This window comes from Lagopus leucura, unplaced genomic scaffold (genome assembly GCF_019238085.1).
Source record: "Lagopus leucura isolate 7727_CA_CO unplaced genomic scaffold, USGS_WTPT01 Super-Scaffold_73, whole genome shotgun sequence".
Classification (NCBI taxonomy): domain Eukaryota; kingdom Metazoa; phylum Chordata; class Aves; order Galliformes; family Phasianidae; genus Lagopus; species Lagopus leucura.
This window is the reverse complement of record NW_024962252.1, coordinates 53,646,171-53,769,484: the sequence shown is the minus strand read 5'-3', so window position 1 is coordinate 53,769,484 and position 123,314 is coordinate 53,646,171. Positions and strand designations below refer to the sequence as shown.

At 39.5% G+C, this 123,314-nt stretch overlaps 1 protein-coding gene across 3 annotated transcripts; it reads right to left on the bottom strand.

Moving 5' to 3' along the window:
- Window positions 1–3,249: 3,249 nt before the first annotated feature.
- On the bottom strand, window positions 3,250–67,066 carry CNKSR3 (CNKSR family member 3). 3 transcript variants are annotated; one of them, XM_042880145.1, is made up of 14 exons: window positions 66,944–67,016; window positions 40,404–40,434; window positions 36,146–36,309; window positions 26,781–26,983; window positions 25,330–25,417; window positions 22,334–22,375; window positions 20,283–20,402; window positions 18,484–18,543; window positions 14,098–14,166; window positions 13,733–13,879; window positions 12,076–12,200; window positions 9,305–9,513; window positions 8,840–8,929; window positions 3,250–7,403 (listed from the first exon to the last, which is right to left on the bottom strand). In XM_042880145.1, the coding sequence occupies exons 2-14, from the start codon at window positions 40,417–40,419 to the stop codon at window positions 7,108–7,110; spliced, it is 1,629 nt and encodes a 542-aa protein (XP_042736079.1). In that variant the 5' UTR covers window positions 40,420–40,434; window positions 66,944–67,016; the 3' UTR covers window positions 3,250–7,107. The 3 variants fall into 3 exon arrangements, with proteins under 3 accessions (XP_042736079.1, XP_042736071.1, XP_042736088.1); XM_042880137.1 differs by lacking the exon at window positions 40,404–40,434 and having other exon boundaries at window positions 66,944–67,066; XM_042880154.1 differs by lacking the exons at window positions 40,404–40,434; window positions 66,944–67,016 and adding an exon at window positions 47,043–47,080.
- Between the last annotated feature and the right edge of the window lie 56,248 nt (window positions 67,067–123,314).

The following is a 123,314-nucleotide window of genomic DNA, read 5'->3' as shown; positions in this document are numbered from 1 at the left end:
AGTCTAAGCTGGCAGCTGAGTAAGCAGAGAGGAATTCTTAGATGAACCAAGAGCTTGGAAATATTGCCTTGCAGGCAGTGCTATTTTTACCAGAGTTCAGACAATTAAACAAACTAGATCATGTTATAAATATTAAAAGTTTTATAGCTGTTTGTGTGATAAATTCCTGTAAAGTCCCTTGGCCTTAATTTAAGGAAGAGAAGGGTAGACAGGCAAATGGAAGAGAAATAATAAATTTTGGATATCAGTTATTTTTCCTACATATTCAGTTATACCAACTCCCATAAAACAAACAAACAAAAAAACTGAGACACACACAAAATATTTTTAAATTTCCACATCTTCAATGGGTCATTCAGTCAGTTTGGGGCAGACCGTCTGAGCAACCACCTTATGTGTAAGTCCTTGTTCATGTTTTGTAGAGAGACATTCAAGACCCCTCCCCCCCCCCCAGTTGCTCTATGAGAACCTATAACACATTTGAACAACTGATCTCGCAACAGAACAACCACTGAAGACGCAGGTGCTAAAGTTTGGTTGATCATTTCAGAGGGGTGAAAATCCTTAGTTCCATTACTATTCAGTATTCTTCATAAGGTTATTATCCATAACACAGAAGAAGGGGTTTCTTAAAGTTGCTGTTCTTACCCATCTACAGACAAAGCCTTGTGGATTGTTTGTGACCACATACTTTTATTAACTTCCACTGAAAACAAGTGAAGACTGCTTTAGAAATATTTGCACTGGAAGCAGCTAGTGGAAGAAGGAAGAGGAAAATAAGTAGCACTAAGAAGCATGTAGCCACTTGGAAAAAGCCATTAAACATACGTATCACTTAAAGCCATGGTATTTTCTATGGCTTTTAGTCAATATTTTCCAAACCAAAAAAACCTCTAAGCAAAGATAGCAAGGCTCTGCCAGAGTAGCTTCAAATACTTGGGAATGAGTTGCAAACACAGCCCACTGCTTCTTTGTGACAACCTCTGTGGGTTGGATCCAGGAGCTCCCACACTGACCCATTCATCTTGAGAGACAGTTCACTTGCTGCAAGAAAAATAATAAGGAACTAAGTCATCTTGCTTACAGTGGACCTGTACAATGGAGATGGTTACCTTTGATTCTTTGGCTGTGACCTAGCTGCCAAACTGCCACATTGCCTGGGGAGCTTCCATCTTCACCAGAGGCCAAGGAACAAGCAGGAACTGCAGTCACAAATCAAACTAGGGATTTTCCCTGAAAATCAGCTCTGTACCTCACCTGTTCTGTGGTTAATTCTTCCATCTCCATACCCAGTTTAACAAAACATTTAAGCACTAAAAGATACCTTTGCCCTCTCCCAAAAACGTGCAAAAGATTAACTCCAGGGGCAAAGCCAGTGGTTTACATTATCCTAAGTAACAACTGAGGTGGCCTCACAAGGAGGCTTAAAAATAAATGTTTACATCCATTCCATGTCTTGCTAAAACAAACACATCTCTCCTACCAGCAGGAACTGGAGGACACCCAAGGGTCTGGATTTTCCCCCTCACAGAGTACTTAATTCTCATTTTTCTTCCTATTGGCAAAATACATGCAACAGCCAACCTTTGCTTGTTTCATATTTCACACATATAATGAAAAAAAAAAATCACAACTTCTTAAAAATTACACTGACCCAACAACATGATTTGCAAATCTGACCAACTACTTCTGGACCAGGTCCAGCAAAATTCAATCTAGCTAATCTTTTGGGCCACTGTGTGAGGCCCAGCAGGAGTTGATACAATGCTGCTAGCAGTTACCAGCTACTGCAAAAGGCAACAAAACCGCAGGCTACACACATGAGAGCCGGGTTCATATTGTGCAGGTATAGGATGGACAAGGCTCACTATTTTAAACTAATGCTGCAGCAACATGGGCAGCGGAATTTGGGAAACTATGTAGACAGCAGCTTGACTGCTTACATCATGCATCTAACAGCTCAAGTGCCACGTGTGGAGCTATATATATATATATATGTATATATCTCTACACTGAGTAACTGCCCTTGTCTCATACTCCAGCACCACACATGTAGCAGTAGAAACAAGCGGGCACAGAAGAAACTTGTGTGGGCTGTCTTTTCCATAGAGCTGCTGCTATGCTGCTGACAGGGTGTTTGACAAGGACACCCATCCACATTCAATTTAGCCCTGCTTCTCTCTCTTCCTTCTCTGAACTGAGCCTTTTTGGACTGCTCTTTCTGCATTTTAGTTTAAGGCTTTAAGAGCTCCTTTAAGTGCACTTTATGGCTTGCAATACAACAAAAGCATCAGTATGTGATGGCCCAAATCTTAAAAGCATGTGCAAAGAAAATTTAAACTAAAGAGAAGAAGCCACATCACCTTCTCAGTTTTACAGACCAACAAAATCAGTTTACTTCAAAGGACTCATAAGGCATAAGCCTTTCTAATTCATGCTACAAGATGCAGCATCAAGATCCTAGTTACAGCCTGATGAAAAGGCTTAAGTTGGCCTATTTAGGATGTGGCTACATGCACAGACCAGTTTGTGACGATCACCTGTGATAAAACAGGAAATAAGATTTGTACACAAGTAGTTTTCATACAGAGAAAATTCTTTACCCTCTCCAACTCTGAAGGAAGTCAACTTCACCATCTGCTTCCTGGCTTGGAAAAGCTCAGATTTTTTTCTTCTTTCAGCTGAATGAACGCTCAGCTTTTATAGATTGTTTCTAAAACCACCTGCTTATGAGAAGGAACACAGAATCTATTCACCGATTAATATAAACTCAATACTCTTTTCAACTCTACTGGTCATCCAGAATCCATACACAGGTTAATTTCACTATCCATAGCAGCAGAGGAAACACGTGGCTTTAAGAATTGCCCTAAACTCTCTCCACAAGCCATTGGAATTAGTTTTTATATCTTATTTCCTCTTGCACATTACTATCTACAATAATATTTTCTCATAATGTTTATATATGGGAACACCCAGGATATTGCCTTGCAAATACTCTGCGGGCTAAAAATGAAGCCTGCTCAATATTTTTGAAGCGTACATTCCTGAAACAGTGTATCACTATACACATACCAGAAGTATCAAATATTTTCATTTCTGTGGTGTTTACATATATATATGTGTGTGTATTTTTTCCCCCCAATGAATCATACGATTCTGCCACTGTACCAGAGCACTCAGAGCAGAATACTGTGTGTGTGGTACTGTACTAAATATGTATCTGGCTACACATGTTGCACTCATTAGAAAAGTGAATCTAGGCATAGCTTTTATTATCACACATACACATACTTATCTTAATTACCAAGAGATGAGCCAAGTTTCTGCATAACAACAGTTTTTAACTTGTTACATACCTTTTTTTCTGAGATTAAGCCAGCAATGACTCCTAGCTGTATCTTTTTTCCTTCTCCAGAACTACAGAGCACCCTCCATATTCACCGCACAGAGTACAGACTTAAGTGATCACAAACTTACAAGTTTAATTTCTTTTGCCAAGAGTCTTTTGGAGTTAAGACTTCCCAGATGTTTCACCTCACTTTTTAATTAATATGCTTCAAAGCAGTGACTAGGAAAAATTACTACAGAAGTACAGAATAGATTTCACCATTCCTAGATGAGATTAAAATGCGGAAGGAATTATCTGAAAAAGTTGAGTTATTAACATTTCTCCACATACCAAATCTTCTAACAGGAGTCATTACTGCAAAGAAAAACAATCCCATTCAGGCATATTACAACATTCATTGCTACAAGTCTTGACTGCATTTTAAACCATCCTCCCAAACTAACAACAGCATTTCTCCAAAATGATAATGATAGAACTAAACGATCTGTGCCATGTTGCTATTTGCTAAACATCAGTTTCTTAATATTTCTCATTATGCACAAAGATAGAGAAGATCAGGTGTTTTAATCTTTATTCTTTACTACAGAAAACAGGTCACATAGGAAAACAAACCATTTCAAGTATAGTACTTATCATAGAAAAGTAAAGCTTGCTCTTAAACGTGCTTTCTATTGTTCCCTGCTTTTCATGTTGGCCTTCCTACACTGATACTCATCTTTTCCCTTGTAGATGCTAGTAAGAATAGAATCTGCTCCCATAAGTCTTTCAGCTGCACTTATGCCTCCCCCCCACCCAACCTCATGTTTTCAAACCCAGGGAAACAGCCACATTTTAAGTCACTCTGTTGGACTGTCTCTTCACGTAAATGAAGTAGTTGTATTAAAACTTTACAAGAGATGGATGAAGGAGAGAGTCAGGAGGTATGAAGGGCATACACACATCCAATATCTACTATTCATATCTTAAGTCAAAATAGCTTATTATTACTGAGAATATATATTTGAGCTTTTACATCGGGCTATCCAAGAGGAAAAATACCTCTCTTCCAAAGCCAAAAAAAATGCCATCTTCCCAGAGAAAGACTCCTACATATCATACACTACATAAAAGGGTTTGAGGCATACAGTGAACATTAAGCAATACTTGCATACAAAAATATCAAGATGACATGGTAACTTCGTAGAGCACAGAGCGAATTCACAGTAGCAAGGATGTAGCTTTTGCAATAAAAGCTGATTTATGGGGTTCTGCTACATTTATTTTGTGTACATACACTCCAATAGCCAAAGGCCCATCAACAGTGATGCATAAAACTCAAGAGGGGAAAAAAAAATCAAACATACAAAAAAGCCTGCCAACATTATTTACTTTTTTAATTGGAAAGCATACATGACTTAAGTGAAAACCACTTCACGGTTCTCAGTGATCTTAGCTAACTTGCAGTGGAAACAACAATAGAACTTCTTGTAATTTCCAGAAAAGCATCCATTTCCCATATTCACAAGAGCCAGACAACTTTTGCTGTTGGCAGTCAGCTGACTGACAGCCCTTGATGACTGACAAAAGGTAACATTCAGTACTTCAAGTCAGCATGATCAGAACACTGGAGTATGAAGAACAGAATATATAGTTAAGTTTTTCTTTTTTTGTTTGTTGACATTTTTAAAGCTTGTACTTAGGCAACAAAATATTTTGAAAAGTGTCACTGCCTAAAAGCTCATGAATTCCTCCATTTCTCATAGATGAACTGATTTAAAGCTATTTGTTAGATTACACCAAACTGCAAGATAACCTAACCGAATGAAGGAATCAAACTTGAGTTTTTCAGTGTTTTGAAAATACGCTGAGGAGGATCCTAAGATACCAAGTACTTCTATGGTTTCTCCCATATCAGCATGTGTGAACGTATACACCAAGTTGCATCCTTCCCCAGTCAGGCATGTTAATTTGAACTGGATTAGTATTGCTTATTCCAAACAGTTCAATCAATTTGGGGCTGGACAACATAGTGCCTAAAACATGTTTGAAAAAAAAAGTTTCAAAGTTTGAGCCCTCTTCTCAAAGGCAAGATTAAAACTGGTCTAGGTTTCAACTGCACTGCAACTGTGTTTGCCTGTGCCCCTTCTACAAACATCATGCCAGAGGTGGAGAAGAGTTACACAAGACTACCATACTATCATCTTCTAGGATCAAAGAAGTCCATCCAAACCAGCCCTCACTTAAATCACCAGTAAGAAACAACCAAATGTAATTAATTCAGAACTGAATTTAACACCATGTCTCTGCAGGGCTGTAGCACAATTTCAAGAACATGTTGCAGGAGAAAGGTTACATCTTCATAACCAGAACTGTGGTATCTTTTTAATACTCATGTTATCAAGTACAATTCCTGCCCCAGTCCAAAGTGCAAACTAGTGTTTAAGATCCCTCTTTCCCCACTAATTATTAATTACAAATTTGACTTCTTTTCTTTAGTAAAACCAAAGAAGGAAAAGCTGTTGGCAATATAACATCTATGAAAATAGTCTTAAAATTAGTGGAGAATACTAAAGACTTTCCTTTTTCTTTCATTTGACTAATTCATGCACAGTACCGCAGACAGGAAGGTACAAACTCTGTTTGAGTAAAAAAAATATACAACTATATTTAACATTTAAATTAAACACAACTGTTTGCATACGAACAATCTTATGTACATTCAATTTTAAACAATACCTCTTTAATATCCTCGTCTTCTGTTAAACAAGTTTTATTTCTCCCAAAATACCCAATGCTACTTTAAAATTCTGGAGAGGATAAAATTGAGCTATAATTAAAATAGCAAGATATCTTACAATTGTAATGTATCATAGCACATACCTTTCATAAAAACCTCACACATCTTTCAAAAACTGATCCATTGTAAAATTCTCCTGAGTCCAACAGGACTTTCTTTAAAAGATTACTTTGGTTAACAGCAAATCATTCTTAAACAATTAAGGAAAAAATATATATTCTTTTACCACCTCTACAGATGCATCTCCAAGGCATATTGTAACAATCCATACATCTTTATGGATGAGCACTTCAGCTGTTCTGTGCACTTTATTTGTACTGTGTTTTCAATAACAAAGATGATAAATCAGGTTGGACATATTTACAATTAAACTATTCCAACTTGCAAACACCTCTAGATAAGAGATCCCTCTTCCTAAGACTTTGCTCAGATCTTGGGTATTAGAGAAAGAATTGCAATGCTACTTCTTCATCCTCACAGGCTTGATCTCATGCAACAAGATCTTGCAACATATTGCTAAGTGGTACCAAACTTCTCTTCTTCCTTGCCTATCCTGATCAGGAAAGTAACACAACTTTCACCGAGCCCTACATATTATGATGTCCAGCCAGTCACATCAGCCTCTGAGCATTCAGACAAATGAAGTGCCACTGGAATTCACTGTAATACAAAGGTTTCCTCTGAATAGTAATAATAGCAATGCAGATTTCAGGTCATGTGGTCTCTATATCACCAAAATTTTACTAGTTTCCCAGGGAACAAACTCCCAACTTTAGGCCATTAACAAGAACTTTATCTTTCTTTCCTCCTTGCACTGCACAACCCTCTGATGCATCCAAAATTACAAACAGAAAGGCAAGAATATAGGATTCTCCAGGAAAAGAACACTGCATTAGTCGCTATGCGTCAGTTAAGCTGAAAAGCAGAGAAGTCTGACTGATTAACCAAGGCACTTGGGTAACCATCCTGTGATCAACAGTCAATGAGTCAACAATTTAAGCCTTGTTATCCAACTGACCAGTAGCGAGGGCTCTGCAGAGGAAGATTTTGTGGATGGTGCAGAGGACTTTTTAGCACCTTCCTCTTGAAAAGGAATTGTTGCACTGTTGTGGAGGTCTGTATTCATAAAACACCTGCTGCCTCGAATGTAATCCATTCCCCTCACTAACTGCTTCTCAGACATGGGCCGTGAAAAGGGGTGTTGTGTGGAGGGACTTTCTTCAATGATTGGGGGTATCCTTTCATTACTGAAGTACCTGCAGAGGACATCTTCACCTGTGGGAACAGAAGGAAGAAAAGCAACTATTGCTGGTTTCAAAACAACTATTATTCCATTCATATTTTTCATTTTTATAATGATCCTTAGAGACACCAACAGCATTTCCCAGATTCTGATTACCTTTCATAACACACCTGGACACAAACAGCTGTCAATGACACTTAATGCTTTTTTTTTAAAGCATTTAGCACACTGACTACATTGACTAACATTGTTAAATCCCAGATTCTCTCGTTTGCACACCGTAAGAGCCAATATAGACTACCTTCATGCGAACCATAAGCCAGACCTAGAAAACCTCTTCGCGATATTTCATTCAAGGTGTTGTAGGCCAGGCATGAATCCATATGCATGCAACTATCTTAAAAGCTACAAACATTACTTTAAACAACAGAAATTAATCTTGCAGATAAGAGTGTAAACACCTCCTTGGTTTTGATTACTGATTTGTGATGCTTGCTTGTTGTGTGTTTTGTTTTGTTTTTTTGCTTGTTTGTTTTTTTTTTTTTTAAACTCTTCCCTAGATTGCTGAATGTCACTGCTGCTAGAGACTGCTGGAGGTTCATTCTGTGTGTTAACAACAAGCAAGTTAAAAAAAAAAAAAAAAAAAAAGGTTAAAAAAAAACCCCCGGGATGTGGTGATCATCCTGAGAGGCTAGCTACTTAGTGTGTTTCTAATATCCTTCCATGTTCTTGCTTCCTGTTATCAGCTTCTACTTTTGTAAAAATAGAATTTCCCATCTATTTTTCTTGGAATTACACATTCGTTTTCATAATTGATTTCAAGAACAAACTGAAGTCATCTTACTTATTTCCCACTATAACAGAATTTGTAGTATTTCAGATATAAGGGAGTGAGTAGGAGGGAAGACAAGGGCATTGCAGAAAAGAAAAAAGCCATCTAATCTGACATCAGCTTGGGTCTTATCCCTTCTGTGGCATCTTCAGAACACTGTTTTTTAACCAGCAGCAAAAATTAGCTCCTAAAAGGTCCTACACTCTACTTCTGAGGAAAAAAAAAAAAAACCTGCTTCTACAACAGCTTTCTCAGTAAGCTAACCAAAGACCGATCAAAAAAGCAGCTTTTTAGTAAATCAATCAGATTCTCCCTTGCAAAAGAAAGGGAAAAGTATGTAAAAGAAAAAATAGTAAACCTGTAACGTAAGGATACAAGTACATATCTGCAGTAGTCATTCTCAGACTATTTTTCACATTCACATAAATTTTTAGATGAAAAAACAAAGTTTGAGCCTCAGCACTGAACAAGCTCACAAATTTCACAACTACCATCTGGCATCCCTGCTTAAAACAGTCATCTTGGATCAGTTCAACAGTGTACAAATGCTAATCCTTCAGTCCTAATTTAGGCAGTTCATCCAAACAAGATCCCAGAGAGAGGGATCTATTAAGAGGATGACACCTAAAATCTTGCCTTTTCTTCCTGGTGCTCGTGGCCTTGAGAAGGGTTCCGCAGCTCCTATCCAACTGCCATCAGCAGGCATTGATAAGGGACGAGGTTTTCCTGAAGGCAACAGAGTGAAGGTTATGAGCAACTACATTAAGTTTGGAGAACCCGTGTTTAAATTTATGCTTTTCACAGTTAAGCAAAGGGAGCAAGATACAGCAGAAATAAATATTTCAAGATACTTCAACCAATAGAATACAAGAAAGCATTCTGCTGAGATCAAAACAGCTAGCTATACCCTTGTTCATTTACAGTGGCAATGGACATAATGACCACAAGTTATAACCACTGTACATGTGGAAACAGACAGGAAGGGCATCAGTGCCCAGTTGAATGACATTCATTAAAGAAACAACATTTAAGTGAAATTATTCTAGCTGTAGAATTGAAGCGTTTATCAGAATATCAATAGTGATAGAGTCATGAACTTACCATATGACTGTGTTTTTTCTCTCATCTTGGCTGGCAATATATTTGCTTCCATATGATATCCAGGCAACTGATCAGAATCAGCAATAGTAAACCTTCTCCTTCGACTTTCCTGATCCAGAAAAGAATTGGGAGACTCGGCACCCTTGGATCCAAATAATGGATGACTGGGTTTGCTGCTTCCTCCATATAGAAAACTCCCCTTTTCATCTCTGAAAGGACAGTTTGCTTCAATTAGCAGCTTAAAAGGAATTTTACTCTGAAAGCATGAGTAGGTTTGAAAGATATTTTCTAGCCCACAGTCATGCCCCTGATAATGGGCTTTATGCTGCACACATGCTGAAGAAAAAAAAAATAGGTCAAGTGATGAAAGGCTTCATTAAACATATTCACCAAGAAGAAGAGAAAGTTATCCTCTTCATGGTAGTTCACCTTTAACAAGCCAGTAATTTAACAGAGAAGTTTAGAGGCTTCTTTAAGTACTAACCCTAGAAAGACCTATGAGAATAAGACCTTTAGGCCCTAAGGGTATCAAAATTCCCAGTGTACTGCCTGGTCAGTAAACAGCTCTGGCAGAGGAATGCATCCACAGGTTTATCCTAGTGGTAGTGACAAGATGCAGTGTCTCCTTTGGAGGGACTATGCTTTCCTATAATGTTAAGAGGCTGATAACTGATGCTGGACATTCATCTAGTTCTCCATACAGAAGTGGGACCCCCTTGAGAATTTCAGTAGTAAATTCATAGCATACATAAATGATTTTGAGCAATTTCTGCAGGACTTCCCTTCCTAGATCCAGATCTCCTTCCACAGATCTTTCATTAGAAGCACCCATTTTCAGAACCAGTCCCAGTTAAAATTTTTTAGAAGAAAAGGCACCCCTCCAACTTAGGATTTTCCTTTTTTTTTTTTTTTTTTTTTTTTTAATCCCCTTTCCTACATACAGTATGGTCGTGCTTGAAGCAACTACCCAAGACAGGCAAAAAATATTCATCTTTAAGTATGTACACAGCCCAGTATTGACATTTTTTCCGATGCTAGATCTCAGTGAATAGGAAGAAACTACTTATGGAGATTTGCAGACCAGAAATTACACATAAGTGCTATACCACCACCATGTGTAAGCAGACAGCTCTCCTACAACACCACCATGTGGAGAATGCAACCTGGGGAGGACGGTTACTGCTCTCTTCTCAGTGCCAGCAGTAAGTACTGGACCAGAAAAGGTCCACATTGGAAAAGGAGAAGAGGATGATGGGGGCACAGGACAAAAGTGACCACACAAATGTCTTGCAATTTTAAAAGAGCAGCAAAACAGGTAGAGGTGCAGTTAAATAACCAAACACAGTGAGAGAACTGTCCTTTTTCCTCTTCCTGACTGCCACACTTTACTTAAAGGTTGAAGTCAAGTAGTAGTCCCCATGAGCCACTACCTTTTCCTGCATCACCTAGGAAAAGTTTCCCAGCTCATACTGTTACACCCTTTCCTGCCAACAGGATTCAGATCCAAAGGTGTTTGTAGCTACATGTAATTATGTGATTCCTCAGGAAAAATGTAAGTAAACAAACCAACCACATGCACCTAATTCACCAACACATTTAAAATGTAATGATGCAATGCTTTGATTCTGTGATTAAAGAGACCAAATCAATCTAAATTGAGTTAAATCTTTACACTTGTTTTTCCACTAAGAGACTTTTTTTTTTTTTTTTTAATTAAGAATTGAGCATGCATAAACATGAAAAACAGGGAAAAAGCAAGTCAAGGTCAGTCCAACTTCAGACCCTTAGTTTGCAGGCAACCTTCCCCTGCCCTGTACTGCCCTGAAGACTACAGTAGTACAAACTCTGTCTCCAGTTCAGGCCTTACACGACAGGAGACAAGCACTCCTCCCATACAAGTCCTGTAGCAAAAGGTCAGCCAAGTTTCTGTGCAGAATCTACGTGTATATAGAGTGTCAGGCCAGGTCAGGAAGCATTCCCCGCCTGGAAATCCTTTTGTCCACTGCTTTCTCAGGTCAGATGGAAGGGTTCTGGCATTAGTCAATGAGAACTTAAGAACAAACAACAGTTAGCCATACCATAACCTTCCCCCTTTGTACACATAGATCTCCATTTTTATAGTTTACACCATAGGGGAAAAAATGAGGTGGAGTGAACTGACTCTCCCTTCCCTTCAGTGGGAACATTCCTGTGTTATATAATTTGCAAGTTTAACAGTTTAGAACAAGTTTTTTTCAATCCTAAGTATCTTAATAGTTACTAAACTTGCTAAACACAGCAGTGGAAAAAATGACAGAAAAATGACTTCCTGGTATGCACAGTCACATTTAAACAAAAGTGAAAACATAACTCCACAACAAAGCAAGGGACAACATCCATTTATGTTCTGGAAATAACTGATCTACAGAAGACAAAACAGTCTTCTAACAATAAAAAAAACTACTATTTTGATCTGGTAGTTTATGCATTTAAGCAAAAGCTTAAGTAATCTTAGGTATTCAAGCAACTAAATGAAAGTATGCAATCTGCATTTTCAAACTAATTTTTACAGAGCTCTAACTGCAAACTAGTCCATCCCAGGCTGGATGTGGCTTTGGGCAGCCTGGTCTAGAGGCTGGTGACCCTGCCCAGGGCAGGGAGGTTGAAACTAGATCACTGTGGTCCTTTTCAATCCAGTCTATTCTATGATACGATTTGGTGAAACCAACTCAGAAACAAATATAATAAAGGAGGTTTTGTTCAGTACGTTCAATGCATGTTTATTTACATACCGAGGAGAATATGGAACAGCTGGTGGAGGTGGTATGTATAGATCTAAAATGGCTGGCTTCTCCTTTTTCACTGAGGTGTCCATGGTACTTTCTGGAGACTGGGTTGAAGTTGGTGGAGGACTGGTCTGAAACGTTAGATAGCTATCAGACATCTGTGCATTTATCATCCACTAAATATATAATTATACAATCAATGGTACCATTTCATACTTGTATAATTAAATATGTTGCGTGTTTTGTTTTGCTTTTTTACCTTTTTTTTCTTTTTTTTTTTTTTTGCTCCTCATTTTGGTTTGTACTGCAGTCCTTCTACATAAATCCTACCACAAGTAGAATGCATTTCTTACAGAGTATTTTACTCCCTTCAGTTCTATTTCTCATGTGAACTCCATAAACAGGAAATGCAACAGACAAAACCTACTTTTTTATTTTTGGATCCATTAAAATAATGTAATTTGTTAAGTATACGCATAGTCCGTAGAACTTAAGTCAGTACATACTACATTTATTCCATACAATCCAAAATCTGCTTCACGAACACTAGCAGGAATACAGTAAAGTTTACCAACAATTTCATCAGGTGATAAAGGGAAGCAAAGGAAAAATACATTTGTTACTGCTCATCTAAGCAAGTTTAGCATTTGATCTTTGTAACTCACTGTAATCTCCCCAGAGTCATGTCAGGATCTTGTCTACCTTTAGGAGAGCAAAGGTGCACTCTTTCCCATTCCTACAGCTTTTTTTTTTTTCCCCTCTTCCCCCCCCCCCCAACTCTGATTATATGACAGACATCATGCCACAAAAACAAAATACATACATTAGAGAAAAGAAAGTGGAGGGGACTGGGAGAAGAGTCAAGTATACATCCTGCACCCAGCCTGAAAGAATCTGCATGCACTGAGACTTAAGATATCCACTGATGTAACACAGGTTGGTAAGTTATCCTTACAGCTGTGGGAAGACATGTCAGAACAGAAGTAGGAATGGGAATTCTCTCTGGTTTTCTTTATTGCAGGTGATCAGTTTAGATTCAATTAGGATATTGTCTTCCAAAAGCACTAAGTCCTAAGCTTTCTTAACCATTCTGGGGAATAGTTAGGTTAAGAAATGGTTATTAAAGAGTTATGAACACCAGTTCTGCTGTCTATTACTGAACAAGCAAATTATCCAACAACTAAGTGACATTTAAAGAAGTAGTTTAAACAACTTCTTAAAAGAAAAACCTCAGTCATTCCCCACTCTTCACCAGCCTAAGAAGAGGATAAGTATACTGGATAGTCAAAGTTATTTCAACAACAAAAAACTACTATGCTACATAGAAGAAGCCTTTAATATTCTTTACTGATGAATTCCATACATATCAGAAGTTTCACCTCAAGTAAGTACTTCCAATGGCATGCTGATTAAAAAGGTCAACACACCTAGTTCCCTTTGGGTATCAAGAAGGGCATTAACTGGCTAATAACATTTTCCCTTTTATCTAGGAATCAGAAGATGACAACCATTTGCCATAAACCACCTTAACCTACACTCAAACACAAGCATCTGGGAGCATTTCCAGTATTTCTCTCTTTCAAATTAAAAAAATACATAAAAAGATAAAAATAAAAAAATAAATCCACAGCCAGACATCACAAGTCTGTCAGAAGCCCATTACCTGCACCAAGGGTGGCTTCCAGCGCAGGTTCTTCAGTGGAGCAGGGGTGAAGTGGAAAGAGCCGGTTGGACGTTTCTTGAGAAGCAGCCTAACTCCAGCAGGATTTTCTCGCAACTTTGCCACCAGATTTTTTAGTTGCCACCCAACCTTTTAAAGAATAAATGACATCTTTAACTTGATATTACTTTTCAAAAAGTGAATAAACAAACAATCCCCCCCAGTAAGTCAAACCCTGATTTTCAGTGAACCTAAAAAAAGACACGAAAAAGCCAGAATGAAAAAAAAAATTACAAACCACTTTTTTATAGGACAGCTTTAGGAGAACAAGTATAAGAAAAAGTGTCCAAGGGCTTTCTGTTACTTACCACAGTTTGTTGGTTAACCTGGATCACCTCATCACCAGCATGAATCTTCTGAGATCTATCAGCAGGGGACTACAATGAAGAAAACAGGATTACGTGCTTCAGCAGGCTCTCTTGTCTCTCATAACAATTCCCACAAGACTAAGTTAAAGGTTGTATACGTGATGCAGAACATCACTGAAAATTTCCACAAATCACATTACATGCATTGATGACTTAAGAATTCTAAATTAATTCATCTTGGGATTTTTTTATTTTTGTTTTTTTAATACTAAGGGTACTTAGAGGGTAAGGGAGAAAGCAAAGACTACGTGCCACTCAAACTGTACTTCATTCCTAGAACTGTCTTCACTGTCCTTTTTGTCTCCAGTTTGTACTGCAGTTCCAGACAGCATTATCTGAGCTGCAGGAGACAGTCAAAAGACTGTGTACTATCAGAGTGGCGGAAATGGAGATAGACAGCTGGAGTAAATATGCAATTTATACTGAATCCACAGCCCGGGGCCAAAAGCCCTGAATTCCCACCATCAGCACAGTTAGAAGGCAAGCCAACAGTGATGAGAAACGGCTAATCGCCACAAGAAAGAGTAGCAGGAGAAAGAAGCCTGCCTCAAAGTCTGAATCACAAAGCAGTTCTGCAGACTGAGGAGAAAAACGAACCTGTAACAGGTAAGGTCTGAGGAAGGTAGCCAGATGAGCTTTCCACTGCATAACAACCACTGCAACTAAGGAAATGCAATAAGTGATAGTGGTGGGTAATTCTCTCCTTGGGGGCACGGAGACACCCATTTGTGGTCCTGATCCACTATCTAGAGGGGTCTGCTGCTTGCCAAGGGCCCACATCAAGGATGTGACAGAGGTTGCTAGACCCTGTATGTCCCACTTACTACTACCCACTGCTGCTGTTTCACATAAGCACCAGTGACACAGCTGAGAATATGAAGAGGGATTACAAGGAGCTGGCAGAAGCTGTGAAGAACTTGGGAACAGAAGTAGCTTTCTCACCAATCCTCATAGTTAAAGAGATGGAGAGGGAAAGGACTGATAGAATTAAGAAAATAAGTGCTCCAGGGAGCAGTGCCACGAACAGGGCTTCGGCTTCTTATGTCTTGGAACTGGCTTTGACAAATCTGGTAAACCTCATCCAACCAGATGAGGTTTATCTTTCAGAGAAGGGGAGGAGCATCTTTGGCAACAAGCTCCCCAGTTTAGTCAGGAGGGCTTTTAACTAGAGTTGCTGGGGAGGCTGGGGTGAGAGGATCCTCATTCCATCCCCCTTCAAGGCTGATGACACTAATGGATGCTCTGAGCCTGGAGTTGGATCACAGGTCAGGAAAACAGCATCTGCAGAATAAGGGAATAATTGGTTAATCAACCTCCCAAACCTTGAGTTTGGGAGCCAAACTCAAACACCCGTGCACTAACACATGGAGAACAAGCAAGAAGATTTGCAGACATGGATGTACCTACAGGGCTTTGATGTCACTGACATCACTTAGACACATGGGATGGCTCCCATGAGTGGAAAGTAGCAATAGACAGGTAAAAATTCCCTAAGATAAGCAAGGGAGAAGGAGGAGGAGTGTTCTGGTCTACGTCAATGACTAGTTGAAGCATATGGAGCTCCACCTGGGGATGGATGAGGACCTGACAGAGAGCATATGGATTAGGGCTAAAGGGAAGGCATAGGGAGGAGCCATCATAGGGGAGCCTGCTACAGACCACCCGGCCAGAAAGGTCAAGTGGATGAGACAGAAAGGAGCAGCTTCACGGTCACAAAATATGGTCCTTATGAGGGACTTCAAACACTCCGATATCTGTTAGAAGGACAACACAGCAGGGCATCAGCAATCAAAGAGGTTCCCCAAATACTCTGACGATGGGCTTTAAGAAACCTGGTCTAGTGGAAGAAATCTCAGTTTATAGCAGGGGGACTGGATCTAAATGATCTTAAAGGTCCCTTTCAACTCAAACCATTCTATGATTGTGAGAGAATTACAAGAGATTACTTCTGTTCTAACATAGGATTAATCGTAAATGCAGTTTTCAAATTTATATTATTTCAAAACATAACAATACATTAACATTTTGAATATACAAGCCAGAGGACTAGGAACTCTCCAATACACAAAAGACGATTGTTCCACTTCTCTTTGCTTTTCCCTAATTTAAGAGCTATCAACTTCAATGTTAAATTATCTGCCTGTATCATTAAGACCGACAGATAAAATATATGCCTATATACATCCAAGTGTGTTTAAACAGATATTTGAAAAACACCTTAAAATATCTTTTTCTTGGAACAAAAAGCAAGTCCTGGGTACTGATTAGCAAGGAACAGATGAATGTGTCAATATTTACTCAGATTTATCTAGGGCTGGTGCCATGCACCACCTATTGCTGCAGTTACTAAAACCAATCTGTTTCCATTACACAGCAATTATGAATAGCCTTGGCAACACTCAAGTGCACAGGTATGCCAGCCTGGCACCCTGCAGGGCTTCTGCAGCCGATTCCCATTTCCCCTACTCAAGGCATAACAAGTTGGTGGCACACCAGCTCTCCTTCATGATGCAACAGTGAAGCAGCTGGGTAAAGGACTCTCTCCTTGTTACAACTTCAGAGCTGAAGTGATTTTTTTTTTTTCATTAAAAGGAACTGTAGCAATAAACTATGTAATGGGAGAAGATGACATGATGGAATTTACAGGAACCTACAGTTATCAAGAGTAACACTATTTTTTTCATTGTCTTCTTGCTTCCTCTGAAAGGAAATGCCTCTGTGGAAGGCCACATATACGATGATTCAACCGAGACCATGAAAAATTCTGATCAACTGTTGAGTTGTGTAAAACAAAACTCATGTCAAGCTGTCCTTTGGACAACTGACACCCTAGCTGTGGGAGAGCAGGATACTCAGACAAACACTAGACAGCAGTCAGTACCACCATCACACTGTGAGACTGGAGTACAAAATAAAGAGTTTAGAACTAGGCCAACATGAGGCAAGAAGTCACAAGTAGGGTGACATGACTCAGGTATCATCTTGGCTTACTTGTAGCAAATGCATGGACTTCCCCAGTTGTTTTAACGTACAGTACTGTCATTTTGGCCATGCAATGCCACAGCATTCCAATCAGTAAGTTTTGGGGATAGCTGCTAAAATATCATCCTGAACCTAACAAGAAAATTTAGCTAAGACCCAGCCTTACCTAAATGATACCATGCCACCAGAAAGGCACCAGTTGGGTGCAGTTCTCTCAATTGCTTCTAAGTTTTTTGTAACAAAGGAAAGAGCTTCCCCAAAGGAAGAATGACTGTTCATAAAGCAAAAGTTTAGATCAACACTCCAAGCTATAGAAACAGCTATAGAAATAATACAGCTTCAGTCACAGCCTCTAGAAAATTATCTATGCATGCATAAGGAGCCCAACATCAATCATCACATTCTTTCACACTTATTAAATGTTAAAATTGCTGTCAAAGTAGACTTTGTATTCAGAGTATTCAGAGTATTTCAGATCCTTTACACAGTTAGGCCAGGCCAATAGTATTACAAGCTGGCAGCTATAAAAGCTTTCAGTTTTCACTCTGAACAGTAAGCACATATTTCCACCCGTTCCTCCCAGCCCCCTGGACTTGGCAAGGTACAGCTGGAACAACTGGTTCTTTCCTTTTTGGAAAAAAAAAAAAAAAAAGCCAAGCTTCTCAACTTTCCAGCTTTCCTTCAGTATCTGCTCTTCAGAGAAGCAGCAATGAGAACACTGCAGCATCAGTGCAAGTTGCAGATGCTCATGAAAGGTTCACTGCAATGACTTCCTAAAAACTACAGTTTCAGCTACAGAGAGCACAGTGCGAGAATAAAACCAGCAGCCACCTGCAGCAAAAACAACCACTGTTGTCTATCATGCTTGATCATTTCCTTCCAGCAGATCGCTCTTAAATATTTCATTTCTTACTCTGCACAGTAATTTAGACATTGGACCTTTCATTAATTTCATTATTCATTACTGAATTTAAGACAGAATCACCTAAGTGTTCTCACTAAGACAGATTTCTTTTGCCAGCCGAGAACAAATACATACCTCCACATTTTTGTTAGGAGACCAAAAGCTCTCAGAATAGTAGCTTATTTAAGTAACTGTACTGATGCCAACTGTTTGAAGTACCTCACTTACTTGCAGGAACTGGTTTAATTAGGCTAACAGTGAAACACACAGATAAAAATATTTACAAGTTCTTGATAAATAAATGATGCACCACACTGCATATAAAGTAGTAATATCATGAAAGTTACAGGAAAAGCAGGAAAAGGACATGGAAAAAAAATAAAAATCAAAGTTACATTCCAATAGCCTGATCTACATTAATCTACATTTACTTCACTTACATTTTCTGTAGTGCCAGTAATTACATGTAATCCATCGTAAGTTGATTTGATGTACATACCCTAAATGAAAACAGAAAATGAAAAACAAATTTAAAGATTAAAAAAACCTTGTGTAACATATCTCATTTAATAACTGTTGGCAGCAACAGACTCAAATTCACACGTTATCCCATGAAAACTGTGCAATCCAGTATCGCTAATATCACATCATTCTCAATTTCATCACAGGTCACTTCTGCTGTAATTAATTGCAATATTGGTATTTACTTAGAAAAACTAACATAAGGAGATGCAATTTACAAATAGCGCTTGGTTGGTAACACCAAACTCTACCAGTTTTGCTGTATTTTCAGTCTTCAGTCTTGAACTAAATTGCTTCCTTACTGCCCTGTCTGCATTAGAGAATTGCAAGTTTACCAAATGGCCACTAGTTCTCCTTACAGTTCTCTCCCACATTTACGCTACAAATATTATATGTGCTCTTCTACAACTTCTCTCAGCAAGTGAAAACACAAGCTGTCTTGTAACCACAATGCTGATAAAATAAAAGCAATAAAAGGCCTGGTACTAGTATTTGCGGTTATTTTTGTTTAAGTGTAAAGGCAAGAATAAACACAGATGAAATTGGTGTTGACCATATGAAATAGAAGTCATCAACAAGCTATTAACTAATAGCTACACAGATTTCCCCACAGGAAGTGACCACTACATTGATTTTACCACTTATGAACAAAACTACATCACTTCAATAATTCCTACGAGTGGCTGTTGCTCGAAGTACTCACATTTAGCTACATAACTGCAGTTCAGGAGTCATGTGCAGCTTATCTGCCTGAAGTTACTACACTTGTTTAGAAGTATAAGAAAACACACTAGTGTTTTTTTTTTTTTCCCATCCCCTCTAGTTGATTCCCTTTTCTGTTTACCTGTTGGCAGCCAGTTCTGTGCACCCACCTCCTCCTTTCTTGCTTAGTTTAAGCTTCATTGTAGCTTATGCAATAAAAAACAGCTCCTCAAAGTTTCACAAATTCATGACCGATTCAATCAAATCCAGCGGTCTACATTAAACTATGTATCATCATTAGAGTGTAAGGCTTCCTTTAACAGTGCTCATCTCTTCTGTCTTCTCAAGGAAGAGCATGAGAACACAGATGCATTTAGGCATTTAAATTTCCTCCAAAACATTCTAATCCAAGTATTTCCCAGTCAGAAAATCCAATAAAATTTCAAATGCAGTTTCTCATAATTGGCACTTAGCTAAGTGGAATTCACCGAATGAACTACAGTCAGTAATGTCACACGGTCACTGAACTGTTAAAAGGATTTCCCTTATTCTTCTTAACAGCAAGTCTCAGAAATTCTCATATTTTTTAGCAAGACTAAAGAATACACACAGAATATGTATTTCAGAAACACAAACACCATTTTTCATCACCTTCACCCTACCTAAACCCTTCCCATCCCCCTTTTGCCTCCATCTGCCAACGAACAAAACATCTGGTTAATATGATTTCCAGAAGTAAAATGATCAATTTGCTGAGCATCTGTAAATTACCCAAAGTTCTCATTGAGACATTAATGCAGCACTTTACCATCCAAAATTTGGAAACTATTAACTTGTACATATATCCCCATCCGCCACTCTAACACACAGCTTGACAATCTCCAAAGTTCCTGCTCCCGCCTCTTTCTGTTTTCTGTAGAAAACTAGCAGTTTTGAAGTAAACTACTCTACATGGGTATGTGATGCCTCACAAGAGTAACTATGAAACATTAAGGATGTAAAGGTTGGTTCTTACCAGGCCTTCCCCAGGTCTAATGTTGGTTAAGTGAACCTCCTCCAGACACGCACACTGGCTCATCAATGGATCTGTAGTTGATCGGATGGCTTTATCACAAATTCCATTTAAAGTCTTGGACTGTAATGAGAACATACAACAAGCAGTTATTACAATTCTTTCCTGGCTGCTGCTTCTTTCAGTTTTCAAAACAGAAAGTAAATTAGTTCTAAATGTTGGTCCAATAACAAAGCATACTCAAGAATCACTGAAACAAAAGACTCATTTGTACATTTGTAATCTGCAGCATGTTTATCTCCCTATGGTAACCTAGTATAGATGATTTACTTTCATTAGTGTCACCTCATCACAACTAACAGATGCCAGTACACCGTCTGTATAAAAAGAAAATAAACAAACATATAAAACACAGCAAAAAAAAAGTTTGATACTCATTTTTATCAAAGAGTAGTCCGTTAAAATAATGAAACATCTTGAAACATTATTTCTGTGGAAACAATTGACTATTTTTGATATCATATTTTATTTCTTTTATGAGATTAAATTCATCAATGCATCATTAATTTCTATTTTTTTTTTTTTTTTTTAAATGAGAAGCCGGCCACTAACTTATCTACGGAAAGGTTTAGAGTATAAGGTAGGACATCCAGCATTCCAGTGTTTCAGCATTACTTCTCTCCACTGTGCCTCTGAGCTGACCTCTTCTGGAATGCTTATGCAGACAAGGCTCATATTTCCTTTTGACCAAAACACAACTGTTCCAAAGCCAACTTATAACTAAAGGCATATTCTGACCTTCTGCCTGTGTCAGTAAAGTCAAAGGTATAAAAGACAAAGCTGTTCTAACTGTTAAGTAACAGAATGGCTAATTAATCATGAGAGCTATCATAGAAAATCTGAACACTCCCTACACCAGCAAATTTCCCTAATGCCCCACAGTATGTTTTAGGTCTTGATGTTAGCTAAAGCAATGCTGCAACTCAAAATATGCTACAAGAGCGTAACATAGAAGGAAGATTTAGGACACAGCATGGTACTTATTTATACACCATTCAGGAACACCAATAAAGTGAACCACCTCACACAAAGTTTTGAATTTTTCAGTCAAAGCAGACATAAGTAATTAAGGGAGAAGGAGGCAGTCCTGCACATCTTTTGAATTACAATAGTCCCTAAAAACAATAGCTCCAATGTTTCTTCTTTTGTTTTACAACAGATTTATAGAGCAGCAATAAAATAAATCAAAACAATGCTTAAGTGTGAATACGAGGAACTGCTAGAACAAGGGAATTTCAAGCAACAATACCCACTCCATGATGGGCGTGCATAAACGGAAAAAGAGAGAAGCAAAAAACTCCCTTTTATGTGGTCTCATTATTTACAGAAAAAATTATTTTTAGTTATTTTGCTACTAAATTCCTAAGCATGTATGAACTAGCGGAAGGCCTTATCAAAGTGAACAGCCTGGTTCATGTCAAAAGCAGGAAGCGATGATTAACCGTTACAAAATATAAAAAGCATTCCATTGCACTCCTCATTTGGTCATAAGGCTGCTTCAATTCATTCTGAAAACTGATCTTTCAAGCTCAAGTACAGCTAGACACAAAAACTCAGTTCTGCATCAGGGCAGGTTTTCTTGTTTTTGTTTTTGTTTTTTTTTACATGGAGAAGCTTAATAAGGCATAGCATCTAGTTATTAAGGCATAAAATATCTCATGATGCCTATTACAGTCATAATTAGTTTATTTAGCCTATAATGATTCTACAGTATTACCCCTTCCTTTAAAATATGAGGCCTAAATTCTCATGAAGAATGTTTGTGCAATGAGCTTCCAGGAAGACCTGACTTTGCACCATTACACACGCTACCAGTCTAGTCAAAAATCTCACTGATTTTCTCTACAGTAAAGAGCATTACTAAAACAGCCGATAACATTTTACTTGCATGATGTGCTGGGATTGGAAGGCTGTTGTCAGTACAATTGGAGTAGAAGCCACCAAAATAAACATGAAAGCAAGTAGCTGAGTTTTCAGTAGAAATTAGTACTTACTACAGTCTGAACTTTATCTTCCATGTCAGCCACAGTGCAGTCCTAAAAAGGAAACAAGAACAATACTCTATGTTAACCAATAAGTACATGAATACATCATCTCTAAAGATTCTGCAAAACTGACACCTTAACCTTGAATTGAAGTAAAGTCATTCATGCTGCAGGGATTAATCAGATTAGTTTCACCCAGTAGGGCTCAAATGTAGTGTTAAACAACTATTTTCTGGCCCTGGTATAAAGCAATAATAAACCCTTAAAACCAAGAACACAGGATTCAATTACAGCAACAGAAATTCAACAGAAAACAGAACTCTGCACAATAAAACTGGACTTCCAGAAGACACACAAACTTGCACTGCACTGCTGAATGCTGATTCAGCCATTTACCCTTTCTGGATAACAAACAGTTATAGAGTAGATTGTTAAAAAAGGCAAGAAAAACTGTTTTCAAAAATATGCTACTGATAACATTCATCAGGACTGCACATAAAGCATTATTTACAAAGCCTAGGGACAAAAGTCTTTGAACTGAAACTACTGCATGTAAAAGACTACATAAGTCTTCCTTGTTTTCATAGAAGGGAATCATAGAACAGCCTGGATTGAAAAAGACCACAATAATCATATAGTTTCAACCCCCCTGCTATGTGCAGGGTCACCAAGCACCAGACCAGGCTGCCCAGAGCCGTATCTGGCCTGGCCCTGAATGCCTGCAGGGATGGGGCATCCACAACCTCTTTGGACAAAAGGTTTTCTGCAAGAATGGCTGAACTAGAGAACAGTATTATATTCTCAGATTAAAGACTTAAGAGAGCAAGTAAATATTGAAACAAGATTTCAAACTTAAATTTCAAGATATTTGCCATTGACATCTCAATCTGCATAGCTATCACACAACACCCAAAAGATGCACTGAGGAGCTGTGACCTGAAGCTATTCCTTACTTCTGATCATTTTCAACCCTCCTGTTTCGCCCATGTTCTGTTTTGAGCTTTTTAAGACAGAAGTTCAAAAAAAAGCATATAAGCCTCTAGATATGGACACAATAGAGATATATAAAATAGTTCAGTTCTCTTTTGTTTTCAAAGCAATTCTTAACACTGTTCTGATGATCACTGCAGACATATTCTTCATACATTTTAAAATGTACATCAAGTTGTTTGAGTGTTGTTTTTTTTTTTTTTGTTTTTTAATCTCATTCTCTTTCCTCCACATGCCGGTGAGTTCATTCAGGTCATACTAATACATTTGCAATATTCCAATACAAAGTAAGATTTCTTCTTTCTCCATTTGTGTTTTTTTTCCCCTCATACACAGCAATTCCAGTCTTTATTACAGCTCCTGCTAAATTGGCAGAGAAGTGCTCTACTTATTAAAGGGTAGAGTTGTATTTGCCAACTTCCATTTCACTGCCATCAAAGGCTGATTTAATTGACAGATTAGATACCATTTTTAACAGTTTTATTAATACAGTCCAGCAATCTCATATCTCAGTTCCTGTAGCACTCTTGGGTGAACACCATCTGCTGCTAGAAGTGCTTACTATTCTACTACACAATCTGCAAATCTGTATCTGTAAATCACTAACTTGCTGAAACTGCACGCACAGTGCCCAATCAAGAAAGGCGTTCAGCAGTAGGTGAGCCTGGTGTGCTTTTGAAGTTACTATGCTGAGATAATATTCTTTTACAACTAACCAGCTGATAGAAATGGGTGTCATCATAGCCTGATATCTCACAAGACCTTGCTTTACTTTGGCATCAGTACTTAAAAGCAGTTCATAATCAGAAGGGGGACTGACTTTTCAGATTGCCTAATAGCAGTAAGAGCAGGAAGAATGGTTTTAAACTAAAACATCGAAGATTTATATTAGATGCTAGGGGAAAATTTTTCACTCAAGAGGGTGGTGAGGCGCTGGCACAGGCTGCCCATAGAAATCGTGTGTGCTCCATCCCTGGAGGCATTTTAGACCGGGTTGGATGGGGCCCTAGGCAGCCTGATCTAGTGGATGGCAATGCGCATGGTAGGGGGCTGGAACTGAATGGGCTTGGATGACATTTCCAATCCAAGACATTTCATGATCATCTCCTCAGAAACAGAGGGAATCACCTGTTTCACAGGACATGACTCTACAGAGTACATACAATATATAGTAATGGACTAAACAGCTATGAGCAAATTCTACAGGAGCTGAAGAGTGCATGTAGCGTTCAACTTCTAGAGTTAAACTCTGCTGACAGTATGCCACTGCTTCAGAAGACAGGCAATATTACTCAGAAAACTAAACGATGCAATTTGCCAAGACTCCCACAGTTTCTAAGTGTCCTTTTAGCTATTACCAATATAAGTACTCATGACACTGACAACTAGAAAGTTTTGAAACAAAACACTATAATCTCCCACTACTGTCACAGAAGTCTGACTAGTGGAATTTTTATCATAAAGGTGGCAACTCCTTCTGTTATATGGAGCATTTCCCATCTGACAGGAATAGGTTGAAATACTATATACGGGAAAAAACCTAAGAAGTCTGCATATGTAGGCATAACAATCAATGAAGTAATTGATGTATGAAGTATGAAGTATTCACTGTATGTATTACAATGAAGTAATACATACTTTATTATGTATTTTAGTGTATATACACACAAACACCATGTATTTTCGATATATTATTTGGAACTTGATAATCTTCAGATGCAGACCAACTATTTTAAAATCTAACACTCTTCCCACTGAAGCTGAAGAAAATATGTGTAGTCTTTAAATGACAGTCATTTACAACGCAGCCAGCAATTCCAAAAGTGGAAATTAAATGAACAAAAACAAACCATCTCAGAAAAACGGACAACTGAAACTGGCCTTCAAGGAATTGTTCAAGCTTTGAAGTAAACTCGCATCTGCATTCCAATTAGCAGTCAGTATACAGCACACATTACTCCCCCAAACACCCACCTCCCCTTTTGGAAAGCAGGGAGGAAAAGAAATCAGCTGACCTTCTGAACAGTAGTAGTAAGATCCAAGCAGAGCTGAATGATTCTGTTTTTCATTGATGAAAAGTCAGCAATACCTGTAAATGGGGCCCTGTAACAAGAGAAAATTCCTCTTAGATTGCAGAGACCAGACTTCTCCTATTCTACCACAGCATGAACTACACAAGTGTAAGGGCAGTTTCACAACATAACTATTCTTGACTCTACTTTCATTTCATCCCTGCACCAAAATTGGGGTATGGCTAGCACAGTGGTGAGCAATTTCAGACAGCAAAATTCAGTCCACTTTCCAAACACCAGTTTGAAAATACAAACTCAAGTTAAATCATACTAACACTGCTGATAAAAAAAAAAAAAAAATTAAAAAATCACAGCCTTTGGTTTGGTCAGGGAGTAGTCTTCTACCTTCCAGTCTTTGATTACTGAATTCAGACAGAAGAAAAAATTAAAATTAAAAAAAGAGTGGACAGAAAGTTCTATGAAATGTATTATTTTCATTCAATGAAAAATAATATGCAAAGTTTATCTTGTGTAATGACTTACTTTAAGAGAAAAGAAAAATGGCTTCCATACAGACAAGTTCAGTAAGGCTGAACTTCATGAAAGACTTATATGAAGGCACTCACCTCAGACCCTCCAGAGAATTTAAAGGACTCAGGAGTAATCCCAACTGTTTTGAAAATGGACATGCCAATCACTTGCTGATAGAGAGTTGCAGAAGAAATTTAGGACACGATTCAAGCAAAATGGTGAAACGGGAAGATTAGGTGAGAGGCACAACCTGTTAACATGACTGCAGAAATATTCAAGGATAAAAGCTCTTCTTGCTGACAGTACTCATGTAGCTCTCCTCCTAACCTTCCTTCTCAAGAAAGATGGTAAGGTGATTAAGAATTCACATCTCCACATCTTGCTCAGCACTACAGCTAGTATGCTATCAGCTCTGTTGCCTGTTTGCTTCTGATGCAGCTGTCGCAAAACAACTCTGGCTCTTGCCAGAAAAAAAAAGTAAGAAATAGAGGGAAAGTCTCCCCTGCTGTTCGCTTTTTCAGATCTCAGAGCTAAGGTCACAATTTCAGCAGATTCTCTCTTTTCTGTTCTTCTTAGGGACTTGCCAATGACAGCTGATGTATAAGGTGGGAAGACAAAATGAGGAGGTCATACATATGAGAAACTAGTCCTTCTGAAAATAGGTTGTTTCTCCTCAATAAGACGACTCTCACTTTTCTAACTACCAGGTTAGAAGCAATATTACCGGTTTGTTGGTTTTGACAAAAATGGAAGCACAAGAAAGATGTCTTAGGTGATTAAATTCATTCAGAAGCCTTTCGACAAAGCAAAAAAGAATGGTAAGATCAAGAACATCTTTAGACCTAGTAGAATTTCCACTGCAAGGAGAAAGAAGTTACAACAGTAAATGAAAATACAAGGATTTTATTCTTTTTTATTCTTACCTGTCCAACCACGCAAGCAGGGCCTTAGCAGCACCAATAAGCTCTACCACAGAAGTAAGGAATTCATTGGGGGGCTTGCGTGAAGTATTCCCATCATAATTTGAGCTTTTTCTACGGGTACAGATGTAATTTTGTAGATTGTTGGATGATGCACGCAGCTTGAGAACCAAGTTCTTCATGTTGTCTGTTTCAAGGCCATAGTTCTGGAAGAAATATTATGAAGTTTGATGAATTTCCCTATTTCTTATTCCACACATGCAAACTCATCTGGATTCAAAGGTCAAAGGATATGCCTTTTTATTTCGAAGTGGAAGAGACAAAAACGCAGGTTAAATGAAATGTGTAAGAATGTTCTCATCAAGTCAGTTCGCTGAAGCAAAGCAGTCTTCAAATGAAGAAACCACATCTATCAAGATCTGATAGGACAAGGGGGAATGGTTTTAAACTAACACAGGGTAGATTTAGGTTAGGTATTAGGAGAAAGTTTTTCACTCAGAGGATGCAGTGGAACAGGGTGCCCAAGGAGGCTGTGGATGCCCCATCCCTGCAGGCATTCAAGGCCAGGCTGGATGTGGCTCTGGGCAGCCTGGTCTAGTGGCTGGCAACCCTGCACATAGCAGAGGGGTTGAAACTGGATGATCATTGTGGTCCTTTTCAACCCAGGCCATTCTATGATTCTGTAATGATACATCCCCAACATTTAAGTTGTTTTTATGCATTTTTAAACGATATGAATTTCAGTTAACCCTTGGCATACCTTGCCACATGGTGGCAAGCTGACATTCTTTCAGAATGTATGGCATTTCCAGGAATTTTCTTGTATGGAATTTCCAGCAAGTTTCTCTGAATCTGAGATGGATGAGGTAATCCTAACATTATCTTCATTTGGTGCAACTAGGCCTTTTACTGGAAGAAACAGTTCTTTACTCACCTCCCTAACATCCAACGCTTTGTAGATCACCACTGTCTTTCTTATATTGAGAAATCTTAAATACTTGATCATTTTTTAAGATTCATTCTGCATTACAGGCGCTAAAGGCTTTTGTGGGAGCCAGACCTCCTCAATTTTATTGAAATTAATGTGATAGAGGACATTATTCCACCAGAACGAAGCCACAAAGTCAGATGAGTCAGATATCATTTACTCCCCAAATGTAGTTTGAGTAACATAATTGCTCTGGTTTTCTTTTTGTTGAAGGAAAATAAATACTGTTTTCTCTTAAAATGTTTTTATACTGTGATATATAAATAGTGAAGCAACATTTCATTCACAACTAAAGACAGTTTAAATTGGCAAGAGATAAAAAAAACATCTACTGGAAGTAAATGCAATTTCATAGTCAAAAGCTGGAATAAATATTTGAGCTTTCAGTAGCCATGTTCCTTGATTACAGCGTGCAGTTGTTTGCAGGTTTGAGGACTGTATTAACACCAAGTAATTAAATCCATTTTTACATGTTATATTTTCACTCAACAGCATCTTTATAAAAGCTTTTAAACCAAACAGGTGTGCAAGTTCCAGTGGTAACTCCAACTTTAAAAAAATCCATATGCAACCATATCACACTTCTTAAGATTAAAACAATTGTTTTAAGCAACACATTGATTGTATCATTCCAAAGGTGTCAGAAATGCTACATTATAGCTGCTCTGAAGGCAACTCACTCTGTTTTATAACAAAGATTTCCTTCATGCTGTCACTGCACAGGTAATGACCATTGAATAGCAATATGCTACTGACTACCTTCTTGTTTTCTACTTATCCTACCTTGTGGTAGGCAATACTTAGTTCTTTTAGACTGAAGACTCATACCCCTCTTAAAAAAAAAAAAAAAAAAAAAAAAGAACCAACATGCCTGCTTTTCTCTATTCTGCTAACACAGATTCTTGTTACCAACCTCCATGTTCCACAATGTAGTCAGCTGTGTCATTTATCCCTTCCTCCTCAAACAACTAAGCCAGTTACAGCCAACATTAATTTCATTCAACTCCAAGTTCCAAGGAATTCCCAACTCCATTTCAGACCACAACATCGCCTAGGCTGGCACAGAGCTCTGGAAGTCTCATTCCAACCTCCTGCCCACAACAGCCTCAGCTGTGAGCTCATCCCAGGTTGTTATGAGTTTTACCCAATCAAGTCTTTAAAATCTCAAAGATCTAAGCTTTCTGGACAAATTGATCCACTGCCTGATTGCCCTGACCAACCTGGTTGCCCTCCACTGACCTGCTTTAGTATTGTCAGTATCTTCCCCATTCTTGGAGGTATAGGAGGAATAGGCAGACTAATGAGTGACAAGTAATGGGCGATCACTCCTCTTCAAATCCTGCCCGTGCTCTCAGGATGCTGCTGACCTTCTTGTTGCTAGGGCACACTGCTGGCTTATGGCCCCATTCTTACCACGAAGAAAGGCCCATAATACAAGCTGGAGTGCTTTAGAAAGTGAAGTGATAAAACAAAATCTTTGCTCAAAAATAAGTCTGTGCAAGGAGAGGTTTGAACTAAATTACCTTTAAAATACTTATACCTTGTACATAACTTGAACTCATTGGGATGTCATCCATATAGCCTCCTCCCTTCCCTCAGGGCCCTTGGCAAGGAAGTACTCCCGCACAGGAGCAGGGGTCAAGAGGATATATCCAATAAAACAAACAAAACCAAAACGCTGTTACAACAGCAGAGGATATCCTTAAATTTTTCAGGATCACAGACTGGGAAAGATACAGATTAATAAACAATGTTCAAATACTTGCTTACTACCATATGTAAACTTACCACCTTTTAATTTTAACAAAAGACACAAGAATATCATTCAGATTCATTTCTTACAGTCTTTTTTTTTTTTTTTTTTTCCCTCCTCTGTTACAGGACATTGCAAATTACTTTATTTTTGGAGGAATACTTTCTCACCATAAAGTTTAGCCATACATTCTTTTGGCCACACAAATTTGAAAGTAGCTATGTGCCAAAATTTTCCCCCTTGAACAGAGGGATTAAAGGATGCTGGCCTCCCTCCTTCCACAAGCAGACAGAAAATACAACTTCTCTTTTTTTTTTTTTCTCCCCTGTAGAGTAGTAAAACAACCTAATCAGACAACTTAACTCTGAGAGAGTCTTTGTACATTTAAGTATCTCCAAAATTCTTTCAGTCACTCAGGTGAAGAAGTTGTGCTAACTGTTTTGTAAATGTATGTGATTAGAGATGGCCCCAGCACTTAACAGTATACTTGATGGTATATCAGATCCGATTTCATCTTTGTTCTAAAATATTTATGCTCTCCTTATCGTACCTGTTTCATCTTATTTACACAGTGGGTCAGCCCAGCGTGACTTTTTCCAGTCCAGTTAGTTTTTAAAGAACTCCATCAAATAGATCTCAATTTCGAGGTGGACTTCAGCAACACAGGCTTTGTATCTGGAGATACAGAGCCTCCACCTTATGACTGCAGCTGGTCTGCTCAGCAGTCTCAGAAGTACACCATGGCCAAACTGCTCAGTTGCTGCACTCAGCCTTTCTACAGCTTCTTCCAGAGATACTACAGAGGGCAACTGAGATATCTATGACACCAGTTCATGCTTTAGGAAATGTCCTGGCTAAGAACTACCTCTACTCAGCACAACAGTGAGCTTTATAGCTCATCAATACAGGATATCAAATTCTTCAATTTCAGATTTGCCCTGAGGAATGAACATTTCAAGAACAAAGGGGTCATCACAACTCAAACCATCTCTATTCCACAGGCATCCTGACCTGTTTTCTCTAACACACAGAAAACATTATGCTCCTTCACCAGATACAGATTTGCCATTGTGCACATTTTTCTTTCACTGACAAAGTGAGAAAACAACCAGTGATTAAAAAAAAGTATGTGCTCTGGCTGTGATGCTGTCCAAGCTGACACTATCTTGACCAATCCACAAATAACCAGCTATTTCTTCTTCATCTGCAGTGTCACTCTTGCATGTCGAGTCTGTCAAAGTGCTGCTTTGCAGCAAACCACTTAAAAAAAAACAAAAAAAAAAAACATGACCTCCTTTATTGTATTGTGTTCTGAGCTGGTTTAGCTCTCTGAAGTGCCTCACCTCATCATCAGCTGACTGCAAGCAGAAAGGATAATAATCAAAGAAAGGAAAAGGGGGGGGAGGGGAGGGGAGGTGGCAGCTGACTTAAACTAATTTTTATTGTCACGGACCTGAAGCCTTAATTCAGGACAGATAGGAATGCTGATATTATGGCAGCACACCAACAGCCTACAAGCCTTCACAGCAACACACAACTGACACATAAAACTCATGCTTTTCTGAAGCATTCTATTAACAGGTTATAATATCTAAAATGTTATTATTTAAGTAATCAAAAGGTTTTAGATGTTGCTCATGAGCCACAGAAGGTTATATTTTAAATCGAGAGTGGCAGGAAAATATCAAAGTTACTCTCATCAAAACAGGAGCTGAAGCCAGCGGTCAAGAGCACCTTATGTCAAACATTCCCAGCCTGTTACTCATTAACCTGGGCAGCCACACATGGGGCTATGGCAAGAGAGAGCATGCACAGGTGCACAAGAGAGCTTGCGGACAAGAGCGTGCTCTTTCCAAACCCCATTATATTTAATGAGAAATAGTACACTGACCAAACAGTTGCTCAAGGTTGAAGCGCTAGAATAAAAGAAAAAATAAAGTGTGGTTAACCAAAGTCAAAAGAGCACTGCAGTCATGTCCCAGCTGACCTGGGCTGATACAGAGCCCTGCTGTTGCCAAGGGACACCTTCCCTTTCACAGCCATCTTCAAATGCTGCAGTGCAAAGAGCTAGATTTTCTGTTTGATCCAGCTAAAAACTAGCTCAAGAAAAAAGTGGATAAAAATAGGCTGAACGCCTGTCCAATAGTTCAAACAATGGGCTGTATGCATACATAAACACTGGATGTAACACAAGGTACTGTCACTGTCCTTTATTTCTACTCTCCCTTTTAATAAAAACATTTCCTAAAGAATCCTCTGGAGTTTGAAACTTCCTCATAAAAATTTGAGACCTCTAGAAAATTGAAATCTTATGAAGTGATGCATAGGTGTGGTACTTTTGATAAGGAACAGCCAGAAAAGTCTAAGACATCAGGTATGTAAACTATCAAGCTTGGGATTTAAAAGTCATTTTAGCAAATGACCTTTTACAGAGATGACAACAGTACAAATAAAATGCAAGAGTTACTTGGTAGGATAACCTCATGGTATGAGGTTATATGTTGCTGCATTGCTAATGTGCTGGCATTATTACTAGTGGTATTATTAAAAGGTACAAAGCTAAGGAAAAAAAAAAAGTATGTTCTGGTATGCTTTTGGTAGTTATATTTTTGTTATGTTCTGTTTTTTAATTAATTAAAATCAATATCTTCATTCAATCTTCATTCTAATCTCAAGAAAAAAAAATGTTTGGAAGCGAAAAAATTAGCTCCTATAATACAATGTAGTTAAGGATCCAGAAATCTAATCCAAAAAACATGACATTAAAAGTCATTCTATTTGCATATAATTTCCTGTTAATGTTTGCATTATTTTATGTTTATTAAGCCCAAACAGGCAAGGCGACTCATCAGGGAACAGTGAGTAAACATTCAGTTTCATCAACATTCCTTTTTGTCCCACTTATTCAAATGGACTGAGAAAGCTTATTTTCCAGGATTCTTATCCCTCCTTTTGTGGTTTTGCACGAGTTTAAAAAAGCATATTTATGTATATTTGTTCCTTTTCCACCAAACAGTTCAATCAACAAAAATATCTTCCACCCATCCCTTTCCTCACTCAAGCAAATACTGTCACCACAAAAAGATGGAGGCATTCATGCTGATGCGGTTTGGTTTCCCCCTCTGGAAAGTTCAATTCTTTTTATATGTTCTCTAAATTCCTTACATGAATCTTTAAATAGGTCTTCAACATCTGTTCAGAAAAATCTTACTGCACCAACTCAAGTGCAACAGAAATGCGTGCTCACAAGAAACCTTCACTTCTTATCCCTGACCACAGCCTTTCCTGCTGCCTCTTCAGTATCAGCTCTGTGGCATATGTTGCTGCTAAGGAAAGATTAGGAAATGTTGTCTAAAAACTGAAGTAGTTGAGAAAGATTTGTTGGGTTCTTTTTGTTTTCTCTTTTTTTGTTGTTGTTTTTGTTTGTTTTTGGGTTTTTTTTGTTTTGGTTTGGTTTTTTTGCTATGCTGCAGCAGTAAACATCATAACTTGCAGACATCTACAGCTTGGCAGGGTAGAACTCACACATGGGGCTTTATCCCTATAAAATCTAAGTGTATTGGTATACTTCCTCAAGTGACCCACTAACTTTTTTTACTATTTTTTCCCCCATCAACCTAACGAGTTTTGGAAAAGGTGAATGCTTGAGAAGGATTACCATAGGAGAAAGATGTTCCAAAGACAGCTACTTCACTGCCTTTGGAGTCTCAAGTGCTATTGCAGTGTAAGGAAACCAAACCTCCAATCTGCAAAAGTGGCTGGGAACTAGACAAAAAAGATATTGCCATTCAGAGGGATCTCAACAAACTCAAAAGGTGGGCCTGGGTGAACCTAATGAGGTTCAACACAGCAGTGCAAGGTTTTGCATTTGGGCTGGAGGAATCCCACACATATATATGGACTGGAAGGAGCAGTCCTTGAGAGCAGCCCTGTGGAGAAGGACCTGGGGGGGGTGCTGACGGATGAAAATCTGAACATGAGCCAGCAGTGTGCTCTTGCAGCTTGGAAAGCAAATGGTATCCTGTGCTCCATCAGAAGAGGGGGTCCAGCAGGGACAGGGAGGTGACTGTCCCCCTCTACTCTGCTCTTGTGAGGACCCATCTGGAGTACCATGTCCAGGTCTGAAGCCCTCAGTACAAGAAAGACAGGGAGCTGTTAGAGAGGGTCCAGAGGAGAGCCACAGAGATGATCAGGGGACTGGAGCACCTCCTTTACAAAGACAGGCTGAGGGAGCTGGGCTTGTTCAGCCTGAAGAAAAGAAGGCTGCGGGGTGACCTCATTGCAGCCTCTCAGTACCTAAAGGGAGCCTACAGACAGGAGGGGAGTCAAGTCTTTGAAAGGGTTGATAACAGCAGTACAAGGGGAAATGGTTTTAAGTTGAGGGAGGGGAGATTTAGGTTGGATGTCAGGGGGAAATTCTTTACAGAGAAAGTGGCGAGGTGCTGGAACAGGCTGCCCAGAGAGGCTGTGGATGCCCCGTCCTTGGAGGTGTTCAAGGCCAGATTGGATGGGGCCCTGGGCAGCCTGGTCTAGTATTAAATGGAGAGATTGGTGGCCCTGCATGCGGTGGGTGGGTTGGAGATTCATGATCCTTGAGGTCCCTTCCAACCTGGGCCACTCTTTGATTCTGTGAAGGTAAATTTTTCTTGAGAAGAGCAGAACTGAGGAATATCCAAAACACCCACAAGGCTTCTACCTATCACCAGAACTGACAACATCTGAAGTCCTACCTCAGGCTGGCCCAGTCAATGCTACGTATCCACAGAATAAGCCAAAAGCATGGCAAAAAGAAGAAAAGCTAAGTTCCTGAGTGCCTTTGGCTCTAATGAAAGTTCACAAAAACTGGGGAAATGTCACCACATACACACACACACAAATTTAAAGTCATATTTATATCCCCAACCTACTTTCAAACTAATTACTTTCCACTAATACTAGCGGAATAGAGAAACCTCTGTTCTCTCAAACAGAAAGAGAAGAGACAGCAACAGTAAAAAAAAATTTGCGCTTCTGGAATTAAAATAAAAAATTGTCTGTCTCTAGAATTCAAGACACATCATCTCTTGGGAACAAAGATCAACACTGATTTTCTACCATTATCCCAAAAACTGAAGGGAAAGGATATGTAGAAAGTGACAAAGGGCATAGCTTAAATACAGAAATTCTTCCTCCTCTTCTTAAAAAGGAAACAAGGATATTTCAGCTACAATATGTAAACTCTGTCTAATGCATTAACTTGAACTGCATTTCACAAAGGATTTCCAGAAATGAGACCAAGGTCAAAACTTTTGTCTACTAAGGAAATTAGAAGGAAATTGTAGGAGATAAAACACAGCTTTAGGTTCTGGCAGTTATCCAGCTTTGTTCATTTTATCCTAATATTTTAAGAAGAAAGAAGGAAAAAAAGTGCCTTTGAGGGCTGCCACATCCATTATATCAATCAGGACTGTACATAGTACACTTAGTAATTCACCAGACTCCTTCACTTGCCTGACAGATTATCCCTTGACACATGAATCACATGCATGCTAACTCAGTACCACTATTACAGCTTTCTTTTAAACGTTAAAAAAATAAACAAGAAACAAACAAAAAAAAAAACAAAAACAAACAAACAAACCCTGCTTATCAAATATTGAAAAGAAAATAAAAGTTTCAGTAAACATAAGAACAACTCTTCGGGAATTGTTTCAGTCTGTGCACAGTTGTTTTATTAAACACACTTCCTTCAATATATACTATGTAATGTCTTTGTGGTTATGAATAGAAACGACACCCATAGCACCTTCCTGCTGCACATAAAGCACGTGTCACTCAGGCAATAAAGACTCTCCATTTTTAGAAGAACATGCTCTTTGCTGCAAGATGTGCCTGACAAACAGAGGGCAGGCCAGTACTGGCCAAGGAATCACAGGGCAGCCTCTGCCACCCCTCCAGCTGATGTCATCGTATATAATATCTCTGGCGCTCAAGCACTGCACTACATCAAATACATCTTCAAGACTATGTCCAAACTACAGCTTTTAAATAATTCCTGCAGCAGTGACATGGCATAGCAAAACAATCTGAAATATATTTATTCATTTCAGAGTATGTTTGTTTTAAAAGCATCCGCACAGTAATATATGAGGGGTAATACGAAGGAACAGCTTATGTTCCAAATCCAGTAAGTTGAACTCACACAGTTACTTAGTAATCAAAACATCCCTTACTTCAAGAGCACTTATTTCACTTTGTATGTGGACTACAAGATCTTGTCCTATTCTCATTGCAGCTGATGTGAGAAATCACTGATCTCTGTCATTTCAACAGCATGTGTTCTGTCTGCTAAAACAAATTCACCCTACTCAACAGTAATTTTAATCACAGTTCACTACCAGAAGCCACAAGATCTCACAATGCTACTCAGCCAACACTTCTCTTCAGAAATGCAACTAAATCAGCATTTCCACTTATCAGAGAAAAGTCAGAACTATAACACAAAGCCTGCAAGAACTAAACTTACTGCTTTCTTTTGCCGTAACGTCTAACAGTGTGAAAGGCATTATGATTTCATTAGGCTTGCTTTACATATTCAACAAGAAAAGCATTTAAAGAAATTATTTGTCTGTTCACCACTTCACTAACCAGTGCACACAGGAGATCCACAGCTTCTAAAACCAGTTCCTGGTGTCCAATCCGTGTAATACCCATATCTTCAAGATCCTGGTGAGAAATCTGTAACAACTGTTCACCATTTATCTTCTCCCGTTCAAACTTGTGGACGTACTGCTGCAGGCAATCATCCAGGCCTAACAAAGCACAACAGAAAGAGAGAAGGGGACATAATTACAATTTCTGTGTTTTGCTTCCCGTCCCCACATCATTAAAAAAAAAAAAAAAAAAGACAAATGGAATAGCAGACAATATATAGTGTCAAATTATCAAAGAAACTTGCAGTGAAATCAAGGATTGAAAGTTGCTCCAAAAGGGTACAGAGATGGAGTATGCAGATTTTAAGGACCTTGGGGTCACCTGAGTCAATACATAACCTGTTTACTCTTCATGGATCAAGGTAACAAGGTAAGGATGTCTCGCTGGTGTCAGCACAAGCAAAGCTACCAAGAGACATGTGCAGATTCAGCCTTAACGTAATCCTAACCATGAAGAAAAGCACTGATAAAAAATAGTCAACCAAAAAAAGATAAATACAAGGCAAGAAAGAAAACCAAGAACTTGCCCAATGCCAGCTAAACAAACAAACAGAACAAAAATCCACAGTCTCTCATCCACTTCTAAATAAAACAGCTGAATGATGAGAGGGAAATGGAACAAAAAAAAGGCAAAGCAACCAACCTGATGTTAGCCTTAAGTCTCACTACTTGCTTGATTCATGAGCCCCTACAGTTTCCTGAATCAATCACTCTTTCCTCCCCCTTGTAAGTTAACAGCACACATCAATAAGAAATTTAATTTTATTTTTGTAGCTACAAAGTATTTTTAAAACAGTTAAGAGCATTTTATCTGTCACAACAATATCCTCGCTTTAAATTATGATTGTATGATCCCATTTTCTCTACAGTACCTCCACAGTACCTCTATCCCTCTTCTGTTGGTTAAACTGATTAGAGAAAGGATTTGTCTTCCATTTAACTCAACTGTATATGTTAAATCTGTTTTCTCATATATACTGCTTGTTTTGACTGTTCTTAAAGATTTTGTGTACAGCAGTCTAGGGAAGAACATTTGGGTGGCTGTGTTATTTTAAAGACAAAGTACTACTCTGATCCAACATATTAACAAGAGCTAAAGGAATAGACCCAATGTTTGTTTGGTAGAAATATATCATGCTGACAATAGTTGACACAAACAAGATTCAGATTACACACTTGACATCTATTTTATAGCATCTACAATAACTACGTAGGTTCACCAATCAGTTTTAAAAAACTGAACTTTTAACTGTAAAAAAGATGTTTATCCATTGAGTTCGATGAAGAGGAAGACATGGAGGGGGACTGCTGAAGATGAGAAACACTGATAGTGCTCTGAACTGCGAAGAAACAAGACAGGAGACAAGAACTCAGTTCAACCCATCAGGGTGCAGTAGCAGCCTGGAAAGCAAGCACCCCAGTGCATGCCAAGAAAGCAGCCAAGACAAATCACACAGGGGCCCAAGGGCCTACATCTAACAAGTCCTGCCCTTAGGAAGCGAACAAGCCATTACTACCCTACACTCTCTGCTCACAGAAGATCAGAACTCTCATTGGCGCCCACTTTAGCACACATCACTTGCTTTTATAACACTCACCAAGAAATTAATAAGGACCGACAGCCTGGCATTTAACAGTAACCCCTTTATATGTCTCATGCGAGCTTAATTATTGCAACACATCAAAATCTGTCTGGACAGGCTTGACTCCTCCATGTGCAGAGCTACTGGTGGCTACAGCTTGAATTTTAAGCGTAATTATGAATGTGAGATCCTGCATGCAAGATGAGTGCAGTCTCCCAGAGCTACAGTTGTGCAGGGCGCACTCTCTCTTTCCATCTGTCTTGGCAAGGCCTCATAAATCCTGAAAATTGAGCCCAGCGTTCCGTTTCCCACAGGCACCAATTTCTCCCTTAGGCTACACAAACTCTTTTCCCAGGAAAAATAATAAAACGATCTAGCCTTCATTGTTTAACAATTTATTTTTTTAAAGCAAATTCTCAACCAAGGCTGACACACAGAGCACATGTTTGGCATTCCCAATTTTTAATGCTGTCTTGCAGACCACTGTTTCCCATCATTTGCCATTGAAAGCCAATAGTTCCCATTACATATTGCACAAACACCTAGAATAAAATGCTAGTTAGCATGCAATAAAATTTTTACTTTTCAAGTTTCTTGGACACGCTGTTGCTTTTGCTTCTAGCCTTTGTGTGTGTCGACTCAATGTGCTGTGCTAAAACATGAGACTTAAAAAAAAAAAAAGTACATAACCCCCAAGGAATACAGCTATGTCTTTCAGCTTATCTCTGGGGCTTTTTTCTTTCTTTTTTTTTTTTTTTTTTTTGGTTTATTTTATTTTTGTTTGTTCTTGAAGGTCTATTACAACTTAGATATACTTAAACACAATACTTTTGTAATCACACAACATAATTATTTTGTAAAGTAAAATATTTTTTAAAATCATTATAATGTTAATTCAAAGCAGTCAATACAGGGGCCCAGCTGCCCAGACAAATGCATTTAGATGAAGTGATCAAAACTATAACAAACAGGAAGTGAAGACAAACCCACACACTTATGGCAGGCGTTCACTAATGGTTTAAGATGAGCTTTCTAATATAAGCCTCATTACTTTTTCTAAGAAGCACGTGGAAAAGTCTTTAACAATTTAATTGGGATTGCAACCGCATTTATGGCATATTGTTTAATTTTCCATCATATCAATGAAATATTTAAAAATGCAAACAACAAAAAATAATAATAATCTTATTCTCCTAAGAAAGAAAGGAAAATAGAGGAAAAACATCTCAAATCCATTCAACAAAATTAACTAAATAATAATACTTAAGTTTAAAAGTCAGCATTGAAATGCAAACCTAAACACACTTCTTATTTTTCCCTTCTTCCAAACATCTTAGTTCTTTCCTTGTATTTTCTTTGTTTTTCAGCACCTAACGTAGATTGAACATGGCCTGCTAACAAAGTCCAGATATCTTAAAGAAACTTAAATTAATTAAAAGCTCTAGAAGAAGCCTACATCACTCAGAATGATGCATTTTCAATACGTAGCTCGTTACAGTGACATCCAAGTTGCACAGGATGTTTCCACCTTCTTAAATGGACAGAATATAGTGTCTGGTTACAGGTTATACAGACAAGACAAACAAAACATGCTCTAAGTCAAGCTGCTTTGCGTCTGTTACAATTTACAACAGAGTAACAGTGAGACTTATTTTCTCAATTATTCTGTTCTCAATAAGTTGCTGAGAAATAAATTTAGCAATAAATTTTTCACTGATTTAAATTCAAACATATCACAATAAATCATGGCAACATCAGCAGGCTCAGGCAAGAAAATAGTTTCTAGTATTTATTTCTTTAAAAATGCAATTAAGATTCTATCCTTGGAAAAGACATCTATGTTTATCTTCTTTACCCACTCAAGAGCCTTTCTGAAGTCTCCAACTATTCATTTGATGCTCTGCGTGTGTTTTAAAAGCACATCTCAACTGCACGTTGAAGAGAAATCTTTGTATTGTTTCACACGCATAAATGAAAACCATGCATGAATGATCATTCCCATCTACATAACTACTACAGAATGAGGGAAAACAGAAACTGAAGTACCAATTGCAATGGTACCCAAGTTTTATAACATTACTAACTATGACTTTGATTAAAAAATAAAAAAAAAAAAAACACAATAAAATATTATTTGTATTATGAAAACACTTTGTGGAGCAGTAATATAATTTGCACAAAACTCCCTCCCGAGTTTTGGCAGGTGTAGAGATGTGCAACAGATCTTAAGAACTGTCTAGACTTTTCTGTCTAAAATAACCTTCCACAACTGTGCAGATCATTCTGAAGGATATTCAATACCTTGCATTCAAGAAAAAACACTAGAATTAATCTCACATTTACAGACTTGCACTGATAGCAATCTCACACTGTTTCCAAGATTAGAGAAAGTTATTTTGAATAAGAATTGAGAGTAAAAAATAACTTTGAGAGGGGTAAAAACAGGAGTTTGGATCCAAGCCATAACTATCACCTTACTATTTGGAGAGAATTAACATTTCTATTGGTGATAGAAATCAATTGTTCAGCAGTAATACATCTGACTACCAAAATACTAGAGATTCTACCAGCACAGTCATCAAGTAATTTAATTTCATGTTTTTCACTCACCTGCTGTGCTGGACATTGGCAACTAATTTACCTACAACAAATGAATAAAATCAGTTAACTAACATATTACAGCCACAGGTTCAAGACCAGCTGACCCACCTCCCTCCATCCCATTTTCCCATACTTTCTTCTCTTGTGAGGCCAGAGAGCCTATAGACTCAAATATGACTGTGGTGAAAAGAGGTGCAGACAGACCAGGAAAAGGAGTGAGAAAAAACTGGATCGTGACTGGGATCATTGCTTTAGAATATATTTTAAGGATAACTCAAAATGTCCAAATTGACAAAAGGAAGCAGGCAGAACACAAGTCATTTGAACAGAGAAAGGGCAAGACCTTCCCCTCCTCATAACACCATCACGGAAATTAACCACTCATCACCTCAGGGAAATAGAGCTTTATTAACATGTACCCAACCTCTTCTTTGCTGAGTAACTTTTTACTAAACTCACAGAAGCTGGTGTCTCATGGTAGCTACAGGGTTTAGCTGTGCCTCTCAGCCCATCAAGGGACTCCTGAGGACCTTAAAATGCAGCCAAGGAGGGACTGCCAAAATCATTTTGTCTCACTACCTCAAAAACATACACATTTTAGAGTCATAAGAGTTTGACCATACCCACTTAAAAAGTCACTCTAGTTCATTCTACTTCTCCTTCCAAGGTCTTCTCAGTTGCACATTTTAATCTCAAAAGAATCCTTACACACACACAAATCCATTTCCTCCAGTTTTGAAAGACCATCGATTATGTAAGTCTTTGACATACACTATTATATCATCATTTATATGCCATATCCCTTTATAACTCATTGCAATAGCTTCCTCTCTTTGTTTCCTTTAACTATTTCCAGGATTCAAATTTATTAAAGAAAAAGTAGGATGGAATCAAGGCAGGAAATGAACATTTAAATAAGGAATGTGTTAGTTCATCATAAGCAGGGGAACCATCACCTGAGAAAGCAGATGAAATTAAAGAAAAATTCTGCAAGACAACTGAGAAAAGCTAGAGCTCAGAAGAACAGGTAAGAGTGAAGAACAAATTTAAAAGAAAGTTTCAGAAGGAAAATAGACTTTAAACATCATTTTCTAGAATGTGGGAACACTGTCCCACTCTATCATGGATGCCATTCTCTTCCTACAGTATGATGGACTAACAGACCAGTGATCACAGAATCACCAACGTTGGAAAAGACCTACAAGATCACCCAGTCCAACCATCCACCTATCACCAATAGTTGAAGGACATGGTTTAGTGAGAACACAACGTCCAACCATTCCTTGAACACCTCCAGCATCAGTGACTCCACCACCTCCATGGGCAGTGCATTCCAGTGCCTGAATACTCTTCCAGAGAAGTAATATTTCCTAGCATCCAGCCTGAATCTCCCCTGGTGCAGCTTGAAACCATTCCCTCTGGTCCTATCACTGTTACACGAGAGGAGGCCGACCGCCAGCTCACTACAACCTCCCTTCAGGTAGTTATGGAGAGCAATCAGGTCTCCCCTGAGCCTCCCCTTCTCCAGACTGAACATTCCCAGCTCCTTCAGCTGCTCCTCATAAGCCCTGTGCTCCAGACCACTCACCAGCTTTGTTGCCCTTCTTTGAACCCACTCCAGGGCCTCAATGTCTTTCTTGCAGTGAGGGGCAAGAAAGTGATGACTTCAACAAGGAATTCAAGGTCCAATAATACAGTAAAAGACAACTCAAAAGCAGTCAATAGAAACCTAGCTTGGTAATAAATTGAGCTCTAAGTAAGAACTGATTTCTAGCACTTATATCCCTGAATGTTTCTCTGCTATGACTTAAAGCATTTATTTTTCTCTAAGTTTTCAAAACAAAAGTCTAGTTATCATTTTGTGTGAGCCACTTACAGGGGACAGAGCCCAAAGACCTCATATTGTGAAGAACAAAAAACTTGAATTACTGTCTAGTGTACAAAAATAAAACCTCATTTTCTTTCAATTTTTAATCTAAGGAGTTCCACAATCACTCACAGCACCATCACCATCTAATGTATCAATGGCTTGGAAGTGTGCAGGGGAACCACAACTGAATAACAACAGGTTCTCATCATCAGCATCACTTATCCAGCACAAAACAACTCATTTATAAAGTAAGTTCTCCTCACATAATCAATTGAAAGTATTTCTTCTACCTTTCTGTTATCACCTGCATCTTAACTAAGCAGACATGCCTGTTGCCTCACCAGGAGTTAGGTCTAGCTTTGCTGAACACAGACATCACCTGGAACTGCAACAATAGCTTCAAAGCTTCCTGTCTTCCTCACTCTGTTGAACAGGGATGGAATCAGTTGAATTGCTAGCCTCTCCCCACCAGCAGGGATGCAAAGGGCAACTCCCTCACAAAGGTGACACCAGGACAGAGAGAAGGAAGGGCAACACCTCCAGCTTTGATAATGAATGCTCTACTGTCCCTTCTGTAATCCCCCATGACTGACAGTCACACAAAAACACTTCTGCAGCATGTTCTTTTTTTTTTTCTCCAGCATTTCTGGCTAATGCATTTTCTCTGCAAAAATAGACTACTTAGACGTGTTCAAAATACCTTAAAATAAATTATTTCATTCAATTCAAATCCATCCATAAACCCCTTCACATCTCTCAAATTCAAACCTGAAAGCTTTGCCATTTAATAAGAGAACCAGGGAAAAAAAATCGAGTTGTAAACCATCCTTACTTGGAAGGGCTACAGAGACCACTTTTAAGCCTTAGTCATTCCAATGCAGGCAATCTTGGAAAACACAGTAGGAGGCCTATCAACACTATTTGCAGTCCTCTCTACAAAATCAATGACTGAAACCATTCCAATGGGCACTGTTATCATGCTCCAGACTGGACATGGAAGGGTAACTACAACTTCAACACTTCACAGGATAAATCCCAATAGGAAACACTAAGGAAGAGTGAAAAGTCTTTGTCCACACATTTGCTTAACTAGCAAGTTTACAAAGCAAGACATCTCTTAAAAAAAAAAACAAACAGTGCTACCTTCTTAAGATTTCCCTCACAAAGTATTTTCAGGAAACTAAGCAAATGTGAGTAAGACCAGAGTCTTTAAAAAAAGAACAGACACAAGACCTATAAAACTACAAGTGACAGAATAACAGATAGAGACCCAACTTTCAATGCAGGAATTAGGGAGAGCAAATGAAGCTAATATATAACAGGTCCAAACAAGCAATGAACAGTGACTCCTCACACAACACTACGCAGTGAATGATCAAAATCCATTGGAGTTCAGGGGAAGGTGAGCAGGCTTGTTAAAGAAAATGTCACAGAAGTCTCATTGGACTCCAAAGGACAAAATGAAATGGCTGAAGACCATAGGGAACCTACTGAAAGGAACACACAATATTGTCTTTTGTGCAATCCTCCAAAACACATTCCTTCCTGGCAAAGGCACAGAATGGGGCATTCAGATAGATAGCACATGATACAGCACTTCTGTAACTGCACTACACACAGCACCAAACGTAAATAGCAGCTTCCTTTTAATTACTTCCACCCAAAGACTTAACAGAACTGTTACCTCTTCTCTCTTCAAAGCTAGTATTCATGTTAGTATAATAGCAGCACAAAATTTCTCAAAGTCAAACATCTTTATTTTTATTTTTTAAGTCTTAAGTGATATTAGGACATACGCCACATCAAATCGCACAGCTGTTCTCATAGGATGTAGTTCAACCGGAGACACGAACAGCAAGCAGGAAATTGCAAGAGTGAATTAATTCAGAAATCGTATCTTGAGTTGAAAATGAGTGAACTCATACCAAGAATGCAAAAATTTGACACCAGTAGGTGGTAGCATACAAGAAACTAAGGTGAAGGCAATTCTGCAGTAGCCAAGAACTCCAAAAGTGTAGAACTTCAAGCAGAGCTTGCTATCTTTTTCATGACTCTCCTTAAAAAGAAAAGTCTTGAAAAAACAGAGTTAGAGGAAAAAAAAAAAAAAAAGTGTTATTTCTCCTATTTTCTATTGAGATTTTCTTATTACAACACAGCTTTAAGGTTATAAATTAAAGACAATTAAAATATAATGCTATAGAAATTGAACAGTGAATTGTGCTGGCATGTCAAATTTCTTAAAAAAAAAAAAAAAAAAATCAGATAAATACAGGTTTAACCAGAAAAATCTCTCTGTACAAGAGATAAAAGCAACATAAGCCAATCATGTCATACTTCAACATACTTAAAAAAAAAAAATCACGATGCCTCAGAGTGAGAAAATACAGGCCTTTTCCATTCAGCAAGCTATTCCCTCTAGACATGAATTAGACAATATCAAGAAAAAAAAAATCTGAAGTCTACTGCATTTTACTCCCAACAATTTGAAGGCAGATGGGGTCAGAATACACATACAGTTAAGTTTTTCAGCAGCAAAGCTGGACTGAAGACACGTATGCAGCTGTTGGTCCCTATTGCATACACTAGGCCACAGCCTCATCATGTTTTACTGGCATCACACTAGCTCATCTGAGTGACCTTCCTGAGGTTATACAACTTGCTTCACCTCTCAATATTAGGCCATTAAGTACTGTTGGGCCTCTAAGGTTGAAACTTTGGCTCAACTGAGAAGAAAAAAGGAAGGGATCAGAGACACTCTTGTTAAGGATTTACCATTTGGCCCCAGGCAGCCAGGCTCTACAGCAATGTAACAGCAAATGCTCATCTTGAAGAACCAGTTTCCAGGAAGGAAGAATGGGAACAACAATTAGGGCTCACATTCAGACCTCAAACAGCTGGCAGCATCTCAGCTCTAACTCTTCATTAATCCCAGCCACCACCAGAAGAGGACTGTTGACCAGAGAAAGTTGGAAGACATGAACAAAAAAAGAAGAAAAGCATGATGAGCATCATATTTTCCTGCTCATTTTGGTGTACATTCTCTGCCTACACCGCGGTTTTGTGTCTGCAAAATTACTTGCGATGCAGTAGCTTCATACAATATATCTCACGTCTTGATCTTCCTTTTTAAGGATGAACTACATCACTTACTGACCAGCTACATTTGGCAAAAGCATTCTTTCTATGCTGTAACAGATTTTGTTTGGCAAACTACTTAAGTGAGATGAAAGCAGAGCTTACCCATATGTTCTCTGCAGATAGCCCTGGCACTCTATGTTTCAACAAAATATGCTATGAAAGTCAACATTCAGCAGTTGCATGGAAAACATATTAAAACGGAGAACACACGTGCCCTTGATAGACAAACCCAAATAGTTTCTGAGCCAATACCTCAAGTTGTCTTCAGGGACATTGCTGACAACATCCTCCCTGACTTCATAGTAAAAGCAGTATCCTACCTGTGGCAAGACACAACTTGCATTCATTCCCCCTGTACACACACACACAGACACACACACACACACGAGCAAGGCAAAAAACAAAACCCAAACAAAATGGCAGTACTCTGTAGCTGTAACCAGACACTTCTGGAGCTTTATTAAATAAGCATGTATTGCTCACGTAGCACCTAGACTACATACTGCTTTATAGTACTGTACATTCCAGACAGAAACAAGAAAACATTTCTCTGCCCAGTATACCAATGAATGCAAATGCATGTCTATTTGTCTGTTGGTTACGTTTAAAATAGCTGTAATTAAGTTAGGTTTAGAATAGCTCTCAATTGTTACGGAAGCACTTCCACAAGTATCACCCATATTTTGTTACTTTTTCCAAGTTTTCAGGATTATATCTGCCTGCCAACTTACCCATCCCCTTCTCAAAAGGGGTTTTAAGTCCACAAAGCTTAAATACAATGGCTCTGCATACTGTAGAAGATTACTGCGCTAGCTAAAAATTCACACAATTGTTAGTAAAGAATATTTTTCCACCATTTCAAAGTCTCAACAGCAATCACATCCAGTGAATGTACCTTAGTGTTTGTTACAATCCCAATAAAACTATTCTCCTTATACAGACATAATTGACAGTGCCAGTAAATATGGAGCCTTCAGTATGGTAAAAGAATAATCACTCAACATGGCCTTGAAATCACATGCACACATTAGCAGAACAAAGAAAGATGACCCTCTGAGTGTCTGTACCAAGGGATACAGGGAGGGTTTTTTTAAAAAAAAATCTAAAAATACTGTCAGATTCATCCTACACTCTGGAAAATTCTTTCTATCCTATTTCGTTGCTTGCAACTGATGTCCATGACTAAATCAATGGGAATTACTTAACATGCATCAGCTGCTTCATTAATTCCACTCAAGCAAAAAGTACATCAAAATAAATGAAACCATCTTAGAAGCTGTTGGCGACATAAAGCATTGTCCTTAAATACTGCATCAGAGATTTGGCAACGAAACATTTACAGAAGTTTAAACATGGAGACTCCGTTCCACCTAGGGTTTGAAAAACTCATTTTGGATAGTCAGAACTTGCTTTCCAATACATAGAGGCTCAAAGAACAACCGAGTCTTCCTCTACCAGGAAATAAAAGCAAGCAGTAGCATCAAAAGCAAGAAGTGGAGGAAAGTTGATGATTTTTCGACTCACATTTTTCTTCATATTAAGTACATATCAAAACATGCCAACCAACATATTTTAAAGTTACACTCAGACATGAATTTGCAGCTTCTTGCAGACTTGGTCCATTGCGCTCTTTCACTGACCTCTGCACACTCCTCCACACAGCACCAGGCTTTGTAGGGACCTATCCACTTCACCACATGCTCTCACCTGTACAGAATATTCAGAATGAGTACCTCAGAAATGAATCACCCCGTGAGCATTCCATAGCATTTGTCTCTTCTGCAACTAGGTGGCAACGTGAACTGAGGCAAGACACCAGTCACCACTCCAGCTTCAAGGTAGTCCAGCACCCTGACTCTCGGACACGAAGAAGACACTCTCACCACAGAAACTCATTTCATTATTCAAAAGTCGTTTTTCACTAAATCAATGCAATCACAACAAAATATATTTCCTAAAACTTTCCAATGCTTCCAACCATGCCAAATCTGTTTTCTCACTTTATTTTTATACCATTATTCTAACACACTTCATACAGGAGAACTTTTATCCAAAACAAGCCTTTAAATACTTTACCATCTCACTTATGGAAGTATAATTGCATTAAACTTAAAACACAGTCCCAGTGCTAGCAATAAAGTCACCCACATGATTACAAGAACCAGACTTTTTAAAATGGAAATAACTTACTTTCATTTTATTATTTCAATGAAATTTATATTGTAGCTTCACCCACTGCAGGATATGGTATCATTTAAGCCCTCAGAGGCAGAAGCTCAGGAAGCTGAGGAAATTATGGAATTAGGACAGCCATTCCATATGGCTGAAGATTGATTCTTTAATCCCAGTCTTCCCATCACCCATCCCCCCCCCTCCCCAGTGTCACAGAACCATAGAACAAGCTGGGTTGAAAAGGATCTCAAAGATCATCCAGTTTCAACTTCTTTGCTGTGGGCAGGGTTGCCAGCCACTAAACCAGGCTGCCCAAAGCCACATCCAGCCTGGCCCTGAATGCCTCCAGGGACAGGGCATCCACAACCTCCTTGGGCAGCCTGTTCCAGTACTGTCACCACCCTCACTCCCTTGTTTTGCATGTGCACAATGCCACCACACAGCTACCAAAAAACCTTCAAAGTGACAAGGAACCAAAATAGAGGCAATGAGCAGTCTCATCAGGTGATCAGGCAGTGCTTGAGCATCTTCAGGGAGGTATACCAGAGCACCCGAGAGATGCTGCAAACAACAGCTCTGTGTTGTGGAACAACACACACCACCATAAGACAAGTACACAGCGTGGCAGTGAATTATTAAAGAGCAAGGCAAAGATTTTAGGAAATATATAGGTGCCACTTGGAAGGAACCTGAGAGAGATGTCACAGGACTGCATTTGGCACTATGGAATTCAATAAAAGGAGGCACTTTAATGACTGGTGTGACGTCAGACAAAAGGCAGTGCATTCCACAATATATCAGAGACTGTGAAGAGTACAGCATGGTGTGGGTCAGAAGGTAGCAGCACAGCTAACACTCTAACGCATGGCTCTGAAAGGTACAGCTGGTGATCCTATTTGCACTTCCTTATGTGCTGTGGCTGGGGGAAGGGAAGAAGATAGAGCAGATGGAGCAAGTTCGGAAGAAAGCTACAAAGAAGCCTGGAGCACCTCCCCTACAAAGGACTGAGAGAGCTTGGACTTTTAAGACTGGAGAAGAGAAGGTTCCAAGGAGATCTTACAGTAGCCTTCCAAGTACCTAAAGAGGGTCTTCTGGAAAGCTGAGGAGGGTAGGTAGTTACAGGACAAGGCGAAACAGCTTTGAACTGGAAGAGAGTAGATTTAGACTAGATGTTAGGAAGAAATTCTTTACTGTGAGGGTGGTGAGACACTGGACCAGGTTGCCCAGCGAGATGCAAATTCTCCCTCCCTGGAAGCATTCAAAGCCAGGCTGGGTGGGGCTTTGAGCAACCTGGTCTACTGGGAGGTGTCCCTGCCTATAGCAGGGGGTCTGGATCTAGACCACCTTAAAGGTCCCTTCCAATCCAAACAATTCTATGATTCTATGACACAACATTTCTGCATTGCTGGTGCCTGACAGAACAAAAATGAAGCCCCTCTCAAATGACATCACTCGCCATAGTGTGCCTTCAATATTTTGTATCTGGGGATAAGTACACATGCTGCCTAAGCAGATCAAAGCCAGCTACACGTGCTCACATCAGTATCTCAGGTTGCTGGCTATACTGGTCTTTTTGTAAGCAGATGTTACTTTCTGCCATACTGTGGAATATAACTTGAAGTAAAACAATATTTTACTTCCTATCAAAGGGTATGTCCTTCAGCAGATTGCTTCCCCTTTCAAAACATCTTGTTTCTGTTTACCAAGAAGCAGGTATATGAATTAAAACATTCCAAGAGGTAGTTGCCCTGGACTCTACTTTTCTGTCTCACCTTAATTTGCTATTATTATGCTTGAATGTAATTCACAACCAAATTTCAAAATAATCTTCACAACATCTCCAGACATCAAAGTGCTCCCATACAATTTAGAGAGCCAGTCCCTTTATAAATTCCTAATAATCTCAGTTGTAAATTGTATGCTGCTATTCTTAATGGGCTAACATAACATCAGCACCATCCCAAGATGAGACTTCTCAAAACGTCAAAAATTCAAAGCTGTCTGAAAGAGAAAATGTTTCCTCTTCACAGGGAAAAAGAGTTAAATTAATAAAATAGAGCCACCTGTATTCCAACCTGTACCCCTTTTTGCCTACTAGCACTACAAAGCAATGCTTCCTCAGCTCATTACTGCCATGCAGTAATGATGGTATCACTAATTTCACATGTACAGTAAATATTTTCCTCATACAGAGTTTTTTCTATGCCACTATCCCTTCCCTTAAAAGAAAATAATAATGTTACTTTTGAAGTTACTAAAATGTTGGGTTTTGTTTTGTTTTGTTTTTTATGTTAAATTTTCCAAACTGGGCTTGGTTTTCACGTAAAACAAGTTTATCAATAATCAATTTTCACCCCAAAGTCTCAAACACAAATCCAAAAACTGGGTGAACAGAAACCGTTACAGACAGGCAGCACTTAAGGAAGGCAAGAACAGGCAGATACTTCCTAACAGCTGACAAGTTCCCCACAGAGAAATTGTCTATTAACCCAGTGGGCTGATCCCCCTTTAAGGGCCACCTGTCTCCCTCACCCCAAATACAACTGCCTTCAGCACCAGTCACAGCAAACTTTAGATCAGCCATATGGAAAGATGTACACCCACCCAGGGGAGGGAGTTTTAAGTATGACAAAAAGTTAACATTTATGAAAGTGATGATCAAACTAGCCATTTACCAGCCCCGCTAATAACAGAGTGAGTGGCATACAAACTCCAGGCTTTGAGTTCAGTGCGTGCAAGAGAGACGCACTAATCCCACAGATTGTTTGCATTCTTTAAGTCTGACACAATTTAGACTTTTGAGAGCAGTGTGTGTGTAATCTTTAACACACAGGCCCTGATTTTGAACCTCAAACATCACATTGAGTGCTAAAAATAACTCATCATTCTACTGTTCTATTAGCAGCAGCGATCAGAAGGTCACCTATTAACTTCTGCATCACAGTGACAGGTTTGTGTTCCTGCTTCACATCAAATCCAGTTGCTCATCCTCATTCCTCGTGGTTGCACTGAAAAGTCCAGAGACTATGTATGTTTATGTAGATGAATCAGAACACACTCCAGTTTCCAGAACACAGGCGCTGCTCTTGCTTCTCCAGGCACATAATCACAATGGTATGGCTGGACACTAATGTCAGATATCCATTAACAGTCCTCAGAGATCTTACGTTTCTCACTGCCACCTATTACAGAACTTTCATAAGGATTGTAAAATACTCAAGGTTTTGATGATCCCTGAAACATTAGACTGAGAAACCTAGTCACTTTATTCTAACAAAAAAATGCTTTGTCTTCAAAATAACTTTCCAGATTAAAACGAAAATATAATACATTCTATTCTTTTCCTGTTCTTTCACAGGAGGCCTAATCACCTTAATCACAGAATGGACTTACTAGACCTAGTAATTCAAAATACACAATGAATTACAAAAAAAAAAAAAAAAAAAAAAAAATTTGTATTTTTTGGTCTCATTCCCCATCTTTAATAAGTTGCATTCTTTTTGTAAAAATTACCTGTGATAGTTATGAATAATGACTGTGTAAAACTGAAAGGCAAGGAAACTTAGCATCACAGAATAACCCAGGTTGGAAGGGACATGCTTAAAAGTGATTTGCCTACAAAAAAAAAGATAATCAATCCAGAAATACCAAACTTCACTGAAAGACAGCAGTTTGTTTGTTTTAACCAACTTAAAGCTGCCTGAGAAGCTTCTGTCTTGAATGCATGCTTTATCTCAAGTATTACAGAGCCTTATATTCAAGCAACTTAATCAGATCAAACACCTTCCTCAAGCTAGAATATATTTTTGCATAGAATAAGTTGGTTTGTCACAAGCTTAGTACTGTGACCCAACCTCCAACTAGAGATCAAATGTTCAAACTTCCAGACCATGAGAAATTGCTCGCTATACCCAACAATGTATTCTGTACTCAGGAGCAATACTACTGAATGCTATTTTATAAGGGAAAAATGAGCAACCAGGTGGATTGGTTTTAACTTGGGAGAGTACTTCTGTTTGTTAACTATGCAGTGATGGATTTTCATTTAAAACAAATTTATTTGATTACTGTTCATCTTTGTTCTTCCCTTACAGGTACAGTAGTGACCTTATTTACACTCAAGTTAATCATTACGTCTCACAGAGAGTGGAGAACAGCAGGGGGAGGTGAGGAGAGAGGAGGGAGAGGGAAAGGACAGTTTTTTTTCCCCAGAACGAAGACACGAACAACTTTAAGAAATTGAGGGAAAAGCAACAACAACAAAAAAGCAGCCACAGTCTTCATAACCCCAAGTTACTCTCTTGAGAAATCCCACCCAGCTTATACGTTTTAACTCCAATGTTTTTTACTCTAATAAATGTAAAACTGTCATTGACATCTTTGTCTGCTGACACTATTCTTCACCTACTGTTTCTCCTCTCACATGTATACATACTAGCCATGGTGAAAGATGCTGGAATGAAAGCCAGAGACAACAAAAACACTCACTTGCCCAAAAGAGCGAAGAGCAGCAGTGCACATCCCCCTCCCAAAGCAAGAATCAGCTGGGCCCAACAAGCTTAGGGACTAAGAGCAGATCCTCAATACATCACATTCCACAACTCTCAGTCAAAACCACCAGGCATGGAAACCTTTGGAGACTACTATATAACATAACTCCCTAGCAAAGCAACAGCACAACTTTAAAAAAAAAAAAAAAAAAAAAATCACAAAGAGACAAAAATAATGACTTCTGTCTATTTTATCTTGACCTAAACTTTCATGAGACTACGTATCCCACCAGCAAGCTTCTGCATATCTTGCTTGCCATTGCAAACAACTGTCATAACAATACGCTTCAGATAAATACGCTTTAGAAGAAATAAAATGGAAAAAGAAGGATGAGCACAGTATTCAATCACATGCAATATTAAGCGGAGTAATTACACACTCACTGCAGGCAACACAAAAATACTGTCCCCTTGGAAGCTCTGTAAAGTAACTGCCTCCATGGCTTGTCCCTCCCAGGGAAACTAGGTCAACACCTTTTTGGTAGGAGTAATTTCTGTACCTCCCTAGCAAGTACAAAAAAAGGCCTCTGTTGACCCTAAAAATAAATACCGTACTTGAACAAGTCAAGCCCAAACCCAATTTATTTTCTTAAAGTAGTAACAGTACACTCTACACTATTTGTTTGTATCTCTAGCACATGAAACCTACACGTCTGATAATTTTATGTGGTTAATACATAAACAACGTGCAACAACCCCCTGCCCTAAGGCCTTCATCTACAGAATGCAATTAAGAGCTTACTGTTTTAATGTTTCAGGGTTTTTTGTGGTTGAAGGAGTAGTTCATTAGTCACAAGAGCTCCTTTTCTTGAACTCTGTTAATTAACACTCTGCTGTCTGTTCCCACAGTGGAAACAAGAACCAGCATTGCAAAACTGACTGCCTCTTGGCTGCCAAGAAGAAACAGGGTGATCCCTTTAATTTAGTTTGGCTGCCTTCTCACACCACCATGTGGAACTGCTTCGGCTGATTGCAACAAACTCCATTACTCACCTTCATCTCTCCTGTGTGCGTGCACCCTGGCAAATGCTGTGATTACTGCTACACCCATGGGAGTTAGTCAAGGAGCAGCTTGAAAGGCAGCAGCTGATACAGCTGCCAAATGGACATGACCATCTCCTACACAGTTATGAAACCCTGATGACTAGTATCTTACACTCTCACAGTCACCAAGAAGGCAGAAGTACAGGCACCTGAGAATCACCAGCCATCAGCACTAGCTAATCACATCAATATGTCACAGCAAACTGAACGACATTATCAAAAATGCTAACAGTGCATATACCTCTTCATTATGGACAAATCCTCAGGAGTCACTGCTGGGTTGTCCTAGGATACACTGCCCTCGCTTGCATGCCTACATTACTCCCTACATCATTTACATCAATAATTCTCTTTAGAAGTCAATGTTTGCATGAGCCAGGACACAAAGAGCCTCAAGATTAAAGAGCAAAAATCCCAATCCTTATCCAAAGTAATCTTGAAACGCACCAAATAATACCAGAGCAAGAAAGAACACCACAGCCTGCTGACAGCAGTCATTTCACTGTGCCATCACACTGTGCCTGCAAAGATTGATGCCATCACAGATGATGACTTTGAGGAGAGCTTCGTAGGAATGAAAAAGGAACAGAGAAGCCTTAAAGATCTTACTTAAAGGAGCAACTGGCTTCTAAGAAATGCACGAGGAAAGATATGCCAAGTAAGGCTAGGCAAAGACTTGACCATGAAGAGCTGAACAAGTGAAAGCTGCCAGTAGTGTATATTCAGAGTAATAGTGAAGGAAGCAGAAAGGGGGGGAATGAGAAGGCAGACACAAAAAAGACTGAAGTAGCATACTGATAACACTGTTCCAGTGACAGGAGAGACCAGCCTTGAGGCACCTAATACAATAGGCACTTTAAAGCACATCGCTAAAGCATCTCAACTTCTTTTTAAGAGATTGTGTCAAAAAGCAAGATTAATCAATTAAGTAGTCAATCACAAAACCTCTCTACTTCCCTGTATTTTTTAACATTGATTTAAACATTTAAAGTAATTGCTTCAAACAATTAGCTGCTTGACACATTTGCACTATTCCACGCTGTCTTGCAGCCCTAGTTATGCATGCTGTAATGACGCTGGTTCCCAAAATAGCAGAGACCTCATTGAAGTTCAAGTGCAACACCCTAAATGTAAAAAACCCAATTGTAAAATGTAATTGTAAGTAAGCCAAAGATATCCAAAGATAAAGAACAGCAGAGCTGACCAAGGGCTTTGAACCACAAGGCCAAAATACGTCCAACCTGACCAGAAGCCTCACTCTCTGAAGTAAAGTGGAGCGGAGGAGGGCAGAAGAGAGCCCTGCATCTGTGTAAGCCACTGCATCTGGAATTTTCACACAGCAGCTTTTGATTATGAAGCAAGAGTGTGAGCAGACACAACACTCTCTTAGTAGGGTAGTAACAAGACATTGCTTCTTTCAGCACTTTAGATAAACTGGATGTTGTTTCTTATGTTGTTGTTTGCTGTTTTGTTGGGCTTCTCCTGTTTGTTTTCTAAGATCTCTTCCAGAATACAACCTCATCAGTGCTGCCTTCAAGGGAGCGCGCGATTTCTAGGTGCTGGAAGCAGCTCCAGGAAGGGACTTCGTGGGCACAGCTGACAAAGATACTTGGGCAAGTGCTGTAAGCAGACTGCAAAACAGATAAGTAATTTTCAGAAGTTATCAGATTTCACAGAATTCCCAGTGACAATTAAGAATGTTGAATGGCAAAAATATATTTCAGTAAAGCCAAAAGTAAACAATTGTTGAGTTTCCAGCTATGATTTCAACCCATGCTTAATCTCTTGAAGACTGAGAATGATACTGGCCTATAGATTTACATACATTATGCTCAATTACACATTGGTTAGAACCCACACCGTTCATTCGGTATTCTGCAGCAAATAAGTTCATATAAATTTAAGTGAAACCTGTACAGATACATACAAGCTCACAATTTGGAAAATTAGTACTTCTGCAAATGACAGCTGAACAAGAGTCTCTAAACATGCCTGGCATGCGACTCCTCTGCTGGGAGCTGAATCCTCTTCAATTACTCTTCCTTGAGATGCCGGGATAAATCTTACAATGCTAAAAGCACACATACAGCATTGCTAGTGGTCCTACGACGACTACATCACAGCATCCAGTTTTCAATTACTTTCTTGAAGAGACAATTTTATACATCCAAGATTCTCACTAGCTTGGTATCTACACCCTATCACGTGGTCTAAGAAGCTTCCCAAAACCCTCAAGTCAAGCTACTTCACCAAATACTGGCTTCCACTAGCATCGATGGGAACCATCATTTTGCAGTTGGCTTCACTGCTAGCAGCATAAAAATTGTGTTTTTCTTCTGTAAAAAGAATCCAAAGTAGTTCCAGAAGTCTGTTCCAAGTGTTTCTAATTATACCACAAAGATCTAAAAAGTATCAGCTACACATGACTCAATTACAACCATTAAAAGCTGCTCCTGCATGCAGCAACACGAGCTGCTACTCTTCTTTTTACATAGCTGTACAAGGTAGTCCACCCAGCAAAGACAATGGGCCGAAGGGTGCTAAGTGAAGCGGGAAGGACAAACCAGGCCAATGATTACCACATGAAGTGACTGTGAAGAAGTGCATCTCTTACTACTGTCTCATGCAATATTTTAAGAATTCAGTGTCACAAGTAACAATTTTTTTCAGCAGACAATGAATAGCACACAATATAATTACAACTCTGCCATAAACAGATCACATTAGACAATCAAAAACTTTTCCAGACATCAGATGCTGTCCTGGTTTTGGCTGGGACAGAGATGATTTTTCCTTCATAGTATCTGATATGATGCTGTTTTTCTCCTAAAGCCAAAACAATGTTGGTAACACACCAATATTTTAATTGTTGCTAAGCAGTGCTGTATGGCGCCAAGGACATATCAGTTTCTCACACTGTGCTCATGAGGGGGCTAAGGAGACACAAGAAGTTGGGAGGGTACAGAACCAGGACAGCTGGTCTAAACTGGCCAAAGGAATATTCCACACCATGTGTCATCATGCAAAACAACAACAACAAAACTTCTAAAAGCAGTGGGGAATTGGCCAGGCAAGCAGCCAGTGCTTAGTGATTGGCTGAGCATTGAGCATTGGTTGGTGGGTGTTAAGCAACTGTTTCTGCATCACCTGTTTTGTGCATATCCATATAAACACATCCAGACGCACATAATATCATTACCACCCTTTTTTCTTCATTTTCTATCTCAGTAAATAGACCTTATCTCAACCCACGAGTTCTAATTTCTGGGTTTTTTTTCCCTCCAGTTCTCTCTGCATTGCACTGGGAGGAGGTGGGTGAGCAAACGATATGTGGTGTTCAGCTACCTGCCAGGTTAAACCACAAAAGATGCCTACTCATTATGAGTATTTCAACAACTCTAAATGAAGCTGTGCTCTCTTCTCTTACGCACACAACTTTTCTAAATGACCATGCCTCCACCTGTTCTGTTGTCACTTTCTGCACAATAGCAGCTCGAGTGACTATGAAGAAAGGAGAATCTAGGGTTGAACCAGGGCCTGCAACTTTCGCTGCTCTACAGCAGACACTGTGGGATGGACCCAGATGGGGGATCAACATGCTTACATTCAGTAGGGACCTCTGCAGTACTCAACGTACTAGAGTACAGTGCCTAGAGCATCCTTCAACTCTCCGTGAAGCAGACAAGATTTGGTGAACCATTCTCTAGGCTCCAGTGACTAGAACAAGAGCACAGATGTAAATTAATCATGTCTTAAGCCTGATTTGAATGCCTCCCACAGTAGGACCAGAGGAAAATCGCTTTCCTTCATCACCTGCATCACAAACACTGCCATATGTGGACACCTGAAATTGCCCAAACAGTTCAGGAGGTAATGAGCAACACAGAATAACAGATTTACTGATGTCGGAAAAGACCACCAAGATCATCCAGTCTAACTGTCTACCTACCACCAATATTCTCCCACAAAATCATGTCCCTCAGTACAACATATATATGTTTCTTGAACACCTCCAGTTACAGTGAGCCCAGAACCTCCCTGCGCAGCCTGTTCGATTGCCTGATCACTCTTTCAGAGCAAAAAAAAATTTCTGAACATCCAACCTGAACCTCCCTTGGTGCAACTCAAGGCCATTCCATCTAGCTCTATCACTAGTAACAGAAGAGAAGAGGCCGACCCTCACTTCACACAACCTCCTTTCTGGTAGCTGTAGAGAGCAATAAGGTCTCCTCTGAGCCTCCTCCATGAGAAACAATACCAGTTCCCTCACTTGCTCCCCATAAGACTTGCGCTCCAGACGCCTCACAGCTTCATTGCCTTTTTCTGGACATGCTCCAGCACATCAGTGTCTTTCTTGTAGTGAGGGAGTACTGAACACAGTACTCACGGGGCAGTCCCACCAGTGCTGAGTACAGAGGGACAGTCACTTCCTTGCTCCTGCTGGCAACACTATTTCTGATACAAGCTAGGATGCCATCAGCCTTCTTGGCCACCTGGGCACACTGCTGGCTCACATTCAGCCAAGCATCAACCAACACCCCCCCCCAAGTTGGTTTCTTCCCCAAATCTCCCAGCCAGTCCGCCCAAAGCCTGAAGTCTTGCCCAGTGTTCTTAAAGCCGAAGTGCAGGACCTGGCACTTGGTCTGTATTCACAGACAAAAACAGCTAAGACAACAATGCTAACGCTGTTTCTTGTACATAGATAACCTACATTATGTTAGTTAAAACTGCACCATGGCACAGACGTACTTGAACTCCTCACAGTTTTAACTCCTTATCTTTAAAAAGAGAGTAACACAGCAGCTCCCAATTGAGAGGTGTACAGGAAGAATAAAACAAAGACTGAAGCACCAGAGGTACTGCCATAATGATACATGACAGTTAAATCAAGAAGGCATAGAGCGCATTTATCACACATAGATACTTCATTTCTCAAGCTCTGTTCTAGTTATCTTAATATTTTTTAAGTCTTTTTAAAAGTACTGTAGTTAACTAGGAACTTCCTGCTGCACAGACCTAATAAAGCAGTAAGCAGCAAAACATAGAAGCATAAAACTGTAGTAACTGCAACCATCAGAACAGATTCCCCACTCCAAAGAACCCTCACTGCCAGCAAGTACCCAGTGCGGAAGCACTGCACTCAGATCAGCCCATTTTAGTGTTCCAGCTTTGGCACCATTGCATCAAACCCACATCTACCCTCCTGAATAAAGAGCAAATAGGTCAAATGCCAGTATTAAATGATCCTCCGGTATTAGCTGTAAGTCTCAAATATAAGTGAAGGCAAACCATGCTCTTTACTCTTTTTATTTATCGGTTCAATCTGTATAACGATCACATGCTACTGTGAGATACAACTAAAATCAGTAAGAAATAAAAAAGGTTATTGATAGGTTTGCTTCCCTCACATATGGATTTATGTATAAATAGAAACATATATAGCTAGAGGACAGATGAAGGATTGTTTCAAAACACAACTAAATAACTATGACACTTCTATGTTTTTGCAGGTACAGCATAAGAAGTACAAAGCTGCATTCTCTGGTGAGTACAGATGAAATCCAGGTGCCACATAGAGAACTACACAACTAAAAGGGAAAAAAAGAGTACAAGATCACAGAATGCATAAAACGTCTATCTTTTGATTCCTCTTTTAACAACAGTTTCCATTATAGCTTGCATTAGGAATGCCAACAATTACTAAGTTATCTTCTGTCATAATCCTTTGGGAACCTTGCTTGTGGAGCCAGCAACAATCCTCCACCATGTAGAGGACAGCTAACCAAGCACTGACTAGAAATCCCTGCGACAAGTGCTGAGGGAGCAAGGGAGATGAGAAAGCACCCCTCCTGTTAGGCCCTGCCCTACTCCTATGGGCACAGCTGCATCCTGGACCTCCACGTGCTTTTCGGTCCACATTCCTCAGGCATGTCTGAGCTTGCTCTCACAGCCCTCCTTCCTGGGGAGCCTCCTGCACAAAAGCAGGCCTTCAGCTTCTATTGTTCTCCTCTCCCTCCCACCCTCATCCAAAGCACAGGCTTCCTCAGCAGCACAACACTGATACCAGCTCAGCACAGCGTTCTGCTTCCTCAATGCTCAAGCCATGATACTGCTATCCCAGCGATTAGGCCAGCAGGGCCTTACCCTACTTGCACATCTACCCATCACTAAAGGGCTGTCTTTTGGCTGTGAGGACACAGCCCTCTCACCATACTTAGTTCATGGAGGAGGAAGCACGCTGCCAAGGTCTTCAGCTGGGCAAGAAGCCCAACAGCACCTCTAAATTGGCCTGCCTCATCGGCCACTAAATTCAAAACACAAAAGAAGCAACACCTTGAGACCTGCTCTTCTGTTTGGGCTGGGAGAACATCTGTATCAGAAAAGTTATCTTTTATTTAATGACAAAATAGGCGTATTACTGAGCTGTTCATAAAGCATTCACCCAGCAAACTTCATTCCAGTCATACAAGACTCGGTGAGATAAGAAAATATATTATTAACATTAAAGATAAAAGCATGACAAGCTAAGCAACCTTCATTTTGCATACACAAGACAGACATCAGGATCATATTAGACTAGAAGCGTGTAACAACATTCCTTTAGCAAAAGCCTTAGCCCTTGATGAGCACCAATTAAGTACTAATGGAGATCTCTCCTTTGATCAAAAAGAAAGATAAGATCATATATGCACCACAGAGCTTTGGTTGTAACACCACAGCAGATGCTTAGCTTCCCTACACCTAACTACTAATACAAGAAAGAGTCCAAAAACTGAAGAGATTTTGGTACTACAGTGACCAAGGTGTAAAAGGCTATGAGAAAGAAGTAAGAGAAACTACTCAAACTCAACACGAATGCATTATTACAGTATAAGTCAGTCAGATACTGAATGAATGTCTGTAGGCCAAAGTTACAAAGGTCGGTGATTTGGTCTCACCAAATCAAAACACAAATGCTTGATTTTATCCAGCGTTTGTAATATTTGATGAAAAACAGCTGTGTTTCATAGTATCATAAAAATCTATTTTAATAGGCAATGATTGTTTAAAGCTATTAAAAAAAAGAACAGGCAGATTCCATGCACACATCCTCCTGGCAAATCCTCCAAGCTGTGAAATGTTACTGTACACACTCTGAAAAGATGGAGGCAGGCATATGGAAATCCACAATCTACTTACGCAAAGCAAGCATGGCCCAGGGATATGAATGATACCTTATACTCAGAAGTCATCTCACTGAAAGGAATATGTACCCTAACATCAGACAGAGATCCAGAGTCAAACAGCATTTTTCTTCATATTTCCTAACTCTTACTGCAAGCTTGTGAAGAAACATTAAGATCTGAGACCAATCCTGTGACTGAAAAAAAAAGGTCCTGAAGATCTACTGCAAATATGTAGGAGTCTGCTAGAGAGGCCCCAGTTCTGTTAGCTTTTATCCATCCTCTCCTTCCCTTCTCTAGGTTAGCCTTGAAAACATCAGAATCTCACTACCTCCTCTTTTTGACAGGACTTACATATTTGGGGTATCTGGAGGAAAGAGCCAAGAAACGTTGCCAAAATAACAAACCTCCAGGGAGGTGAAACCCAAGTACGTGATGTTGACAGGAAAATGCAAGATTCAAATTAAGACTAATAACATCCCAAGTATGGAAAAAATGCAACAGTAATCAATTTTTTCCATTTATTCACAGAGACACTGTTAGGACATAAGCATTAATCTATTCTCACTGTGAAGCTTCCCTGCAAAGGAAGATCTCATTCTAAGATGCCTGGAAGGAGCTTATCTGTTAGAACACGACTTAAATCAGGCAATCTGTAAGTTTAGATTCAAGAAATCAAGTGAAAGAACAAATAACACCCCTCCCCCCTCAAAAAAAAAAACAAAAAAACTATGCTTACACTTGTTGACAGGCTGTATGCCACATCACTCATAACTGCAATTCATCTAGTTGCATCTGTTGGGTAACAGCCTTTTGTCAGGTTCTTTTACTTAAGAAAATAAAACACCATCACAAATTTCAACAAGAATTTTATCTAGTGCTCTGTATTTTGTCTTCCACTAGCTCTTGTGGTGTGCTAGACAGCGTACAAACAGAAAGAGGCACGATCCTTAGCCAAGAGGCTTTATATGCTGAAAACAAGAGTCCCAGGCAGAAACATGAGGAACAAACTCATAGCAACTAGAATTATGAACATCAGACACATTTCATCAAAAATGAGACTGGCTACAGAAGGCTCAAACAATGGAAGAAAAAAGCTTTTGACCACTGTAGAAAAAACATGCAAGAAAGAGGAAAAAATACTACAGAAGCAACAGCTAATTGCTACTAACTACTGAGCAATTATAATTGACAGAAATTTCTTCTGCTATCACTATATCTCTGGTGGACTAATACAGAACATCTTGGCTTTTAACAGTTCTGTGTCTAGGTACTACCTAAAGATATATGCTTTGTACCCACTACCTGCTAAAATCCTTTGTCACAGCTGCATTATATTACTAAATGTTACAATCAACTTTCCAGTAATGCTCACTGAGATTTTAGCATTTAAAAGGTTTCTTTTCAATACATTATGGTGATAGCCCTCTGCTTTTAGACCTCTGATGTCTGGTTAAAATAGTTTGAAAAGCCAGTTTGAATAGTTTGAATGGCAAAGCAAACAGAGCAGATTGTGAGGGGAAAGAAGAAAAAATAAAATAAAATCACAGAACCCATAAGCAACAACAACAAAAAGAAAACTGTTACAGAAAAAAACAACCATGAACACGTGAACACAGAGGCCAACTGATTCTACATTTTTCATACACATTCACATAGCAACAACGAATGAATAATTTTAAGCTAGCACTAGAACAAACTGGTTGTACAGCTTTTTACTTTAAGTTATAACCGACAGACAAATGCTAAATATATTTATTATATTCACCTTCTGCTAATGAAACATTACAGGCCAGCTACATTCAGAATTTCAGCTGAAATACCTGAGAAGAGGGTGTACATTCAACCTCATCTGCATAATAAAAAAACTCTTTACAAATATTTTTGAGTAAACAAGCAAACAGAGAAATTAAGGCTTATTAGTGTTAGATTTTTTCAAAATACTTTCAACACAATAGTATCCAATTGAGAATACTTAAAAAGGCTTAAAAAAAAAAAAACAACCACACAACTTCAGTGTTATGTGCTACTTAGAACTGTTTCTGAAAGCCAGCTATGGTTTGGGGCACCCAGCACACAGTTAACACAGCTGACCTTGTTGAAATCAGCACAATAACTCTAAATAAAAGAACATGAGGCCCTCTTGATTAAATGCTAACTGCTAATACATTAACATATTCCCCCTTCTTCTTCCAGGATACCTATAAATAAAAATAGTTGCCCTCAAGTTTTAATGGGAATTGAAATCAAGAATATTTTGTGACATAACAGCCACAGGAATAAATGACATCCATGAACTATTTTGGTAATGGAATAAGTGAATCCGGGGTGCGATAAAAGGACCAAAGCTCCAGCCTGATCCAGAGCTAGCTGAGCACACAGCTACAGTAACAAAGGCCAGACTGTAACGGAGACTCACAACAAGAAGGCATCTAACCACAAGCGTGTCAAACTGTCTTTACCGTGTAAAATTTGGCTTGAAGTCACAAGTCACATAAGTATGCCAGGCCTGGGGGTAAGGGGAAAGAGGAGGAAAACAAAGAGATGATACAACTGTGTTGTCTAGCAGGATACTGGCATTTTTCACATGGGAGAATCTTCCCCTTCTGCAGCTTCTCTTCCTCTCCCATATCCCAGCTGCAAGGTTTTAAGTAGTCAGGGGCTACTGAGACTACAGAACATGCCTCCACATGATCACATTACAATGTTTTCTTCAAATTGTTCTCTTCCAGAAAAGTTATGCCACTTCTGTACTGGACACTTCTCCACATGCGTGTCTGTATGTAATAAAATGAGTTCTTGCCAGTTTCTACAGCCAGGATAGCCAAAACACAGAAAACTACAAAAGCATCATCAAACTGCATCAGCTGCAGTCCTCAAGACGTGCTGCAACTTGCACAGCTGTCAGCCCACCCCACCATAACCCAAATGACTTGAGAAGATGTGGATGCCCCATCCCTGGAGGTGTTCTGGGCCAGACTGAGCAAGGCCCTGGGCAACCTGGTCCTAGTGCATGATATAGCAGTTGACAACCTTGCCTGTGGCACAAGGGATAGAACTGGATGATCTCAGAGATCCCTTCCAACCCAAGCCATTCTAAGCCTCCTTCATGAGTTCTAGCAGACAATTCAGTCTTGAGGGCACACACAAGAAGGTAGTGAGAAAGAAATGAAGTCTGTGAGCCTGTAAGCATCTTAGCTCACCCAGGAACAAGGCTGCAAGTCAAATGCTACCAGGCAAGAGTTAGCTTCTCTTCCAGCAAGAATTAACTGAAAGAGAATCTATTGTCCCTGTTCAGTCAGTTTCAAGACCGATGCATGCCACCAACTCCACAAACACCCTGCAAGGAAGTCAGTTCAACATAGTGACCTGATCAAAAAGCACATTCTCACAGCTAAAGACAACTCCCAAAAACTGCTAGAATCTGCATCACACTGTTAAAAAAAAAAAAAAAAATCATCACTTCAATGCCTTTATGAATACCAGATAGTTTCCTAAAACCGATGCTATAGCTAAAGATCTACCATATCCTTGGTCAGAGCTTGAGAAATGTTTTGCCTACAGAGCTGCTAGTGAGTAAATGCACAACTCTTCAGCAACAACCTTGATTTTACCCTTAGCTACATTATCTGCTACTGTCACTACAGTATGCTTTGCCAGAAAAAACACCCTTGCTTAAAAAAAAAAAAAGCATTCTAGAGTGAATTAACAAGAGCAGGCAAACAACTGCTTTTTCTATCAGCTATTGTTGACAACAATAAACAAAGCACTTTTTATTTAAAACCTGGTTACAAAAACCTAGAAATATTCACATTTACAAAATTAATTCTACATATGCTCTATTCCAAATTACAGATAAAGGTTCTTTACAGGGTCTGCAAGGGAGCAAACAGCACAAAAATCACAATGTGACTCTTCAAGGTGAGGGTTGCTCTGTTTAAAAAAAAAAAAAAGTGCAAGTATTGCAAGTTTTGTCTGCTTGTTTTAGACAGGAAGCCAAGTTCACCAAAAGTCAATTAGCTAACTGTCCTGGAGAGGATGCACAGCTTACTTTTGGAATTTGCTTCATCAGAAGGGGGAAAGTTTCTATGCGCCTTTTGGTTGGGAAAAATGTTGTTTTTTTAAATGTGAAAATAAATTTTAATATAACATATGTTAATAAATATGCATAATTATACATCAATTGATAAATGTTTGATTGTAAATGTATTTGAAATAGAAAAATAGTTAATGGAGAAAAAGCCTTAGTTTTATATTGAACATTAAAATGGCCCAAATGAGACTTCTTATTTTTGCTTCTCCCTATTTTTCCAAAGTCTTACCATTTTATAACATGCATGCATCACTATCTGCAAAACCTATCTCCCACCACCGTTATTCGTGTCATTCTCCTATAATACATCTCCATGGCACCACTACAGGCAGCAAATATCACCAGTCAAACACCTTCCCCACAGCTTGACCAGTTCAGCAGAGATTGTGGTTTTACCCTTCTGTACAGACAGCAAGAGTCAAATAACTGGCATAAGCTCCCTTCCAAGCATCTAGTATTTATAAAACCAACCTTGAGAATTAAAGATAATGCTCCTAAGGTAGAATATAGACTACTGGTATCTGCTGAAGATGCAGTGGTTGTGGGCTACATAGTAGAAAAGCATTTTGGGTTAAAAATAAACCAAGAAACAGTGTTCAGAAGGCTATTAGCTACCCATTAAAGTGTTAATTTTCATATGCAGAGATGAAAACACAACCATAAAGTTTTCCACATCTCGTGTCTTTATGACAATGTCGTTAGGCAGGGAGTGACGTAAAATGACGCCGGGCACTGAGAGGTCAAATACTTACCTGGAAACCGAAAAACAACAGCAGAAACAAAAGTCACTGTCAGTCTTTAATTTATTCTTTTGAATTTCAAAGGACACGTGTTAGCATTAGTCAGAAGATACACCTTCCTACTACAACCAGGCCTCAAATTATTCTGTATAACACTAATTGAGGGTCCAGCTAAAGAGTTACCTGTTCAAGGAACCTGCAAGTAGAATACATTATGCAAGAAAGCAAGCCAAGCGTGCTTAAAAGTAATAAGGCCTTTTAAAATGATTAGCAGGTTTACTCTTTAATCTGGCAAGTTAACAAACTTTCAGTGCCCAAGAGAAAAAACATAATCAGGGAACAGCATTGTATAAATATTCCACATGCCAAAGCAAAAGGCTTATTTCAGTGTAACAATGCACTCCTGTTTCAACCAATACCAACAGAAGAAAAAATCTTTCCATAGAAGTTAGCCGTGTGTTAACGCATAACTTCACAGCACGTTTGCATGGAACCCTCAGGGAGCTCCTGAGGCGGTCTGTCACCGCACGGTGACACTCAGGAGGGCTGGGAGGACCCATCCCGCACTGTACACAACGTGAGCCTGACTTCCCAATTTGACTCAGTCCTGAGTCCGACTCCTGCCAAGCGCTGACCGCAGGCATGTGGTCTAATCAGCGTTATGGTCCTGAGACGTTGAAGTAATGGCTGCTACAAACGAGTGCCGCTCCTCATCCAGGGAATTCATAATTTCACGTCAAATTCAAACCAAGAGAAGCCTGCAAAAACACTTCATGTAACAAAAGACGACCGCACTAAAACACCGTCCTACAAGAGAACAGCAGTCTAGTTTGTAAATCACAAGTCCCTCACCTAATTCACTGCTACATTCCCTGCGATTTATAGACCGTAGAGCAGGAACTGCGAGTGCAAACCTCCGACTGCTACTCAGAAAGCACTCGCAGAGTCCAACCAGACTTGACAAAACGAGTGTCAGAACTGCCCTCACAAAAACACTACAGCGATTCCCCCAGGGGAGCCCGGAGATGGCAGCAGCAGCACCCCGCGGGCACGGCTGCGACAACCAACTTCTTTCTTTCTCTGCCTCCCGCAGCACAATTTGGCAAACTTGGCCAATCGGTCATACAGGGGGAACGTCAGGGAAAGATCTTAGAACTGAGCAGTAAGCGCAGATACAAAGGAGAGAATAAAAGCACAGGCGCGAAGAGTGGGAGAGCTGCAGGGGCCGGAATTCAACTTCCCGTGCAGCAGCACCCAATGTTAATCCCGCCACCGTTCAACGAGATTAATGGATCTTGCCTACTTGAATCAGTTTATAAAGTTTTTGCTTAACGTACGAAATCGAAATGTTTCCGACTAGCGGCTGTCTGCTGCCTGGAAAGCCCGGAGTCAGCGCGCAGGGACTCACTCAACTCCCCGCCCGAAGGAGAGGAGCTGGCACTGCCCTGTGAACCGACCAGCTGCGCGGCCACAGCAGGAGCCGCAGCAGGGAAGGCTCCGCTCGAACACCCGTACGGCGAGCAGCCCGCCCGCCTGCTCCCTCCCCGCACCTAGCCCGGAGAGAAACGCCCACAGCGCTCCGGCCGAGGCGCGCAGCAGAGCTCTCGGAGCCGCGGGACAGCGGCTGCCACCGCCGCGGCGCCCTCCCCGCTGCCACAAGGCCGCCCGGCTGCCGGCAGGGCGAGAGCAGCTGCGGCTCCCACACGGACAGGCGGCGCTGCCCCGCCGGCCCCCGAACCTGGTACTAGAAAACCCTCGCGGCGCGGTGCCCGTACTTACCTTTGGTCCAGTCTACCACTTGCTTCGGACTCCACTTCGTCACCGGCTCCATGGCGGGCTCAGCCCCGCCGGGACTGCCGCCCGCCGCGCTCTCGGACGCGGACTCGCCCCTTCTCAAGCTCCCATCCCCGCTGCCCCGCTCGGCGCCCGCCCTGCGCCAGCCGGGCCGTCCCCTCGAGCCGGCTCCTCCCGGAGCCCGCCCCGCAGCCGCCCCGCCCCCACGTGCTGTCGGCCGGCTCCCTTCGGCGGCGGGCCGGGCCGGGTGCCTGCTTCCGCCCCCAGCGGGACTCCGCGGGTGGCGGCCGGTGGGCTAGGAAGGAGTGACGGGGCGATGGCATCGGTTCGGCCTATGGGAAGCAACGGCCGCGGTGGGGCAAGGAGCAGAGTGAAGCAGCCCAGGGAGAAGGAAGAGGAGAGATGGGCATCTTCGGGAGAAATTGGGAGTCTGAGTGAAATAAACTCCATGAAAGGAAAATAGAGTGATTTTCTGTGCCGGTATTAAGTAGCCTGTGGTCGAACATACCCAAAGTGTGCGTTCACTGGGATGGGAGTCTGTAGCTCTATGTGTCTGTGTTCAGTGCTTTCCTGCCCCACAGGAGTGTGCCTGCTGCACGGCCTGGCCACTGAGTCAAGACATGGCGCATCACCAATTGGATGCGGTGCTCAGGGACATGATTTAGCAGAGGGTTGTTAGTTAGGTTGTATGGTTAGTCGTGGTTGGACTCAGTGACCTTTAAGGTCTTTTCCAACCTGAATGATTCTATGATTCTATCAACAGCTTTAGGTTGGAGAAATAGTGGTGAAAAACAAAAGGGTTTTTTTTTTGCCCGTATACCTAAACAACAGTAGTTCACTCATCCTGTTTGCCACTTGGTGGCTGAAGGTATATTTCTAGTTCTTGATTCTAAGATCAATTGATTGGAGCTGAGTTGCTGATTTGCTTTCTGCTGTGTGAAATACTATGCCTATCACTTCACCTCACTGCATATTTGAAAGATTAAAATGAGATTCACCACAGTATCAATGGAGCAGCCCAAAATTTCTGGATTCCCTATGGAAACGTGCGTCATTCACACTCCAAAAACAACAAAGCAGCCGCTCTCAGCCCCTGCAAAGCCTAGGGTGAACAGATGGGCCCTGCAATGAGCCCTGTTAATGGTTTCACAACCCTTAGTGTCACAGAGCTTTGGTCTTAACTACACAGATGCTTCCCAAGGTTGCAGGAAGGAAAGCAAATGTCTCGCTGTTGGTGTTTGGAGTGTTCATCTGCTGCCATCCTTCTCTGTCACGCATCTCAAGCCAGGCCCTATGTCTTATTTGGACAGGATGAGCACCAGATTTTGTGAGTCAGAACTGCAAGTCCAGTCACTTGCTAGCAGATCTGAAAATTTGATAAATCTATTATTCGTTGTTAGAATTTTTATAATTTTCAAGATTACAAATCTACTTTTTTGTTGTTTGTTTTTGTAAGCAGGACAATGTTGTAATGACCCTGTGTTCTTTTATTGTGTTATGTCCCTCGAAACCATCTGCTGTACAGCCTGCTGTGGACAAATGAGGTGGGAATGACAGGGGAAGGAAGCATGTCTCTAGCTTTTCAGTGAGAAAGGTCACTGAGTATTTAAGTTCATTTGGAAGCTGCAACATACAAATTAAGTGACTAGAAATGAGTCAGGTACAGAACTGGATTTGGTTCTGTTAGCATGTAATTAAAATATTCACACTGATGGGGCAACTGCTGTTGCACAAGAATCTTGCTTCTCACCTTGATAATAGAACTGTCAGTGATGGATCTCTTTTCTATACATGATCGCGTGGGAGATTTTGGTGTACACTACTGAGAGAAATAGGTCTGCCTAGTCCCTTCTTGAGCACTGGGTATACAAAGAAAGTCTCTTTTGTCTGGATGAAGTAAGGACAGCCTGAGGAACTTCCAGGCTTTATCACTTTGGGAAAACTGTGTACTGGCTATGCCTCCCCAGTGACTTAGAAAGAATCTAGTAACCAAGCAGTACTGTCATTTATGTAATATTTTCATGAATTCAGGTTGATTTTTGTAGAATCATAGAATGGCTAGTGTTAAGGTTCAAGCACCTTAAGGCCCACCCAATTTCAACCCCCTGCCATTGGCAGAGCTGCTGCTCTCCTGAACAGGATGCCCAGGGCCCCATTCAACCTGGCCTTCAATGCTTCCAAGAATGGGGCACCCCTGGGGATCACAAGACTATTTTGCACAATATACATTTATTATAAATATATTTTAAAATTAATAGAAATTGGATTATACCTTTGTTTTGGGCTCTCTTTACCTGGCTATGAAGTTCCCTCACTCTCAAGTAAATTGAGCACAGAACTCACCGGTATCAATGCTTAAGCAGAAACCTGACAATGGCAACCTTTTTGTTCACACCTAGCTCTCACTTCCCTGTCCAAACGATACAGAAGCAGGAAGATTTGTCTGGAATACACCCCAGCAGTCAGTGTTATCAGATATGGAAGAATTATGTCCCCAAATGAAAAGCAACTGCTGGGAATTTAATGCAAGTAAAAGAAAAGGTAAAACAGGGAAAGCAGTTTAAAGATTTAGCAGGAGCAGTGCCTGCTCCATCTTTTACAGCTGTTTGCCCAGTGTCATGTGTCAAAAGCACGCAGATGTGGACTCATACTCAAACCCAGATTCAAGAAGCCCACATTTAACCTAAATCACTCTAACTCCTTCTCACTCACTGATTAAGGCCCCCAGGTAGAATGAAACACCACATGGGTTTGAAGCCAGCCTGAAGCTGGGTCCCTGTGCCTATGCAGAACTTTCTGAAGAGTACTTCACAAGGAGACAGGATGCATTGCTCTCTTTCTCTTTTACAGTCCACCTCTTGCTGCTTCTTTTTAAAGAATGCTAGATACACGTGTTTTAATTTAGCCATTTTTCTTTATAGCCTAAATTTATCTGCAGATTCAGAAATACAAGAAAGGTGCATTGACACTTTCCTCTATATCTTTCCTTGCAGATAGAGGTATATGTAGAAGGGGAAAAAAGTAACAGGAAATAAATACGTTATTTAAATATTTGCTAAGCTCTAAAAATAATAAGTGAAGCAAACTTTCTTTTGTTTGTTTGGGTTTTTTTTTCCATTAATTTTCATGTATTTAAATGTTTCAAGTTGAATCAGTAGCAGCATCACAACTGTTTAATGAAGCTGAGAAAAATCCACCTGATCAGGAATTGAAGACCCTATTAACTTCAGAAAGAGTTACTCTGGAAAGAAAACAAGCTACTATTATAGTTTCTTCTATAGCATTTGCAAATAATCAGATTTTAAAATATATTTCAAACATTAATGAGCAGACTCACAAAATACCTGTGGTCTTGTGGTTAAGACAGCCTAGCTCAATTTCAAAAGAAAGAGGTTCAAAGCCTTGCCCTGTCACAGGCAGCTCATGCAGCACTTGGAAAACTACTAAGAGTCATCCTGAAGTGCTTTAAATTTAGACATGGGAGTAATTCTGTTAAATTCAGTGGGAGGAACATGCTTAAATGTTTTCGTATTAGGGAATATAAGAGTATCTGTATGTTAACTGTCCAAACAAACCTCCATGGTTGGAGCAGCTGGGGAGCTTGTGCAACTCCACGTGTTTCCCAGCTGGGGCAGTCATCAGTGGCAGAGGGTCCACTGGAATGAGCAGATAGGAGGGAAAACAATAATGTGGTAAACTACAGCTGGTTTGCTATGACCACAGCTGCCTCAGAATATGTGCCCAAGGCCTCAGTCCGGTCTTGATCAAGCTCTGCAGAGCAGTGACTGTCTCCTGGGTGAGGCATTTTCTGGGTTCACATGCTGGCTTTGTTCTCTTCCCTGTGGCATGTGGGGATGCTGATTTAGTGAGTATGTTGAGGATAGGTCTGCTGAAACCACTTGGGTGGAAAGGCCAGAATTTGCATCCACCAGCCGGTTGATCTGCAGCCTCTCCCCATCTGTGAGGTATCTGAGTTTAGCCCACCCCTCTGCCACTTAGCTTCCTTCTAGATGTAGATTTCATCTCCTCAGTGTAGCCCTAGTGGCATTTCCTACTGTAGCGGCTCACCTATTTCCTTCTAAGCATTTTAGATTTCATGACTTGCACGCTTATGTGGCCAGCTATCCTTGTGTACATATATGTCCATGATCCGAGGATAAAGCCTTAACTCTGTGCCACTTGCTACAGCTTATAAATTAAATACGTAATCACATTCAACAGTTTGCTTTGTGTATTAAAGCTTTTTAATTGTCACTGCTGAGAATTCCATACCTGTCATACCTTTACCAAGGTTCAGCACTGAAATATTCCCTGCATATTAATCACAACCTTTTTTCCATTAATAAATTACTACATTATACTTAATGTTGCCTTAGACTGCATATTACTCTTTCTTCTGAGAAGAGTTGGTTCTTTGGTTGCAAAGTGTTGAGTTGCAAAGTGAAGCCCCAGGAAGAGGAGTCAGAGAAATGGAGAGGATAAAGGAGTAATTTAGTCTTCTTAAAATACAGCTTTGCAGAGACCAAAGAGCAGATCTGTCATCTGAATCAATGGCTACTCTGAGTGCAATAGAAGTCACAAACAAATGTTGGTACCACAAGTATTAGAAGAGCTTATATATCATATAAGAAAGCGTAAAGCAATTACCTGAAGTATAACAGCCCTTCTTAAAACCTACTGATCTTCAAAAATAGGTTTACAGCTTCCCTTCAGGACAACAATTTTCATAGCAGAAATCTAGCAAAAGAACTTTAAAAACTGTAATCAATACATATTCTCTCTCTCCACTGTCAGTGTAATTATATCTCCTTTCCCCTGCTTTCAGGACCAAACATTTGCTAATGTAATTAGAAAGTGTAGCAATAGCCATGTTCACTCGGTTGAAAGTGCAGAATTCTGCAAAAGCCATTTCTACAATGATCTGGTCTTTTAGTGTAAAAGTGGATTTTGGTTATCTGTTCCTCAAAATATCATCCGAAATATGAAATTGTAAGACTTGAGAAACGTGCAAAGATCACAGGGCGTACAAAGACCTTGAATGTAAAAAATAAATAAAAATAGCATGCAAACAGATTTAAAATGGCAGATTCAATGGACAGAAATTAGGCCAACACATCAAATATACATTGTTTATTGTTGATGCCCAAGGCCACAAAATTATTTGGAGTCTTTGGCTTTCTCCATGTACAAGATGACGGCAGAAGCCAGACAATGGATTGATGCTTGTTCTTTGAAATACGGCCGCCAGATGAGGGGTGTTGTTGTTTTTAAATATTTAGTGTTTTATTGGAAGGCTGGCACCTCTCACATACTCTTTGAGAGAGAAAATGTACCACAAGTATCCAGCATGAGTTCAAAATCATAACACAGCCCTTAATTATCTATCCCTCCCACACATACAGAGAACTGTATTTGCAACTTATTCGTTTTGGGGCCTACTTTTTTATTGTGGTTTAGGTTTAGTTTATAACTTTATATGTTTTTGGCATTTCTTCTTAAGTTTTAAAGTGGATTTTCATGATCATAGGAGGACTTAGAGACCAGAAACTCCAACATAGGAAGGCACAAAAGGTACAATATGCTAAGCAACTCAGCAGCAATGGCCCTTGGATTAGGGTTAACCATAGAAAATCTCTTATGCTTTTCTATACACAGCAAATTAACTTGTGTTTTCTCAAAACACAGAGAACCCTGGCCAGGCCACTGGAAGATGCTTGTTTTTATATCAAGTCCTTCCTAGGCATCTGAGCATCAGTATTTAAAATGTGCCCAAGAGAAGGATTGATTGTCCCCTTGAGTCAGCCTAGTGTCAGCCTAGCCTCCCACTCAGTAGTCATAGGGACAGATCATCAGAGGGCAAATGCATGCAGTTTGGAAGTGGATGAGATGAGTTGCTCATCCACTGATTTACACGCAAAGTTCTTCGCAAACACTGTCAAAATTAGAACACTTAAGTCCTTCCAGTGATCGTGAAGTACATCTCTTTTGTTTGCAGCTCGATTTGGAAACCTTCTGTCTGTTTCAAGGAAGACCTAAAAAGGTTTTGCTGACATTGGGAAGGAAGGAAGGGAGGGAGGAAAGAAAGGAAGGCAAGAAGGGAGGAAGAAACTGGGCTTCCTCTAAGATCTTGTGTAGCTGCACATGGGAGGAGCTCACAATTTTCAAAGCTGAGCACCTGCAGGTCCAAAACCACATCAAAGGTAATTTTAGCCATGATTGAAAATGATGCCACAGTATTTTAATATCAGGAATGGAAAGGGTGTACCCCCACACAGGCATCCTGGACAATTTCCAAGGTGTATTGCGGCAACTTTTCCATCCACTGACCATCAGCATGGTCAGAATTTGGCCTAGAACAGTCAACACTAAAGTGAATGAAATGCTTCATATCCTGCCTACAGTAGTATGAAGCCTCCCTCCTTTTGATCCCTTGCAGATTCCTCTGCAGTGTTTGTGTCAAAACACAAACCTCTTCTTAATGAAAACAATGAATACGTATACGTCACGTTAAAGCAAACAGAAATCTTTTTGCCTGACGAAGCAGAAGACAGGCTAACAGCACTGTGAGCCCTTTGTTTATGTTCTGAAAGGACCCAAATGCAACGGAAAAATAAAATATATATCCCAAAGGCTTCATGACTCTTTTCATTCAGTGTTACTGTATTGGAAAATTCTTTCATGTAGCTGTACCTTACTATTTTTCAATAAAGCTCTAGCTTTATTGTGATCAGTGCTGGGTGGCTGGGTATTTACTGCACTCGTGTATGCTTGGTAATGCAGTCTGTAGGTAAGGCTGAATGGATGTTTGAAAAAAATATGTTTAAAAATGGATGATGTGACATTGGTGAGGCGCAAATATTCTTCTGTCTTTGGGAATAATTATCTACTAACAGGCATGGTTTCACAGGACTCTATATTTGGCTATAATCACTATGTCCTTTTTTAAATACCAGTTGAATCATGGATTTTTCCCACTGGTTTTCCTGTTTTTAAGACCTATGGTCTAAGAAAAAAAATTAAAAACAACTAAATGTGATCCAAAGAAATGTAGCTTTGCCAATTTTGCTGAAGCTGCTGATTCAACAAGGTCTTTCAACATTTATAAATGTAGGAGCACAGGCCATCCTCTGAAACTGTACCACCAGTCATATGTTTAAATTTACACTTGTGTTTAAGTACTTTGTGGAAGAAAACCTTAATGTTGTGGGCTAAGCTGAGATGACTCATTTAAGGGAAAAAATCATATACATGAAAAAATATTTCCATTTCCTGATAAGCAATTGAGTAGCTACTTGTATTAAAAATCTGAAGATGAGCTTCTCTTAGTTGAAAATACTACTGTAACAACACTATAAATCTCAACAATATAATTAACATACGATTGAAGAAAATTCACCTCCATAAAAAGCAATAAGAATAGTCAATATAAGTAAGAAATACTTAATTGGCTAATCTGGGTAATTTATTGCAAAATATAGCTGGTCAGTACACTTAGCTTACTTCAGGTAAAGAACAAATTCTGAAAACATAGGTTCATGTGCTTAAGCAGTGGGGAAGGCCAAGCTGGTGCCAGATAGTTTTCCCCTAAGTCTGTCAATTGCGTGAGCACAGTGTTGGATGTTAAGTGTTAAACACACTTCACCAGCAGTTTGTCCATCAGCAGGCAGATTTTCCAGATGGTCTTGGTCCAGATGATCAATTAGGTTGCTCATAATTGCATGTTCCTCCCCTACATGCCACCTTCCCTGCTGCTTCAGTGTGAAGAAAGGTAAAGTATTTAACCATTAAGCAGCTGGCACGGCTTGTGTAAACAATCCTTAGCACTTCATTTAGGAAAGCTTACAAAAGTGGTGAGGCTCAAGTGGGCGTTTTACTTTTAGTATTTATTTCATTTCAAAAGGAAACATCCCAGAAATAAAAAACAGGTAGTGCATTCTCAGCTCTCTCTGATGTTTTTCTCATGGATGCCATTTACAATATCTAGCTCCAATAGTGCGAGAGAATTGAACTAGGCCATAAAAAGAAAACATAAATGCCTTCATAGAACTACTGGGATTTTGCATTTCATTTACGTATTTATCTGTTTGGGCTTTTTTTATGTCAGGAGAATTATGAGATTTTATTCCTTTTTTGTCATTCTGAGAATAATTTTTTTTAAACCTTTTAAAATGTTTCAGAAGTTTTACCAATAAGAAAACGAGTGAGGTCTTTGGGATACTGGAACCTCTGAATGACCTCCTCTTGGTCATTCTTATTTAACTGTTCAATGCAAGAGAAATAAAATGAGGCCTCAAATGATTCTTCTACTACACAGAAAAAGCATTTGCTGCCTCACTACATTCCTTTTTCCATCTCTTCTAAAACATAAGTGTTTTTTTGCTTATACAGATAATTTTGAGATGTCATATGTGCAATTTATGGCTACTTCTCTGGCTTCTGGTAACATAGAGCCTTGTCAAAATATTAAGCAACTACTGTTTCAAAAGACCAATGATCGTTATGGGGTCTTGTTAAAAAAAAGTAATCCACGTTTGTTGGTAACCTCAGATCCTATGTGTTGGTTTTCCTTCTTGTCAAAATCTGTCACAATTCAGTCAGGGTTCTGAGTGTTGACTGACATTTTCTGTGTACGTCGCTTTTACAAATGTCGTAGTCAGGCATAGTATTGGTGCACAAAAGTTTTTGTAAAGAAAATTAGTGAATGATCTCTCACTGATTTCGATACAAATAGCATTAGATAAAACATTCTGCACTTCAAAAGATAGCTGTAGATAAATAGCCAAGTTATTAAGAGGTATCATCCAAACTAAAAGAACCCTCTGAACCTTTTGGGAAACATCCACCTTTAGCTATTCTTGGCTAAAATCTTTATGGAATTCACATTTATTTATTCTCTCTTTTTAACTCTTTAATTTTCTGATACCTGGGAAAGAGCTGTTATTAAGAGCTCCCAAATCTGTTGAGTTTTTTTTTTTTTATGTTGCTGCTTCATTTTGAAAGTGATGTATTGCTTTTGCAGTTTTAACTGTGCTACAGAGTTTGCATGAAACAGGAGATGGCAATAATCACCCCAGTCTTCTTTATGGCCTCTGCGGTGACTTGGCAGACCTTTTTAAGGAGGTTTATACAAGTGACAGCATTTCTAACCAGCCAGTTCTTGTGCAGACTGGATGCAGTAAGCATATCCAGAAGTCTTCAAAAGGATTCATCTTTTTCGATTGTTCAGATAACTGGTTATTTACACACTTGTAAGAAAGAAAAAGAAAGAACGTGATCCAGCCACAATGTTCCAGTGAACCTGCTGAGACAATATATATTTTGTCTGTACCCAACTTCGAGGACCCGGGGAAAGTTATTTTAATTTTTAAATAATTTTCTCTATATGCATTAATAACTCTTTAACATGACTTATTCCTCTTCCTTCAATATGACACAGAATTCCATACACACTTCACTATTGAAACCTGCACCTTGGAAAGAGTTTAACAACATAGCAGTTCTTATTTTCTGTGGGTTAGTATTATGCCTGCTGCTATGAGCTTTGTGCTGACGGCACATTCAGGCTGATATAAATGATAGCCTAGTGTCAGGCTGCGCCTCAAGGAGTTTGTCTTCTAACCGTACTTAGATAACTACCAAACTTCAGGCACCTGACCAGCCTTGTGACATAGGAATCATGTTTTCCTGCAGGCAGAGATGTCCAAAGAAGGCGTCAGGATTGTTTTATTTTCGTTAACAATACACTGGAGATGATAATGGCCTTCCAGCATTCACTTGTTTCAGGAGAGAAGTGGAAGGTTTAGGTGGCCAAAGCTGCAGTAGCGTGGTCTGACTGTCAGGAAGAGAGATTGGGACGGAGGAACTCAAGGTACAAAGAGGCTGATAGGCACATGTTGAAGAGGAAAAAGGCTAAGGGGGTAAACAAAAACATGTGCACTGCAGAGGCAAGTTATAATACATGGTAATACACAGTATGATGCTGAGGCTGTTGGCATGCAGTGCTCACTCCTTGGCATCTGACATTTCTGTGTCTCCCAGTAGCCACTCTTGTTCAGGAACGTGATAATGCCAAAGTTATTCCCCAGGTAGACCCCACTCATATCTGTAAGACACATGTATAGATAGCGAACAAGATGGCCATTTTGATTACATTCCACATTTCTGGAAATGTGTGAAAAATATTATTCCACAGAAGAAGAAAAGAGAAAAATCAAAAGAAGTTGCTCTTTCATAAAACAGACAATACAAATGAGATACTTCTCATGATTTTATCTGTATTCAGTTTTATCTCAAATGTCATTTTGCCATACTGAGCTCAGTAACCCTATGAAGTTTAACCTTGTCATTTGATGTAAAATAGAATGTGATCTAAGTTCAAGTGAAAAGTTAACATTTTCACTCAATGTTATTGTCTCAAAATGCTTTGGCAGTACAAGCAGAGTTCAAAATCAATGCTGCCAATAAATGCATGGAAACAGGTTCAAAAGTGTCATGCAAGAAATTGAGATGAACCTCTTTTTCACACAATGTCATGTGTTTTAGATCAAGAGAAAGAAGACTCTTTTTCATCCCTTGTATCATGGTGTTACAATCATGAGCAGCAGTGTGGTTATACAGCATGTTCAGTGATGAAAAACAGCCATCACCTGACTGTCTGACATGGTACATCACAGAATTCACTTAAACAGGGTTTGAAACCAATCCTTTTATATCAGAAGTGGAATGTTATTTCCGTTACTAAAAGATATTTCAAAGACAGAATTGCAAAAGGTACTTTGAGATCTCACTGACTTTAATAAAATTCAAATTTCAAAAAGATGTAATATTGAGCATATCACAAAAAGTTAAGCAGAAGAAATATTTTCCTCTCACTGAATTATGTCACAATACAGTATTTCATTTTGTTCTTACATAGACTTTCATCCAAGGAGTTCAAGGAATTCACAGCTGGCTAAAAGAATCTCAGAGAGTAAAGAAAGTCATAAACACTGTCTGATTTGCCCAAAGACATTCACAAATCAATAGCAGTAATGAGCCAGTGTTCACATCATCTGGTCTCTTGAGAAGAAGAATGTTTACTCCTAGTAGCTGAGATTCTGCTCTGTACAGATGGGAGAAAAGGCATTCTTTCTGTTTGAGTTACTGAAACAGTTTCTCAGCAGTTGAGATGCAAGCCCATAAGGAGGAAGAGAGACTTCCTTCATACTGATGGAGTTGGCTAGAAAATTCATGTGCTGTCAGTTCCTCTCTCTTTTTCAAGGTCATTAAAGACAGTGTGATGGCATAGGACTACACTGTCCTGTATGCAAATTTATTCCACATGCATCAAATGCTCTTGACACTATCTGGATCGTGTGATAAATGCTCACTGCCCAGGTCATCATACATCACCTTCAGAGTGGCTGATTCCCTCAGGTACTGGATATTTTCCTCCACGGTCATCTGGTTGACATAGAATATCTTCCTTGTAGGGATAACTTTTTTTATGGATAACAAGAGTTGCCTCAAGAGTCTGAGGGGTTGTCCCTGTTTTTCTAATTGTTTTGTCAATGCTAATTTCCCTAGACAGGGATTCCAGATCTCTCACTTCCATGGTCTCTAATTCCAGGCTATTAGCCCCATTATCCAAGCATCAGAGCAGCCAGGTGACAGTGTGCTCACCTGGATGACTGCTGAAATATATGCTTTGCATATATTTCAGCTCACGCAGAGATAGGGATATACTACCACATTTACTGCCACACTTACTGCTTCTTCCTCCCATTGGAGGAATGGCCTTTCTTCAGCACAGCCTGCATGTCCACTTTTCTTCCTTCCCCTTCTAAGTAGAAGTTCCTAGTCTTCCTAAACAAATTGTCTTCTAGTTCCCTTGTTTCTTCTTGAATATAGAAGAAATGTCTGATGTCAACATGAGCTGGTTCAGCAGCAGGACCTGTTGCAGAGGTTGGGTCAGATCCACGGGTGTTTTCTTCCTTTTGGAGGTGCTGAATATTGTTAAATAATGTTTGATAGGTACAGGCCAGACTCCAGCACAGTGCACATTGACACTGCCAGAATCAGGGCATACCTTTTTTAAATAATCTATTCTTTTTCTTTTTTTTTAGAATTCTCTACTTGTTGAGAGTTGAATCCCAAAACCCCAAACAACTCTGATAAACACCAGCCTATATTCTCCTACACACCTTGCCACTTATGACCCATCCTGCTTCAGTGAAGATCTTTGGGTTGCATTCATATATAGTTGTTTAATAGATAAAAATTGAAGTACATGGCAGGCGATATAACAACAGGGCTGCACTAGTTTGAATATCCTAAGAGTATTCAAAATTTTTGAAAACTATTTTAACCTGCCTAGAGTAAACACTGTACTTTTTAATAATTTGCACTGTGAGGCTCCTGAAGTGTGAGAATGATGGCCTTAGTGAGTGAAAATAACAGATTAAATTCTTGGTCAGTCTAATGTGAGCACACGTTACAAACAAATGGGCAAAACCATAAACAAGCTTAGGCCAGTCCCCAGAAATGACAAACAAGGAAAGGCTTAAGAAAATCAGTGTTAAGGGCAAACACATCAACACTGTGAAAAAAATAAATCAACAATGTGACCGGCAAATATTAAACTAATATAATTCTTACAACAGATTTGTTTTAACATACCCTGGTCAGATCTGCTCTTATCTCAATCTTTCACGCCTCACACTTAGTGCGAAAAGGGCTGCTGTGGTTTAACCCAGCATGCAGCTCAGAACCACATAAATTTTTGCTCTCTTCTCCCTTCTAGTAGGATGGGGGGAGAGTATCAGAAAGATAAAAGTGTAAGAACTTGTGGGTTGAGATAAGGACAGTTTAATAAGAAAAAATAGGGAAGAAAAAGACAAGAAGAGTATACAAAACAAATGATACACAGTGCAATTGCTTACCTGCTCACTGCCAACTGATGCCCAGTCAGTCCCCAATCAGCGGCAACCTCATGGCCAACTACCCCTGTTTTACTGTTCAATGACATTATAAGGTATGGGATCTCCCTTTGCTCAGTTTGGGTCAGCTGTCCTGGCTCTCTTCCTCTCAGCTTCATGTGCACTCCCAGCTCCTCTCTTGGCAGGGCAGCAAGAGAAACTGAAACATCCTTGGATTTGTGCAGCACTGTTCTGTAACAGTGAAAACATCGGTGTGATATCAACATTATTCTCATCCTAAATCCAAAATGCAGCACCATACCAACCTCAAGGAAGAAAATTAACTCTCCCACCTGAAACTAAGACAAACAGCCATGCCCCTGATTCAGTCACGCAACATTACGCCTGGCTTTACGCACAGGTAGGTTTCAGAATTAAACTTGAATCAGACAAGTGTCCAAAGCAGAGGACATACATAAACACGTTTCTGAATCACGATGTAACTGATCTAACTTTGTTTGTGAGGGACCTTGCTGAAATTCACATTGCATCTGACTTCTTACCCATTCTGTCAGCAGACAGAAAGCTTCAGGCTCCAGCTTGCCTCACCCAAGCACAACCCTTCCTTTCTACAGGAAACTGAGGAAGAGAAATTGTCAGAAGAGTGGCCACCTCCTCTGACAAACATAGTGAGGATGGTTTAAATTAGGACACTCAAATGCCTCTCTGCTGTAACTGAAGCCGTATTTATTTTGTATGCAGGAATAACCCAGGCATAAACACTTGGGCTATGTGGCAACTGGGAAGCAGAGAAAATATCTCCAGGAGAAGGGTGCAGGACATCTGGTGAGGAGGAAAGAGGCTGATTCAGCACAAGGTATACATTAGACTTGTACAGCCGGTAGTTGAATATAAACTCAAACACACATTTAGATGTAAGGACACATTCACCTAGAACATGTCTTTCAGCTCCATTGACCACACAGTGAGAAGAGTCTGAAAATGCAAAACATGAGAATGAGATCTGTGGGGAAGGTCATCACCATGCAGAACTTAACCTTGAACTTCTCAAGCAGCAAAATTTGCCTTGCTGTTGTGCACTTGAGACTTTGTCTCCTGCCAACAGCTCCATAAATGAGAATTTTAAAGTAATAACTGAGAAAGAAAACTAAAATGTGATTTGTGAATGGTTTTCCTTGCTACAGAGAAAATCCTATTTTAAATTCAGTTGTTGTAAATTTTAATAGGGACTAACAGGTACTGCATGAATAGCAGTTTTTTGTCAGAACCACAAGCGAAGATTTTAAACTTGGAATATGATGATAATAGTGTTAACACCAGGAGGGCCAGGTGCAAGGTGCTCTACAGGTTTCATGCAATTAAAAAGAAAAAAAAAGAGCAAAAGGAATAAAAAAAGAGTTCTGGATTTCTAGAAAACTATGTAACTCTCCTGTTTCAAACTTAAATCTAAACCATCTTCTTTTGCTCTGTTTTTATCAAAATAGTATTTCAACAGTGACATGTGCAGCACAGTTCATTTAAATTAGAGATCAGTTGGTAGTGAAGGTCACGAAGGTCAGTTACTTACAGCCCTGTATACAATGCAATTTATTTCCTTCTTGAAGTACAGTGTCTGATCAGAATGATTTTCCAGATTGCTGTGGTCTCTCGCCCATGTGGCATTTTCTGGCAGCTGGTATTACAGATGAGCTCACTTCCCTTAGTAAGGGCACAAACTCTCCTCTATTGCACCAAATAACTTCAATGAGCCTTAGCACCCTGATAAAAAGTTTGTAACATAGAGTTACATTTACAAAAGTCCTTTGTCGTCATGCTCTATATTTTATTTTCAAACATCTGTCAAAAATCAGGGCTTTTTAAGCAACATCTGGAGTAAATTCAAGCAATTCTCAGCTGCTATGGCCTTACGTTACTACACTATGATATTAATAAAACACACATTTTTTAACATTTCTCTGTATTGTTAAGTCTTTATGAGAACAATCTAATTCTGTGAAGACAAAGCATGGCTTTGTATGTCATAGGCGAGATATTTTGAAACTTTTCCAGTTACATGGATCAGTTTACACCCTTTTCCATCAACAAACAATTGAAAAATATCATCAGCCAATTTGTCCCAGATTTGTGGGCCCTGGGGAACTAGTTTTCACGGGAAAAGAGAGAAAACGGAAGGAAGTAATATTACAGATTACACTGAACCAGGTCTGTTTCTACTCTGCCTCCAGATCTGCACATTGAGGAGAAAGTAAACAGTTAGCTAAATCCTAATTGGTTCAGAAGTTTAGGAAAGAGAATTAATGTAAATCCTAACCATGAATGAATTTATGTCAGTATTTTCCCTAAGTTTACTAACAAAGAGAAGTTGCAGGAAATGGTTCATTTGTGTGATGTAGGTAGAAGACACAGACTAGTAAAAGTGCGTACCCTTATTTGTCAACCATCACTCACAGCAGTGGGAACACTACAGCTACTCCCCCTATACTGACAGTGCTGGCAGAACACTGTATTATGCCTTGAGAAGGCAGTTATTATGCTTACTTGGAAAATGCCTCTCTACACTCCATAGCAAGGACGTAAGAGCATACTCCAACATTCTCTATAAAGCACTGAGATAGAAATAGAAGACAAGGTAAATGCATCTACATATGAATGAAGATGAAGACAGTGATGGAAATATATGCACTGCTCTGCCTTGTGATCTGGGGAATTAAAGCTTTAGTCCATCAGGCCCTGACAGCGATGTCAGGTCAGCACTATCTTACTGTCAAGCTCGATCACGTATATGCAACTTCTGTTCCTCAGAAATAGATTTTTCTTTCATTTATTTATCTTTGCTCTAAAAGGCAGAAACTCCAATTAAGGCTGCAAATGTTTTGCTGATTAAACCAACAATCTCTAACTATGAAGGCAACATGGTTACACAAATACTCTTGTATTTGCGCAACATGTTGCACAAATACTCTTCCACAATCATCCTGAATCTATTTTGTATTATTCCCGGAGGTGGACAAAACCCTTCAGCTTGGAAGTAAAATCAGGGTCAGAGTAGCACAAAATCATTTTCATCTGAATCCAAGTTTCACAGTATGGAAATCTCAGCTGGTTTGAAAGTAGGCTGGAAGTATGATGAGAAGAGATTCTTCTCTAGCTTCTGGGCATGTTTTTTTCATCTCCCCAGGGAGAATGCGGGTTCCCTAACCCACATTCTGCATTTAGGCTCTCTGTTGGGAAATTAGAGAGGAAATTCTAAATCATAGATTTCTACACACACTATTTGACAGCTGAGTCCTGGAAACTTACAGCATCTGTGCTGTTTTTCTGTCTGAAACCAACAGAATATCTGTGAAGGATTTAATGGATTTCTCTCTGGTGACTGATAAAAGTGTTACTAATACTAGTTATGATAGGGAATTATCCGAAGACAATATACCTTAAGAAACAATTAAATCCAGTCAATTTAGAAGTGGTCTAACATGTCACCTTAGTTTTCAGTATGTAAGGAGAGAAGAGTTCACTGGTAACCACAACACACTACTGCACTGTACTGCTATGAGCACTGCTGTGATGTTTTAGTCATTTTTAGACAGCATATTTGCTTACTCTTCTTCATAAGATGTATATACCAAGAGGCCCTGCCTCTCCTCTAGGATTTTGGAAGTCTTTCAACTACTTACAAAAAAATCAGGATCATGACCAACTGCATCTGCTGGAGAATATTGAAGAATGTTTATATGCATAGATACCATAAACAAATACTATTTCAAAGTTGAGCCAAGATTAGCCACAGCTGGAAATGAAAGGTTGGAAAGGTAAAAGTTGGAGGTAAGAGTAAGAATGAAAATTTCAGGGCATACGTTTTGCTTCACTTTTTCTTTTCTTTGCTTTGTTCTGCTTTGTGGCAGAAATGTCATTTATTTGAGCACAGATGAAAAACTGAATGAAACTAAGCTGCGTTTACAGACTTTATTATAACATGAAAATCAATCAATGAAAACATACAGGAGTCAAACTTTTACTTAGAAAGGCCAGTTTGAAGTTAGTGAGTAGATCAAAGCAGTTAAAACAAAAATAATGGCTTACAAAGACTAATGACAGAGAATAGAATATTTGCAAAAACAAAGAAAACACCTGTCTGAACTTGAGAGTGGCAAGGGAATTATCCACAATGAAACATATTTCCTGAAACATGTTTACATGAAAATTGCTTGGGGGTTGGGACCACACAAGGCAATTAGCTGAAAAATGGCTGGCTGGGTGAGGTTAGATAATCTGTTTGTCTAGTCAACATTTTAGGGCCAGTGCAAACTAATGGACGTATAGAAAGGGAAAGGAGAACAGCACAGGAAAAAAGAGAGTAAAGGACACAGCACTGTATTGTTTATATGTCAGAGTAAATAATAATACCACACTTAGCAACAAGGTTTAAATGATTAGGAGTGATCAAGGATAACTCACTGCAGTGACTTTCCAAAAGTAAATGCAGTTCCCATAAAGCTGTGGTTTTCCACAGGAAAATTATATATAAGAATCTTTTTCTGGAATAAAGAGTATTTTCAGTTGTTGAATTGACTCAAGATGTTTAAGTAATCTAACTAAGTTGTTTGTCTTTCCAATGGCCAATTGCCTCTTTAGAGCTCTAGAACAAGTACCCTGCTTTCTTAGAGCTGGACTGGGTGCTGTGGTTGTATAACATCTCCAGTGACGCAAAACAGCCATCACCTGACTGTATGATGGAGCATCATATGATTTACTTGAGCAGAATTTGTAACAACAGGTGTAATCTAACCAGAATACTTGACTCTTAAATCTAGAATACTGACCACCACAAAGGGAACACAAAGTTTAGCTGCACAAGACACTTCATACAGTACTATATGGGTTGGCTAGATTATTATGGGAATTATGATCTGAGTACGTGCTCAAAAGAAACACATCTAAAGTTTCTGAGACTGAAGCACTGGCTGTCACATACAAAAGAAAAACAAAAGAGTCTCTGCACATTCAGAGCTAGGGTGAAACTTATCCTCAGCAAATTTTTCTAATAATCAACTTTACACAAGAAAGCATCCTGGAAAAAGTACATACAAATGGCAAACTTACGGACCTGTATTTCTGATGAAAGCATTGATGACATTTTAATGAACACTAATAGCAACCTTTGTTTTGTTTTGTTTTTTCCCCAGTTTCCTGCTGCACCATGTAAGAATCATAGAACAACTTAGATTGGAAAAGACCTTTAAGAACATCAAGTCGTACCATCATCTAATACTAACAAGTCCACCACTAAACCATGTCTCTTAGTGCCCTATCCACACATTTCTTAAATATAACCACTCCCTCAGGCAGCTCATTCCAATGCTTGACCACTCTCTATGTGAATGATTTCCTACTGTCTGATCTATCCTTCCCTGGTTCAACTTGAAGCCGTTATCTCATTTCCTATCACTTGTCACCTAAAGAAAGAGACCACCTTGCTACAACTTCCTTTCAAGTAGTTGTAGAGAATGTGTGGCCTCCCTTCAGCCTCCTCTTCTCCAGATTAAACAGTCCCAGCTCCATCAACCACTCCTCATAACTCTTGTTTACTAGTTCCTTTACCAGCTTCACTGCTTTTGTCTTAATGGATTCCAGCAACTCAATATCCTTTGTGACAGGCCCAAAACTGAACACAGTACTCTCAGTGCCGTCTTACCAGAGCCAAGTAGAGAGGAACGATCTCTTCCCTAGTCCTGCTGGTCACACTATTTCTGATATAAGCCAGGATGCTGTTGGCCTTCTTTCCCACCTGGGCACAGTACTGGCTCATGTTCAGCTGGTTATTGGCCAGCAGCCCCAGGGCCTTTTCTGTCAGACAAGTTTCCAGCAACCATTCCCCAAACCTATACCACTACGTGAGGCTGTTTTGTCCCAAGTCCATATTCTGGGCAGTACAGAGCTGTGAAGTGCTGTTATATGTGTGCTGGTTTCCTGGAGTGTCATAAGCCTGCAAGCACTGGAACAATTTCAAACAGTGTCATAGAAGAAGAAATAACTGGTCTCTTTTTACTTAAAGTATATGATTTAGATGTCTAGTTGCTGATTTAAAAGCCCAACTGTGTGATCTTTACTCATACCACATGAGATTTTCCTTTGCATATTGTACCTTATATAACTAGTCTAGGTTTTATTAAATGAACGAGCTCTTTATTAAATTCTCTACTATACCTTCACTGTTAATTGAAGTACACGTTTGGCAAAACACAACTCGAATAACATCAAGTCTTTTTCATTCACTGGTGACCATACTCACAACATTTATTGCACCAAACATTCTGAAAATAGCAACCTTTCCCCTTATTTTTGCCAATTCCAAATGCAATTGTAGCCTGCTTGGAAATCCAGTGACTGGATAAAGGAGATCATCTCAGTGGAAATCCTGACTTTCTGGCTGCATTTTCTCTCTGAAGAATAGATAGCAGTCCAGCGACTTAATTGAAAAGAATAAAACTTAGTAAAGTGCTACTTCAGAAAACAAGCATGTGCTTAAATCCCATTGATATAAACTTAAATACTTCATACTACCCTTGAAGGGAAACTCTTTCTGGGCAGGAGTTTGATACTTTAAAAAAAAAAAAACAGTGTGCATGGGGTTAATAATAGGCTGCATGGAGTCAAGGCAGATGACTGTAGGCTGTAAGTTTAACACCGTTCCATCCTAATGGGGATCTTAGAAGCTGATCTCCTTCATCACTATTCATGAGTATTTGCCCCTATTATCATAATCCCATGTGTAGGCAGAGTGCGCAGTTAAAGAAAAATAAACAATTGATATTGTCAACCGTTGGCAAATGCCCAAAAGCAGTGCCACCATCTGCCAACCCCTCCCACTGATAAAACAAATTCTTTTCCTCCTGGCATTTTGCCCAGGCACAGGAATGTTAAATTAAATAAGTATTCCTTGCTATGCACACTGAAAGTCAGAAAATCTGGACCCTAATGGAAAAAAGAGGAAATGAGTCAACATCCGCAGGACTTTTCACTAAGAACCTTGTGTCACCGGCACCTAGAAATTCACACCTGGAGAGTTAACCTGTATGCATCCCAGGAAATTTTACTCATTACTGCAGCTCATGTGTGAAGAGGAATCCTAAAATTGACCCCCAGAAATCATTAATACATCTTTCTGGTGTTGCTAGTGGAAATCAATTAGACTTAGAGGCAGTTGGTAGTTCACATAAATTGAGACCTTGGGGATGAAGGCCCACCACAGCAGTTTGTGAAAGACAAGGGTCATCCAGATTTCCTCTCACCTTTACCCATAGACAAAGCACAGAGACCAAGTCCATGTCAACTCGCAAGGACTACAGCCTTGTCAACACAAAAATAGGTCCTACAACTCCGACATGATGGTCCACACAGACAATGGCAGAAGACCTTGGCCAGTAGGTCTTACCTTCCCCACCTAGGTCAAGGCAAACCCCATTAATGCTCTCTGCTACAATTGTCATTGCAATGTGCTGCAGCATCAGCTTTCAGTCTTTTAGGAGAGGAAAGCTATGAACAGCTTTGTGTGATGCTTTATCCTAGAAGCAGATTTTACACAAAAAAGGGACAGGGATGATTCTGAGCATCATACAAAGGTATGAGCAGTCCCTGTTTCTCCGCCACATTCTTTGGATAGTCAAGCAGCAAATATGAATGGATCCACAGAATCATTTTCCTATGCAGAATCTTGCACCCCATCTCTGATGATTTACACCGCTGCAAGTAAAATGGGAATTAGACCTCACATTTCTACTCTACATAAAACAAATAGCATCCAAGCAGAAAACGTACTTGATAAAGCGCTCAGTTATCAGCATAGCATTAATTCTGTACTAAAAGAGCTGCTTTTAACTGTTACCAGGAATGTGTGTCAAAGGGAAAGGAACCAAAAATAGCTCTGGATGAAAAAAAAAAAAAAAAAAAGCACACACACAAAAAAAAGCACTGTAGCTGCTATTCTAACTGCACGTGTATGTCTGTTAACTTTAAGGATTTGCCAGTAGTTAGGGAACAGTACATGTTTTAACTTGCTATAAAATGAATGTGCCTATGGGCCAGATTCATATCTTGGTTATAACTGTGTAAAGAAGAAACTTCTTTGAAGTTGTTAGACTTATTTTGGGATTTATAGTACTCTGAGATCAGAATCAGAACAGTATTTTAAATAGAGATGAGCAGAACAATGAGGGAAGCAAAAGATTCAGATGGCAGTGAATACAAGATCTCTAATACAAAGCTAAATTTTTCTATGCACAGTGTAATGAAGCAGGGAAACATTGCTGTCTAGATGTTTTGTATCACTGTGTAATGAAGTTAGGATTTAAATTACTGCATGCAAACACGCTCTCATGTGCTATTTCTCTGGCTTGTATTTTCATGAGTTTCTTTGCCTTCTTTGCACTAGAAAGCAAGTAATAAAATGCAAAAGTGAATTATATTTATCCGAATATACACATATTTAATATGTTTGGAAGCATAATGATTGCTTTTCTAATGTTTTCCTTATTACATGCTGCACAGAATAAGGAAGAAAAAAATAATTGTCTTTCACTTCTAACGAGAAAAAAGAATCCAGAGCCTCCGTATTCTAGGAAGAACCCAAAGAAGTACATAATATCTGGTACGCGTAAGGGAATGCCTTGAGACAGCATTTTGTAACTTTTTTGAACATCACAGGACCAATGCTGCATATGCTTTCTCCTTTTTCCTATAAGAAAAAGTAATCAGCGATTAACAGAAAAATGCTGATCATCAGTGAAGCATCCCCTGTATTATGCTGACGCTGTTATTCTGCTGTGATAAATACATAAGCTAAGGCAACCATAAAAACCAAAATCATAAATAATGATGGCCAAAATGGATTCTAAAGATCTTTTTCTTTAGTAATAATATATTTATACATACCTAAAAGCAAAAAAATGCAAACTGTTTAACCAAATGTATTTCTTAGATGGAAATTGCCACTCCTGGTTGTCTCGGTTTTTCTGAAGCAGACAGCTGAGATGATAAATAAAAATGTTTTTAATTAATCAAATGGTGCCTGAGTATATGCAGTCCCTCCAAAAATCAGTTTTACTCTGCCGAGAAAGCATAGACCTAGAAAAGTATCTTTCTGTCCTGATAAATATGCCTGACTAGTAGACAAGTGACTTCATTCAGTCCCAAACTTAAAACCTGGCATACAGAACTCAGGGCACCACAATTTCTATGATATCCCATACCTCGTGTATCCTTTTCTGCATGTTACTTTATGATTTCCCAGAGCAATTTTGGGTGGTGTTCAAAAACACGTATATAAAAAACACCCTAGAAAGAGGGCTGGGTTTTATGCTCTAACAGCTGCTGTACCCTTATCTTCTGCCAGAAAACTGCTTTTGGTGGGGACAGTCACTGGTATGGAGCAACCCAAGCACAAAACATGTATTGTTTTCAAAGTTCACATTTATGCTGTTCACATGTGACTGGCCATAGCACACGCTGTTCATTAGGAAACATCTGGCTATAAAAAACTCCTAGTTAGTTTCTAGTTAGTTTCTAGCTTTTCAAAGCATGATAACAACTCTGAGAGAAGATAACTCTGAAATAGTCATATGCGGGCAGATTTTAATAATTAGATAAAGTCACACGGAAAATGCATGTCACTGATGAAATGTCAACATGCTGATGTACAGGAAGACAAAAAGGAATATCCACTCCTGTAATTGCAGCAGAGCACTCTTATGGGTTTGAAACCCAGAAAGGCATTCAAAAGTTTGTTCAGAGGACAGTTTCTGTCTCCATTTCACAAATTAAAAATAAATAATACATTCTCAGAAAGATAAATTATTAGCAGGAAATAGCTTTTTCCAAATATTGGCCTAAGCAGTTTTCGGTTCAGAAAGGTTATAGAAAGAATGGTAATTACTCAGTAAAATTGTTTGCATCAGAGCACTTATATGTTGTATATGAATATGAGTCCATGAAAGCTCACATTCAAGTAATAATTTGGTTGCATCACAGTGGCAAAACACCAGAGCCCTCAAAAAGAGAGTCCACTTATGCAAGATTCTGGCACAAACAAACTGGTTTTAGGGAGAAATACTTCTTTGGCTGTGGACATATGGATGCTAAACCAATAAAAGCAAATGGAAAAAGATGTTTTGTTTGTTTCAGTGTGAGACACATGGTGGAGCAAAGCTTGTCATGTTGAAATGGACTGTCTGTCAACACAGTCCCTGGATTCTAACCACACTCTATGTGTGAGACTTGTAGTGATATCACCTATCTCTAAGCCCATTACTCTATTAAGGGAAGCAGAGTCTAGGTATAAAAACTACAAAGCATTATTTTAGGTACTTGTGTTGCCTCTGGAGTCCTTAGCAATCCAAGGTATACCACACTTCACAGGACCGAGCCTTCAACAAAAGCATCCACAGCCTGATTACTAAAACTTATTCATCTAGTAGTGCTGTCATTAATGATTCTCCCACCTGGAAGAAGTAATCATTGAAGGGATGTGCAATATTTAATTGGAATAATATCTGTATAATTAAAAAAATGCTTATGCACCAAGGAAGCCCAGCGAAAGCTACATGTGTCATGCTAAGTTGTTTATGGACATAAAGAAGGACCTACACGCTCATTAGAAGTAAAGAAAGAAAAGATTTAATTCTTCACCACCTAAGTTTATTTACCTATATTGCATCTCATATCACAGAATCAGATGGAGTTTCAGCAATCTACGACCTTCATTATGTCCTCATAGTTCTTGGAGATTTTCAATACTTTCCATAAGAAATGTTAATATGTAAACTGTTTCACAAAGAGATTTTGATGATACAGTGTTGTTTCCACAAGCAGGAATAACTAAGCTGCTTGAGAAGGAGCAGTACAGCAGCACAGCACAGGCATAAATGGGACAGTAACCCTCTAAAACCATCTGGTACAGTGATGTCTGACCAAGTACAGTGAGAATATATAATTTACTGTAATGACTTATTTCACCATACATTATAAGCAAACCATGTCTGTAATAATAATCACTATGTTTTGAATGTCAAAACAGGGAGATGGACAATTGAGACAGTCAATAAAACAGGATGTTGATGTTCTGTGAATACACTTCTCTCACAGGCTAGATATAATCTCAATCATTTAGAAGTGCTTTGAATCTCAGTTGGAAATAGTCAAAGTGCAAGGATCTTGGTAAAGTATTTCAGTATTGATACTCAAAATGGAGAGAACAAGAATTCTTCAATACCCCAAACAGCCAAACCAGCAAATCAATCACCGCACCAAGGTTTTGCCTGAAATTGAACTCCCCAGAAGTTCAGCTAAATTAAAAAAGAAATTACTATTCTTACAGTTGAAGAGTTTTATCCGCGTACACCACTGATGAGAACATAGAGAAGTACATGTTGGCATCCACCCACTATGGTTCATTTCTTTACAAGACTCAGAAAACTATGACACTTGTAAGTCAGCAGCTGAATTCAGTTTAACAGTTCCAATACAATATCCCACCCCTCTCAAATACCTGTATATTTCTTCTATGGTATGTTAATTGTTAAGAGTTCAAAATAAAATAATCTTTGGGGTATACAGCGAATTACATGAAGACAAGATCATAAAAGGAAATTTATGACAAGATTGTTTCAAAGCTACTGTGAACTCTGATTTCCATTTGCAGCACTGCAACTCAAGGAAAATGCTTTTTCGTTATTTTTAAATGGAATAGCTTGAACAGGTAATCATCTAAAATTTAGCAGGAGCATAGCTGATGTTGGTACAATATGCTGCCGTAACACAGTTCTCAAGCATTAACTCAGACAAGAACACAAACCATTTCTGAAATAGAAATCCAAGTATTTGCACTCTTTAGTATAAATATACAACAATACAATAGCCTGATTAACAAAAGAAGGTAAAAACAGTGAAATTTTATTCATATATATTTTATTCTATTCTATTCATATATATTTTATTCTATTCTATTCATATATATTTTCCCAACTTTATTTAATGTACGTATATTCCATGTCTCTACTATCTGCTGCGATAATGCTCCAAGACAAAAACAAGCTCCACTTTTTCTTTAGCTACGATTTAATGCTTAAACATATGTGTTGTTAATCCTTAAGGATTTATAGAACAGGCTGTCATTTTAATCCCCTGAGATACAAGTTGCCTAGCATCTGCAGGAACTTCATCCATTTCCTTCTAGGTGAGAACAAGAAAATATGGTGGCTGTCACGTGGGACTGAAATCACTGCTTAACTCTATTACAAAGAAGTTCAGGCATGGATGAACCAACCATCTTTTGCTATATTTTCGCCTAAATACCAACAAGGGTGGTGCCAGTCTCACTGAGTTTGTCAGTAGTCAAACCCTGAACACAGGCTTCTTTTTAAAGCTCTTTCAACAACAGTAGGGATCAAGCAGCATTCAGAGTTGTGCTCCCTTGCACTGAGCAGCACCAACTTTCACCAGAAGATAAACACAGGATGCAGAAACAGAAGCCCAGTGTCTCAGTGCCTCTGCTTAGACAGGGGCACACATCATCCATTGTATCTGTTGTGACTTCTCTGAAACATTCTCACACAATTCCTACTAAAAAGCTACTAGCTCTCTGTGTCACCACTCAGATTACATTGCTTTTGATGTTTCTCATCTTTGCACTAATCTTTTTTTGTTAGTAAAATTAGATGGATTGGGAATTTGCTACATTTTATCAGCTCATGGCACAGAGAGCCAGGTACTGTACTCAGCCCTGTCACTTCACTTTGAGCAACTCACATAATCTCTCTTCTGGTTCTTGCAGACATCAAATGATGACAGTAACATTTACCTGTCTGACAGAAGGTTGTGAAATTCTTTTCATTAATGTTTGTAAGAAGGCTTTAGAATTTCATATGGAAGCTCTACAGACCAATTTTCCAGGTCAATATTATTACAGCATCAGAGTCATTCTCCTTTGCAGAACCTGTCTAATAAGTAGACAGGCAAAAAATGACATCCAGATTCTTACAGTCACATTGGAGGAGTAAGAGAGTATTATAGAAACAGCATGATATTTACCCTTACCTTTTCAAATTATGATGCTACAACATAATTTCTCATCTCATTCACTGAAGGGAGTGGAAGGTCTACCCACAGAAGAAAATGAACTAGGAGGAAAACAGCAAATTCCTCCCTTGGCTCTGTATGTGAGAACGACCGAGTATCTTCACATTGTACTGTGCTAAATGTTCACGCCAAGGACATGGGAATGGTCCTGGAAAACTTAGTTCAAAAAAGTAACAATTCTCTATCATATTCTTTTCCCACTTTCAAACTTTGTTCCATTACAGAATGAACAGTGAGGCTCTAATTATTCTCAGGACAACTTTCCAGTGTTGCTAACTGAGTTCATTGTACAATAAACATTCTCTGCTTTCAGAAGGTCATGTGTTCCTCATGTGCTTAACTCGTGGCCAAACCAAGTCTTCTAGAAGAGATGCCTCAAGAAAAGAAGAGCAGCTTAACCAGAAGTGCTATGCATGAGTCCACAGTTCCTGCTCACCCTGTGCACTTTTGTGTCCCTGTTGCTGCAGGGAATGGGTGAGAGAAGAATGGCTCCATTCACAGCCCAGCATCCAGGTCTAACTCCCCAGCTCTATTCAAAACCTGCAGCTGACTGTAAACACTAGGGTTTATCTCTTTCTACATTTACAGAAAGAGGGCCCCAGAGTCCTGAGGAATTCATATGATGTAGTCATCCAGCTACTCTCAACAATATTTGAAAAGTCACGACAGTCAGATGGAGTTCCCAGTGATTGACAAAAAGGCAACGTTACACCCATTTTTAAGAATAGAAAGGACAATCCAGGCTACTACTGACCTGTCAGACTTACCTCTGTGCTGGGGAAGATAATGGAACAGACCTTCCTGGAAGCTATGCTAGGTCAGATGGAAGAAAGGGAGGTGATGTGGGACAATCACCATTCTTCACCAAGGGCAAGTCCTGCCTGATCAACCTAGCTGCTTTCTGTGATGGAGTAACTGCATCAGTGGACAGGAGAAGAGCCACAGATGTCATCTCTCTGAACTTCGGTTAAACCTTTGACACGGTCTCTCACAACATCCTTCTCTCCAAATTGGAAATACATGAATTTGATGGGTGGACTGTTCCAGGATAAGGTACTAGTTTCAAGATCATACCCAGGTAGTGGTGGTCAATGGCTCAGTGTCCAGTAATGAGTGATGTCTCTCAGGAGTCAGTACTGGAACTAATGCTCTTTAATATCTTCATCAGTTAAATTGTCAGCGGGATCAAGCGTACCCTCAACAAGTTTGAAGGTGACAAGCTTCACAGTGCAGCTGATATGCATGATGGGAGACACTGACTCCATGCCAGAGGGTTGAAACTAGATATCTTTTAGGCCTCTTCCATCTCAAGCCATTCTATGATTCTATGATCCTATAAAAAATAAAGCAATGAACTGACAATTTCATTGTACCTGATTCTCATCTATGAGTGAAAGGATAGGATGCTAGTAGTACCTTTAACTAACATGACTACTTGTGCAACTCCAGGCTTCATGGACTGTATAAATGTATTTCTCATATAAAGACATAAAGAACATGCAACAATCAAGATAAAAACGAGTCACAGGATGATTCAAGTTTGTGTCTCTCAGAATGGATGTCAGGGCTATTACGAAGCTATGTGACCTGGCAAGAGCCCAGGTGGGATGAAAGAGGAAGGCAGATAAAGGACATTTCATTGAGTAAGACACCAGTGATACACCTAGCATTATATATGAAGTGGGAGAGGTTGGAAATAGGTTTTTAGAGACCTTGTCACAAAGGTGGCAGCTAAATCTATGGTAATAATCAGAGTAATCTCACATCCATCTAGCTACCCACACACATGCATATCCTTTCTGACTTCCTAATCAACACTGTGGCCAGGGAAGAAACACTGAATTCAGAGAGAGGCTATTTGTTTGGGTTATTTTTTTATTTATTTCTGGTCCAGCTGGACCCAAGCAGTGCCAGGAATCTTGTGAGAAAGGCTCAGTTCAAAAAGAAATTGAGCTGTATTTCAGTCAGTGTGAATTATGGTTCCCTGAAACCACAAGTCTTTCAAAAAATACTTTTTAGCTTGCTAAGCCAGCACAGTAATTTAATATGATTACATAGCTACATTATCAGATAGAGAACTTTGTAACAATTTTTAATAATTTCTGAACTGTGACATTTTAAAATACAAAAAAAAAGGCAAGTCATTCCATGTAGAAAAAAACTGATGAATCATTTTTTTCCTTTTGAATTTTCCTAGCCATCTTTTCACAGCTTACCCTCCAGCTCACGCTCTGCCTTGTACAGCAGTGTTTTCCTCAGCAGTGATGTCTCTCTGGATCTTATTCCACTATTCATGCACTGATTCTCCTGAAAGGAGCAGCAGCTTTATATCTCTGACTTTTTCACGCCCATTCATATAGTAGATGAAATGGTCCAAAAGTTTTACAAGGGCACAGACAAATAGAGCATAAAGGTGGTAGTTTTGTTGAATTTGAAAGCCTCAAATCTCAACATCCAACTCAGTTCAAGTTCTTAACTATATAACATATATTAACTTGTTGAAGTTAAGAAAATTTGGATGCATCATATTTTGATGAAATGCAGGTCACACTCTTCGATTGTCCCAGGCAGCTTTGCTGTAGCAAAGTAGCATAGCACTTGTGCCATGCCTTCAGTAGTGCTTAGGAATATTGCTGCGTGATTTCAGTGCTCATTTAATTGACACAACCTATTTCCTGCAAGACAGGGATGCATATTAAATAAATAAATAACGAAATAGGATGTACTATGCTGAATTAAGCCTTCTTGACTGGTCCTTCTTGCCTAATTATTTACCTTTCTCAGTCTCTAGTAGGAGCTGCTTTTAGGGGATGACAAGTCCCCTCCCAATTCCGAATAAATAGTAGATAGAGACACATAAAAATGTTTTTTTTCTGCCTGCACATATTCATCACAAGTGACCATTTACAAATGCAATCTCCTTTAGTATTCACCTTGTAAAACCTGCAGCTTGCACTAGAGTCTGCTTTCCTGAAAGGTTTTGATACAAGAAGTTTTTCCGTACTTGATTAGCCAGGCTTCTTATCAAGCTTGTAACACCCAGCTTGTTACAATTAGTCTCTACTGAGGCTAATACCGAATATTCCTCCAGATCTGCTCGATTTGGAGGAATGTAGGACACAAGTCTTGCCAAATTATTTTGACATTTTGACTCTCAGTAGTTATTATGCATCTGCACCTATCTCAAACTACCAAAACACAGAGGGAATTAGACATGGACCAAACGTTCTAAGGCAGTTGTCTTGCTAATCTCTGCTACTGAGTATAGAACCAGAACATTTAAATTACTTCATTACTTCCTGACTTACAAGGTTAACAGAGCCTGTGTCAATATATTCAGATCTAAAGATAACCTCCTTGTTCTTAGATATCCTGCAGCTGCTTTCATTAAAAATCTCAATATTTGTGCTCTGGGAGGTGAAGTCTAGTCTTGCTTAACTGCAGCAATGCAAACAGCACTATACCTTCCTTTGGCAAGAATTATCCACACACCTGTCTTTTTTGGAAGAGTTTCAGTTTGCTATTTTTATTTCCTTGTGAACACAGTAGGCTAATTTTTTTTTCTTCTTTTCTGTAGATGTGCCAGCTACACCTTTTCTCTAATCCTTACTTGATTCAACAGTGGGCATATCTAATCACAGGAGTGTCTGAGGACCTCAGGGAATAATGAATATCTTGCATGCTCAACCTACTTCCCCTGTGCTAGTTGCTGTTATCTGAGGCACAAGTATTACCTCAGATGTGCCAAGGTATGTGACATGACACATTTTCCCACAATGTCTTGCCCTTCTTCTCCACAGGACTTAATATCTCACTCCACCGTGGGAAACATTTATGTGGATATTGGTACATGAAGGACAGCAGTGAACATCAAAGTGGGCAGTTTCCACTGCCTGATGCCTCCGCATTTCACTACAGCACAGATGCGTCTGACTCACTGGGGTATGCAAGGTCCCAGAAGGATTTGCTATTGTCAGTATTTGCTTCCTGGTACATCTTTGTAGCACAGCACAAGCTGTGGGGTGAGGCTGGTGGTTCATTCCATCACCCCTGAATTGGACTTGTTTTTATGGTAAGCCAAGAAGTCTCAAATTAAATTATATTCAAGAATGCTTACAGCTGAATTTCTCTTGTTAATACAGTTAAGCGCTACCATAAGCACAAACCAGAGTCTCTCTATCCGGAATAAGAGCTGGAGCCACCAAATGGCCACGAGCACTTAAGTCCTCTCAGCACATGTTTTTTCCCCACCATCACTTCACCAACTGGTGCAGTTGAAATGCAGGGAGGAACGAGGGTGGTGTAACTGTAGAAATGACACATCTGAGTATTTCATGAAGTTGTAACACATCTTTGATAATATATTTTCAAGTTCATATAAAGACAGCAGGGCATAAGCATGTTTTGCCATGAATGTTTAAGCCTAGAAACAAAATATTTGTAGAACCAATACTCCTGTGGCATGTGGCTAGATCCTACCTATGATAAACCCATTGACGGAAAGAATTAGGTACATCAGTAACAATTATAGTTTTATTGGAAATGGAAATGAAATACTACCTCTATGATCTGATAGGCACCTGAAGATCAGAAGCTCCTCTGTACTGATCTGAGCTGTAGGAAGTCCACTTTATTCATATCTCACAGGGATAGCCTAACTGCTATCCCGGCCCTGCAGATGCTTCCCTAATCTACAGGGAAGATAATCTACAATAATCTCATTAATATAATTTTAAGAACACTGCACAATCATCAGTGGAGTTAGTATACTGCCATGTTTCTTGTACCTCCTGAATTCCTCCCATACTCGTCAAAATCCATACACTGGCAAGTGACATAAGAGGGGCTTTGGAAATCATTCATATGACAGGCATGCAGGCCAGCACAAATAGAAGATGCAAAATCTCACTGCAGAGGAATCTTTTCTAACCATGTTAGATTAATATCTAAAATGCATCGAATTCCATCACCAAGAATGTCATAATGAAGCATAAGACTAAGATCATTACAAGATGGATGTACTTACAACATACAAATCTGTTACTTACCAGGCATGAAGAACAGTTTCCAAGATGTTATCTGCCTGCCCAGGCAATGTATCAGCAGTCTTTAAATTTAAAGTGCTGAAAAATAACTGAACTTAGTCTACGTTACGTTATCGCTTCCAGTACTACCAGCACCAAAATATTTACTGGTATTCTGGTGGGGAGCTTCTAAAAATAAATAAATGAGATAAATAAATAAAAGCTATTATTAACATCACAGTCCTTAGCCTAGAAGTTAAACTGTTAGAAAAGTATTATTTCTTCTAATAGTTGTGAAGCAATGAAGAACAGCTTTCACACGATGGTCTTGACGTGTCATCATAGAAAGACCATTAAACCTAACAAGTTTTTTGGGAACTTTGTCACACAGAATAAGTAATGTGTGGGGACATACTGGCTATTTACTAGCCTATATATAACAATTAATTAAAATTGCTTACTTCTGTAGGAACAAAGAAAAAAACCTATGTAACTATTTACATTATATTCCCCCATATAATTTCACTGTTCACAGTATTTTTTCCTGTACAAAGGGATTACAAAACAAAGAAACAAACCCACAAACAAACACCCAACAAACCAAACTGGAATGTCTTTCAGTAGAATGTCTTTCTGGCAAACAGAAAACATTCATTCATAAGAGTAAAAGCATGTTTCATCAGACACATCTGGTCTGATTAACTATTCAAGTCTATTATTACATAATGTTTTATTATTTTGTTTCATTTTTTTTTTGTTAATGATTGACACATAAGTTTCCTGACACAAGGAAGGAAATAAATCTTTTAAAATCTCTTAGTATTAATTTACAAGACAAACAGTAAGTGAGAAGTACATAGTTTAACTATGGGACCGTAGCCACAGCCATAACAACTTTAATACGCTGCAGACTATGAAGGAAATCTGTTTCTCCTACTATGAAAGGGTAGGAGAACAGCATCTTCCTACAATTTTTATTAGCAGTTTTGTAGTGGCAATAAATCCTGCAAAAATAGAAGCTGTACTGTTCTCATTTGGAGTTTCACACTGTAGCAAGACAAGAGTTAGCATGTAAATAATTTATAATGTGTAAATATATACAGACATATGAACATACATGCTCATTCTCACATATGTACACCAAGTATATCTCGTTACTAGTAAAGGGGAAGAACATTCTCTAAAAGCTCCACTCACCACTGCATGCCTCCATCGTATACCCTGAATTTCTCTTGCCTAAGCATGGGGCCCCTACATCTGAGTGGAATTGTGCAGAAGCAACTCAGTCCAAAGGGCTGAAATCAAAATATCTTTGCTGTACATCTACAGATAATGTTCGGGCAATGAATACTTGTGCAGCTGCTCAGAAACAGGGATGCAAAGATATGTGTCACTTCATAAGGTATTTTCAATGACAAAAAAAGAAAAATCCTGAACTACAAAGTCAGCCAGCCAAAACAAACAAACAAACCCATAGCATAAGAGGATACTTCTTCAGAAGTAGAGAACTAAGAGCTAATGTTCAGGAGCACTACCTTAAGGTTTAAATTTTAGTGACAGTTGAATAAAACAAACTGCAAAAAAATACATAAGCACATCTTATTCCAACACCTAAAAATCTCATTTCAAAGACATTAACACCTCTAAACCTTACTGCACAAACGGAGGCTGAAACAAGCCTATGGTCCTGCAACACCCTGCCTTTCCCTCAAGTCCAAAAGATCCTGAAAGGTTCCACTCAGACACTGTAACCCTAACACAGACTAGATGCTGTCTACAAATAAATGTATACAACTTCTTCTGTAGCCAAAAATCATTATTCTTACATTTTTATTCCTCATTTTAAACTTCTCTGTTCTCAGTGTCACCATCTCCTCAAAGAGCCTTAGTTTCCAAAAGGGCTCAAGGAGATCCTGGAGATTACCCAACAACTCAGCTATCCAATGAAAGCAAGAGAACAAAATTACAATGCAAAGACTACCAGTGCTATAGCTTGAGGAGAGTGATGATTGTGAGTGACAAAAGGAATTTTAAGTTTTTTAATAGCATGCATACAGAACTAACAGCTATACAATAAAGTACACAGAAATGTCTGCGATACTCAAATGAAAGCTGTCGTATACTCTGTGCCCAAAACTGAAGGCAATGAAATTAAAAATAGAAAGGAGGTAAAGGAACTGTATTTATTAGCTACTGGCATATAAAAAAAAAAAACCTGTTTGTTTTTGAAACCTGTCATTAACAGTTAAAAAACGAGCAAACAAAAGTGTAAGTAATGAAAATATGCCAGAAGCACTACAAAAAAAAAAAAAAAAAAAAAAAAAGATTTGTAAAGGGAAATAATGAAAACTAACAAGTTTCAATAACTAAGGTAATATTTTTAATACAGGCAAAGCATTCCTTCCACACTCTTATGAGCCAACTACCTAAGGAATAAGTTTAGGAGGCTAAAGAAAACACCTGTAATAACTTACTATTTCTTTAAACATGAAGTAACATATACATAAAAGTAGCCTTGGGAATTCATAACGCAGCATCATCAGTGCCATGCTATTTGCCTGCAGTGTTCTCCACTGAACTGAATCTTGGTCTAGCTATTTATTCTGATCTTCTTCCTTCATGTATCACGTGCAGTCATCACACCAAATAAAAAGGGCAGAAAATGTAGGCCTTTCTGCTTCCTTTAATAAATCCAGAAATATTTCTAAATTTTGGTTCTCCAGATTTCTGTCCCTATGCCTCACAGGATTACACAGGCATTGCAAGTGGAAGATAATTAGTCTTCCTTTTCTTCAGCTCCGGAATGTTTATTTTAAGTCACAGCCTCTGACCTGCTTGCTTCGCCATGGAAGGAAGTTCCAATCATCAAAGCAGTTTCAGCAGTAACCGCATTAAATTTGTCCTAATTTCTTCACGTGGAGGAGAAATCATACAGGAAACTGTATGTTTTCTTTTGGACACTGCCTTTTGCATACTACAATTAGTTTTATTTGTGCAGCAATTAGGGATGGGACCCTACTTTCCTAATCAGGGAGTGGATGTTTCTTTTCCATTCCTGTACTTACAAATGATGGGCAAAACTATGGCAGTCAAATATGCATCACTAACATTAACACCTTCTAGAGAAACCATAAATGCAGAAGGTTGATATTTATCTTACAAACAGCCCTGAGTACTTCCACACTCCTTGGTGGAGTACTTCTGTAGTTCCATACCACTCTTTCCATTGCAGTCTGTCGCTCTGGAACTGATGTTGTGTGAGTGGAAATGGCACTGGCTTACTGGAGTTCCCCCTTTGTAGCTGTGCTGACAGAGTCACACAGATCTTTCGCAGGTCTTTCTAAAGGATTGCACAGAGACAGAGCCCATTTGGCTCAATGGCACTTAAGTGAATATAAAGTGGAAGGTTATCTCATTTCAGGAGTTTTTGTTGATTACATGGTCCTTTTTACTCTAGAATATTCTTTTCCACATCCTCTTAAGAAAAAGAAGCATCCTCTTTTTCCTGCCATGTCTCAGTTATTTGAGAAAAATGTGGACTGTTGGACATACACCACATATATCACATTTTGTCCACCATGTCTTCTTTTTGAACATCAGAAGTGAAAATGCAATCGGATTTTCAGTAGGAAGTGATTAAGAAAGAAGCTACACGAGTGTCCCAGGAGAAAAGAGACCCACTCCTCTCAGGCAGTCAGTGTTTCTGCTTCTTAAGGTTAAGGAGGAATTTGGAGATAAAAGGTGTTGGCTTGGTAAGCACCAGCAGAGAAGAGAGGAGCTTTTGGCAGACAGGTAGCATAGCAGACAGCTTCCCTACTCAGCTAGGGCAGAGCCAGACCTACAAACAGGTCAAGGGAAGCTACAAGACTCTTGGATACTCTGTGGATGCTCCTTTGGCAAATAAATGAGACTACATTTTGGAGAAGCTGTTTTGTGAGTCACTTCAATGAACTGCTGTCACAACAGAGATAAAGGGTGTGTATGTGCCAAATCCAGTCAGTCCTGTCAAGTTAACCCTGCCAGTAAACACTTCAGTCCAAGTCTTGAGATCTAATCTGAAAGTGTGAACATGCATGATTCCCTTGAGTGGGGCAAGGTAGTCAGATCACCAGTCTCCCCAGAGGGTGCATTAATGGGAGACAAAAATAGGTCATCCACCTCTTGGTATGACCACAACTGCACTAGGTAACATAAGGAGAAGCCTCTCACTGCGTCCTTTAGGTAGCAGAAGAAATAGATGTTTCCTCTTCCTAAAGGGTAGGAAGTGGAAGAGAAGGTTACGTCTTCTCCTACCAGCTGGAAAAGGAAAATATAAGGTGTTTCTATCCACCTGACACTCAGTTATTAAAATAGCAGTCTGTTACGAAATACTGTTCTAGAAAATAAGCTTTTGCATATATCATCAACACAGGGTACATGAAGAGGAGTCAGTATCCTGTGAGCCAATGCTCTGACTATCAGCAGAGTCAAGTAGCACAAGAGGAAGGCAAGCCCCTGACTGGCTCCATTGCTGCCACCTGTAATAATTTGTGGGTGTTGCCCCAGGAAAACAAACAAACAAAAAATCTGTCTTCTTAAGATAAAGACAACAACTACTCTAAAGAGCTGACCATAGTTGTATGTATGGTCACTTCTTTCCCCCTCCCTCCCCCCTTCAATTTTGCCTTTATCTGTTCCACTACTGAGTGACACATGCTTGTGTTTTCTTAAGATCTGGGAACTGTCATTAACGATCTGCGCAGATTGGCGAGACCATCAGAGCCATCTGAATTACACGTATTCTTTCAAATCAGTACAAGATGGGCTAAGGCCTTTACCATCTCTGTAGAGATGAGTGACATGCATGAATACCTGACATCCCTCCCGAACAGGTTGATGTCCCTGCTACAATATTTTCACTGATCAAAATGAGGGTGGAGGTTCAGTCAGATCTGTGCCTCCTAGATTTTGTGAGGGCCCCACCACTCAGTCCCGTTGAAAAGTTAGTCTATCTGGGACAGAAGCAGCACAATACTTTTGAGAAGCTTAGACAAAACTGAATTTTGCAACTCAAAGGTGGGAGGAGCCAAAGGTACTTCTAAAGGAACAGAAAAGGAATGGGGAAAGACACAGGAAACTAAAGAAAACTAGGAAAAGGAACATAGGAGAATAGGAAAAAAAAAAAAAAAAAAACCCTCAGAAAGCTTGGATTGCTATCCCCTCTGCCAGAAAAGATTTGGAGGGATATTCACCTTAATACTCAGCAGCGCCAGTCTGATTTTAGGACTCAGCTCCAGACACAGTTTCCCAGTAGGCAGCAAGTGTGACTGCCTCACCTGCTTGTGCCCATTCCCCAAAACCATCTCAATCCTCAATATCTCTTAGAGAGCAGCTGAAGGCTGCTCCCACTTGCATGCACCTGGCTGCCCCTGCCCTCCTGGCACTGGGTGCAGGTAGTTCCCCCAGGGGAAATGGCAGAGCTACTACCCATTTTTGAGAAACCAGCTCTAATTCCAGAAGCTGAGGCTCCTGGAAGGAGCTGATACCACAGTTTATAAGAAAGTAATCAGATGGCAATTTTGCTTATACCTTTGAACTTCATCCCAGGCAGATATTTCCTATTGGGTGTAAGAACAGATTGTCTTAACTGGCTTTTGCAATGGGTTAGAACTCTTTGTTTACGAAACGACATCAAGTAGAAATGTTGATTAGTGCTGCTGATTGTCACCAAACTGCCATATGTAACAGTATCCAAACAGCAGTCTCTAATAGTCCAACCCCATGCTTCTGCAAATTTATGTTGTTTCACTAATTGAGCTTTGTCTTTATTTGGCTCAAATTTGTTGTGGCTGAAACTGTTACCCTCTACTGATTGTACAGAAGCCAGAAGTATGGAAACTTGATTCCAGCTGGAAACTATAATTGATACTATTATCTACAATGCAAATAATTATAACTCTGTGTACTTCCTCTTCAGTAGGTTTTTCTTGGCAGGACAATTCAACCCTTGTTGTTGTTGAATTATTCATTTTCTCTCGACTTAGAATACACAGCCTATTTCTTTATTCCAGAAACATGGCAGGCTATTCCATAGCTCAGCCAAATAAGGTCCAGAGTTACGTACATTTTGAACTTGGATAAAAGCTCCCCTCCTCATCATCAGGATCTACATAACGCAAAAATATTCTTCTCTGTCAAATTTTGAAAGCAGGTAGCAAGGTAGGTGTTAACAAATCAGTTAATCATGTGAAGATTACTAATTGGCTATAATTTGCCAGCAAACCTGCTGTAACCTAAATGCAAACAAACTGTAAGCAAAGAACTAACAAGTAATAAACCTACTTGCTAGAAGTAAACAAACCTGAGGTGAAGAAACTACAAATTACAAAAAAAGAGAAGCCCACAATGGTTATAGGCTGAGTGAAAGCATCGAGACAGTGTCCTTGCCTGCATGCTTACCAGAGTATTTACCTCAGCAGTTCTTTCCCAACAAGAGTTCAGAAACCGGGTTACAGGCTGCAGAGAGACAACACTAACTTTCACATGGAGACAGGCTTGCAGCCTTTGGAGAGACAAATGACGATGGACATAACTGCAAATCATTCTTCTGTAAGCAACAGTGCTCTCCTAAAAAAAACAGTGAAATTTGCTGCAAATTAGGCAGACTTTCTACTAAATGACAGTATCTTCTTAGCTAATGACATTGGCTAGTGGCTGGCACCTCCACAGGAGACTAAATGATAACCAGCTCAGAGGACGAGGCAACTTCAATGCAGCACATCTGTAAAATGTACTTTTCCATTCCAAGGACTAAGTTTTTTTGTTTTTTGTTTTTTTCTTTAAGGACTTAGCTGAAAGCACTATTGGAACACATTTGCCTGAAACATTATCTCCAGTGAAACTGAGATGAACTTCTGTAATTTCCTTAGATTGTCTATGGATAAATCAGAGAAAGAGGATGATCTATCCAACTACGTGAGGGATTTTTGCTAGCTTTTCTTATTTCAGCTGCTGAATATATACAATATAGATGTAGTTTAGCTAGTGTACTATACTATACATTACATTCATATGCTACCAGCTAAAGTATTCCAGAACCCAGTCCAACTTCTTTTGCCTGTCAAGCTGTTTCCATCTTTCTTGTGTCCTTGAGTGCCCAAGACATCAAATATCCCCACTGCTCCTTCTTCAGAACCTCCCAGCATTTCCCAGCCTGAATATCCAGCCTCAGCCACTTTTATATCTTTACATTCCTCCCATAGGCAGCTCATCATCATTGAAACTTCATTTTCCAAACCACCCAAACCTAAGCTCATTACTGACCCCATACAACCTGTTTCACACTCCCAGTCCTCCTTACTGCTCTCACTTTTCAGTTCCCCAGCTTCTTTAGTCCTGCTTTTTTTCTGATCTGATGTCCTCAACTCTGCCTCAAAGCGCCTTCTAAACTCAGCTCCTTGCCCATGCCCCAAAACTTGTAGCATCCCTATTTCTTCAGTCCCTACATCCATCTGTTTTGTTCTAAAGTTCCCAGCTGAAGCATCTACACTCTTGCATGTTGCTGAGGTGTTCATCTTCAATCTGTTTTATCACCCCAGCCATCAGCACCTCTTATCTGATAACAGCTAGATACTCTAAAACCTGCTTCCCAGGATTCCTGCAAGAAAGAAACAAATAACAGGCAGATATTTATATGTATATGCTTCAGGGAAATAAAACATTTGAGGAAAATAGCTTCTGGTTATATATACTAGCTAGGCACTAGCTTCTAGCATGTTAAATAGTCAGAAACTGCATTCAGGTTTGTTGAGATGATACCAGCTCTGAAAGAAACACTATCCAGACAAGAGTTTGCTTATGCGTTTCTCTTCTTGTTATGGTATAACATATCCCTGCTCTTGTTGATTTTCTCCAGTAATGGTCATCAGGAGATAAATGCAAGGCAGGAAAAGGAAGGATTCCAGATATTTCACCTTCTGGTATTCCAACCACTAGGACAGTACCCTCCTTGAACCCTTTTACTTTCACAGGAGAACCTAAAATAATGCTCAAATTACCATCTTGTGACAGGTTCTGACTTACATTTGAGTTTCCTTATTCTCTTCTCCAGAAAGGTCTTTCTCAGTTTATTCTTCTCATGAATTGCCCTACCTGGTCCTGCACACTCAGAGTTTCTTCTTGAGAGCTTTATTAAGACAGATACATCGCAACCATTACTGAGGGGGTACTAAACATCAGCTATACATAATGCAAATCATTGTTGAGCTAGAGCTTTTACACTGACAACTACACAGAAAGGAACACTATTAGCTTTGTAGAATGCTTTTAGTGCTACATGCTAAGCCAAAAATATGCACGCCCAGTTAGGTTTTGCATTTAATTGGATTATTAAGCCCAGCTATTAGAGCATTTACTACCACTGGTTATGCAACAGATAGGAATATATACTTATTGTTGTTAGAATCTCTCTCCAGCAAACACACTGGCTAGATTTCTTCCTTCACAGTAAGGTGAGTGCCAATCAGGCTAGCAGCAGTGGCAGAAACCATTTGGCAGTTCACATGCAAGACTGAGGTTCAGCAGCCCTTTGTGGGGCTCATCCCCCACACATCCTCAGTGTATTTGTCACATTAAATCCTGTAGTTGTCATATGGACCCACAGTCTTTGAAATCAATCTTCTGAAATCTGAGAAATACCAATGCATTGACAGGATGTTCTGAAGCAGATTTTTAAACCTTACTGGAGCCTGCTGGGCAGGAAGAAACTGTCCAGAGACAGCCCAGGTAACAGAAACTTAATACATACAACCAATGGGAATATTATGCTCCATTTTAGTCTTATTTTATCTTTCTCCTGATTTAATGGATTGAGAACAGGGCAAAGGCATTAGAAGTTTGAGATACCACTACTTTACCAGACACAGAGACTCAATGGTGCTCTTGAATACAAGTGTCACATTTCCCTCCTAATAATCTCTCAATCTGGGCTTGAGAACCATTGAACTGTGAAGATTTCATACCCTTCATGCCCACAGGAATTTGGATTAACAACCTAAGAAAATATTTCATCCATTTATACACAGTCACTACATAAAAATGCCCAAGGGAAGCACTTCAAGCAAATTGAAAAACTGTTTGGGGAAAGGACACCTTACCCACAAGAATGAGAGTCAAGAGCAAGAGGTACTTTCTCCTACAAAGGTTTTAGCTGGAAAGGCAGAAGCAGAGAGAGCATTCTTCCTCTAGTCATCATTTCATTTTAAGCCTCTCTACCTTGACTGTGGAAGAAAGTGCAGTGAGAGAAAAAAATAAGGCAAACTTCCTCCACAGGTGATTTGCTCATTAATGTTATAGTAGAAATATCTGAGAGTGTTTATAGGCTCCAGCACCACACATTAGAATTATAAAAGAATAGATTCCATTTTCTGAAACAAGTGTGATTTCGTGATATTTGCTCTTAGGCTTAAAGAAAATGGACTTGCAGTTATGCAGTTAATGAAATGTAAAGAAGTTGCCACAAAGTTATTCAGGGCTCCAGCCATCTAAAAACATACCACATGACTGCTTAAGTATTCGAGAGCTGCCCTGCAAAAGCAAACAGTAATACAACGAAATTAGCAATGGAAAATACTAGCAGCTCTGTTCAGATTTGACAGTAGCTGACCCCTAGAGCTCCTGAAAACAGACCATTTAAATGAACAGAAGGATATGCTTCTCAGCTATGGAGGCTCCTTTCAATTTGTGTGTGCAATGACTGCTCTCCCATGTCCATGCCATCACCTCTACTGTAGAGTGTTTATACAACTACTTTTAATGTCTTCAAAGGCTTTCTTCGTGAAGGAATCTGTTCTTCTTGAGTGTTTATTGTGCATATTTATGACAATACATTTTTATTTCTGCATTTTTCTTCAGCCCCTTGACCTACTGCACTTGGTTCACTGTAGTACCAATGACCAGCACAACTTCAAATTGTTTTCCTTCTCTCTTTCATCTGGTCTTCACACCAGAGTGGTTCAGCAGTCAGATAGCTGTCTCCCAGGGAACACAACCAGGCCATGCAGACAAGTGAGTGCAGGGGAATTGCTCAGCATGAACTCTCAAATCAGCAACATCCAATTGTTTCATACTGTAGTGATGATTAATACACATCTTTCAAAAAAGCAGCAGCAATGCCTGAAGACTGTACTATCTACTAGTACCTTCTCTCAGCTCTATTCTCATTCAGGAAAGCCAGAAATACCTTTTGCAGAACACTCTTGACATTTTGTGCCACAGATGTCATTAAGTTGTTAACCAAAATGACAAAGACTTAAAAGACATACAGACAGTATATTTCTCAATCAAATATTTCCTTGACTGAGCAGTTTATAAATACAGTCATATGAAAGTCTTCATGGGATAACCATCCCTTCAGGACTTTTTCTCCCCTTGGGATTCCAATCTTTCTCTAGGCTTAACACCCATGAGATAATATTAAGACTTTCGTAACTAGTAAGAACTTGCGTGAAACATTGTATCTTAGGTGTATACATACACACTTTTTTTTTTTTTTTTTCCAAAAAAGCAAATCCAGCTGAGAAAACTTCAACACAGCTTCACTGGAGTAAGAGGTTAGCTCAAAATTAATAAATGCTTTGAAAAGATAAAATGATGCAAGTACAAAGACTTTGTAAACATCTTCTAATCCTCTGATGTTCCTTCGCCAGTTTCCCCTCCCTGGTTTATAAACCAGGCTGTCCAAGGCCACACAACAAGTCAACAGCTGAGCCAAGATAGACTTGAATGCTTTAATTCCATTTCTCAAGCCTCAGTGTTTCTGCCCTTTCTTACACTTTGCCTCCTTTTTCAAGCAGTGAGTACTACTCAAATCTCTCTTCTTATTGAGAAATATGAAAGGTTATTTTGACCCCTGTGTTTTGTGACTCCGGCCCAGGGTTGCAGAGCAGCTTTACAATTTTGTGATCTCTTTAGCTCAAGGTAACCTTGATCCCAACAGATGCTAGATGTTCGTTTCTACTGCTGTATCCTGTACTGGAATCTGAAGCCAAACAAACTCTAGCCATTAGCAATAACTTTCTTCTGCCTGTAGACTTCCTGGGAGACAAGCAAACATAGAAGAATAGACTCCCTAGAACATTGGCAAGCAGAAAAACTAACAAAATTACCAGAGAGGTTGCAGAGATGCCTAGGTTTGCAGTTGTGCTGTTATCTTGAAAGATTAGTGACATGATTGTATTCCTTCATCACAGCAACAGCTTCCTCTCCTCCTGGCTCAGCAATGACATCTTGTTTCCTCCCCGTCTGCAAAACATATCCCTGCCTCTAGCATTCTGTTGGTGAAGAATTCTGCTTTGATGATTTGTTGCCAGCCAAAACTGCTCAGAACACAAGTGAAGGGAATTCAAGCTTTTGGATAAACAATCTTAAGTTCCTGCATACCTGAATCTGTGCCAGATTCTTGCAGAAGCATTGTTCATTAGTGCTAGCCACTATCTCTAGAACTCAAACAGCATTTGAACTAAGCTCTCTTTAAAGAATATTAGTGTTGAGATGCCCCATTAGTCCACATAGAGGAGGACAGTCTCCAGCCTCAAGTCTTTGGTAACATAAAAAGGCTGCACACACACACTGTCTATGTTTGTAATTTAAAGTATTTTACCTTAACCACATATTAATGGTGCATATGTTGATAAATGAAGAGTATAAACATGCTACCATTCAATGAAGTACCTGTCTGTTTTACTAACCCATCTGTAAAGTTCCAGTTTAGCCTAAATATCAAAGACTAATTCTAATCATAGGGGAAAAAAAAAAAAAAAAAGAAAAAGAAAAAAGAGGATTACTTTGTTACAACCAGAGCAGAGCACAAACTCTACTAGGTCCCTAGAATATTTTCTGCATTTTCTTCCTCTGTTATTCTTTACCTCTTTTTTCTCAAAGTTTCTACCTTCAGTGCACTTACTGCACATCTCAGACAGCCAGGAGGAAATCTATTTGTATTCATTCTGTGGCCCCAAGCTAGAAGATTCTTGAACATGTTTCTATCCCACGGGCATCAGTAGGACTCCTCCCCAGAGGAAGCCTTCTTTTGGAGTGCAGAGAACTTTTGCATGCCCACTCTGGATACACTTGCTGTTTGTTGCATGAACCAACATAAGCAAACCACACAGACTGTAGATGCATGGCAAACACAGGAGTTTGAAAGCAAGTGTTAAGGTGGAAGTGGGCTTGTCCAGTTTCCTGAAAGACTTACAAATGAGAAGTAATGAAAGCAAGGCCCATGCACACTGATACAAACTTCTTAGAAGGATTTGCATTGAACAAGTAGCAATAGGGATTCAAGGTTATGTTCAAAACAGCCTCTTCAGAGCTGGGAGCTTCAAAGTTCATCAAGTCTAACCATCAAGTAAAATGAAGGCTTGGCACTATCAGAGGCTCAGGACATAAATACCACTCAGAAAAACATGAATGCTGACCTCATAAGAAAAAGCAGGGCATCTACATTAGTTTTTTTTATCAGCTTTTGGAGCTTAATCAAAATTGACCTTTTAGGCAGCATGAATTTTTTTCTTTAAATGTGTATTTATTCTCAAGAAGCATCATTTGTAATGTTTAGGAGATAATCTAATTTCAAATGAAAAACGCTAAGAGAGGGCAGTCACTGCCACTGTTAATGCTGAAGGATACCTGGCAATCAGTTTGAGATATTTTCTCTTTTGCTGTTGAATGGCCTACACAAACAAGGGAAATGACTCACTAATTGAAAGTAGTTGTACATGGAGGGCTGGTATACACCAAATGTAAACTGAAGATTCATACACATTAATACCTTGGTCAGCTATGAGAAGTATTTAGATATGAATTTAGAAAATTTCAGTTTCCATTCACAGTGTCTTAACAGTCCTAACAGGTACCACCTGTGTTCAAAAGGAATTGGTCAACTGCTGAAAAATTTCATTTGTTGCCAAACTACTTTAAAATTCTCTTCAGAATTATAGTTCTGAAGGTGAAAGAAAATGCATAAGATCTCAGCCCTGTCAGGGCTTCAAAGGAGTTCAGCAGATCATTACCATTCCTGGTAAAGAAGAAAAATCTCAAAGTGATTTTTAACCAAATTCTTCCTTCTGTCCTAAAAATCTCTGGCAACATTGGGAGAACAAGCAAAGAAGTGCTTTCACACCAGCTAACTCTCCTTGTCAGTTTTCTTCAGCAGCACTCCCGCACATACCCACAATGCCACTTCCTCCAATTGCAGGCAGTGATCCTAAATATTTCAGATAGTTACATGACACAAAACAAGACAACAAATTATTCTGACAAGTAAGCTACAAGTACTCCTACTCTTGTCTTCCAATGTTTCTCTGTCATTGTTCAAAATATATGTGGCTGAGCAGACCCCACATAGCGAGTTCCCTGAGGCAACATGAGGAGTTTGGTCTGGCCTCAAACAAGAGGGAGGATCTGTTTTAAACAGTACTTCTATGTTTTAACTATTCTCTGCAAGTTTGTTTGTTTTCTTTTATATCAAGCTACTTTCAAAAGTCTTCTTTTAGTGCCTGTAACAATTTTAAATAAAATCTTTCAGATAAGCAAGTTGTCTTATGCCTTACTGAAACAGTTGAGCAAACAACTTAAGCATTTAATTCATGGTTCTATATTGAAGCAAACAACTTTGTTTTCCAAAGAGATCATAGGAGCTTAACCTACATAGGACTAAAAAATACAAAGAATGCTGTACCATGTGTAAGTGCCCCATTTTAAGAAATGAGGCTCGTAAGTCTTGGCTCAATTTGGTTGATTATTTTGTTTTTCCTTTTCCCTTAAATCAAAAGAAGCCTGGAATTTTTGCCAAGAGATGCTGCACACTGGCCAATGGCAAGTAGCTCAGAATCTTTTTTTTTTTCTACTGTGCTATGATGCATCTTAGTAGCCTTGTGGATCTTTTCTCAGTTTACAGTAATCTATGATTAAATCTAAGACACTAACACTAACCCGCAAGTCTCTGCATGTATTTAAGTATTCTTAAAGTATCTTAAAAGTAACAGCAGTGGATACTGATAGTGAATTTAGAACAGACCGGTGCACCGCTACTACACTGCCTCATACAGAGCCCTTTCCCTCCCTCTGACCTGAGCCAACAAGGGCAGCTGCTAATCCTTTCATTTTTAGCACAATGCAAACCTTTCTCTGCTCACTAATCCATCACCACATCAGCAGCATCAGCTGATGGGTGGCCCCTTTCTCCTGCAAATGCAAACCCCAGTAGCTCTGCCAGTTTGCCTGATCCTGTGTGCACCTCCCACCCAAAATCCACGGTGCAGTGAAAGGTGAACCAAATCCTGCCCCTACAACGGTGTCTCATGTGAGCTCAGGCAGCCTGAGTTTGAGTTTGTTTTCTCTAAAGGGCAGTTAAGTCTAATAGATGTCAGATTTACAGGACAACGGCAGAAAAAAAAAAAAAAAAAACACCCTACCGATACTGTCATTAATCTCACTGTAGTAGTGGGAAGAAAGGCCATTTTTGTTCCCAGGGAGGGTCTTTGCTTTATGATCCAGCAAAGGCTGGAAGCTTCCAGGCTGTCTGAACTTGTGCCAAATTCAATAGAGACCCACAGCAGTGGAAAGCAAAGTCATTTAATTCTTCAATTAACTAAACTTCTACAATAAAAAGAACATAGATATAGCTTAGATTAAGTCCGCAGTTTTGGCACTTAACCTGAATATGTATTTGAGCCCAACTGAATTTGTTATAGTCAGTGGCAACACGCAAGGTAGGAAAAACTTTACAGCCCAGCAAATAGCTTTTCCTTAGTCTTCATTCATCTTAAAGCTCTTGTTTATCACTTTGATGATATAAAGAATGCTAAATACTGAAATAAATTATGCAAGGAAGGAGACAGTCAAACTGTAGAAGGTACACTTAGATGTAATAGAATAACATAAAAAGTACAGATCCTTGCACCTAGGGTAAGGAAATATATATTAAAGGCTTAATATCCATTTGTTCTCTCCTGAGAAGCTGTGGGACACATTGAATTAGCTGTTATATAGTCCATAGCATAAAGCACAGCATATAATTCATTCGTACTACAGTTTAAAAACCATTTGAGTCTTGAAATCCGGTGTTATCAACAATATGTAATTGGTATTTAACCTTTACAAAAAATGAAGTTTATGTTTAGAATTACATTTACTGTTGTTCAGAAATAATGGCCTGTCTCCCAGTTCCAGGATTGCTCCTACCTTATCTGCCACTGCTTCCGCTGAGGAGAAATGGAACAGCTCTCCAGACAGCAAATATCTTCTCTTGTGCATCTAAAGAGCTTTTTAAAAAGCAGCAAGACTAATGTGCAAAAACACAGTTTGCAGGCACAGCCATGTACATATACAAGGTAGCACAAAGCAATTGAAAGCTGCTTCTGCATCAACTCTAGCCCCCAGAAGGGATGGTCACAAAACTGGAACTTAGTCTTTGCCACTTGCTGATAAGCATGCACCAGCTGGAAACATTTGCTCAGCTTCAAGAACATTGCACTGCATGTTCCTGAAAACAGCCTTGCACCTTGCTGCATACCTGTGGAACTTTGATATTAAAAAAATATACATAAAAAAAAGTATGTTAACATGCCTGAGACAATTTCTAGAGGAAAGTGAGTGATGGAATTGGTCCTGTAGCAGATCAGGCCTGCAACAAACCTCACCGATCTATGAAGTAGTCACATTTGTTAATTAAATTCAGCTTTATCCGGTAAACAAAAGGAAAGAGGGGTACAGAATATGCAGCAGAAAATCCCGGCTCTTGTTTTGGAACAAACAGGAAACAAAGTTACATTATCTGAGGAACTTCCTACGTTATGAATATGACTGCCTTGCAAAAATCAACTGTCAGTAGCATAAGCACTACCATAGAGCAAAAATACTCTAATCACAACAATACCAAGCTGAATGCTTGCTCTGCCAGTGGCCAAACAACACAAAACAAATCATTGAGAAAGCTCTGCAGAAGGCCATAATAATCTGGAGAGTGATATAGCACAGCAGGTGTTTGCATGCGTGGAGTTACAAGGTGTTTGCACAGCAGATCCTGCCCTGCTGTCCTCAGGCTGTATTTGTACTATACACTGTGAGAACCTCCCCTCCCTTTACCCCTGGCCACACAAGAAAGTGCAGCACTGCCCACAACCTGCCCAGCAAGAAGGGAACACACTGCCAGGCCTGGCCCCAGCCTTGCTTGGAGATGTTCAGCACACAGGACACTGCAAGTCAAGCAGTTGAATAAAATGGGATTGTTTGCAACTAGCATCTCCAGGTGCTACCCCCACCCCTCCTCCCTCTACAGAACCTCTGAGCAGAAGGGAGGGAAATCTCCCTCTGGTGAATGCCCATCTGCATATTGGGAACTGGAGGAGTCATAGGGACTCCAGCACTATGCTTGCTGTGCAGGGAAAGTGAAGGCAGCCCTGTAAAGAAGCACACATTAAATACAAAAAGTCTTCCTACACTCTCCATTAAAAAAAAAAAAAAAAAAAAGATTCTAAGATCTTAAAAGGAAGGAAAGCTAACAGATATGCATTGATTACAGGGCATATCCACAAGGAACATCTGCCTGGGTGCACAAGAAACATAGCTACACCTCAGTGACCTCCCCACAGTTGGGAAACCCCCGTGTTGCTAGGGGAGTGCAGCAATACAGGCATTTCCTCCAAAAACAAAGAGAAGGAAAGGCCACTGCTCCGCACCAATGACATGAAATTCCCACTGACTTCTGACCTACAATTGGTCAGCATTTTTCAAAGCAAGCAGAAATATATAACATACGAGTTTCATTTAAGTAAGAAACAAAAGTGAGATTAAGGATGAAATTAAATACAGTGACACTAAAAGTACTGAGGTTGGGCTGTGATCCAAAATTATAAATAATAGGATTCCTAACAATACATTATTTCTTGTTTCCTTTCCGGAAATATCTTTTACTTTTTTTTTTAAAGTCAGTATGTGTAGGAACATATTGTCTCAGTAAAGTAACAGTTGTTACTTTCCTCTTCCCCCCACTCCCTTCCCACCCTGATATACACTCACAAACCAGAAGCTATTACAATAAATTCAGAGTCCAGACACTCGAGAAGACATTACAGTGAACACAGACCACCCACTGACTTCATCTGCTTTGCTTTTCTAATCCCAAATTCTAGCAGATTTTCCACTGCCCTTGATAATGAAGAACATAAGCTTTTTTTATTTTTTAAAATACAGAAAGCAGCATGCAGGGGCAGGTCAAGGAGAATCTGTTAGATGCCAGAAAATTCAAGACAACCCATTACACGTATTTTGCCCTCAACTTGTGTGCCATTAGCCAGAGCACACACCCTCCTTTTCAGCTCACAGATCCTAACTGGTTTATCTATGTTTACCCCAAAACCTGTGGGTCATCCTAGGCATAATGGAGGCTACCTACATTAAACATGAGCTAAAACAGTAAAATAGAAGTGAAATAAAGCCCTGAAACACAAGAGTTTCATCGTGGTTCCATAAGTCAAAGGCCTTGTAAAGCTCTTTCCCCATGGTCCATGAATTCCCTAAGATTTCCTGATTTGGAACAACAGCTTGCATAGCATAGTTTGGCCTGGGTGCTATTACTCAGAGCTATGATCTTGGAAAGGCAGACTAGAGCATACTGTCCAGCATACTGGACAGGAACAACAAAAGAGATATGGTTTACACTACAAGTCACTGCTAAAAAAAAAAAACCAAACCAATAAAAAGTATAGCTTCCAAGTCTCTGAGAGCTAACACTTCCAAAGCTTGCCTCCTTCCCGCTGAGTAGCCTTCTGCTGCATACATCCAGCCCAGCTACTTCTGCCAGATAGTGTTTGTTAATTAACCCAATTCACAGAAACACAAAACCCTTTTATTTTAATTGAAAACAGGGTATGTTGCTGACAAATGCTGAAGTTTAATTTGCCATAAACAGTGCAGTCTTGTGTTACACTTACATAGCTTTTGCCAGCAGTACCTCAGAAAAACAACATACCAATAGGATCGCTTCATCCTTCACTAAAATTAATTAATTTGAAATCATTAGGTGTTACACAGCAGTGGTCTATGAAGCAAAGCACAACTTTAATGAAGTACAGAAACATGAGGAAAAAATACTTGAAGAACATCAGTCATAAATACAAACTGAAATATTGCCATGACTATAGAATAGTTTCTGTCTGAAGAGGGCAATGCAAGTTTCAGTAATTGCAAACAATTGGATTTTTGATTTTATACTTCAGGTACTCCATTAGCACATCTTACCTTACCAGCAGAGAAACTTCTACCTCAAAGTAAAGCCCAGCCCTACAGCTAAAACCAACAGCTTTATTGCTAGGAACCTAGCTCGTAAGTGCTTTTTTTTTTTTTTAGCCTTATTTGAACGATGAGGAGACATTTACAATGATATCCTGCCTATAAAAGACACAATGAATTCAAATTTTAAACCAGTTGCTTGATTTTCCTGACTTATTATTGTATTACTGTATAATCAATGGATATTAAGATGTTATAATCACAAAAGAACAACAGAGTCAAGCAAAGTAGACTAAGACAATAAGGAGAATAAATGGAAGGCTTACCTGTATGCTATGCTCGCCTACAGAAAGCACCAGAAGAGGGGATCTCCAGACAAGATCCTTCCCCACTGGTAGCCAGCTCTTAAATAGGTCTAGGAGAGGTGAAGCCTGGCTCCACCCCTTCCGGCAGCACAGGTGAATTGCCTTCAGCTGTGCTCCTCTGGCTAACTCATTGCTCGCCTCAGGTGATCAATCAGAGGTTCAGGCCGTGACTCAGCAGTTCCCATAGAATTGCTTAACTCAATACTGAAGCATCCATTGGAAAACAGTTGATTTTTCATGGTGAAACAAGCTAAACGTTGGAAAAGAAAAACACAGACACAAAATACATCCTCAGTACAAAATTTCAGAAGCTGATGTATTGGTGAGACCACTAGTTACTGTAATTTGGAGTAAAAATCAGAATTGATTAGCAGTTCTCTCTTGTAATAACATGATTATTATTACAAAAACTGTTTATTATGCTAACTGCAGCCAATTGCAGTGGATAGAGTTGAATGTGGTTAAAGATTTCAGTGAAAGACCAGCAGCCAAGACTTGCTCTCAGGATCCATATGCATGCGCTGAGATTCTTGCCAATCAAATGAGATGTGCTTTGAAGCAACAGGTAGGAACTGTCTGAAGTATTTAGTACAGTAAGCATGAAGAAAATAGCTAAAAGTAAAAAACAAAGACATCAGCCCTTGAGGATAGACACCAAACTGTAGTTTAAGAACACCAGAGAAATGAGTATTCTGGACTTCAGGCAAGAAGATACTTTCTCATTAAGATACTTTCTCATTAAAGGTAATAGCTCCCTTAACCCCACTGACCTCTGAAAACAGATTCACCTTCATTTTTTCTTTCCCTCTCATGTAATACGCACATCAACACAGGGTAGATGTCACCTGGCCCACTTCAGCAACCAGTGACTAGACTGCCATATTTAAGACTAAGATTTTCAACCCATGCACAGGGCAGGGAAACTTCTCGGGCTGAAGTGACATCATCAGTACAAGACCTCACCTCTTGAGGCAACGTGGGCAGGGATTCCAGAGCCCTGACCTGCTGCATAACCTAGTTAGACAGAAAGTTCAAGCTGTCTTCCTTAAATACCCCTGCCAAAACACACTTCTCTACAACCTCAAATAATCCTTCACCCTTGGTATTTCCCCTGCAGTTCGCCACAGGCCATGCACATAGTTGCACTGCACAGCCATGCCAAATGGATCGAGGAAGAACTAAACATATTAAAATGTTAGCCTGTCTCGTGGAAATTTTGAGAGATGCTAGCCCTGCTTCACCACTTTTTCGCCTCCTATTCTACCCCCTTATCTAAAAATTAAACCAAAAGGAAGAAACATTTCCAGGGTCCAACATGAGTTTCTGCCACTTGGGCCTGACATCTTACCCTTCATCAGCACCTAATCATACTGATTATTCACATTCACATCAGGGACAGCCTGCAACACCTGGAACACTACTCTCTGGTGGATGCTGCAGACTGAAGTTGCTGAGGGAATTTAAGAGCTGTCCAAAGGACAAATGAAGACAGGATGTCATTTCTCCTCAGTGGCAAGGCTGGAGGTCCTGCCTAAGTAGTTAGAGGCCACAGTTAAGTTACCAGGTGATGGCTGTTCAGTGATTCATGTGACAGTAGCTGTGGTCTCAGCACAGTTAATGGTGGAAGTGCTGCTCCAGCAACAAGGCATTAATTTGTACTGCCACTGGGTGGCTCCACGGAGGTCACATCCAGGTCCAGATCACACAGCAAATTACCCCCATTCTACTAATGATGGGAATAGATGACAGATGGCTCCCATAGAAAGATAAAATCAAAAGTGACCATCTTATCTAACGCAGATACAGCAGGAATTAGGACTCTGCCTCCTCCGTTGTGTCAGTCAGTGCATTGCATTTCCTGAAGAGGACACAGAGTCAGTCCCAGAAGATAAAACTCTGCTCCCTGGGTCCCTTTTCTGAAGCAGGAAGGAAGCAGGAGTAATTGCACAGCCATAGCATGAGATTTCATGCTCCCCTCCAAACACACAAGCATACTGAGACACCTTGTTTGTTTACCACAGCACAACTGAGCGCAGGCAAGAGCAGGGCTGGATCTAGTTTTCACCATGTTAGAAGTGATCCAAGGAAAGTTTCTTTTTTGGACAACATACGTTAATATCATAAAAAAAAAAAATCAAGTGTTTGTGTTCCAGTAAAAACATCACATAGCATATTTTTTATTATATTTATAATATTATGCACACATAGATACAGGAAAAAAGCAGTACACCACTGCTTCCATCCTGCATTAAGCCTAATTTCAATCTCATCTATCATTATTCAAAAAAATTGGGACTTACTCAATTTCCAAAGAAACCAAGATTCCCCACTGTCCCTCAGACATTTCAAACCTTTAAAGCACACAAGTGCGTGCACAGCAGCAGTGCAGACGTTCTTGTTAAATGGCCTGACAAGAAGGTAGATAAACTTCTCAGGAGTTCGTAGTGTTCAGGCAGAGTGTAAATCTGGAGAAACTAGACAGGTAACCAGAGCAGATGAAGATCAAATCCAGATTAGGCAGTGGAGAGTTGTAGCAATAAATAGGATGTGATTGCACCCTTGATGCTGAGCAGGCAGAATGCTAATGCTCCCAGCCATAGGTAGCAGCTGTACACTGTGCCCCGTTTTCACATCCACCTCAGTTCAGTACAAGTCCTGACTTTCTTTGGACTATATTATTATTATTTTGACGCTCTTAAGAGTTTAGTTGGCAGAGAGTGAAAAGGGTCTGCAACTGCTTCTCTGTGGGGTAACTTCAGACCAGCTAGTGAAATCTGACATGCATTCCTAATCCCCAAAACTTCTGTTAAAGAAGGTGAATCAGGGAGAGCTGAAATTTGGCTTACATAAAGTATTTTTCTTTTCCTCCCTTCTTATATTTTAAAAGCTATTATTGCTTTTAATAAAAAAAAAATAAATCAGATTTTGAAGAGATGGAGAAATGAGTCTCTGATGTGTAATGGTCTGAATTTGAAGTCTGTCACAAAACAAAAATAGAATTAACAAGGAAGACAGAGGTTGTGAGATGGACCAAGACTTTTACTCAAGACTTGCGTAAAAGAAATTTGGGGGCCAAACAAAATGGATGTAATCTGGCAAGGGTGTATGGGGACTAATGAATCATGGCCTGAACCTCTGATTGATCACCTGAGGCGAGTAGCGAGTCAGCCACAGGAGCACAGGTGAAGGCAATTCACCTGTGCTGCTGGAAGGGGTAGAGCCTGGCTTCACCTCTCCTAGACCCATTTAAGAGCTGTCTGCCACTGGCCAAGGATCTCTTTTGGAGATCCACTCCACCAAAGTTTCCCCACGTAAGCCCAGGATAGGGCGAGTATCCTTCTTTTCTGCTATAGTATAATTACTACATATCCAGGAGCTTGGCTTATACTATGTCATCTGTATATTCATTGATTGTACACAAGAGGTAAGAGTTAAACTAAGCCATTCCTTCTAAATGACTCTAGAGAAGCAGCAGAGAAACAAAAAATAGAAGAGAATGGCCTGGTTTGTTTGAAGCTCATACAGAAATGGCACTGGCCCATAAACCTACTCTTGCTGACACCAACTGTGTACTCTACCATAGACTGCAGTGGCAGTAGGATACACAAAGGAAACAAGACAAGACAAACCTCACAACAATAAAATATCAGGTGGTGAAGACACTGAAATAAAGGGTTTGAAACGTTAATTGCCAGCTTGGGGTATGGCTCTTTTTAACAGCCTGCTTTGACACTTCAATTTCCAGTGAGGTAATAGAAGGCTTTTAAATAGGCTGTAGCGAGATGGTACTTTCACACTTAATCGTCTCAGAGGTCAGATAAGACAGTTGTCTTCAAACAGGGTGGGGAGGAAGGTACAACTTAAACAGCAGCAACAGCTTCCTATGTTTTCACATTGTTGACACACAAAAGTTATGTTTCCCAGAAGCTCTGAGCAAAAGCGTGGTAACACAGGCAGAAACACCTCCTGCACTCTGACCAAGCAGTCTGCTCCTTCACAGAAACAGATGTCCTCACTGCATGCCAGCCCTGAGGAAACTGAACACAGGGCCTGGAAGTCAGTGACTGTCACGGAAAACCAGAGCTTGGTTTTATATAGACCTGACTCCCATTTATTAATGCACTACTTAGAGGCTACTGAATCCCTTTCTAGGAAAAGCTCATCAAGTGTTCCAAAAAAAGTATGAATTACTTTCATTGCTTTTATAGAATAAAAGCAATTTACCCTACCAGTGTGAGACAAGGCAGGTCTGTGCCATTAAATGCTTAGATGCTGTTAGACATACCACTGCAGTCACATTTGTCACTTCTGCAGTCAAGTGAATCACTGCAGGAAGAGGCACTTCTCAGTCAGCACTGTTATGGAAACAATCAAATGTAAAGCAGTCATATCTAGTCACAGGCAGCTGAGGTTTTATTTTTTTTTTTGACCACTCAGGTAAGATTGTGAGCAGAAATTTATTACAGCTGTTTGCACTGCTGGAAAGGCAAAGAAATAAAAATAACTTCTTTAAGCCAGTAGCACCTACCAAGAAGTTCCTCCTTATACAGATGTGACCAAACAGCATTTTCCTTGCTGTTACACAATCCTATGGAGTCAAATGGAGATAGAAGGGGCTCAAAAGCAGGAACTAATACTGTACTGTATATTTTTATGACTTCTGCTGTGTTTACAGAAAACAGAAGCTATTCACTTCTTTCACACTGAGGGGGAGGGAGCTGGGAAGAGGCTTGTGAACAGTGCTGTGCTGGTGCACAGAAACCAGAGCCAGCAACCCCACATTCATTGATTCCTAACCACACAACATTTTGCTCAAGCCAGTGTAAGAGCAGGCAAGAGCTGCCAAATATGCACTAGCACATGACAGTGAATGGAAAGAAATTTTACTCTACTGAAAAGGCAAGAAAACATTTCTTAGCCTTCTGTTGAAGTTTTGTACATAGCTTTGGAGCCCACATAGTTCCATTGTTTCATATTTTAGACCACTCCTGGTAAATACAAGATGAAGCAAAATATACAATGGTATTTCTGTTGCAGCAAACAGTGTTTGAACTTGCCCTTTCTTTCCTGTACAGCAAATATTCCCATAGAAGTCTTTCCATTTCCTTGACCATAGAGATTCCTCACCATTTAACTCGCTATCAGCCATATTTGGTACTAGATGACTGTTAGAAATGGTGCTCTTACAACCTTTTTGATCACTACTGCTGAAATTGGATCCTTGCTGTAGCATTTTGACGGGTATTCTACTGTCACAGAGAACCCCCATAAATAGGAAAGGGACAGAGCAATACTTAGATTTAAATATATATCCTTCTGGCCAAGAGATGAGTATAAGCTTAAGCAAACTATCTTCACTTCCATACAATAATCTCAAGTCAATTCAGTGACTGCTTTCTTTCTGTCTTAACTACTTAGATCAGAAACCTCTGAACACAATTTATTTATTTATTTTACTTTTAAGTTATTAGGGAGGGGGAAGTGCTTGCACAAGAGATTTCCCAGCTGCACACCAATTGAATATGATATTTCCAGATAATCCCTATGTTATGATTGTTGTTAATGCTATTTAAAAAAAACCACACACTGCTAAAGTGTGGTCAAAAACATTAGATCATTTCAGAAAATTTCTGGGTTATCAACACAAAAACACCTTTCCACTGATTTTTTTTCCTACTTCTACTGTGGACATCAAGCAAATAAAACTAGCTTAAAGATCTGAAAACAGGAATAAAATAATGGAAAAGAGCAACATATTAGCTTTTATTCTGTGAATTAGCATGGCGACAAAGCATCAAGAGAAAAATGACAAGGGTTAAATCCACTGCTGGTTAAATCCCACACCTGTCCTGACAGGTTGGTGACATTTTCCTGCATGTCCCTCTAACTTCAGCACAGCTCCTGCTTGCTGATGCCCGCATCCACAGCCTCTGGAAACAGTAATGCCTGTATGTGGCCTCAGTGAAGGCACACCAGCAGCAGCCAGCAACGCCTGGGCTCCTGCAGAACAAGAGGAGCTCTGTTTGGATCTCTGGAAATTCCAGTTTTCAGTTTTCCAGGAAAATCAGGCAAAGACAAGACCTTTTCCACCCTCCGCTTCTCCTCACTTTCCAAGTCCTCCCCTAGTTCTAACAGCCATCATTCTATAGAAATTCTATATTTTCCAGGAAATCATATCCTCAGAATCTGCTTTATAGATACACCTGGGCTGGAATTCTCAGGACAAGGAACACCAGGCTGCTGAGAAAAGACCATGAATAATTCACACTGATAAAAGTTCTGTCAAAGAAATGTTACAGCCTTTGGCTCCTCTGCCAAGACGCCATTTCACACACTAACTAAAGAAGTCTCACCAACCCATGATGCTTTCCATCTGAATTTATCCTTTTTAATATACACTAGTAAGTATTCACTCTTGTATTAAAAAAAAAAAAAAAAAAGTTTTTGCTTTCTTTAACAAGCCAATTTCCAGCAATTCCATACTTCTAATAGATGTTTCAGACACTGTAAAGGTCATAATTCACTCTGAATATCAGAGCACTCTTAAAATATGGATATTCAAATGAACAACTTCCCTTGGCATTGCTTCAGACTGTACCAGTACTGGAAAAAAGAACACTGGTAAAAAAAGAGAGGATATTAAGTTTGGAAA

Coding starts and splice junctions, on each gene's coding strand:
- CNKSR3 (XM_042880137.1), bottom strand. CDS start 66,995: ATGGAGCCGGTGACGAAGTGGAGTCCGAAGCAAGTGGTAGACTGGACC. Junction 26,984..36,145: donor TGGATCTCCTGTGTGCACTG/GTTAGTGAAGTG, acceptor TATTTCTTCCAG/AACTATGGCCTTGAAACAGA. Junction 12,201..13,732: donor GGAAGCCACCCTTGGTGCAG/GTAATGGGCTTC, acceptor CTAACGTTTCAG/ACCAGTCCTCCACCAACTTC.